Source organism: Crotalus tigris, unplaced genomic scaffold (genome assembly GCF_016545835.1).
Source record: "Crotalus tigris isolate CLP2741 ecotype Arizona unplaced genomic scaffold, ASM1654583v1 scf7180000019380.578012, whole genome shotgun sequence".
Taxonomy (NCBI): Eukaryota; Metazoa; Chordata; class Lepidosauria; order Squamata; family Viperidae; genus Crotalus; species Crotalus tigris.
The window spans coordinates 454,134-578,012 of record NW_024097508.1 but is presented as its reverse complement, the minus strand read 5'-3'; the positions used below and the strand labels follow the sequence as shown (position 1 = coordinate 578,012).

Sequence of the window (123,879 nt, the reverse complement as noted above, 5' to 3'; positions counted from 1 at the left end):
CTGTGGGTCGGTGGGGGGGAAGCTCATTCGCCCTCTCCTCACTGAAGACTTCAGCAAGTTCCCTATATTCCTCTGGTATTTCTGTTAATCTTTTTTCCTCTCCTATGGATGCTTTTTCTATTCTTGATTCTGGTAGCCTCTCTTGGGGTTTTAAGTCCCTAGGGTCCCCCTTCGGGAATTTGATTTCTGTCGTCCTCCAATTTACCCAGGGGTTCCATTTTTTCAACCATTCCATCCCTAGAATCATTGGGCATTCCATACCTGGGGTCACCACACACGTTAAGTCCTCTTCATGGTTGCCCAGGGAGAGATGTATTGGCAAAGTGGCTAGAGTAGCTGGCACCCCCCCTGCTATGGATCCATCTAGCTGGCCAAATGAGATTGGTTGTTCCAGTCTCCTGGATGGGATGCCCAGATTCCCCACTAGTGTTGGGCTAATGAGGCAGCGGGTACAGCCAGAGTCTATTAAGGCTTTCACCTTCACAGCTTCGGGCATGGGGGGGATTAATATAGTCACTGTTTTGAAGATGGGTGTGATGCCTCCACTTACCAGGGGTTCGCCCTCCGAGCTGTCACTACGAGCACGAATCAAACCCGGCCCGCGTGGTGTTAGGCTGAAGTTCTTCCCCTTGCGTGGAGCAGAGGTGGGGGGTTTCTGCAATTTCATCATTCTCAGGCCGTTTTTTGTCGGCTAGGAATATCTTTCCCCCGGCGTTATTTTTGTTGATGGGGTCTGTTTGGGTTGTGCTGACACGCCCTTGAGCGGCATTACTACAGCTCGCTCACCTGCATGACCATTTCTCTACGCACCCTGAGAACATTCCCATTGCTTCTTGGCATGGATCCGATGATTTCCGGTTGGCTTGTGTCAGCTCAGGCGGGGGGCGGTCATGTTTTATTGCGGCGGTGCCTCTTCAATATGTCGATCTCTGCGTCCTCTGCCAAGACGTACCATTCCTCAAGTCGATGTGGGTCCCCTCGGGGCAGGCAAGCATCACATAGATCATAGTTTAGTCCGTCTTTGAAATGGCCAAGGAGGATGTCTTCTGGCCAATTCAGTTTGCTGGCAATGGCCCGGAATTCTGGTGTATACTCAGCCACTGGGCGTTTGCCCTGCCTCATCGTTGTTATTCTTTCACGGGCTTTGCGATCAGCCAGGGGGTCTTCAAATCGTCTCTCAAAAGTAGACATGAAACGGTGATGAAGTCTTGAGTCTGGGGCATTGGAGTCAGCAAGTCACTACCAATCCGCAGCTGGTCCATCCAGGGCAGATTGCACCGATCGGATGCGGGCTATTTGTCGACGCGGAAATATCCTGCCATATTCCTCCATGTAGCTGAGGACTGGGCTTAGGATAAACCCCAGCTTGTTGCTCCCTTTGAATTTCACTTCCAACGAGGGACGTCTTTCTGGGAATGGATCGGCTGCCTCTGTTGTGGGGGTAGCCTTCCGTCCAGATTGCCATCTGTGGTCCGGTAGGGGGTGGGAGCTCCTGGATCAGTAGATGTCCCTGGGGTTGCAGGTTCCATGTCCCCCTCGGTGTCTCTCCCTTTGCGGCTCCAGGAACTGGGGCGGCCGTAGGGTTCAGTATTCTCCTCTCCTAGGGAGCTGAGAGTTCTCTTCATCAGGTCAATAGCTTTCTCTAGGATCCAGTCTGAGTACGGTGCCCAGCTTCCTCCCTCTTCACTTGCGTGCAGGGATTTCTCCATCTCCTGCTTCCATTCTGGTTGCTTGGTCCCCCGTCTCAGGGTCACCTTCTCTGATTCCTTTCCCCACTCACTTTTCTTTCCAACGCCCATTGACCAGCGAGGCTTGTGGTCCCGTGTCTCCACCACTTCTTCTCCTGAGGAATCTGACCTCTCGGATCCCAACATCTGGCAAGGTTCCAACTGGGTCAGCGGCTCTCTTTCCAGGGAGTTTTCCCCCTCTCTTGCTCCATTGTCTGACATGGTAAATTTTTGCAAAATCCCCCGGCAAGGGTCTCCCTTCCAGGTGGATTAATTTTGCAAGTCCTGTCTAATGTAAGGACCCACCCCACTTTGCATCTTAAGAAGACAGAACTCTTGGAATAATTCTTCCAACAGGAATCCTTTATTAAGAGAAAATGGTTGCAGGCATGCTAGACAGGACTTGGGGTTCAAGCTCTTCCATTCAAGGTTTTAAGGGGTTCCCCAGTAGTCCCACCCAATCAACCCCCCTTCCAGTGATAGTTTCAAGTATCACAATTCCACCCCCTTTCTTCTTTCTTCCGTCTGAATGGAGACTTCAGGTAACTACATGAAAGGCAAGTATCCTGCTTTGTTATGATAAGGTTCTCTAGTGCTAACGCTTTGATGTTACAATAAACACACATTCAGCATTCAGCTCTTTGAAGTGTACTGAAGGAAGTGAGGGCCATAAAGCCCCTTTGTTCTCCCCCTTCTCTCCCTCTTATGGCAGAATCCAAAGAAGGCAGAATTGGGAGTTTCTATATTTGATAATTAAAGATGAAATATGATTGGATTCTGACATCTTGTTTTAATCGTATTTAGCTGTGTCATATTGATTTTATTAGCTTCATACTTGAGTTTCTTCATTTTGGTACATAATTAGCTGTGTGAAACCTGAAAAAATATTACCCTATATTCAGAATATCTTTTCTACATATTTGATATTCACATTAATTTAGGAGCAAGAGGTGATATCTAAAGAATATTTTGGAATAAAAAGCTTTATCTAACATTTAATGGAAATTTCCATTTCAGTAAGTGCATTATTGGATAAAACATAAATTGAGAAATCATCAGTTCATGATTTCTTGTGAGATCCTTGAGGGTATGCTCTTTGTTTTAGATGGCTAGAAAATGTGGAAAAACAAGAAAAGTATGCAAAGAGGTGGATGAAACATGGGGAGGTGGGTGAAAAATGCTCCAACCACTTCATAATAAGAGCAAATTTACAGACTTGGGTCGTTGTCATATGAAATGCCAGAGACCTGAGATGGCAAGAAAGAGATTTAACGAGTGTGCCTTTAGAAGAACAGTGAGATCATCTTGAAGAATGAATTCAGAGACTGCTGTGCAAATATCAGCTTAGTCTGGATAGGCAGGAAGGAGTGAGGTAAAATCTGAAGATTGTCCTGTCTTGATTCTCTTTAGTATAAGAGCAGAGAAAGAAAGGGAAGAAATCTTAACAGGCTTTTTAGTAATCTGTTATTATGCCCTTAACAACAGAGTTCCAGTATTCAAACAGGGTCTCTTTCCTGGCCTAGTCTACCTCAAAGGACTCACAGCACTACTCAAAACTGAGTTAAACGTGTGTAGCATACTTGGCTCTGTTTCAAAATGAATTATATCTATGCACTAGAGAGGAGCCCATGGATCTGTGAATGTTAAACTCAGAGACATAAAAATGTTACTGAACATGGAAACTTCTCCACAGAATGGAGAACCCTTTGTTCCTGTTTTGTTTTGATCAAGAGTAATTAGAAGATGACCAGAGATACAACATTTTATAAAGTTCCCTCTTCAAAATTAAAAGTGATTAAGTATCAAAAGTATAATCATTTGCTTTTACAAAAATGAACATGTTTTGTATGAATTCATGGGTGTGGTATTGCAATTAATTATACATGCAAATAAACTTTTTCTCTAATACTTGTACACTGGGTTTATAGAAGAAATACATTTTGGATGCAGTTATGTCTTTACAATTGCATTCAAATAATCTTGTTTTGCTTTAGTAGTTCAAAGGAGCAGAAAATATTTTGGCTGCACCTATATGATTTTTATTCTTCCCTTCATGTGAAGAAGCAAGCAAATCAGTTATCTTCAGTTACCAATACTCTCCTATTTATTCTGAACTGGAAATCAGTAGTTAATTACTTCAGAACAAACTATACTATTTGACATTGGTTTAACAGTTTGCAGGTCTGAATTTTGTTAACCATGGTTTCTTGGTTAATTAATATAGAAATTTGTTTTTCAATGTAGCCAGGAGAAAAAGGAATTTGTGCTCAGTTGGAAAGGTGATTCCCATTGCAGCTTATTAAGATCTGAAATAATGAAATGCTAGTTGTAGTAAATGTTTTAAATCCAATGCAATAAAGTGTTAGAAGGACTTGCTTAATAACTACAGACATTGCCAAAAGAAAGCCAAGAGCTCCAGAGGGAGATCTCATAAAACATTAGTTTGCCATCTCCTGTGAATAAAAGTGACCAATAGATACTTGCAGCCAAAGGCCTGTATGAAGAATTTTATTGAAACAGCTAAAATGTAATATTTTAATGACAATGGAATGGATTGGACCTGTTGGCTAAAGCTGGCCAACCCCTATGCTTTGCAGAATATCTGATTAAGCCACTCTTAGCTAATCTTTTTCAACTCTGGGGAATTAAGAAAACTAGTTGATTTTCATTATGTTAACAGATCTGAAAGGAAATCTTTACTTTATATTTAGTCAGATATCATGTTGTTCAATAATAATGTGTACAAATATTTGGTGAATTCCCACCCTTACATGTGAAGAGTTTTAAGGTGGTTTGGGATTTTGTTTCAGCTTGCTACACGTGCAGTCATACCATCTCAGAGTATTTTTGAGCACACACAGCGAGCATTTTATTTATTTATTTTCTGCCTTTATTATTTTTATAAGTAATTCAAGGTGGTGAACATATCTAATATCTCCTTCCTCTTCTATTTTCCCCACAGCAAACAATGGGGATGTTGGGCTGGGAGAGAGTGACTGGCCTAAAGTAACCAAGCTGGCTTTCATGCCCAAGGAGAGACTAAAACTCAGTCTCCAGGTGATGTTTTAACCACTAGATCAAACTGACTCTTATTAAATTAAATATTATTTAATAATTAAAGAGAATTGTTTTGTTATCAATTGGAAATTACTTCTAAACATCTAGAATGATTTAGGACAGGTATGTCAAACTGCTGGCCCACGGGCCAGATGCGTCACGCCAAAACCATACCCACTCCATTGCCGGCAATGGAGAAAAAGTCGCGATATGTCACGCGCCGTCACATGATGTCGCAAGTTTGACATGCCTGATTTAGGAGACCTTCCATATTGCATGATCTGATTTCTAGATACACTTCTGCTTCTAAAGGACTTCCCAAACCTGGAATTCAAGGCTATGAATAGGTAGAAGGGCACATTAATTAATTGCTCTTGCACTGCAAATGCATTATTCATTCATATTGTACAAAAATATTTTTGATCAATGTATATTAAATTTATCAACCATAATGAAATGTTGAAGTGTTGTTAATATCTGTTAATAGCCACTGCCCATTTCTGTCAGTAGAGTTTCTATTATTCTCAGCCATCTTTCTTTTGGTTTTACCTACTTTTGCTCAAATTCAATCTCCAGTAAGCACTCAGACGTTGAGTACTTGAGCTCAGAAATTTGCACATTGATTTCTACTGCATTAAAATATGCAATGTTTCTCCCATCATTCTTGCTACTTCCATTTCTTCAACCAAATCTTCCATATTAATTATACTAAGTCAAGGTTCATTGATTCTTCCTTCATCCATTATCTGAAGAAATAAGTTGACAGTTACCAATTTCCAGGAAAACCATAGTTGACATAGTTTTTCTGGGTAAATAAAAATTTTATTACTCTTATTTCATGCTTCTTTGAATAATCTGGAATTTGCTTTTGGAAGGCATCTTCTCCACATCTATTAAACTAGATGCCAATAACAGTATTGCTTTTATTTACTCTACCTCTGGTTTTAACCCAGATGATCTCTACTGCATTACCAAATTAAGTCACTTGGATTCCTGAGTACATAGAGGTAATACTATTCTTTCCTCTTGCATCTGTTCCTTTTGAATTTATATTTCAACTGCTATTTTACTGTGACTGTTATAGATGCTAAATCATATTTGTTTTGTTATAAGGGTCAAATGAATATTTTCTTTATTCTGGTCATTAATGTATAGACAGTAAATTCTGTAACCTATTCTACTAGTTGTGGAATGTGGGCAAATTCCCAGAATAATACTATGTTGCATGTTTGTGAAACTAAAGTTAAGGATGTAATACATTTGAATGAATATGGCCTGGTTTTGTAGAGTAGGTGAGTGCATATATGGAAGAAAATATTTATTTAAATAAAGACTAACATGTATCTCAGAAAGAATTAATTGATGTGATGTAGTTTGCTTAGGATGCTGTAAAAGAAGAAATTCACAGGTTGTTGTGCTCCAGAAGGTAGTGTTAATACTAATAATAAAAAAATTAGGAATGGGTTTTTGCAAAAATAGTACAATATCATAAATGAATGTGATCTAGGTGGGGTTGAGGAATTGTTCTGTAAGATGACAGAAATGGATGGATAGATGAGGTTGAGATGAGGGAATCCATAAAAGTAATTCCGCCATTCAGAGAGGCAAAAATTAATGAGTAGTGATTATTTCAAGAAGAGACTGGACTGCCATCTGTCAAAAATGGTGCAGGGACTCCTGCTTGGTCAGGAGTATTAGACTAGATGACCTACAAGATCCCTTCCAACTCTGTTATTCTGTTCTATTCTATTTGGGGAATATCTGTTTAGGAAAACAGATATTCCGAGCCTCCAAAGATGAAGTGAGAAAAGCCAAGGCTCAAAATCAACTAAGGCTTGCGACCAAAGTCAAAAATAATAATAAAAAAGCTTCTTTCAACATGTAAAAACAAGAAAAAAGTGAAGGAAATGATTGGTCCATTAGTGGGTGAAAGTGGCAAGAAGGTGACACGCAACAGGGAGAAAGCAGAACTATTTAACTCATTTTTTGCATCTGTCTTTACACAAAGGGAAAAACAGAGCAACCTACCAAAAATAGTGCCATAAAAAACAGAATAGAAATGCAAGTTAAGATAGGCAAGAAAAGGGTAAGTGAGCATCTGTCCAGCCTAGAAGAGTTCAAATCGCCAGGACCAGATGGATTACACTCCAAGGTTCTCAAGGAACTGGCAGATATGATCTCAGAACCACTGAACTATATTTTTCAAAGATCCTGGAGCACAGGGGAACTACCAGAGGACTGGAAAATAGCTGATGTAGTTCCCATCTACAAAAAAGGGGAAAAAAATGGACACAGGAAATTACAGACCTGTCAGTCTGACCTCAATACCTGGGAAGATCCTGGAAAAGATAATCAAACAACAAATCAGCGAACACCTAGAGGAAAACAAAGTCATTACTAAAAGCCAACATGGGTTTGTCAAAAATAGATCATGCCAGACAAATCTTATTGCATTCTTTGACCAAGTGACAAAATTAGTGGATCAGAGGAATGCTGTGGACATAATTTACTTGGACTTCAGTAAGGCATTTGATAAAGTAGATCACAACCGACTACTTGACAAGATAGAAAAATGTGGGTTAGACAGTATCACCACCAGATGGATCCGTAGCTGGCTGACCGGCCATACTCAATGTGTGGTCCTCAATGGAACCACATCTACATGGAGGGAAGTGTGTAGTGGGGTACCCCAGGGCTCTGTTCTGGGCCCAGTGCTCTTCAACATCTTTATCAACGATTTGGACGAGGGGATAGATGGGGAACTCATCAAATTTGCAGACGACAGCAAACTGGCAGGAATAGCCAACACTCCAGAAGACAGGCTTAAGATATAGGAGGATCTGGACAGACGTGAACACTGGGCGCTATCTAACAAAATGAAATTCAATGGTGAAAAAGGCAAGGTTCTACATTTAGGCAAGAAAAACCAAATGCACAGATATAGTATAGGGGGTACCTTGCTCAATAGTAATAACTGTGAGAGGGACCTCGGAGTCCTAATGGACAATCACCTAAATATGAGCCAGCAGTGTGCTGCAGCTGCCAAACAAGGCCAACACACACTAACTTCACAATGCCTTGGTAAGGCCACACTTGGAATACTGCATCCAGTTTTGGTCACCACGATGTAAAAAAGATGTTGAGACTCTAGAAAGAGTACAGAGAAGAGAACAAAGATGATTAGGGGACTGGAGGCTAAAACATATAAGGAACGGTTGCTGGAATTGGGTATGTCTAGTTTAACGAAGAGAAGGACGAGGGGGGACATGATAGCAGTGTTCCAATATCTCAGGGGCTGCCACAAAGAAGAGGGAGTCAAGCTATTTTCCAAAGTGCCTGAAGGCAGGACAAGAAGCAACGGGTGGAAACTAATCAAGGAGAGAAGCAACCTAGAACTAAGGAGAAACTTCCTGACAGTTAGAACAATTAACTAGTGGAACAACCTGCCTCCAGAAGTGGTGAATGCTCCAACACTGAAGGTTTTTAAGAAGAGACTGGACAGCATTTGTCTGAAATGGTATAGGGTTTCCTGCCTGAGCAGGGGGTTGGACTAGATGACCTCCAAGTTCCTTCCAACTTTATTATTATTATTATCGATCATCGCACAGTCAGCCAGATGTTCAGACTGGATTTGGCATTTTGTCTACCTATCGAGTCCTTACCCAGGACCTGGGATAGGCAGATGTGGATGTTTGATGGTATTACAGATATCGTCGCAGGATGGAAGCAGTTCCTAATAAGGCCGCCTTTTGCAATTGACTAATAGCGAATTTGTCAATGCCAATTGTGTTCAAGTGGTGCTCCAGTTGTTTTGGGATTGCACCCAAGGAGCCTATGACTATTGGTACTACCCTTGCTTGCTTTTGCCACAGTCTTTCTATTTCTATTTGTAGGTCTTTGTATTTTGTTATCTTCTCCAGTTCTTTCTCTTCTATTCTGCTATCTCCAGGCACTGCCACGTCCACTATCCAGACTTTTTTGTCTTTCTTATCGACAATTGTTAAGTCTGGGGTGTTATGTTGCAGGTGCTTGTCTGTTTGAATTCTGAAGTCCCAGAGCAGTTTAATTTTATCATTTTCTATGACTTTCTCTATTTTATGATCCCACCAGTTTTTGCTTACAGGCAAATGATATTTTTTGCAGATCTTCCAATGCACCATTGTTGCTACTTTGTCATGCCGCTGCTTGTAATCAGTCTGTGCAATCTTCTTGCAACAGCTTACCAAGTGGTCCACTGTTTCTTCAGCTTCTTTGCATAGGCGGCACTTACTGTCTGTTGCTGTCTTCTCAATTTTGACTTTGTATGCATTTGTCCTTAAGGCTTGGTCTTGTGCAGCCAGAATTAGTCCCTCGGTCTCTTTCTTCAATTTTCCTGCTCTTAGCCATTGCCAGGTCTTGTTATTATCTGCTTTCCCAGCTATTTTTTTAATGTATTGGCCATGTAGTGCTTTGTCTTCCCATGCCTCTATTCTGTTCTTCATTTGGTCTTTCTTGTAGGCCAGTTTGGTCTCTCCAGTAGTTAGTAAGCCTTCCTGATATACTAATTTCAGTGCATCTTCATCATTGTTCTTCAGATATTCTTCCAAAGCCATTTTTTCTTCTTCAACCATCTGATGTACTTGTAGCATTCCACGCCCACCTATTTGCCTTGGTAGATAAAGTCTATCAATGTCACTGCGTGGATGAAGGGCATGATTCATTGTCATTATTTTTCTGGTCTGCCTATCCATTGCTTTTAGTTCTGCTTGAGTCCAGTCCACTATTCTAGCTGTGTACCTAATGACTGGGATTGCCCAGGTGTTGATTGCCTTTATGGTATTTCCTCCATTGAGTTTGGATTTTAAGATCTTCTTCACTCTCTTGATGTATTCACCTCTAATCTTTTTCTTGACTTCAGTGTGCTTGATGTTGTCAGCTTGAAGGATACCCAAGTATTTGTAGTACTCTTCCTCATCCAGACTCTTAATGTTATTTTCGTGGGGCATCTTGATTCCTTCAGTTTTCACTATTTTTCCTTGTTTGATAGTAAGTGTGGCACATTTGTCCAAGCCAAACTCCATTACAATATCTTGGCTATATATACGGACAGTGTTGAGCAGCGATTCTATTTCAGATGATGTTTTTCCATACAGCTTCAGATCATCCATGTAAAGGAGATGGGATAGTCTGGCAGATGTTTTTGATGTTTGATAGCCATGTCCTGAGTTATTCAGTATTGTTGACAGAGGAAACAGTGCAATAACAAATAGTAATGGTGATAATGAATCTCCTTGAAATATTCCTCTCTTGATATTAACCTCTCCCAGCCTCTCACCATTGATCTGCAACTGTGTCTTCCATTGTGCCATCGATCTTTGCACAAATTTTCTGATGTTTCTACTGACTCCTGTTATTTCTAGGCACTTTATTATCCAATCATGTGGCAGATAGTCAAATGCCTTTTTGTAGTCAATCCATGCCACATTCAGGTTGGTCTTCCTTCTCTTGCAGTTTTCCAAGATCATTTTGTCTATTAGGAGTTGATCTTTTGTTCCTCTGCTATTGGGGCGGTTTCCTTTCTGCTCAGGTGGAAAGAGATTGTTTTCAACTAGATGCTGTTGTACTGCATCAGCTACCACACCAGTTAGTAATTTGAAAGTTGTTGGTAAGCAGGTAATTGGCCTGTAGTTGCCTGGTGTTGCCCCTTTTGCTGGATTTTTCATTATTAGGTAGGTTTTCCCAGTTGTTAGCCACTTTTCAATTTCTCCTCCTTGTAGTATATTGTTGAACTGTTTGGCAATGAGTGGGTGTATAACAGTTAGATGTTTCAACCAAAACCCATGCAGTTCATCTTCACCTGGTGCTGACCAATTTTTGATTTTCTTTGCTCTTTTTTCTACCATTTTTGTTGTTATTACTAGTTCTTTCATTTCAACTTCTGTTTTATTTGCATCCACCTCTTTTAACCAAGCCGCATCCTTGTTGTATTTCTTTGGGTTATCCCATATCTGCTTCCAGAACTGCACTGTTTCTTCCTTGTCAGGTACTGACTGATTCCTTGCAGTTTCTCCATTGATGGATTGGTAGAAACGTTTCTGATTGGATTGAAATTGGAGGTTCTGCCTATAGTTTGCAATTCGAGCTTCATATCTACTGATTTTCCTGGCTATAGCTGTTATTTGTTGCTTTATTATTTCCAGTGCTTCCTTGATCTTCCTTGTTTCTAAGTGGTATTTCTTGATTAGGTATTCTTTGGTCTTCTTGTTCTTCAGCTTCTTTTCTTTCATCTGTTCTAGCTTGCTTGCATGTGATCTTAACTTGCTGATCTTATTTTCTAGTCTAACCTTCCATTTTTCTGGTGCACTGTTTGTTTGTTTTTCTTCTTTGTTGATTTTGCATCCCAGGTATTCTGTTATAACTGCAGCTGTGCTGTACATTAGTTGGTTTGTTTCTTGCAGTGAATTGGTGCTTATACTTGATATTGCAATATTTGCATCTTTTAATGCTTGTGCTAGCTGTTTCTTTGGAACAAGCTTCAATGCAGGTAGCCTTATTCTGTTGTTTTTGTGCTGTTCTAGATGCTCAGTTATTCTTTGTTTCAATTCTTTTATTTCTTTAGTTAGAGGGTTTTGTTCTTCCTGAGGTAGAGGTGCCTGATTTCCAAATGAGAACAGTTGTATATCTCTGCTAGATTCCTTCACTGCCAACTCCCCCTGGTTTGCCTATACATTCTGAATTACTTCTGGTAAGGCTTTGATTTCTTTGCCCTGGGTAAACCTTTGCAGTTCGTCCAATTCTGTTTCTGTGAATACTTTATTTCGTGTTATAAATCGGCGTTGATCTGCTAGTCTCTGTTCTGTTATTTCTGATTCTGGATGTTGTTCTTTCCAGAACTGGTGCATTCGTTTTAGATATCCTCTTCTTGTTGGACTTGATCTATAGTAACAGATCATTATTTCTTTGTTTTCCATCACTGTGTATCTGCGACGGGTAAACACCTTTTCTTCCAGTAGTTCTGCAGCTGCTGGCCCTGGTTGCTCAGCCAACAGTCCTGAGTCCTGTAACCCATTTTTCACCAGATATCCAGGAACTCCAATATCTAGTGCGGACCTTGTTAACCCGGGCGACGTCCGAGCCGGTATGGCATTCTGAAATTTACGTCTCACCATATTTTTTATGGGAGAGACACTCTTTGTCTGACTCCTCTGATGAGACCTGTCCAGTATGGTTGAACCTCTGGCATAGCTCTCATCTTCCTCAGAGTACACAAGCCCCACAACCTATTATTATTATTATTATTATAAAACACCTCTTTAAAATAGGTGATTTAAATGTAAACACATGTGCATACTTGATAATCTACTATGGTTAATTTGATTCTACAATGAAAAACTGGAAGAGTTAATGAAGGATATAGTGAGAGATTCTGAGTGCAGAATATTATTTTTTCAGTGTCAAGCTGAGTCTTAGCAAAAATGGGTATGAAAGAAAAGAATCAAGAATGAAAGTCAAATAATTGTAGCACGAGAAAGTCTTAGTCCTATAAAAAAAGGTGTTAGCAGCTAAAGTAAACTTCTAAAGCATGAATTAAAAGTGGTCATAAGAGAAATTGTGTGGTAATTGTTTAAAACAAAGTGAAAAGAGTTCTTTTATAAAATACTACAGAAGTATGTGGAGTTATTCTGGTAGGAAGTATGAAAAAATATGCTTGATCAAGTGATGGTGAAAGAGGCTATGAATGAGAAAAGTAATCACACACTAAATCTTCAGCTTAATGGACTGATAGGAAAAATAGTTGTTACCGTAAATGCCGGCGTATAAGACAACTTCCGCGAGCGCTGAAATCGGCGCCAAAGACGGGGGTTGTCTTATACGCCGAGTCTCCTTATACGCCGGAAATACTGGTAGTTTCCGGCGTATATGACGACGTTCTAGGAATGCGGCCCGGCTATAAAGACGGGGGTCGTCTTATACGCCGGGTCGCCTAATACGCTGGCATATACGGTAGTTGAAGTCAGGTGCTTCTCTAATTGACACAATCAATCAATGAATGTCTGTTTAAATTTGTGTGGGGCTCTACAGCACTACTAGAAACAGAAGATGCAATATCACAGGGAGTTATCTAGTAGGTTCAGGCCAGTCACATTAAATAGTTGAAGGGGTAGTAATTTTGTCCATTATGTCAGGAAATTGCTACACTATAGGTTTACTGTAGTCCATTATGTCAGGAAATTGCTACACTATAGGTTTACTGTATATGATACAGTATATGATTGATGAAAAATATGGATATAAGAAAAGTATAGGAAAATATATTTAATAATGAGCATAGCAAGAAGAGAAAGGTCAAATAATCTAATGATTCTAATCAAATGGAGCAAGCGACAGTTAAGATTAAAAGAGGTCGAGGAAATATATTTTGAAGGTATGTAAAACAGCACTCATGTGATCACCACACTTCACAGCTGGCTTCCACAAAGAGAATCAATGGGAAAGCCAGCAGTAAAATGACAAATCTCAGTCTCATGATGCCTTGCTTAAAAACTAGTGATGATAATGTTTGTGGCAGAAATAAGGTAATAAGTCCATTGTCATGTGATGTCTTACTTATGGACGTGTCACTTAACCATGGGGTTTCCAGTCCCAATACTGTTTGTTACGCAAGGCCTACCTGTAATAATATATGTAAACTGCTAGGGTTAGAACTGTGATTGAAAGGATATGAAATATGACAGTGAGCAAAATTTGAAAAGTGAAAAATGGTTGCATGTTGGGAAAGAGTATGCAGGCTAAAACTTTGCACTTCAGCAGATCATTGAGAAATATATGCGTTTGAGAAAGGAAGTTGACTGTGTTTGTTGATTTAGAACAGTATGTGACAAATTTAATAAGTTTTGATTATGAAATGTTTTTGGTGGATATAATGTTTGAAGTTCGTTTCAGAAGGGAATAAGAACAGTACATAATGGAAATAAGGCATGTGTAAGAATAAACAAAATGCACATTTAATGGTTCAACATTGACCAAGTATTCTGAGTTCAATATCAAATAAATGACACCCACAGATTAAGTAGTAATTTTTATTATGGTTACAGATCAACTAACCCGTAAATTTGTTGTTTTAAACTGTTTTATTTTTCATCATTATAATGATTTCTGTGGTTATTTTTTGGTTGTGTATATAATTTTTTAACCTGTAGGTGCCCAGAATCACAGCAGCAAGATAGGTAGCCATATACATGTCATAAATGAATAAATACATTATTCCACAGCAGTAGCCATCAGCAACTTGATTCTTCCCCTTGTATTATTGCAGAGCATTGCAGGATCCCCTCTGTTCTTTTGGGATCCAATGTCTTATCTCCTGTTCCACGATTCTTCCTTTTCTTTCTCTTAGGGTTCACTGTCTATTTCATCAGCAAGGTCTGAAAGCTGTTTCTATGTTCTCAGGAGTATGAAATGTCTTTTACACCTCTTGTGTCTGGTTGTTATTCTAGTCCACAGGCTAGCTCATTTTTAGACTCTGTTCTTTCTGGAGAGTTGTTTTCTTTTTCAATTCCTGTTGTGGTGTCTCTGTGTGTGATTTGATCAATCTTCATCCTCCCCTGAGTGCTGAAGTGTAACCATCCATGGCTCCAATCCTTTGCATTGTTTTTGTCATAAAATACTACCGTAGGTTTTTAATTGTTTGTTGGAATATGCCAACTTTTTAAAAAGCGATTGGACAAATATGCCAAAATCATGGTCAGTCATGATGATGACAGAGTCAATATGATGCTTGTTGATGACAAAATATCAGGGCCTGATCTGCAAACTAAATTCTGGATATGAGGAAATATGAGAAGCTATCAAAAGAAATGTAATTAGAGATGCACCAGAATGCAACATTGAGACTATAGTTTGCCATAGTTCCCTAATAATAAATTGATCAGCCAAACAAATCCCAGAGCTTTAAGATAGAACAGGAGCAAAAGTGTATTTTATTTTCTTGTTACTATTAACATCTTAATAACCAGTTTATACTGTAGATTGAAGATATAAGTAGTCTTATGACTTATGATTTCAGTTGGAACCAGAATTTCCATTTCTAAGCAAGGTGATTTTTAAGTGAGTTGTGCCTGGTTTTACAATCTTTTTTGCCACAATTGTTAAGCAAATCACTGCAGTTGTTAAATGAACATGTAGTCATAAAGTGATCTGACTTCCCCTATTGATTTTGCTTGTCAGAAGCAATTTGAGAAGGTTGCAAATTGCGATGACATGATCTAGGATGGTGCAACCTTCGTAAATATACGCCAGTTGCCAAGCATCCAAATTTTGATCATGTGACCATGGGGATGCTGCAACAGTTGTACATGCGAGTACTAGTTATAAGTCATTTTTTTTCAATTCCATTGTATTTTTGAATGGCCACTAAACTAAGGTGACCAACCGTCCTCCTTTTGGAAGGACAGTCCTCCTTTTTTGAGTTCTGTCCTCCCTCAAAAAGTGTCCCCCTAAATGTCCTCCTTTTCCATATACCGTCCTCCTTTTGGGAGGACAGTCCTCCTTTTGGGAGTTTATTTATTTATTTATTTATTTATGAGACTTATATACCGCTTTAAGTGCAAGCACTCTCTAAGCGGTGTACACCAGTAAGCAATGTATATATATATTTATATTGCCCCCAACAATCTGGGTCCTCCCTCGAAAATGTCCTCCTAAATGCCCTCTTTTTTTATATTTGAAGACTTATCTGCAGGGCTTTTTTTTCCTCATAGAACGCCCAGAAGGCGTTCCGGGACCTTTTTTTGATGGTTTTTTTTCAACTTTTGCCTGAGCTGTGCTATTCCCCCTATTGGCTTTCAAAAGCCAATAAGAATTGCTGCTGAGCGCGCCAAAACACCCAGGTGGCAAACTAGGCACGTGCAAGTTGCAGGAACTTTGCACCCCTCACTGCTACCCAACTACACCATCTCTTACTTAGTTCCGCAGATAGCTGGAGAAGACTGGAGCGGTAAGTTTCTCTTGATCTTCCCTGTTCGGTTCTACATGGGGATGCACAGGGTAGGCGGTGGTGCTGGGGGGTGGCTGCAGAGCCGGAGCCAGCGCGGCTGGTGCTTTGCGAGCCACGGGGCCGGCTCTGTGGGGATGCGCAGGGTGGGCAGTGGTGCTGGGGGGTGGCTGGGGGGACAGCTGCAGGGCCGGAGCTGGAGCAGCTGGTGCTTTGCCTTTGCAAGCCGTGGGGCTGGCTCTACAGGGATGTGCAGGGTAGGCGGTGGTGCTGGGGGGCAGCTGGGGGGGCCGCTGCAAGGCCGGAGCTGGTGCGGCTGGTGCTTTGCCTTTGCGAGCCATGGGGCCGGCTCTATGGGGATGCGCAGGGTGGGCGGTGGTGCTGGGGGGTGGCTCAGGGCCGGAGCTGGCTCGGCTGGTGCTTTGCGAGCCGCGGGGCTGGCTCTCCACAGCAGGGCAGCGGTACTGACGGGGTGGCTGTGGGCGGGGGCGCAGCAGCAGTTGACCTTCCATGGGCCACGCCAGCTGATGGTCTACGCAGTGCTGACCTGCGCTGCCACCACCTCACCCTGCGCATCTACGTGGCCATCCTGGAGCGCCTGGCTCACAACACCTGCCTCCGCCGCCCACCCCTGCACAGTCCAGCCGTGTAGATTTTTGGAGAAGTGAGAAATCGAGATTGAATGTTGATATTCTAGCTGCAGCACTTGCTGTAAAATTCAATATGAAGGATATTTCTTGTTCAGATATTTCCTATATATATTGTTAGAAGATGATACATTGACAAAAAATATTCATTCAATGGAAAAGTACTCATTTAAATAATTAATAGGCATGTAAGCATAATTACAATATAAAATGTTATTGTTACAAATGTTTTTTATTATGCATTGATCATATTATAGTGTATTCTGTATTATTGTTGCAATAAATACTATGTTTCTTTTATTTACGATATTTTTTTCTTCAATTTATTCGTGTCCTCCTTTTTGTTGTAAAAAAGTTGGTCACCTTAACTAAACAAATGTTTATAAGTCATGGATATTGAATGTTCAAGAAGTATAGTAGTCCTTAGACCCTTTTCTTTTCCTCCTCTGCTTAGAGCAGAGAGATTGCTTAAACAAGGTTATCTCTTTTGAACTGCTTTTCTCTGCAGTATGTCTTTAAAAAGTGCTAACTAGAAGTTAGCAAGCTCAGCTCTGTGACTTTAATTAGTTCTTTAGAACCCTCTGGCTGGCTGACACTGACAAGACCCTAACCAATTTCACACTAAAGACTGTGGAGGTGAGTGCACCAGGCAAGCAGTTGGGGCTAGCACATTCCTTTCAATGTGTATGCCTTATTGTGTGCCTGCTTACTGTCTTGTAATCCCTTTCTCTTTAATGAATGTAAATACATACATTAAGTTCTTTCTTGCTAATTATCCTAGTACCTGGGTAAGCATTACAAAGGGCTATAAGATATGTCCCTTTACTCGGCTACTTCTCAGAAACCTCTATATCAGCGTTTCTCAACGTTTGTGTGACAGCGACCCCCGTCACACAAACGTGCCGCGCATGCGTGGTGCGGCGTGCATACGTGGCGCCACCCCCATGTATGGCGCACATGTGCGGCGCCACCCCCTGAGGGGGGAAAATGGCGGATCGCATTGTTAGGCGACCCCTGTAAAATGGTCGATCGACCCCAAATGGGGTCGTGACCCATAGGTTGAGAACCGCTGCTCTATATGGAAAGAGTATTTGTTTTAGTGGATCATGCTAGTTGCAGCATGGAATTAAAAAAAAATATTTGGGAAAATGGAAAAGCCTCAGAGGGAGCAACAGTTCAGCTGGATCATCCCCAGACAAACTGGTTTTAACCAGGATAATGCTAAAGAAATTCTAAGAAACTTTTTGCACAACACTTCAGGCAACAGAGTATTTGCTTCCTATGACATTTTTCCTAGTCTCAACTCCAAAACAGCTACATTCCTGAAAAATAATCCTTTCTCTGTTAGAGTGACTTCCCTTTTTCTCAAAGAGATTAGAAAAGAATGTAATATAAATAGCATGTTGTGTCTTTTTAAGTGGATTATAACATGGAGCATAGAGAAAGTTCCAAGTTTAGTCTCATGATATCTATACTTTATAAGTGAGCCTCAGGTAGCAGGGCTGGGGAAAAAATCTTAAACTCTGGACACTGGCAAAAATGTCAGTGTTGAAATATGTAATCAGATATTCATATTTGTCATAAGTGTAGAATATCAGGATTAGCTAAATGAAATGGTATGATTTCTGTTAAGTCCTGGGAGCGATGGCGAATGAAGAATACACATGTTTCTGGAACAACTCTTTATTGTGCTTATTTCAAACTCCAACAACGAGCAAAGGCACGCAGGCCTCCTTTTATACGTCCCCATTTCCCGGACAAGATGGCAACATCACTAGGCACTTTTCGCGCCTTGTGCATGCACGCTTGGTCAGCACCACTCAGTCTGGTCCCAGGCAGCTTTTGCAATTGCCCGGGAACCTTGCAATGTCCAGAGCCTGCATTTGCAGGTTCAGGACACAACACCCCTCCCCTCTTAGCTAGAACACACACGGTACTTGTTCTTACAATCCATACAAAATATAAAATAATAATAAATTTCTTTCCATCCTACAGACACTCCATTCTGCTACAACTTATTTACCACTCTCTCATGTGTGCTTCGCGGGTTCTGTTGCTACCCACATAGGTTCCATCTCCTCACCATAGACTTGTACTATTCTTATGCTGACAAGAACCTTACATACTCATCTAGGTGTTTAGGAGGGGCCTTAACCCGTTGGGACCTTTGCAGGATGAGGGAGGGTGCCTGGCCTGACAGCTCTCTTGCTCGACTGGACAGACCAGGACTTGACCTTAAGGGCGCCTGGCCTACCGGCCCGCCTGATGGGCTCGCTAGACTAGGACTTTTATGCACAGGTTTTGCAGGTGACCCCTGATAGGGCATACCAGCAGAAATGCCAGAGTTTCCCCCAGGCTCTGTGAGAGCAGCTGCACTCTCCCAACCTTCTGAGTTGGCTGAGGATTCCAGAACTGCTCTGGATGGTTCCTGAGAACCTATGTCCTTGAGCCAGCGACTGTTTTCGGACGTGCCCTGTGAAACAGGTGTGAGTAAGGGGCCCCAGTATTCGGTGAACCCCAAGGTCATGCCTGCGGTGCCAGAGTCAGGAGAGGCCTCTCTGCATGCCCCTCTTACATAGGACCTCCTTTTGGAAGCAGTTGCAGAATTGAACCTGCTTCCTAGCTGGGTTGCCAGTTCTTGCGTGTTCTGTGAGTTCTGTGAATACCTCCGGTTTTCCTCCCTCCCTGTCTGGAGTGTTACTGTTTCTGTATGGGATATGTGGATGCCCCCAGGGTGACTCCCTGGCTGGAGTGCGTCTTGGTGTGTAGGGTAGTTCTCTGCCCCATGAATTCTTGTTTGGAGCCCTTGCGGAATCTCGGGATGGGGGATCAACAATCTCCTCAGCATTTGCAGGCTCAGGACAAAACAATTTCTATGTACTTTATTTTTGCATTCTCGTGGAAAGACAATGCTTGAGTGTCAAGTAAAATATCTGATCTCTACCACTTCTTATTCTTCCTTTTAGTATTACAAAATAATTATAAATGATTTTACTGAAAGCAGTATGAGAGCCAGTATGCTACAGTGGTTATAGCAGCAGGTTAGAAACCAAGGGACCATGAGTTCTAGTCCTACCTTAAGCACAAAGGCAGCTGTGTGACCTTGAGCCAGTCACTTACTCTCAGCCCTAGGTAGCAGACAATGGCAAAAACTTCAGAAAAATGTTACAAGGAACTAAAGGGACTTGTCCAGGCAGTTGCCAGGAGTCAACACTGACTTGAAGGCATAAAACAAAACAGCAGGAAATGCTGTATTCACACCTAAAAATTTAAATAATAGAAAAGAGAAGTGCATCGACAAAGCGTGCTTGTCATCAGATGTAATATAAGGTGATATTTTATTTTTTATGTCAACAAATTTAAGAGCATCTCTGAATTTAGAGCTTGATTTTGCATAGTACAATATGAAATGTATCCATAGACATTTACAATATGAAGTGTATTCATGAGTATTTTCTTGAGTTCCAGTTGGCTTTGTTACAACCAACCTGCTTGGGTAATCCTGTGAAGCTGATAAATCTTGAAAAAGTGATAGATGCTGTTCTGAAGATTGAAAATAACCTGCTTCATCTAAGGCTGCTTTGGGTTGTTGAGAAATGAAACTTCTCATTTATAATATGGCCACAATGTTTGTAATTCTAGGGTTTGCAGAAACTATGAAAAACCAAGAAACTAAGAAAAAAAATCAAAATATATCAGTCTCCAATGAAATTCATTTGGAATTAACAAATTATGTCTTCTGTCCTGCAGAACCCATTGTGCAATGTTGATCTCAGGATTTCTGTTTGGGGGTTTTCATGGGGTTTTCTAATACTGTGTTTTAAATGGCACTTACTTATATACCATATTAGTTGAATCGAAGTCCCAGTTTGCTAAAGGAAATGATAGTAAAATATAATTTTATGCAAGCCTTATCTCTGTATCCATTTTTGGAGTTCACTGTATTGTATATTGACCTTTCAGTGACTATTCTGAATCTTCGGATGATAACAAGTTATCTTACAGCATTAACAGATTATATTGCTGAATTTGTGGCATGTTGTGCAAAAGTCAGTAACTTGCTTCTCATGACTAGAATCTAAACTTTACAGCTCTTTCCAGAAATTCCAGTGGGCTTTGGATTATTTCTTTTCTTATAGCCTCTCATGCTGCATAATAAGCTACATTTGAAATTAGGATTCTTAGGAGGAATTTATAATTTGGTACACTACTCTGGGATTATGCTTTACTCATAATATTAATGTGATACAATTGTGTAATATAATGTCTGACACCATCCTAAGAGAGAAACAGTTTTACAAACCATAGTGGAACAGTTTACCTTTTGCACTAAACAAAAACAATGGTACTGTAACAATAAAATAAAAGCATTATATGTGGCCTCACATGTTTCCTTCAATCTTGTCTTTATCAGGCATAATTCATAGTTCATGTGCTATTGAGAGATGCCTGAATGAAAGTTATGCTAGATGTTCAAATTCATAACTACCCATTTTGTGGGGAAAGCTTAACCTTCATGATCTCTTCCTCACTCTGAACCTGGGGCATAAATAACCAGGGAATATTATACTTTCTGTTATTGTGTCAAGGTTCAGTCTTTATGGAATCGGGCACATTTGTCAAGAATCATGGACACATTTAATATATCTGTTTCAGTGGTGGAATTACATATGCTGTTGGGAACTTATAATTAAAATGGGAATCCTTTGACTTTGGCATTATTATCCTACGGGATGAACTGCTGTGACTGCAGTTAGAAAACTTCTAAATTTTAACGAGTTTAACATTTTAAATAAGCAGTCCCTCCATTTTCCTTGACGAGCAAAGAAAACAAAAACAAAAGTAAACAAACAAAAAAACCCCCACCTTTACTATGTTAGGAAGATGCTTAGTGTTCAGCTTGCTTCTTGTTGTATTCAGCAGCCTGGAAGTATACTTTGGGAATTCCTCCATGCAGAAATATAGAGGTTGTCCAATAATTGGTACTTTGAACTGTTAGCAGATTGAGAGATCTAGATCATGTACTGTACTTAGAATTTCTTAATTTTTTTCTAATAAACATTCAAATTAGCGAAGGCATAATTGCTGATGAACAGAGGAGATGAATGGCAATTATTTCATATGAGCAATTCAAAAATATTTTCTGTGTGCTTTTTCCCTTTGTCTTTCTTGTGGTTTAAAAATGCTAATGTGAGAAAATAAACATAAGCCAAAGATGTTGGATGAACATAGCAGAAACAACAAGTTGATACACAGATGTATAGATTTAAAGAGATACCACCATGCTATTTATTTATTCCAAGAACAATGGTAAAAACAAGACAAGTTCACAATTTGAACTAGTTTATATATATATATATGTGTGTGTGTGTGTGTGTGTGTGTGAATAATATCAGTAAAAACACGCGATATGGAGGTAATGATCACCCAAAAAAAGGGGGGGAAAGTTCCGCTTAGCCTAAGAACTTGTGATGAGGGGACGAACAGTGATGCATATATAGGAAAGGGAAGCAGGAAGAGGATGGACATTGGTGCTGAGGATATGTCCAGAATGCAGCCCAATCAGCTAGGACTGGTAACGAGGTCCAGGAGCCGGATGCAAGCGCTGATTAATCCTATATAAGTTTCTCACATTGACTAGCATTGAACCCTGACAATGTTGATAGTTTTTCGACGAAAGCTTGGTAATTTATTAAATTTTTCTAGTATTGTATTCTTCCTGGTGTTCATGTTTTTATATATATATATATATATATATATATATATATATATATATATATATATATATATATATATATATATATATGCTATAAAATAATCCGAACACTAGGATAATACTAAAAACAAAACTTGTTTAATTAAAGCTAAGTCTTTCGTCAGTCAACACTACCAACATCATCAGAGCATACTAAGAGGACCCTCCGTTATGGAAGCAACCATCCGGTGGTCCATAAAATCAGCTGTATAAGAACATTGTTCAAACGTATCGATTCCCACTGCAGTACAACCAGGACCAAAATTGAGGAAAGGAATAATCTGTTTCAGACTTGCAAGTATAGTGGTTACCCCACTGGATTTATCAGGAAGTACAGTAAACTGTACAGATCCCACAAAAACTTGCAAGAAACTGACAGGACAATACAAAATGTGCGTATCTCCCTCCCATACATTAATGGTGTATCAGAGGCAACAGCTAGAATATTGGCCTCCTTTAATGTAAAAGTGGCCCATAGACCAGATCAAACTCTATGATCTAAGATCATGCACCCAAAAGATCCACTCCCCAATGAAGAAAAATATGCAATAATTTATAAGATTGAGTGTAAGGACTGTTCCTGTAACTATGTTGGAGAGACCATAAAAAAATTAAAAACTAGGGTTCATGAGCATGCACTAGCGATCAGAAGAAAGGAACAGCATTTCCAGATTTGTGCCCACATGAATGATCATGGGCATGAATTTGACCTTAATAGTGCACAGCGCATATCTAGGGACACTACTAAGGGGGGCTGTCTACTTAAAGAAGCCTGGCTTTCTGATGGCGACTCCATCAGTCGCCATATAGAGCTTTGCCCAGCATACCAAACATTTAAGATATGGGAACAACAACACCTGAATCCACAACAAAGACAATTGGCACATCCCTCACAAAATCAGAGGAAAGAAAGAATAGAGGAGATAACCCATCCACAGGATAAAGAACCTATAAGAACAGAGAAGGAACAAGAAACATTCCCCCCTAGGTATCCCAGATAAGCATATTTCAACTCACCCCATAAAAAGGGGAAACAACGATAGGGGTGAACAACAAAGGGGGTTGGATGATAGCCCACAGGACACCTGCTTCACGATGCCTGCGAACATGAGGGGAGAGATAGGTTATCCTACCGATGTGAATAGGAAAGGAAAACAGAGACCTACGATGGAAAGTGATGTGGTGAGGTCCCGCACGTGTGCAAAAAGAGCAAAAGAACTGATGAGCCCAACGTGCGAGCAAGTAATGAAGAGTCTCAAGAGGAGGGGGACAACTAGAAGTGGTACAGCATACTCACAGACACCTGAGGAGGAAAACAGCATCCCTGGGTGGAGGAATGTGTGCAGGAATGCAGCCGTCAGGGACTGCGCCGATAAACGTCCGGACCCGCTTGACACACACCCTCCCTCGAACACACGCAAGCATAGCCAGTCCAGGACCACGGAATGGGGCTAGAGAGGATGACAGATGTGAGAGTGGGCGAACAGAAACGGAGAGTGGTTGGATCCAGGAGGAAGGAAACAGCACCTTCGGAGGGCATCAACACAATAAAGGACGTAGGCCCTTTAAGAAACCAGATGGAGAGAACGGGTGGACCAGTAAGCAGGTCAAGGAGCCGAGCGCAAAGCCGCCTGGCAGCATAAGAAGGACTCCCAGCAATCTTGCATCATGCTCTGATGATATCGGTAGTGTTGACCGACGAAACACTTAACTTTTAATTAAACAAGTTTTGTTTTTAGTATTATCCTGGTGTTCGGATTATTTTATAGCATGGATTTACTCAGGATTCGTATTTTTAGCATAATTAGAGACCATATATTAGAGACCTAGAAGCACGAAGCCGAAAACACCAGCCTGAACATGACGAATGGGATTTTGTCGAAACACTTCCAATTTTATGCGGGAGAAAACCCGAATAACCAAAGACCTACATACAAACACCCGCGAAAACCTCAGAAAACACACACACACACACACACACACACACACACACACACACATGTATATATATATACATACACGCTGGAAAATTTGCATATTGTCTGGGCCACCTTGTGGAAGGTAGCCCCACAACGGTCAATTCTGCAGAAGAATTCCTCAACAGAATTAAGACCCTTAAGGTGGAGGATGATGAGAGGATGGTATCGTTCGACGTTACCTCCCTCTTCACCTCCATCCCCCAGGACTTAGCTATTTCAGCCCTGGGAGAGCGCTTGAGGAATACAGAAGGGAGCCACCACCAGGACTCCCTTCAGACAGATGACCTCCTGCGATTAGTGGAAATATGTCTCACCACCTATTTCACCTTCCAGGGCACCATCTTCGAACAAGTTAAAGGGACACCTATGGGCTCCCCCATTTCTAGCACTATAGCGTAAATAGTACTCCAACAGCTAGAACACAGGGCTATGGCCTTATACCAACCCAAATTTTGGGTTCGGTACATGGATGACACGTTTGCGGTTGTTAAAAAACAACATGTAGCTACCTTTATGAGAATACTTAACTCGATCTGCTCCGACATCCAGTTTACAGTGGAGGAAGAAAAACAAGGTCACCTAGCCTTCCTGGACGTGTCAATATACCGTCAGTTGGATGGGACATTACTTACAGGGGTGTTTCGTAAACCCACCCACACGGACAGAATACTCCACTATAGGAGCAACCACCCCGTATCTCATAAAGCTAGCTGCATTAAAGCATTGTTTAAGCACGTGGACTCCCACTGCAGCACTGAGGAGTTTAAGAAGAAATAAAGGCAATACCTTTTCCAGATTTGCCAATGTAATGGGTATCCTTTGAGGTTTATCAGACAGTACGGTCTTACACCCCAGTCCCGGAACAACCAAAAGAGAGAGGAACCATCATTACAAAGAATGCGTGTTTCTTTGCCATATATTAATAACGTCTCGGAGACAACAGCCAGACTGCTGGCCCCCCATGGAATAGAAGTGGCCCACAGACCCAATCAGACATTACGGTCCAAAGTCGTTCGCCCCAAGGACCCACTCCCTGCCATGGATAGATCAGCAGTAATCTATAAATCAATTGCAAGAATTGCGATGGCAACTATGTGGGTGAAACAGCTAAGCGTTTAAGATCTCGCTTGCATGAACATCAGTTAGCTATAAGAAGGGGCGAGCAGCATTCTCAATTGTGGATGCATATGGCACAACATGGCCACCAGTTTGACTTTGTGAATGTTTGCATTATGTCTGAGGATGCCACTAAGGGAGGCCGGCTATTGAAAGAGGCGTGGTATTCCAACAAAGATGTGGTTAATCGTCACATTGACTTACATCCAGCTCAACAAGCATTGAGGAAATGGGATTTTAAACACCATGCCAATTATTATAAGCGGCCTGAACAATGCTTGCACAGCTGTAAACGTGACGGGATACCTGGCCTCCATCCTGAACAGATAGATGGAACTTTGGCCAACCCTCTACACTCCAGGGACACCCCCGTTTCGCCCGATCAACACCAATACCACTCTAATGAACGTCTGAGGAGGCTACCACTGTCAAACACACGTAATCATCCACCGATGGAAGACCTCCCCCTCCCCCAATATCATCATGATAGACCCCCACCCCCAGAACTTAACAACAACTGTGGAGAGTGTGGAAGATCCAGCATGAGGAGCCTGCAGCCTGACGCTGTGGGTAGAGGGGAGAAGAAGAACGAAAGCATGGCTCGATTGCCTAGGCATACGGTGAAAGGGAGAGACACGGAATTCTGCCTGGATTCCCTGCAGACAAGGAATACCCCCACCAACAATACAGCCCCCTCCCGGGACGAACACTTTGAAGTCCCCCCAAAGACGAGCACAGAAGAGGGGAGTGAGAACGCAGGGAATCAGAATGCAGAGATCTGGAGACCTGGTGTCCGCCTGAATACCGTTCCTATCAGCAATGGGGAAGAGCGTGCGATAGGGAGGAGGGATGAATTGAGAGACGGGGTAAGCACCCGATCACGCAGCAAACAAATGGAACGGTGGAGAACTGTCGACACGAAGATTGCCAGGACAGAGGAGGAGGGCATAGACCCCCAAATATGTAACACCCGTATGAAAGTTACTCATGACAGTGGAAGAGTGAGAAGAAAGGGTGTGGAGCAGGGATTGGGGAAAGCGTGTGTGGGGGGGAGCGTCGGTGAGCCCAGGGAAGCTTGTAACACTGATAGAGGAGAAACAGATGCCCCCAGGGTGGAGAATGAAAACAAAAAGGGGAGGAGGGTCAGTGCTATGGAAGGAAATAAGGATAAAGGGGTGGTGGAGGAGATGAATACCAGTAATGAGATAGTGGAAGGAATGATCCGGAAGAACCATAGAAGGAAGCGTAAGGAGAGTAATAAAGAAACATCTGGAACACTAATTAACCGGCCGGGACCGGTGACGCGGTCCATGAGCCGGGTGCAGATGCCGGCAAAACCCATTTAAGTCATCATTGTTTACTGGCTCCTTAGCCCTGATGATGTTTGGAGTTTCCAAACGAAAGCTTGGCAGCTTTTAGTAAAGTATATTTTTATATTTATACTCTCCTGGTGTTCGTATTTTATTTGTACCATATATATATATATATATATATATATATATATATATATATATATATATATATATATATATATATATATATATATATATTGAAATACCATCTGTCGCTGCAGACAGAACAATATAAATGTAAGCCTGGATGGGCCAAAGCCCCTGTTCTCCCCTGTCCCTCCCCCTCCCCCGTGACAGCTATTTATTTGCAGATTTTCAAAACTGAATAATAACTCTAGGGCTTACAATAGATTAGGGTCCTCTGCAGAAACATGAGACAGAAAGGACACTATGTATTTTGTTCTACTATTCAATTCTTTGGTCTTTCAGTGATTGGCGTGTTTGTTTGTTTTTGCTGCTTCTTTACATTTGAGTATCCTTGCGTTCCTTTTACTTATATAAGTATTATACTTATATTAATAGAAATCCAAATTGCTTTAATTTCACCAAATGTTTTAGTGATGAAATGTAGAGCTGTGTACATATTTCAAAAAAAATCTTCAATTATGGCAAAAGTATCAGGAAAACTTTCTTCCCAATCATTTGCACAGCCACAATAAAATAAAAAGAGATGAGGCTTAAAACTTTTTGAATGCTTTTATTCACAGCTAAGGCAATAGACAGGTCGCGTGGCATGTAGTCCTGAGTGTTTGTGCAAACCGGTCACTTTTTTCAGTGCTGTTGTATCTTCAAACAGTCACTAAATGAATGATTGTAGGTCAAGAACTACCTGTACAGAATAAACCACACTGTGACATATAGGCAGGCTATGGCCATATATAATGTTCAGTGGGTTTTTAAAAAAGTTCTTCAAATGTACATCTACACTACAATGCCTTTACATTTGATATTGTTTTCAGGATATAAGAGTCAGATTGGGTCAAGTGAAAGAAAAGTTTATTCCATTGTTTGCTTTTTTATTTGATATTCCATTGTTTGCTTTTTATCTGACCCTCTATGAGACATTTTTATGAAAGGTGGGATACAGATGGAATACGTAAATATGCAGTTCAGAGTTACTTAGATAGTGAGATGGGTGGTATATACATTTGATTAATAAATAAAAATAAATATATCAGTAGCCTCTGGTGTACGGGTTGGCTGTAATCTTCTATCTACCTCCTATATGGCTGTCCATCCTCTAATGCAGAATTCCCAAGCCAGCAAGCTGTTTAAACAACACTTCTCCAATGCATCTGTTTCTCCAGTTCTGCTTCAAAAGAGGACTCACAGGCTCTTCTATCCCCCAGCATATGCCTGCTCCCAGCAGTTTGTCAAAGACCTGTTTTGAGATTTTCAAAACCAGTTTGTGGTGGGGAAGCAAACACACAATGAGCATAATTACTATGTCTTTTCCTCAGCACAAACTTCATCATCATTATTGCTGATGGGAAAAGACTTTATATTTTTTCCAGTCTTGAACAGGATGGCTACTTATTTGCTGCTTTTATGAGTGAGTTAGTGACAGTCTAAAGTGTGGGTCTCCACACTTGGCAACTTTAAGACTTGTGGACTTCAACTCCCAGAATTCCACAGCCAACCATTGCTGGCTGGGGAATTCTGAGAGTTGAAATCTACAAGTCTTAAAATTGCCAAGTTTGGAGACCACTGATCTAAAGACGTCTGGGAGATCTAGGTTAAAAAAATACCTCATAGTGAAGGATTACTCTGCAGGTAGAGGGAGCAGAGGCTCTAGGCCTATTTTGCTCCCAGAGATTTTGGTCAAGACTGCTCCTTCTCTACATTTGCTTTCTGGGCAGAGCAAGGTTAAGGACTCTCTCCTTATCCCCTGAGATCTTGTGGAATTTTATCTGCATGCGGGAAGACCACCCGCTCCTGAGGAATTCTTAAGGGATCGCAGTGATAAGACTTGAATAATTTTTTAGTCTCTTGAATAAAATTGATTTTAAAATGTTTAGTTTTGACAAAAACTGTGAATGTTTATTTCTTTGACTGTACTACTTTTGGAAATATGCCTTAGAAATACCAATGTTTTACAGATGTGAAATTTCCAATAAATTTTGGACCTGCTTAAACATTTTCTAATGCAGGAATAAATAGGACGGATTAAGAGATATCAGTGATACAGGGTGTGTAAAAATGAGATGAGTAAATTCAAGAAAAATTAGAAATAGGCAAGTTTTTAAGTAAATTGAAGTCTGATTTATTTCCCAGTTTTTCATTGTTTTTAAAGATTGGCTTGGTTAAAACTCCAGTAAAGCTATACCTGCAGTGTATCAAGTTAGGCTAGGCAGAAGAAATTACATAACTATTTGTAAAGAGTCAGGGTGATCTCTTCTGTAGCAGCATTCCCCTCCTTGGAGAGCTGCCATTTTTTTCTTTTAGTCCCAGAAGCAGAGGAAATGTTCACACAGCAACAAGTGCTCATGGCAGGTTCCTGGTGATGTTAAGTCAGAGGAAAAGGACAATAGGGACTAAAGTTATTTTCTGTGGAGTGTAGAACTTAATCATTTCTACAAAAAAAGTAGAGTATGAGAAAGAACTACACCTAAACATCTGTGTAATTCAAAGCAAAAAGTCTTTTGTTTTATTGATTATTCTTAAGTGCATTCTAGCCAGGATTGAGAAGAAAAAATTAGTATTACAAGTTAAGGAAGATAGTGTTAAAAATATTTGAGGTATGCAATCGACGTATTGTTGGCCCTGTTAATTGTGGACTTCTTTCCAAAGGACAAATATAAGAAAGTTTCTGAAATCCCAAGCTTGTTGTTCTTAAGAAACAAAATAAGAAAATAAATGTCTTTCTTGTCTAGAAAAGTATTCATTTCCTTTATTTTTTATTTAATTTTTTTGCATGCATGCATCTTATTTTATATATAGAGAGAAAAAACTGTACCAATAAAGTGTTTCAACAATTTGGATTGATTTTGAAAGAATAGTTATTTTTATTAAGATTTCCATTGGGAGGGATAAAAACCCATGTTGCAGGAGAAATGGCTCAAGATCAGTCCTTTGAATCTCCCACTTAAAGTGATTTTTTGGTGTGTTAGAGTAGAAAGAGTCTGCTTTGCCTAAAGAGTTGTTAGTGAAAATATAACATGATTCAATATAACGCAACTTGTATGTTTCTATACAGCAAAGCTTGTTCACAAATTAGCTGGGTTGATCTGAATTTGAATTGATTCACAATCAGTTTGTAAACTGGTGCCCATTAGCATATTACTCTTAAATGGATTACTATTGAATCAAGTATTAGAGATAAAAGAAACGCACTCATGAGATTTTGACTATTCTATACCTAAACAAAATTTGAATCCAGTTCCAAATTTAAATATTTTTTTCAAACGGCTACAAAAAATGTTTATCCTGTTTTTAAACTAATAATAATATTAATATTATTATTGTTATTAATAATAATACCTTTTCTTAGATGGGATCAACATTAAAACATGGTCACAGATTTATTATTTAAATACAAAGACAAATGGAATACCTATTTGAAAAGATATGTAATAGCCACAGCCTTTTTCTCCTATTTTAAAAGAACTCTCTTCTCTTTTAAATTTTTGCTATTGGATGATAACCTAGCTGAAAGAAATATTATTGAATGAACGTTGAGCAAGGAGGGATGTCATGGGGTCATAAAAGTATAATTTGTCTTGAGATCAATATAGATTGCTCTTAACAATTAGATTAGTGTCCTAGGCCCCCTATCTCAGCTTGATTATCAGATATGTTGATGATGCTCTTAGAATTTCTATCTGTTATATACAGAATATTAGCTACCCCCATTGTAGCCACCTTGCATCTGGCAGTGCCAGTTTGGGAAAGTCTGTCTAAGGGAATAAAGAAAGGAATCACAGGGAATTAATGGATCTTTCAAATTTAACTGGAATACCAAAGTCTCTAGATGGCAACTAGGAATGGGGAAACGGTTTAAATTTATCCCCTTATAGCAGTCCAGATCTCCTTAATCAGGGATTCTTGTAATAGGACATGCTTGTAACAGTAATATCTTATGGACTGCTAGTCTTAACTTACTGTTGCCTGAAAATATGCAGTGCCTTGTAGTACTGAGTTATGGCTGGGCCCTACTCAGACAATGTCTTTTCTGATTTTTTCTTCCTAGATCAGTGACTTAACAAACCAGCCCTATTGCATTTTGTTGGGATTATTGAAGTTAATAAGTATGATAAAAAATAGGAGAGCTAGTTTGATGTGGTGATTAAGGCACCAGACTAGAAACGGGGAAACTGTGAGTTCTAGTTCCAGTTTAGGCATAAAGCCAGCTGGGTGACCTTAAACCAATCACTTTGTCTCCAGCCCTAGGAAGCAGGCAAGAGCAAACTACTTTCAAAAACTTGGCCAGGAAAACTTCAGGGACTAGGCCAGCCATGACTCTCAGGAGCCAAGACAGACTTGGAGATACAAATGATATTTGCAAATATTAAAAAATAGCAACAGCTCCTGGTCCTGTGTTTATGTCCTGCTCCCTGATTCTATAGTTATGTCCTGGCTTGTTCATATCCATAAGCCCATAATGTGCTACACTCTGCAGAGCAAGTTTGTAAGTTAACTAAATATTTCAGAATTTTAAAGAGTCAAGAAAATCCTTTATAAACCATATTTTGAAAGTGAGATTAAAATTAATGCAATAGTATACTTGTGTATTATTTTCAAAAATGAATGTAAGGGAAACAGAATTATTTTTAATATGATGTTTCCTCCTCCTCCTCCTCCTCCTCCTTTTTCTTCTTCTTTTGCAGCAAATTCCATAAAGCGGGAAATGCAAAGTGATGATGAGGATTCTAACAGAAAACGTCTAAAGAGGGAAGATGGGATCATTGGGCAGGATGAAGGGAGCAGTTTGGAAGAGCCCCTGATTGAAAACCAGGAGATTGGGGAGAACAGAAAAATGCAGGAGCTGTCAGGCGAGGGAGGAATCCGGCTTCCGAATGGTAAACTGAAATGTGACGTCTGTGGCATGGTTTGCATTGGGCCCAATGTGCTTATGGTACATAAAAGGAGTCACACTGGTAAGCAGCCAAAAGAAAAAAAAAATGTGATGACTGCCTTTGGCATCTGATGTTGATATTGCCTACGTCTGTTCTCTAGTATTTCTCAGTTCATCATTGATAATCATGTGCAGTAATGGGAAATCCTTTCTTTTCAAACTGTGCTTACTAGGAAGTAAATATTAAAAAACATACTTTTATGTTCTTATCTCTTTCACAGTAATATTTGAGAAATGATAACGTCTATATTAAGTCTCCTTCACTATGCAGGTATATACTAAATTGGCTGTCTTTAAATATGAACCTCTATTTTTATTGATTTTACAAAATCCTCCCCTTCTATCATTTCTGGAGGCCACTTGGTGATATAAAATATTTAATAACATTAGAATATCCTTCACAAGAATGTCACAGAGACCGGTAACAGATCCAGCATGGAAACAGTCTACCAGCTTCTAGTCTCTATATGCCAAGTAGTCTCCATTTTTAGAGAAATCTGAATTTATTGGGGAACTGTCAAGAATGGCATATGGTTAGGGTAGACTCACAAATCAGATTTTGGTATGTTGCAGATCCACAATGAAAAGTATATTCATGTGTGCAACCCCCCCCCCCCATCCTTAAAAATACCAAAAGCTACCGTGCCTCAAATTGATTAACAGATCCCTGTCCACTGAACTCTGGGATCAGTTTGCTTGGATTTTCTCCCCTGTTTTGTTAGATATTATAGGAAGGATCTAACCTGTAGCTGCTTAACTAAATACAACCTTCATCTGATGCTACCAGTGCATCTTCCTTGTACTTCCTGGACTAAGATAGTCACTCTGCTATCAAGAAACCAGGATTTATTTTTTCAATTTCAGTGTTTAATATGCTTATGGAGTGAGAAGACTCTATCCTTACTCTATGGAAATGTTCATAAAAAGCACACCATAAGGGAGTTGATGGGATTTTCTAAATGTAGATATGTTTGACATATACTTATAATGCATTTTGCCCGGTAATAATTCCACTCCAATAACTTGTCTATAACTCGTTCCTGAAAGTGCTGATCTCTTCAATGTTGTCTGAATAGCATTTACAAGGATTTCATTCTTTCCTTGCCATTCACAGAAATATTGCAGACCCATTTGGCAGGGGCCATGTTCACTTGGTCTCTTGTATTCTGCTTTCCTTTCATTTCCAGTGTAAGCTGCTTTCCCAGACAATGTCTTTTGCTCTCTTCCTCCAGAACTTTCCTCCAGAAATGCAGAAACAGCTTCCATCTTTCACACTTTAAATATATTTCTCCCCAATAACTTCTATTTAGCAAGCTGTTGTGTGAAGAGCGAGGAAGATTTGCTTTATACATTGATTAATTGCTTATATGGGAGAATAATCTTTCTCTCAACATTCCCTGCCTCCACATATATTTGGCTTCTCCTTCTCTCTTTCTTTTCCTTTCCTCACAAGAAAGAAGGGAACAAGACTAACTCCCTTTGTTTTGTCCCCTGGAGGCTGATTAAGGTGAGATACAAAACAACAACAAAAGGGCTGTGTTGACAAAGGAAATTGTTGCAAGGAAAGAAGAAGAAACCAGAGTAAGGTTTTTTGTTGGGGAAGGATGGAGGTTTTCGGGGGGGGGGGGGCTTGCAGATGACCAGGCTTTATCTTAGCCAAGTGAAATAAAAATTAAGCAGAGCATGAGCAGGTTGTTCTGACTACTTAAGGACAGATGGACACAACTAGAATGGACAGGTTTGCTTTTTTGTGGGCAGATAAGACTTGCAGAGAGCTAGTCACCAATGTTCCCCCTTTGTAATCATTTGATTAGTAGAGAGTGCCTCATCTTCCCCCTCCCAGCTTTGCAAAAACCTTCTTCACTTGTAAAGGAAATAAAATATTGGGGTGTTAAAACCAGTTTTAGCTGGTACTGGAGCTGATTAGAATGGCGTGCTAACCCAAATTTTGTCTATTGTGGCTGTTTTGCCCAGTCCCCTTCCAAGTGATCAGCAAGACTGCCCCATGAGTTTACTCCTGTGTAACCTGGCTACCTCCCTGGCTAAAAACAAAAGTTCCCTGTTTGCACCACACCTAATGACTGCAACAGGAGGAAGCTGAGACAAAGTGGAATGGTAAGACCCAGGAAAATCATCAATTACTGGAGGGACAATTTACTTTTTTTTTTTTTGCAACTGTGCCGTTTGGAAAAATCCGTAGTCAATTCTATTTTAAAAACTGTTTCTAAGACCTGCTGTGGGAGTGAGGGACCTATAGGAGATTTAACTTTATAGATGTAATGATTGGTCTGGTAGGGAATAGGATCCATCTGGTCACTTCAATCCACACATTTCATTAACAGTGTATCTTTATTGGTGTGCAGCCCATCTGACAGGACTTTGCTTGGAAATGAGTTGTATGTACAATGATCTGTCACCCTCTTTCAATAATTTAACAATACAGAAGGCTGCATACCTGAAGTAGGAAACTCAAATTAATTTTATTGGGACTGCTCAACAGCAGAACATTTCTACAATAATAACATACCTTCCTGAAAATGATCTCATTTCCCAGAGCAGTCACTCTCTCTATTTGTATCAAGGATGTTTTTGTTTGAATTAACAAAGTTTTGTATCAAGGAATTTCCACCGTTGTATAAAGGAAAGTCCCAAGTGATAGACCTATTTTTCAAGAAAGTAAGATTTCATCCATAATAGACCATCTTCTTAATTCAGCTATCCACTGCTCCTCCATCTTATTTAGATTCAGCTTTTATTTGTTGGATCATATGTAATTGATCATAGCCTCTAAGAAACTGTAAGCATCTGTACTTTCCTTGATTCAGATGGAGATAAAGTTGCATATCATTTTTTTTATTAAAAGTTTTACAAATTTAATACAATATAAACCCCTCCTACCCCTTCCCACCCCACTTCCCAGAGCTGATTACAGGGTAACAAATAAACAAACATAATCTAACTAACATTAACCAACTATACTATCAATCAAAACCATAACACACTTTAATTCCTTTTCAAAACAAGTATTAACAAATTATAAACAAAAATAATAATATAATTAAAACTATTAATAATTATCTAAAATCTACTCATATGCAAGATAATACAGTACTTTTCAGTTTCAAATTTCTTTTGAATGTAATCAATCCATCTTCTCCAAACCAAATATATTTTTCTTGTGAATGGTCCTTCAAATAGGGGGAGATTTTCGCCATTTCTGCTAAATTAGACACCTTAAGTATCCATTCTTCCATAATAGGTGGATAGTTTTTCTTCCAATATTGCCCCATTAGTAATCTTGCAGCTGTTATAAGATTCAACATCAAATTGATTTCTTTAACATCAAAATCTGCAATAATACCCAACAAAAATAACTACGGAGTAAACTTTATCTTTCTCTTAAAAATCTTTTGAATATTCTACCAAATCTTAATCCAAAAAGCTTTTATATCTCTACAAGTCCACGAAATGTGAAAATAGGTTGCATCTAGACTTCCACATCTCCAACATTTGGGCTGTAAATTCGGATACATGCGGGACAACTTTTGGGGATCCAAATGCCATCTATAAAACATTTTATAAAAATTTTCTCTTAAATTTTGCGCTTGAGTAAAATTTACATTTCCAACCCAAATTGTCTAAGTTGCATATCATTTTTGTGTAGTATGGATGGCACCATACTCAAAATTCCCGATTTCTTCCTCCAGTGTTTTATGTGAACTTTGAGTAGCAAGAATAAAAGATAGCATCCTATGTATAAACAATAATAAATTCTTAAGTTACTCTCTAATATTGGTCCAGCAGAGAGGAATGGAACCTCTGATTTCTTCTGGCTCCCAAATCACTGAGACATCTATCAATATTTCTTTTTTTTTTTTTTACAAAATTTTATTTATAATACAATTAAAAAACATTGAATATAACATGACATTCCAGTATATACATTCTTATCCAAATATTCCACATTTTACAATCGATTCTTCATCTCTAGATATACATCTAAGTTTTATATACAGTACTTATTCTAAAATAACATATATTTCTATCTTAACACTAGTCTTTAATCCCAACCGTCCTCCTCGAATCCCTCCAGCGGTAAAATTTATCCCAGGTTTCAAAATAAACTGATCCACATTTGTCTTTCAATACCATTGTGAGCCTGTCCATTTCTGCACATGCTAATATTTTATATAGTAACTCTTCCTCTGTGGGAATTTCTTTGCTCTTCCATTTTTGCGCAAATGCAAGCCTAGCTGCAGTCAAGATGTGTAACAGCAAATAGATTGTTCCCTTATCGTATTTCTCTGTAGTTATTCCCAACAAGAAGAGTTCAGGTTTTAACTCTAAGTCCAATATTAATATATCTTTCACCCAACTTCGTGTCCTGTTCCAATACTCACGAGCCTTTGGGCATTCCCACCACATATGGTAATATCTATCAATATTTCTTATTCATTAGTATCAAACACTTTTGAGAAGTCTAGAAAGATTAACATGGTAGTATCCCCTATCCTTCTGCTTTCAGAGGTCACTGTCTTTCATTGCTATATCCAGGCACAAAGCAAGAGTAATTGGCCTCTTTCAGAATAGTGACACCTTGCTTGTCACAGTGGATATATTTCAGTGGGTAGTAGAAAAATCATAGGATCCAGCTCTAGATCACAGCACAGCCTCTTTCAGGATATCAGCTCCTTGCATAAAGAGGTATTGTTTCTCGCCCATCTGGCTACTCTTTCCTACCCACCTTTATCAGCTGAAATGGGCACAGTTCTAGAGAATGAAATGTCCTTTCCTTGATTCTCAATATCTTTCCAATTGTATAGGACACCATTGATCTGTAGTGGCATATTATACAGTAGCTTGTTTTTAGCATTAATTGGCAGCAATCAGCATCTGAAAAATTATTCTGCGTATTGTAAATATTAGTTATGACTGATTCTGTTCACAGAAAATAAAAAGCCAAATTGCTTCCCCTGACTGTGTGGGAAAATGTAATTACTAGGAAACAACAACACAATGTTACATCCAACATTAAGAAACCTAGATCTGGCTATTATGGTTTGAAGATCTGGTTTATAAGAAGAAAACATGGTAGCAGACATTGTGCAGATATAACATTAAGCCTGTTTCCATACAACATACCAAATCACAATTTACTGAATAACCCATTATTGACTAGATTCACACAGCATATCAAACCATAAACCTAAAGTTTACAAAATGTACTGGCCAGCTATACACAATATGTCAAAATGTAAATAATTTCATTTGGTGGATATGTGAATCAACTTAACTTTTCTATGACTGGGAAGTTCCAGAATCCGAGGAAAGCTCAGTAAAAGTGATTGGGTTATCATCAGGATAGGCAGCTTTTATTTGTATACTTGCTTATTACCTCTAAGATTCTCTAATATTAGGCCTTTAAAAAAAAATAAAGTGGGGAAGGGGAGAGAAATTCCAAAAGCCCACAAAGGATTAACAAGCAAAAACAAGAGAGAGAAATTGAGAAGTGAAGAATATCCAGTCTAGAGCAAAATAGACTGCATATTTTCTTGAAAAGACTAAAAATGGCTCAGAAATAAAACACGTGCTTTGTATATAGAAGACTGTGGGATCAATCTATGGTATCTCTGTTAAAAAGGATCCCAGATGGTGAGGGAAAACTCTTCCTGAGGGTTTGCAAAGTTGGTGCCATTTATAACACATAATACTTAACTTAATACTCAGCTCTAGTGCTTCATCTCACAATAATGTGGTTTCATACATTCAAGAAAACATTTAATTGTTTGGATGTTTTCATGTGGAGAGCAGTGTTACAAAGTAATTGTCACTAATGTAACCTGGATATAAAACATAGGAATTCACTTTAAAGCAGTTTCAAATTTTAGGTTGTGATATACTGGCAGAGATAATTTGGACATTTTATACTTCAGGCACTTCAGCATTTTTCTAAAGTAACATTATGATCTTAAAAAAAGAAAGAAAGATTATATAAGCAGTGCTCTTCTCAGAGCCATTACATTTCCTCTATTGAGGAATACTTTTTTGTTCTTTTTCAGAATAAAGCAGTGGCGCATTGACTATTCAGATGTTCTCAACCGTACAGAAATTATTTCTGTTTTGATGTAATTTTGTTCTCTGTTTTTGCTGACCCCAGGCATTGCTTAGATGTTTTATCAAATGAAACTATCCCTTTATGGAAAAGTAGTTTACATGTTTAAGTCTTTTAGTTTAATTTCAAAAAGAAAATAGTGGCTATTCCTAGGTAAAAGGTAGAACTTTCAGTGGTGGGATTCAGCCAGTTCGCACTACTTCAGCAGAACCAGTAGCTAATTTTTTGTTGCCCAGGCCCAGAATGGACTTTCAGAAGTAGCATCCACACAGAGAACCGGTTGTTCACATATTTGAATCCCACCACTGAGAACTTTATTAGTAGTATGGTAACACCAAGGAAACTGATGGGCTGGCAGGGTTGTTGCAGACAGTGATCTAAACATACAGCCAATGAAGTATCTGATTTCTGAGATGGTGGAATGAATTGGACCTCTTTCATCTACAAAGGAGATACCGCATTATTTAGATTTTTTTAATCTCACCTTTATTATTATTTTTTTTATTGAAAAATTTTATACAAATTATTACAATACAATATCCCTCTTTCCCTCCCCCCACCCTAACCCTAAACCCCCCTCACTTCCCAGAGCTGATTACAGGGTTACAAATAAGCAAACAAATTCTAACTAAGCTTATCCAACTATACCAATAACCAAATCCATAAAATACTTTAACTCAAATACAAGAAAATTTTAAAGAAAAACAAAAACAATATAAACAATTCCCACTTTAAACTATAAGTTATTCAAAAACTAAATGATACTTTCTAATCCCATATTTATTCTGTACATAATTTATCCATCTTCTCCACACCTTTATTATTTTTATCAATAATTCAAGGTGATGACCATATCTAATTCTCCTTCCTCCTCTTACATTCTAACAATAACAATCTTGTCAGATGGGTTGGGATGAGAGAGAGTGACTGACCCAAAGTTATCTAGCTGACTTTCATGCCTAAGGTTGGACTGGAACTCACCGTCTCCCATTTTCTAGCCTAGTGCAATAACCATTAGGTCAAATTATTACCCTCTATATAACCTTCTTTTTCACTCATCCATAGCTAAGATTCTGTCTAATGTGCTAACTTGTTTACTTTTGCCAAAGTTTATCTTCTAACTGCTGCCTGGCAGAGCCTGTTACCTCAGAACTCTTATCCCCCTATTGAGCTCCAAGTGTAAATTACTGCTGAAGTAACACACGAGAGCTATTTTGAAATATGATTGAAGGATTTCAGAACTGACATTACACACACATATTACACACAGCTCACACATATACACATACACACAGAGATATCTACACATGCATACATATACACACACCCATACATACCTTGTAACTATATGGAGAAGAATATGTTAACTACCTTTCATTTTAGTCACTAGTTGTTTGCATTTGAATCAACCTGGAAGAAATAAAACAAGTTTATTACACATCCCTTGCCTAGTCTCCTGGAAGCTTTTCTTTTTAGACTTGTGGTGATGTAACACCCCCAGTGTAAACAGAAGTAGGCAGTAATTGTGGTTATGAAATATAATTAGCTGCTGAGCTGCTGCACTCTGGCATGATATTAATATGCATCATGAATTATTTCTTAGCCTTTTGTGAAACCTGTATACAAAATTCTACAAATAAGTTTTGATATATAGGTATTGATTGGGGCATAGCCAAGGGTATTGTGTCAATTACTTAAAACCGTCCTCAGTAACAGAATGGCCAAACTGTAATTTTGAGTCATCTTCCAGAAACATTCAATACTCTGAACAGTGAAGTTCTTCCTTAGTTAATGATATTAAATGATTGTACCTTGAAAATCTGAAATAAACTCTAATTGGGGGGAACCAAAGGATTAATCAACTTAGGAGAAAACATACAGGCTGTGTTTGGATCCTTTCTGCTTCTGTTGCAGAAAACCACAGAAAACCTCATGCCATGCAACGTATATCCTTCCTGCCTGATTCAGATCTACTGAATAGCAGTCTCCTCTCTCTCTCTCAGCAATTGGTTCCATAGACAAATTCTTGTTACCCTTAGGAAGTTTTTTGTAATATTCAATTAGAATTCACTTTGCCAGTTATTATTCTATGACCTGCATCCTGAATCAAAATATCCTTTTTCTTTCAAGTATTTGAGAGAACACACCCAATTTCTTCCTTCTGTCTTCATCAGCCTAACCTGTCCCTGATTGTACTTGATGCCCATTCATGAAATTTATCATTTTTAAAATCCTTCTTAAAAAGGTATTCAGAGCTGGTTATTCAAGTTTGAGTTTAATCAATTCAGAAAAAAAAATAGGTTGTGGATGCAACTTAAAAGTGCTTTTGTTTTCCTTTCATGGTACTAGCTCATATCCAAGACAGTACATTAGGGTTTGACAAAACTATCAGCTACTTCATTCAGTATGCTAGGGTGCCACTATTAATAGTCATATGAAAAGCTTTGCAGATAGTTGAATTACAAATGTAATTTGATTTCTAAAATCTAAGTTTACAATTTAGTTTGAATTCACAAGAACTGAAACTACAACCTATTTTAGATTAGTATTAATTAGCATTAATTATATTTAACCTGCTAACCTGTAAAATGTACAGCTTCAGATTGCTTAGAAGTTACTTCACTGTTCCCTCATCAATATACCTAAATTATTTAAGAAGAACAATAATATAAACAACAATGTTCTTTCTTTGCAGAATTAACTGACCTGTTACTTTGTCAGTCACATCACAACATTACAGAAGAATGTTTTGACAGTTATAAATTGAGGATTCCCTCTGCCATATTTTAAATGGTTCTTTACTTGCAGATAGAGAAATGTATTTGGCCGTGCTAATGTCTGCTTGAATTGTGGAAAAGAATTTATCATTGATGAAGCTTAAAATGCCTGTATACAATTCTTACATTTGCAGTTTTAATTTTGTGGCAGGAGATAATTTAATTCTTCATGATTTTCAGATGATTTTGTAGCTTTTTCTTGGATTCTGCAAGATTGTATGAACATAACATACTGTACTTAATTTGATCATTGGTCGTCCTAGCTGTTTCTGAGCTTTCCTTTTCTACAGTTGACAACTGTCCTTTCCTTAACATAGCTCTTGTCTGCTTCAAGTATTGCAATTGTCCCATTTAATTTAGATGCCTACAATAGCTGAATAATGAAGTCATGGGGCTTGATTATCAGATAATGTGGTTTGAAAAAAAGGCTACGAAAGAGCTGCTAAGGCCATTCTAGCTGCTATGAATTGCTTCCTTATTTTTCAGATGGTCGTAATATATGTCGAGGAAGAAGATTTTTCAACCTATCTAGCTATTAATGATCTTTCAATTAGTGTTTCTTAGTGTTGTTTCTCTTCTTTCATCTGCTATAGGTGAGCGTCCCTTTCACTGTAACCAGTGTGGAGCTTCTTTCACCCAAAAGGGGAATCTACTGAGGCACATCAAATTACACTCTGGAGAAAAACCATTCAAATGTCCCTTCTGTAGCTATGCCTGCCGAAGAAGGGATGCCCTCACAGGACACCTCAGGACACACTCTGGTGAGTTTCTTGCATTTTTGCTTTTAGCACTAATGCCAAACTGAACTCTGCACAACAGTATTCTTTCAATCAGTCAGTCCACGTGTCAGTCCATCTGGATCTATAAAGTCTTCGTGGATTGAGTGTGCAGGTTCTGGGGCAGCGTGATTTTGTAGCTCTGTGCTCTGAATTTGTTTCTAGGCACAAATGTCAGAGACTGAGACTTCTCAACCTATGTGCTCTAACATTGAGCTTGGTATATCTCAGAACTCCATTAAAACTGACTACTACTTGAAAAGAGGCTTATCTCTTATTTTCTAATTACAGTACCCTAGTGTTATAGATGAAATTGGATCAAAACTGAATTGGGAATTGAATATTCTTCAAAATTCAGAATATTACCTGGAAAACCATAATAGTTTTCCCTATATTCTCAGAACTAAGAATGAGGATATATCTTTGTTTTACACTTTTTATATTTGCTCTTTCATAATGTAATTACATTTTAATAACTTAATTATAAGAAATAAATCAGCATGACAATAACTTTTTCAGGCCAAGAATAATATAAAAGTTCACAAAAGATTAAGCTGTTTTTCAATTTCAATTTTCCCAAAACTCAGTATAATATAACTTTGTAAACCATGATTACTACCTGCCAATTTTTTAAAAAGCATTTGAGATGGAAACTGATCCACAATTTTGCTTTTATTTTTTTGCAAAATGTTCCATTTAGAGTTCTTGCAGATATATGATGTCATGATTCCGACTAATGAAACACTTCAAAGAACTTCCAGGCATTTTATCCTAAAAAAGTATTTTTATTTATGTGACAAAATGTCAGCACGGGCATGATGAAAAGGAATACTAAGATCTGAAATTCCCACCCACCGAACAATTATTTTTGCTAGCATTCCCCTCCCTTATTTTGCTGTCATGATTTACGTTCTCCAATTAGTTTGAAGGGAAAAGGTTCTCTTCTCCTCTTTCACGGGCTTTTCCCTCCTCCCTCATTCCTCTCTGAATTAACTCTAAAAGTGCCAGACAGTTCAGCATAATTTGTCAAAGCAAGAATATTCAATATTAGCAGCGTTGACATCTGAAAGAAAAATGTTGGGCAATTATCAGTCTATCAGTGTTTAAAGTTTTTTTTTCCTTGAAAGGAAAAAGAAGATATAGTTCTGAGAAAGATGGAAGGGTTACAAATTGATGATATTGTTACCTGGAGCATTTGTAAAATTCAGTGAATGAATTACAGTAAGGTGGTTGCGTGATAATTGCCTCTCCAAAAGTACTTCCAATACTTAGCAAAGGAGTTGGAATAAATTCTGCTTTCTCCAGTACAGGAGATGGATAATCCACCGATGGGTTTTCTCTGTCTGCCTGCTCTTGAGACCAAGTAGCCAAAACTTGACACGCCCCCTCTTCCTGTAGCATCCATTCTTAACTTGGTCTCTGCTCCGGAAGACTCGTTTTGACATTGGCTCTCAGCTATCAGGTTAGACAAAGCAACCCATTGATGAATTATCCTTAATGATTGGCTTCCCTCCTAAAAATTTTGCCCTATATAAAAAAATTTTCCACATGCCTTTTTGAGATCATTCCTGATTTCAAACTAATTTTAAAAAGGGGGTGTGTGGGGGGAAACTTCCCCACAGATCCCAGCCATCCCCAGGGCTCTGGGGGTGGGAGGGGGGAAAGAAGGCATCAGCAGAGACCACTTGCTGAGCCTTTCTCCCCAACCTCCAACAATTTTTTTCCCAATTTGGGGGAAAAAATAACAAGCTCCAGGTCCGGATTCAAACTTGAATTCGGATTGTCGGAGATTGCCCCAGCAGCCTAGGGCAACCGTGGGCGCCATTTTAGTTGCCTTTTAAGGCAACAAAGGCAATCCTCGGCCCGGATGTCCCAAAAAACAACGAAATAGGAGCGCACAGCCAGCGCTTCAATTTCAAATTCCCCGGGTGCCAGGAACTCCCTGGAGGCCACGGAGCCTGTTTTCGGAGGGAAACGGGTCATGGCCACCCTTTTAAAACAATAAAATAAATAGAGCGCAAACAAGCTCCACAGGCAACAAGCTCCACAGGCAAATCGGAGGCATTTTAAAGTTCCTGGAGGCCACGGAGCCTGTTTTCAGAGGAAAACGGGCCGCGGCCACCATTTTTAAAACCGCAAAAATCAACGGAGCTCAAACAAGCTCCACAGCTAAACCGGAGGCTTTTAAAGTGGCGGAATAGGAGCGCACAGCCAGTGCTCCATCCACGATCCCTCCAGGCAGCAGGAAATTCCAAATTCTCTTAAAACAATATACCTAATTTTGCTACAAGGCCTAAGAACAAGGATACATATACATATATTTAAAATAATAATAATAATAATAACAACAACAACAACAACTTGACGTGGTTGCGGGGCTTGTGTACTCTGAGGAAGATGAGAGCTATGCCAGAGGTTCAACCATACTGGACAGGTCTCATCAGAGGAGTCAGACAAAGAGTGTCTCTCCCATAAAAAATATGGTGAGACGTAAATTGCAGAATGCCATACCGGCTCGGACGTCGCCCGGGTTAACAAGGTCCGCACTAGATATTGGAGTTCCTGGATATCTGGTGAAAAATGGGTTACAGGACTCAGGACTGTTGGCTGAGCAACCAGGGCCAGCAGCTGCAGAACTACTGGAAGAAAAGGTGTTTACCCGTCGCAGATACACAGTGATTGAAAACAAAGAAATAATGATCTGTTACTACAGATCAAGTCCAACAAGAAGAGGATATCTAAAACGAATGCACCATTTGTGGAAAGAACAACATCCAGAATCAGAAATAACAGAACAGAGACTAGCAGATCAACGCCGATTTATAACACGAAATAAAGTATTCACAGAAACAGAATTGGACGAACTGCAAAGGTTTACCCAGGGCAAAGAAATCAAAGCCTTACCAGAAGTAATTCAGAATGTAGAGGCAAACCAGGGGGAGTTGGCATGAAGGAATCCAGCAGAGATATACAACTGTTCTCATTTGGAAACCAGGCACCTCTTCCTCAGGAAGAACAAAACCCTCTAACTAAAGAAATAAAAGAATTGAAACAAAGAATAACTGAGCATCTAGAACAGCACAAAAACAACAGAATAAGGCTGCCTGCATTGAAGCTTGTTCCAAAGAAACAGCTAGCACAAGCATTAAAAGATGCAAATACTGCAATATCAAGTATAAGCACCAATTCACTGCAAGAAACAAACCAACTAATGTACAGCACAGCTGCAGTTATAACTGAATACCTGGGATGCAAAATCAACAAAGAAGAAAAACAAACAAACAGTGCACCAGAAAAATGGAAGGTTAGACTAGAAAATAAGATCAGCAAGTTAAGATCACATGCAAGCAAGCTAGAACAGATGAAAGAAAAGAAGCTGAAGAACAAGAAGACCAAAGAATACCTAATCAAGAAATACCACTTAGAAACAAGGAAGATCAAGGAAGCACTGGAAATAATAAAGCAACAAATAACAGCTATAGCCAGGAAAATCAGTAGATATGAAGCTCGAATTGCAAACTATAGGCAGAACCTCCAATTTCAATCCAATCAGAAACGTTTCTACCAATCCATCAATGGAGAAACTGCAAGGAATCAGTCAGTACCTGACAAGGAAGAAACAGTGCAGTTCTGGAAGCAGATATGGGATAACCCAAAGAAATACAACAAGGATGCGGCTTGGTTAAAAGAGGTGGATGCAAATAAAACAGAAGTTGAAATGAAAGAACTAGTAATAACAACAAAAATGGTAGAAAAAAGAGCAAAGAAAATCAAAAATTGGTCAGCACCAGGTGAAGATGAACTGCATGGGTTTTGGTTGAAACATCTAACTGTTATACACCCACTCATTGCCAAACAGTTCAACAATATACTACAAGGAGGAGAAATTGAAAAGTGGCTAACAACTGGGAAAACCTACCTAATAATGAAAAATCCAGCAAAAGGGGCAACTACAGGCCAATTACCTGCTTACCAACAACTTTCAAATTACTAACTGGTGTAGTAGCTGATGCAGTGCAACAGCATCTAGTTGAAAACAATCTCTTTCCACCTGAGCAGAAAGGAAACCGCCCCAATAGCAGAGGAACAAAAGATCAACTCCTAATAGACAAAATGATCTTGGAAAACTGCAAGAGAAGGAAGACCAACCTGAATGTGGCATGGATTGACTACAAAAAGGCATTTGACTCTCTGCCACATGATTGGATAATAAAGTGCCTAGAAATAACAGGAGTCAGTAGAAACATCAGAAAATTTGTGCAAAGATCGATGGCACAATGGAAGACACAGTTGCAGATCAATGGTGAGAGGCTGGGAGAGGTTAATATCAAGAGAGGAATATTTCAAGGAGATTCATTATCACCATTACTATTTGTTATTGCACTGTTTCCTCTGTCAACAATACTGAATAACTCAGGACATGGCTATCAAACATCAAAAACATCTGCCAGACTATCCCACCTCCTTTATATGGATGATCTGAAGCTGTATGGAAAAACATCATCTGAAATAGAATCGCTGCTCAACACTGTCCGTATATATAGCCAAGATATTGTAATGGAGTTTGGCTTGGACAAATGTGCCACACTTACTATCAAACAAGGAAAAATAATGAAAACTGAAGGAATCAAGATGCCCCACGAAAATAACATTAAGAGTCTGGATGAGGAAGAGTACTACAAATACTTGGGTATCCTTCAAGCTGACAACATCAAGCACACTGAAGTCAAGAAAAAGATTAGAGGTGAATACATCAAGAGAGTGAAGAAGATCTTAAAGTCCAAACTCAATGGAGGAAATACCATAAAGGCAATCAACACCTGGGCAATCCCAGTCATTAGGTACACAGCTAGAATAGTGGACTGGACTCAAGCAGAACTAAAAGCAATGGATAGGCAGACCAGAAAAATAATGACAATGAATCATGCCCTTCATCCACGCAGTGACATTGATAGACTTTATCTACCAAGACAAATAGGTGGGCGTGGAATGCTACAAGTACATCAGATGGTTGAAGAAGAAAAAATGGCTTTGGAAGAATATCTGAAGAACAATGATGAAGATGCACTGAAATTAGTATATCAGGAAGGCTTACTAACTACTGGAGAGACCAAACTGGCCTACAAGAAAGACCAAATGAAGAACAGAATAGAGGCATGGGAAGACAAAGCACTACATGGCCAATACATGAAAAAAATAGCTGGGAAAGCAGATAATAATAAAACCTGGCAATGGCTAAGAGCAGGAAAATTGAAGAAAGAGACCGAGGGACTAATTCTGGCTGCACAAGACCAAGCCTTAAGGACAAATGCATACAAAGTCAAAATTGAGAAGACAGCAACAGACAGTAAGTGCCGCCTATGCAAAGAAGCTGAAGAAACAGTGGACCACTTGGTAAGCTGTTGCAAGAAGATTGCACAGACTGATTACAAGCAGCGGCATGACAAAGTAGCAACAATGGTGCATTGGAAGATCTGCAAAAAATATCATTTGCCTGTAAGCAAAAACTGGTGGGATCATAAAATAGAGAAAGTCATAGAAAATGATAAAATTAAACTGCTCTGGGACTTCAGAATTCAAACAGACAAGCACCTGCAACATAACACCCCAGACTTAACAATTGTCGATAAGAAAGACAAAAAAGTCTGGATAGTGGACGTGGCAGTGCCTGGAGATAGCAGAATAGAAGAGAAAGAACTGGAGAAGATAACAAAATACAAAGACCTACAAATAGAAATAGAAAGACTGTGGCAAAAACAAGCAAGGGTAGTACCAATAGTAATAGGCTCCTTGGGTGCAATCCCAAAACAACTGGAGCACCACTTGAACACCATTGGCATTGACAAATTCGCTATTAGTCAATTGCAAAAGGCGGCCTTATTAGGAACTGCTTCCATCCTGCGACGATATCTGTAATACCATCAAACATCCACATCTGCCTATCCCAGGTCCTGGGTAAGGACTCGATAGGTAAACAAAATGCCAAATCCAGTCTGAACATCTGGCTGACTGTGCGATGATCAATAATAATAATAATAATAATAATAATAATAATAATAATAATAATAATAATAATAGCTAGATCACAGCAGTCCAGGGGGAGGGAAATCAATACCCTCCTTTTTCTGTTTTTTGCTCTGGGTGGCCGCCATTTGGTGCCCTTTCTGCCAGTTTATTCAGGCCTACAGACCTGCTCGAGGCCACCACTGAAAATGTTGTCATTTTTTTTCTTTACTGGTGCATATTGCCTGGTCACCTAAGGCCTCCGGGCAGAGCCCAGAGAGTGGCTCCAAATGTGCCTTCGGTACCTTCCTCACCTACCGTGACCATAGACCAGAGAGAATTTTTTTTTATTGGTCAGGTGATCAGGGGAACAGTCTTGGTACTTGTTCCAATCTCGCTCCTGCCAACCACTTGCCTGCCTGAGCTTCTTCTCAGTTGTTTTCTGAGACTGCTCAACAGGATGGAGGGATCCTTGTTGCCTCAGTCCATGAGCACGACCTCTCCACCTCCCAATTACGGCTGCAACACACCTTCTGGCCAGAAGGCGGCAGGCAAGTGCAAAGCGAAGACAAAACATTCACTCAAATGGCGGCCACCGAGATGGAATTACCATTGGGTCCATCAACATCAACCCAGGGTGTGTGGTCCATTCCGGGAACAACGCCACTGCTGGGCTCACCATCTACATCGACCCAACAAACAACATCGACTGCGGGCACAACCCTTGAGTCCACCTCACCACCTGCAGTCACCATGCTCAGAGGTAATGACATAGGGGACATCTGGGCAGACGGACGGCTAGAGGCCTTATTAACCAAAGCGGTGGACTGAGCCCTAACACAGCGCTCTGCCCAACACGATCAGGGGGCCTCCACCTTGGCCATGCCACCCTTTGAACTTCCCACAGAATCCTCAGACATTCAGGAGCCCACCTCCCCAGCCCAGTCCTCCATGAGTGGCTACTCTTCACCACAAGAGGAGGAGCAACCAGAGATTACCATGTCAGAGGATGAGGAACTCCCCCCTGAGCCCCCCTCAGGGGGTTATTTAACCCCAATCTCTTCCTCACGATACTCCATAAGGCCACAGTCACTGTGGACATAGGGACAGACCAGTTCCCTCAGCCGCAGGCGACACCGGCCACCACACCCAGACCTATATTTGTTGAAAAGGTGACAATGCAACACCACATGCCTTGCCCCGCCATTTTCCTGAAAGGGAACAAGAAGCAATGGGACTCTCCTGCTTCCTTCCCATCAGTGAGTGGTACGGACAAAAAATTGTACAGCACAGCCGCAGATCTCAACGACGCCCTAGAAATTCCTAAGGTAGATGAAGCCTGGACCCCCTTGGTCTCCCAGACAGCCATGGCTGGGGACTTAGTGGAGGCTCTTAAGGCAGATGACAAAAAGTGGGAACAAGCCTTTCGCAAAACCCACCAGACAGCGGCATGGGCCATAAAAGCAGCCACCTCGGCCTCCTTTTTTGTCCGGACCACCCTCATGTGGTTACAGCAACTACAAGCCATAGTTCCTATGGAGGACATGCAGACTCACCAGGACCTGGCTAAGATGGTGGCAGCCACGGAATACACTGCAGACGCAATGCTCCAATCGGCCATTTTTTCATCCAGATCCATAGCATCCAACATAATCGCCAGGAGAATGCTATGGCTAAAACACTGGCAGGCCGACACCAAGGCTAAGTGGCACCTAGCGACTGCCCCCTACTCAGGCAGCAGCCTGTTTGGGGAGGCCCTGGCCCCTTATCTTGTAGAGAACAAGGACAAGCGAAAGATCATGGCACACTTAAACAAAAGGTCTGACAAATGCCCCACGCCCTATTGTCGTAGGCAGTCCTTTCGGCAACCGACAACCACGTCTATCAGCCAGACCCCCAAGCCATTCTCTTACAGGCAGGACAGACCGTACAACTGCCCCTACGACATACCGGGCTTCCGGCCCAAGCAACAGAACCAGTCGAAACGACCATTTCGTGGAACGGGTCGTCCGTATCAGAAGACCAAATGACTCCTACACCGACCTACCCATTGGGAGAGGACTAGCCCACTTCTTCCACCAGTGGGAACAGACCTCCACGGACAACTGGGTACTACAAACCATCCAGTCCGGGTTGTCCCTGGAGTTCCTGGTCACACCCCCAGACCGGCTCACCACCTGCTCGGTCTCCAGGGATCCCATCAAACGCAGACTCATGCAGGAGGCCATCCAACACCTGTTGGATATTCACGCCATAGAACCGGTCCCAGAGGCAGAGATTTTACTCTATCCTTTTCGTGGTCCCCAAGATCTCAGGAGGATGGAGGGTAATCCTGGACCTCAAAAATCTCAACCGCTACATAACATACAAAAAATTCAAGATGCAATCTCTTCAGTCCATCCTGGGAAGCATCAGACAAGGAGACTTCCTGGCATTGATAGACCTCACGGAAGCCTATCTTCACATTCCCATTCACCCAAATCACCGCCGGTTTCTATGCTTCTGTTACGGAGGAAAACACTTCCAATACAGGGCCCTCCCCTTCGGCCTGTCCTCAGCACCCAGGGTGTTTACCAAAATACTAGCAGTGGTAGCCGCCAAACTGAGAAAAGTTCCAATACGTGTCCAATGTTACCTAGACGACATCTTAATCCAAGCAACGTCCCCGCAGGCAGCTCAGGCGGATGTAAGGACCGTCATTCGCGTTCTCCAGCTACATGGCTTCTCAGTAAACTTCCAAAAGAGCCAGACAGTTCCCTCACCCAGGCTGCTGCACCTGGGGGCCACGATGGACACAACCAACTGCATGGTCTATCTCTCCCATGAGCAGGTGACCAACATCAGGGAGCTGGCTCGCCGGGTATACAGACAGCGCTCAGTCCCGCTAGTAACTCTCTCCCAATTATTAGGCAAGATGGTATCTTGCATAGCCATAGTGCCCTGGGCCAGGTTTCATCTGCGGGACCTACAGTGGTTTCTGCTCCCATACCAACGGCAGAACACCAGCGCATCGAATCACCTAGTCAGGGTTCCGGCACAAATCCGCAGGGCGCTACACTGGTGGTGCTCTCGGGCTGTGACCAAGGGGTCACTCTTCAAGGAACCAGACAGGGTTACCATCATGACAGACGCCAATCTGTACGGTTGGGGAGCCCATCTGCACTCTCAGTTCGCGCAGGGACATTGGTCCGCCGCGGACCTGAGGAACAACAACTGGCTAGAACTCAGGGCAATCCACCTAGCTCTACAACACTTCAGACACAGAATCAGAGGCCGCCATGTTCTAGTCCTAACAGACAACGTAGCAGCCAAGGCACACATCAACCATCAGGAAGGGACCAGGTCAAAAACCCTCATGACAGAGGTGCGACTCCTATTCAATTTCAGTCTGGAGTCACTAAGAGTGGAACACATATCGGGGGCCAACAACCAACAAGCGGACTTCCTAAGCTGTGCCACAGTGGACCCTTCAGAGTGGGCGCTACACCTGGACCTGTTCCTAGATATCTCCCACAGGTTTGGGCATCCGATCCTCGACCTGTTCACATGGTCAGTCAATGCCCAGCTCCCCAGATTTTACTCCCGCTATTTCAATCCATGGGCAGAGGGGACGGACGCCTTAAGAACTCAGTGGCCCCAAGGCCTACTTTACGCCTTCCCCCACTCCCACTCATACCAGCGGTTATCCGCAAGCTGACACACGAGCGGGCAGAAGTGATCCTAGTGGCACCATACTGTCCAAAGAGACCGTGGTTCACCGACCTGATGAACCTGTCTCTGTCGCCACCGTGGAACATTCCTCCTCGTCAAGTGTCACTACACCAGGGAACCATCCCTCACTCGGAACCCCAATGGTTACAGTTGACCATCTGGCACTTGAGCGCCGGATAATGACGCAGGAACTATTCTCTCCTGGCGCCATTACCATGATTCAAGCGGCACGCCGTCCAGCGACAAATCGCATTTATGATTCCACTTGGAAGAATTTTTGTCTTTGGTGCAGGAAGCGGCAGCTTGACATGCACAAACTCTCCATTCCTCAGATAGTAGACTACCTCTTAGAGGTACTGGACAGAGGTCTCGCCCCCACAACAATCCGCAGACAAGTGGCGGCCCTGTCCACCATCCTCACCTGCACGGACTCGGTCCCCTTAGCTCACCACCCCAGGATTCGCGCCTTTATCAAGGGCACCTATAACACCAGACCTCCCGTGGTTCACAGGTAGCCATCCTGGGAATTACGAGTACTTCACGCTCTCATATGGTCACCCTTCGAACCATTGGTGACCGTTTCCTTACGACACCTGTCACTAAAGGTGGCGTTCCTGATTGCCATTACATCGGCCAGACGAATCTCGGAACTGGCCGCATTGTCAATCAGAAATGACCTATGCATTTTCCACAACGACAGGGTGGTCCTTAGGTTAGATCCCTCCTTCATACCAAAGGTGAATTCGCTTTTTCACAGGACGCAAGAAGTAATTCTCCCAAACTTCTGTCCAAATCCAACACATGACTGGGAGCGGCAATGGCATACGTTGGACGTCCGTAGAGCGTTGCGGCATTACATAAAATGCACGGAACCCTTCCGCAAGTCAGAGGCTCTATTTGTGTCCTTCCAAACAGGCACCTTGGGGCGGAAAGTTTCCGCCGACACCATTGGAAGGTGGATCCAAAACTGTATCGTGGAAGCGTAAAGGTATTGTCGCTGCCGCCCCCAAGTCATCTCACTGCCCATTCCACTCGAAGCGCTGCAACCTCAGCGGCATGGGCTACCCAAGCGTCCATCGAGGAAATTTGCAAGGCTGCGACATGGTCTTCGCCTTCCCCGTTTGTACGCCACTACAAAATCGACCGCTTTGCTTTGGCAGACACTTCCTTTGGTAGGAGGGTCCTCCAGCAAGTGGTCTCAGAGATCAATCTACTGGCCTTATCTGACTCCCACCCCTCGGGACAGTGAGGCTTTGGTACGTCCCATTGGTGGATTATTCATCTCCTGTACTGGAGAAGGGGCGTTGGTCTTACCTGAACGCCTTTTCTCAGTACAGAGATGGAGAATCCACACCTATCCCAAGGTCAGCAGGCCATTATTAGGGAACTGAGAGCCAATACCTCGTCAACATTCAGCCAATTCGCCCTCGTTAAGAATGGATGCTACAGGAAGAGGGGGCGTGTCAAGTTTTGGCTACTTGGTCTCAAGAGCAAGCAGACAGAGAAAACCCATTGGTGGATTCTCCATCTCCGTACTGAGAAAAGGCATTCAGGTAAGACCAACACCTGTTCTCTGTCTGAGGAAAATACTATCCTGTTCTGTTGAGAATCTGCCTTTGAATTTTTAATTTACATTATCTTCAACTTCAGGATACTCTCAATTAATTTTACTCCATCTGAAGACAATTCTGTAAAAGTTGCCAAATCTAGGGAGCTGCTTTTTGTGATATTAAGCTAAAGTTGAGTTAACAATACCGAAATCAGCTCATTTAAGTGGCATAGTGAGTTGATTCATACTATTGCTCATACTATTGCTTCACTTGTTTATTTTTTGATAGATTAAACATACAAAAGTGCTTATATCAACAGATATATTTCAAGTTAATATTTTGTTTGTCGTTTCAAGTTAACACACTTCAAGTAAAGTTGGGAAGTTCTTTTTTTTTTTTAATTGAAAATTTTTTAAAATTTTACAAAAACAAAACAACCCTCCCCCAAACCTCCCCAGCCCTCCCATTCCCTCCCCCGACCTTCCCAGAGCTGAATATAGGCTTAATTGAAATTTCTTCAAAAAATCTTAAAAAAAATATAAACCATGAATAAATCTAAATACATTAATTGAACAAATTGTAAAATAATTAACAATAATATATATATATATAAAAACATAAATATCAAAAGAAAAATACTTGAAAGGAAAAAGAATAAAGAAAAAGAAAAAAGAAAAAGATAAAAGAAAGTATAATAAAAATAAAAGATAAAAATAAAAAAAATAAAGTCTATAAAATATTTTAAATTTTAAATATAAGTTATTGAAAAACTAAATAATATTTTTTTATATCCAACTTATATTGTATAAAATCTATCCATTTTTTCCATACCGCAAAATACTTCTCTTGCGATTGATCCTTCAAAAAAGCCGTTTTTGCCATTTCCGCCAAATAAGAAACTTTAAAAAACCACTCTTGCAAAGTATGCAAAGATTCCTTCTTCCAACATTGCCCTACTAACAACCTTGCGGCTGTAATTAAATTTAACATCAATGTGGTCTCTTTAGTATCACAATCAGTAACAATACCTAACAAAAACAATTGTGGGGTAAATTTTACCTTCCTTCTAAAAATTCTTTGAATATTCCACCATATCTTAATCCAAAAAGCTTTTATATTTTTACACGACCACCAGATATGATAGTAAGTAGCATCCAAACATCCGCATCTCCAACATTTAGGCTGTAGGTCAGGATACATGCGAGACACTTTTTGTGGATCAAGGTGCCATCTGTAAAACATTTTGTAAAAATTCTCCCTTAAATTTTGGGCTTGTGTAAATTTGACATTCCTCACCCAAATAATTTCCCAGGTGTCTAGTAGAACTAATTCACCAAAATTTTGTGCCCATTTAATCATACATTCTTTGACTAATTCTGCTTCTGAATCCAATTCTACTAGCACCCCATAAATTCTCTTAATGTGAGTTCATCTTTGATCTTTTATTTGTTTTAACAAGTTTTCATCTTCTCTAAGCAAACCCACATTATGATCTATCTTCCACCTATCCACTATTTGTCTATACTGAAACCATGAGTAAATAATATTTTCTTGTGTTAAATCTTCCAAAGATTTTAACTGCCAATTTTTACCATCCCATCTAAGTAATTGTACGTAAGAAACACTATCCATCTTAACTCCTCTCCTTATCCCTTCTATCGCATGCCATGGTATAGCCCATAATGGAATTTTAAAATCACTTCTATAATATTTCCTCTAAACCCGAAGTAAAGAAGTCCTTATAATATGAGATTTAAAAACCCTATCGACCTTTTTATTAAAAATTAAATAGGCATGCCATCCAAAAAGTAAATCCCAACCCTCCAAGAGGAGTATTTCTACATTTGTTAAATTAACCCAATCACTTATTAATGTTAAAACCACAGCCTCATAATACAATTTCAAATTCAGTACCTTGAGTCCACCTCTCTCGCGAATATCTTGTATAATTTTAACTTTTACTCTTGGTTTTTTCCCTGCCCAGATAAATTTATTAATACCTTTCTGCCATTCATCTAAATTAACCTCATTCTTTAAAATAGGTATCATTTGAAATAAAAAAAGAAACTTTGGCAAAACATTCATTTTAATCGCCGCAATTCTTCCCAAAAGAGATAATTGCAACTTCTCCCAATTTTTCAAATCTCTTTGTATATTGACCCACAGCCTTTCATAATTATTTTTATACAATTTTGCATTAGAAACAGATAAAATAACCCCCAAGTATTTCACCTTATTAACAACCTCAAAATCTGTCAGGTTAACCAAAATCTGCTTATCCAGATTAGTCATATTTTTGGGTGATATTTTAGTCTTATTATTATTAATTTTAAAACCCGAAACCCATCCATATTGATGTATCAATTGTAGTAACTCTATTACAGAATAAGTAGGTTGGGATAAGGTAACCACCAAGTCATCCGCAAAGGCCCTTAATTTATATTCTTTTTTATTAACTTCTATCCCTTTTATTTGCTGTGATTCTCGAATTTTAATCAGCAATATTTCCAAAGTTAAAACAAACAGCAAGTTGGGAAGTTCTAAGAGAGTTCTGACTGATGTAAAATGGAACCAGGGCAACGGGTATGAAATTTGCATATTCAAGTTATCAAAATGAAGTAAATCACTGTTGGTTGTTTAGAACAAAACAAATGGATCCAGAATAATTTAAAATGCAAGATAGTTAAAGGAAGAGACAAATAAAAGGATCAGCGCTGAGCTCCAGCTGGAGCCTGGCGCTGATCCTGGCGCTTCCGCTGAGCCCTGACAGCCCTGCAGCTCCAGCCATCTCTCGCTCAGGCTTGTGCGGTGCTGCCACTGGTTCAGCTCATTCCCCTCCCCCGCTACCACTTTTCTAGGATGGTCACGTACCACCTGCCAGGTGCCAATGTACCACAGGTGGTACCCGTACCACTGGTTGAAAAGCACTGCCCTAGGATTAACATTGGTAAGTTAAAGTTCTTAAATGTAATCAATTTTTTTTTAAGTATCAGTCCTGAATCTGTCCTAATGATGCTCTTAAAGCCACCAGGAATCATATGATTTTGGCACTATATAGTCAGCTTGGGCTGGTGTTTAAGTTCTAGTCCTGCCTTAGGCATGAAAGCCAGCTGGGCAAGTCTCAGTAACTCAGACCAACTCATCTCACAGGATTGTTGTTGTGGGGAAAATAGGGAGAAGGAAGGAGTATTAGGCCTGCTCACCATCTTGAATTATTTAGAAAAATAATAAAGGTGGATACAGAAATAATAGAGGTTTTATTGTGCACAAAAATCAAAGAGGTTTTGTCCTGTGGATTTCTTACTTTGTTTGATTTCAGACATTTGACACCCCAAATGCAGGGCCTTATTTCCCTTCTTTTTTTTGTGAAGGTGGCTAATTCAAACAGTTATTAATACAAAAAAATATACACAAAGCTTTTTATTCCAGATTGAAAATAAGAAGAGATATATTATTAATAATTAAAATTATGGTTTCCATAATGCCTATAGATGAGTAGAGGACACATGTAGATACCGGTATTTGTGGGAAAAAGTGACTTACTTAAGGGGTAGAATAAAATACAACTATACTGTGGGAAATGTATAAATTGCAAGGAAAGAAATTCTCAAGGATTTCTATGAGATGTAAACATTAACTAAATGTATCCATGAGTTTTTGACTGAAGAAAAACAAACATCACTGGAAGTTGCGAAGAAACATACACAAGTAGTTTTAGAGCACTTGTTTCATGTGGCTACATGATCGTCATATTCTCTGAAGTGATTTGAAAATGAGTATGCCAGAGCCCAAGGTTGATTTCTTTCAAGCTCTTTTAAAATACTGATTTTTTTTTAGAAGAAACTTCTCACTATTAACCCACCAAACATTTTTCTTTTGGAATTTTTGTAATGAGAAAGCAGTGTAAAAAAAAACATTAAATAAATGATATATTACTAAAGCAGCAAAACTCAGAAACATAAAGCAACTATTAAAGAAACTTAGTATCATCCAGGAGACAAAATCATGACATTTCTGATCAGCTATTTATAGATTATTGGTGTTCTTTCAAGTATCTAATGGAAATTAAAGCATTCTTTTTTTTTTATTAAAAGTTTTACAATTTTACAATAATATCCCTCTCCCACTACCTCCCAACCCTCCCAAAAACCCTCCCCCCCTCTTCCCAGAGCTGAATATAGGGTTAACAAGAACTAAAAATACAAAACATTTAAACTTAAGTAAACCTAAAACAAAAATTACATTAAAAAAAAATCCAATATATATATATAATAATAAAGTCCAATATATATATATAATAAAAAATACTTACTGTCTTAAACTTTAAACTTTAAACATAAATTATTCAAAAGCTAAATAATATCTTTTAATATCATACTTATACTGTATAAAGTTTATCCATCTTTTCCACACCAAGAGGTATTTCTCTTGCGATTAATCTTTCAAATAAGCAGAAATTTTTGCCATTTCAGATAAATAAGAAACTTTAAAAAACCATTCCTCCAAAGTAGGCAAAAATTCCTGCTTCCAATATTGTCCTATCAACAACCTTGCCGCTGTAATTAGATTTTTATCATTACAATCAACAATAATACCTAACAAAAACAATTGTGGAGTAAATTTTATCCTTCTCTTAAAAAATTTTTGAATATTCCACCATATCTTTATCCAAAAAGCTTTTATACTTTTGCATGACCACCAAATATGATAATACGTTGCGTCCAAACAACCACATCTCCAACATTTAGGTTGCAAATTTGAATACATACGAGACATCTTTTGTGGATCAAGGTGCCATCTATAAAACATTTTATAAAAATTTTCCCGTAAATTTTGAGCTTGTGTGAATTTAACATTCCTCACCCAAATTATCTCCCATGTTTCTAATAAAACCGGCTCATCAAAATTTTGAGCCCATTTAACCATACAATCTTTAACTAATTCTGTTTCTGAATCCATCTCCACTAATACATCATAAATTCTTTTTATATGAGATCGACTTTGATCTTTAATTTATTTCCACAAATTTTCATCCTCTCTAATCAAACCCACTTTATAATCTATCTTCCACCTTTCCAATAATTGTCTATACTGAAACCACGAATAAATAATATTTTCTTGTGCTAATTCATCTATATGTTTTAATTGCCAATTCTTCCCATCCCAATTAAGTAATTGTTTATAAGAAATACTGTCCATCTTCACTCCTTTCCTTATTCCTTCTATTGCATGCCCTGGGATAGCCCATAATGGAATTCTTGAATCTATTCTACAATATTTCTTCCAAACTCGAAGTAAAGAAATTCTTAAAATATGAGACTTAAAAGCCCTATCCACCTTCTTATTATAAATTAAATAGGCATGCCATCCATATAATAAATCCCACTCCTCCAAAAGGAGTATATCTACATTTGTTAAATTAATCCAATCACTAACCAGTGTTAAAACCACAGAATCATAATACAATTTGAAATTTGGTACCTTGAGTCAACCTCTCTCTCGTACGTCTTGTATAATTTTAGGAAATTAAAGCATTCTAAAATAAAGAAATACTGCTAGGAATATAGTTTGGCATTGCTATTGCTGCATACAAGGCCAGATGCAAGAAGGACAGGTTCTTCAAAGTGGAAATTTGTCAGGCTTGAGGCAGCTTTTTTTCCACAGAAAATATGAAGATATTTGAGCTACAAGACAGACTAAGATGAACTTCAGGATCTCTGAAAGTAATTAGTGGGAAGTATGCTCCCCCACAGCACATAAGAAACTCACATAACAGCCTATGGGCATGAAACCTCATAGGTACTAAGAATGCTTTTCCCAGTGTGACCTAGAAGTTCATAAATTCTGAGTTCATAATGTATGGGACATCTACAGTATAGAAAGCATTCTTTTAACTGTCTTTTAAAATCTTCTATTAAAAGGATCAAGGATAACTCATACAAATTTTCTTCACATTCTGTTTTATAGTCTTGGTGAACATGTCACGTATGAACGCATAGCTCTTATATATTCCCTACTTTAAAATATAATAAGAAACTGTAGTATTAGGGGTTTCATTTGCTATAGTTAAGACAATCACATATATTTTATTTATGTGCACATAGTAAATAAGTTGTAATAGTGCTAAGTCAATTTTTAACATAAAATTGCTCTTAATTTTCCTATAGCTGCGTCCTACATTCTTTCCCTCACTCTGGGAAAATCGGTGAGTGCCTAGAGAAGATTTTGATGTGGTTACATTGGTAACAGGCTCTCCTTTTCACAGTCCCAGCCTCTGGCTTGCTTCAGTGTGAGCTGAACAAGTGTGAGCTCTTCCTGTCATTCTGATGGTCAGGACCACTTCAAGAGTTCTTCATTTACTTTTTGCATTTGGTTTTGGCCTTCCTGTTTTGAATTTTCAGCAGAACCAATGACTTGCAAACTAACGGACAGCACAAATATCTAGGGATACCTCCAAGAATCATTTCCAGTGACAGGAGTGAACAAGAGATTCAAACTCCAGTTATGCAACAATACACTCCTGTTGGCCACAAATTTCCCTAGAAGGAAAATTGTTGTGGATAGGCTGCAGTTGGCCCAGGTTGTCCTATTAATTGAACATGGTTCATCTGCCAAAATTCCAGCCACCAAGTGTTCCAGCTGCAAAGAGGGACTCAGAATAACAGAATAACAGAGTTGGAAGGGACCTTGGAGGTCTTCTAGTCCAACCTCCTGCTCAAGCAGGAAGCCCTATACCATTTCAGACAAAAGGATTAAGCAAATGTGGTAGACATCCAAGGGAGGGTGTACCCACAGCCCAACACTCCACCGATCTCCAGAGGACGTACAAGGTGCTTTGGCAAAGTTCACTGTGGCTACAATCCACCTGAATCTCCTTCCCTCACTGAGGCCAATGCATCCCCTCCCTGGAATCTGGTCAGTGATTTACAATGGGTGTTAAAAATTACTGCAAAAAGCTGAAGGGTTTATTTTTAAGATGAATGTGGACAATTGATCCAAATGATCTGCAGGGCTACAAAAAGGCTTTTAAATATGATTCTTAATTTTTAAAAGAAATGGGAAATGAATAAATAAATGCAAAAATTCAGTTTGAAACTAAAATGATATTTTCAGCAAATGGGAATAAATACATCCTGTATAACCATCCTGTCTTTAGCTCTGTACCTCTCTTCAAGTGGGATCAATTATTTTTTTCAAGTTTGAAGCACTGAATCTCCTTTTAAAGCATTTCAGGATTAGTGTAGAAGGAAGGTTTGAACTTAGACTATGATCTAGTGCAGTGGTTCTCAACTTTTTAAATGCCGCAACCCCCAACCGGTCGTAAGTCAAGGACTACTCAACTGGTCGTAAGTCGAGGACTACTCAACTGGTGCAGCACCATTTGCAGAATGGGACTTTTGGCGGGCTCAGCAGGGCAGAGACAGCCTGGACATTTCCCATTGGCTTTTGAAAGCCAATAGAATTAGACTCTATTCAAGAGAGTCTATTCTATTGGCTTTCAAAAGCCAATAGAATAAAAGGGAGTAGCACAGCTAAGGAAAAGGGGAAAAAAATGGCGGACTGTGTTGTTTGGCAACCCCCGTGAAATGGTTGTTCGATCCCAAATGGGGTCCTGGCCCACAGGTTGAGAACCACTAATCTAGTGGGAGCATCTCTTGCAGGACTCCTCCCAGTTGAAATCACTCCGAAACCTCTGCAAGGAATCTTTCCAGAGGATCATGCCCAACATCACTGAGTAATATAAACAGGAATTCACAGCCAGAAAGTTGCAAACTTCAACTGGCCAATAGAACTTCAATTTGGGATAATTATCTGAACCTTTGAAAAACTCCAATTCTGCCTCTTGTATAAATACATAAAACAAGAACTTGGAACCTCGCTAGTGCTGAAAAACAAGAAATAGGCATTTCTCTGATCAGACAGTCTTTACATTATATTTCCTTAAGAAGGAGCTCAGCAAAGGAGGACTTCTTCCAAATTTGCCAGATTTGACTGGATTGCACCTCCTACAGGAATGCTAAAGGGGAAAAGCCGAGGGAGTCTATTGACCGGTATAAACAGAAAACAAAAGAAAACATTTGCAGCTTCAGTTGTAAAGAACAAAGTTTGGACAAAGGAACAAATAAGTTCCTCTAAGACTCATCTGGAACAACTGACATTAGAAAGAAAGAAAGAAAAATTCTTAGAAAAAAAAAGAAAAATCTGATTCAGTAAGTTAAAAGGAAATTTGGAAGACTGAAATGCAAAGGGTCCCCCCCCTTTTTTTTTTTTTTGTAAATTATGGTGCGAATCTCCCTCTCTAATTCAGTATAGCAATCAACTGCTTGTGCCCAGACTCTGAAGAAGCTCTGGGGGAAACTGCAGAGGAGAAGATCCCTCTGAAAGCTGCTTCAATTTCCCAGCATCCAAAGGACTTCCCAGTTTTCAAGGCTTTCCAGGAAAGAAGTAAGAAAGGCCATTTACTTTGGTGTGCTTGATTTCCATGTTGAGGGTGGGAGAAGGCAGCAATTGCAGAGAAGCCATCAGAGCTGCCGAGTCCACCTTCACTCCAGCAGGCATCTCAAGTCATCACATCTCCTGCCTCTGCTTATTTCAGCACAATAGATGACGATGATGGGTGGGAGAGAGAGAGAGAGACAGATAGACAGACTTTATCTACTTTATTCCCTGTTCCCCACAATGAGTGCTGAAGAGGTGGCTGCTTTCTTCTGCCTTTCCTCTCCTCTCAATTAGCTGGTTACAACTATATATCTGGACTTTGAGCAGATCATCTCAACTTTTCTGGCTAAAATAGCAAAAGCCATGGGGGGGGGGGCTCCTGAGCACAACAGAGGAATTCAGATTATCAGAAAATCTAGTTTCCTTTCAAGAGTCCCACTATCATTAAGCCTTCCCACCATGATCCCCAAACTTTGGCCTGCATCAAACTATTCTGCAAGACTCAGAATAACCCTGCTTCCCAGGGGACTGTCACTCATTCCATGAGAAATACAACCATCTTGGTAGTTCTCAACACTAATGCCATCCTAGGGGACAACAGTTGCCATGTGTCTTCCATATATTCTTAATATAAAACACTATCAAATTAACTCTTATGCCTCATCTGAAGCATCTTTCAGCATGAAGATGCTACAGAACATATTTGTAGAAAGGGATGGAGATAAAATTTCACTGCCAGGCGATAGCTCTGGTATCTTCCAGTTGGCATCCTGATTTGCTGTAGAAAAAGAATTATTATTATGAAGATTATTTTTCTACCATAGATTCAGCTCATTCAACCAATCCAAGAATAATCAAGAAAAAATTCTGAGATTATTCTCTGGGGCTCTTTCAGTATTGTTATCTTGTATGGAGTTTTATGTATCCCATCTGTATTGCTTCTTTCTCAAGTTCTAGTTCCCTGAGCAATCTTTCTGGTTTAGCCTTTCAAGACAAAGCAAGGAATTATCTTCTCCTGCAGATATCAGAATGCCAGAAACTGTACTTCTGAAACAAGTGGGGGGAAGTTTGCTGTACTTCTGAAACAAGTGGGGGGAAGGAGATTCCTACCTCAGAATGTACTCCTCTGCTGTAGGAAATGAGTCTTTGTGGTAAGTCTAGTATGACATTATGCAATAGTTCCCAGATCTACTGTTACAGACAGCTTCATTTTTAATTTTCACTTCTCTAAGTCAAATTCAGAGATCTCCAAATGATTTGTCTGAACTATTTCTACTTTCCACTATTGTGGATCAGAACTGAAAAATTTTCTCATCTGAAAACTGCTCTGTGTCCATTTATATACTGGGAAGAAGATAATTACATTTATAATGTCTGTAACTGCCTCCAACTTTTAGATACACATGTTATTGTTTAATAATGCTACCAATATAGATGCTGCATTGATATAAAAGTTTAAAGTGACAGTATTGTAGAAATAGTTCCCCAATAAAAGGAGGAAGGCCAACATATATTTTAAGGAGCTATGGGTGCTTGTTGAATAGTGTTGTGCAATTCTCCAATAGGATTAAAGGTTAAAGGTATACCCATATTGTTTTCTGTGAACTTTCTTACACTTCCTTGTATGTCAGACAAAGGCTATTTCTACATTAATTATTTAATAACAGTTGAGTGAGTCATACTTTGGTGAAGAAAACTGGTTTATAAAGTTGACATTAAATAAATAACTACTTTTGGAAGAGATTATTATCTGTTTCCCAATACAGACTTCTGCCGGTACATATGAGTGTACTTCTGGTTTCCCTTTCAGGGGATTATTACTTGATATGATGGGAGGGATCAGTAGCTTAGTTGAAAATAAGATAGGGCTTTGCAATTATGATGTCAAACCTCCTGAGAGGAGAAACTCCACAATCAAAACCAGAAGAAGACAATATAACATACATACTTATATTGTTGCCACAAAAATTGTAACTTTGGACAAATCTGGGTGGCACATGATGAGGCATCCAGGTTGGAAGGCACTTATCCAATTACTGAAGAACAACAGCAACATTTGACAGATAGAATTGGACACTCCCAGACCAAAACTACAAGGAAGCCAGTGCCAATAATGAAAGAGGAGTTGCCCCTTTCACCAGACTACATAACGCTGGAACATGGAATGGGAGAATCATAAACCAAGGCAAACGTGAAATTGTGAGTTGAAAAAAAGAATAGAAAGCAAAAGAGTTGCCTGCCAGATTGATTTGGCCTTGTGTGAGGTGGAGTCCCTCTGCCAAGCAGCTATTTCACAAGCCAATGCTATGCCACATCAAACGAAGGATAGCATCGAGATCACAATAGGTGATAGTACTGCTCTATACTGCACTAGTGAGGCCACACTTGGAATACTGTATCCATTTCTGGTCACCATGATTCAAACAAAATGCTGAGACCCAATAAAGGGTGCAAAGAAGAAGGACAAAGATCATAAGGAGTCTGGAGGCTAAACTGTAAGATTAACTGTTAAGGGAACTAGATATGTCTGACTTAATGAACACAAGGATCAGGGGTGACAAGATAGCTGTCACAGAGAAGAGGGGATTGGCTTATTCTCCCAAAACTTTTGAGGAAAAGAAGCAATGCATGGAACTAAGGAAAGATTTCCTGACAACAATGAAAAAGAATCGCTGTCATGGTTCCAATAGATGAGACCAATTAAAGCAGAACTCTGAGGCTTGAGTTTTCCTCTAAGAACATGTTTATTGGATATAAAATATCAGCATGGTCAAAAGTGTTGAAGTTACAGGGGGAGCCACATCTTGAAGGCTTCTTGGCTGAGCTCCCGGGCTTGCAGGGTGCCATTCTCTATCGGGACTACGTTGCTGCATAGGACTTGATGCTGAGGCTGGTTGAGGTAGTGGTGAAGTAGCACGAGCCATCGCGATGGGGCTTGGCCTTCGCTTAGGAAGGGTGTGTGTAAAAGACCTTCTGTGTTCTCTTCCCCTGGAGATCAGCTGGTGAGCAACAGGTTCCACTTCCCCAACCTCAAGCCGGTCGAACTTCTCTCTCAGTTTCTCAACAGAGTGGCTGTGGATGGCCACCAGCTACTTCCATTCCCCCGAGTCATCCCATCCAGCAGGTCATTTCACTTTTCTCAGCTGTGTGATAAAATCAGAGGGAACTCTGTCTCAGCAGCTTTAGGGGTGCTTCATCTCTGGGAGGTGATCTCAGGTCGATCAAGCTCTCCCAGGGTTCAGGCTGCCTCCAGCTGCCCCAGTCCCTCCAAAGGGACTGGATCTTTGACCAAGCGGCCAAGGCCCTACTTTCCATCTGAGCAGTAGCCTATGCTCTGGCAGCCAACACCGCGCTAAGGCCTGAGGACACCTCTCCTCTCTTCTCCATCTCAGATTCTTCCCTGAGTCTTTGTTGTCGTCCTACAGGTGTTAGGTAGGCGACTGGGACTCAGGACCCCAATTATTTTTCAGGAATCTTGGTTTAATTGGTCTCATCTATCGGAACCATGACAATCATCTTGTGCCAAGATGGGTGCCAAACAAATTTAATACATTTAAAAAAAAAATCAGTGGAACAGTTTTCCTCCTGGAGTTATGGGTACTACATTGTTGGAGGTTTTCAAAAAAAAAAAATGGACATCCATTTGTCTGGGATTGTATAAGGTCTCCTGCCTTGGGTAGGGGTTGGACTAGAAGACTTCCAGGATCCCTTCCAGCTCTATGATTCATGTTTCTATATGAAAGCAATTAACTTTTTGCCAACATCTTCAAGCATATGAATGGAGGCTTACACCTAAATATTTCTATTTCTGAATTGGTGTCAAAAATATAGGTTGAAGTTAAAAAATTGAAAGGTGCAATTGTAAAGCAAGTTTTGACCTGTAGGATATACAGTTAGGATATAGCATCTGTGAAAGGAACAGGTTTATTATACTTAATGTGGAAGTGATTGTGAGGAGCAATGGAAAAAGGCAAGAGACATTGTAATAACTGAAGGGGGATTGTTTTTTGAAAAAATAAGATCCAGGTGGCCTTCTGAATAAGTTACCGTAATAGCCAAGAAAGGTGTAAGATGAACACCTTGGGCAGGAAGGATATATGACCACTGAATACATCAGAAGCAAAAAAGGGCAAGGAAATAGATCTCAATTAAGAATAACCACAAACAGAGGAAAGCAAACAAGAAAATTGAGAGTTTTTTTAAAACAAAATAAATAAGGAGTTTTTGTAAAGAACTTAGTCTGGAGAAATTGATTGGTTCAAATTGGACTCAATGGATGAAAAATAGATATATGTATATTCCTATATATCTGTTTAAAATACAAAATATTTAAAGTTTTGAGTTTCAACACAATATACCTTTGAAATTACTTTCTGTAAACCTTAGTAGTGAGTAATAGGGCTGGGGAAGCATTTGGAAAAAGTGTTACCACAAGTGAAGCATTTTTCCTCAAAGTGTTAAACCAATTATGTCCTGAAGAAGGCCTTGGGGAAGAAGTATCCTCTACTGTGGAGATGCATGGCTCTCAGTAAAAAATGCTTTTTCTGCATGGAGAGGGGGAGAGAGAGGGAGGGAGGGGGGCTGGGGGCAATCATTGAAAGAGCCTCACAGACTTTCCAGAGACCACAGCTGCTTTAACACTTCAAAGCACTTAGCTCGTGCTAATGTGTTTGTGAAGCACCTCTTTCAAATGCTTTGCAGACCTAATGATTAGTGATGTAACTTTAGTTCAACCACAAGTCTAATGATACTGTAGCTATATTGTTAGGAGGGAAGAAACTTTCCTCATCCTTCAAGTGCTTCATCAATGGTAAATTATTAGATTAGTGAGTAAACAATTTAAAAAACTAATTCATTATAAATTATTTGTATCATACAGAAGTTTTCAGTTACTTCAAAGGGACTGATATGGACTTAAGCAGCAAGCAGCTCTTTTATCTAGTATAATGTCCCCACTTTTAGAAAGAGCTACCTGATAATCTACGTAAAACTTGATTAGTAGTTCTTGACCGTTCTCTGGTCCTGTTAGTGCTGAAAGGCACACTTGGAACTCAACAATATGTTCAGGTCACTCTATATTAGATCTTTTTACCTGTTCTATAGGATCACTTTATATATTGTTTTTTAAAATGTAGACAATTTCATTTCAATATGTATGTGAACTTTTATTTCTGTGGCTTTTTATAGCTGGTCTTTCCTCTGCATTTAATTTAAACAACATGTGTTATAAGGCTTCTAGAAGTGCATATGACTTAAAACACAAATGACATCAGAATAACATTTTTTAAAAAAAAAAAAAAAAGCAACCCCATGATTTCAAGCTGGAGCATCAGGTTCCATTAGAAAGTAAAATTAAAAAGTATTTAGCAAAAGGTGTCGGTCTGTAAAAACATTAGGGCTGTGCAAATCTTTATAAGGTGCCATGCATTTAATGCAAGTTGAACAGGAGGAAGCTGAGAAAACTCCTTTTGGCAATTATTATAGAAGAAAATTTGAGAAGAGCTTTATTCTGCAGCAGTTGACAAAGTGCTTCAAGGTAAAGCAGCTGCTGAGATCACTGCTGTCCAGTGTGCAGCCCTCATAGCATATACCAAATCTGCATCAGCAGGCTGCCTTTGGCAAATGCTGCAGGGACTCACATCATTTGCCAAATTGCCTCCAAGCTTTACAGCTTCAGCAAAATCTGAGACTACCTGCAATGCATACCAAACCTGCCCAGCTTGTGGCCCTCACAATATATCCAGGCTGGATGACTTTAGCAAACCTTGCAGGTATCTTTATAGCTGACCAGCCTGGAAACCCCGTGCAGGGGAGAAAGTCGAAGAAAGTCTTCTCCTCACCCAAAGGGCATGTTGTGGAGACAAGCTGCATTGTCTCACTTTGACATTGCCTTCATATCACATAGCTTCCATTGAAGTAAATATAACTTGTTTTATACAGGCCTAAAAAGGTGCTACCTGTTGGGAACAAAATATCAATGCTATATCCAATAAGCCAACTTCAGGAGAACATGTCATAATGTTCTGGGAACCGTAACAGAAATGGCCTTTTGCCAAATTCCTCATTTCCCCTGGTTGAAGGAACACTGAATTGAGTTTCTCTGTGGGAATTTGCATGACAGAAGTTAGTTTGTACGTATTCTGTACTGTATGCAGTTGCTTGTGAAGAAGAAAACCATCAAAGTTCATCTTAATTACATTGAAGATCTTCTGCAAAGTTAACTGATAGGCATTGCTAAATATATCTGCTATGATATGGTTGTAATTTTTTTTTTAAAAAAATAGATGTTACCAGTATGGAATAAATACTTACTTCATAAGTATCTGCTTATATTGATGATGTTGTAATCCATTAGATTTATTTTTTCCTAAATAATACAGTCTCAGTGATCAAGATTTTTTTTAGTTGATTGGATGGATGCAGTGAGAAAAGTACAGATTAACTAGATTTCAGTCTTATTTTTCAAAATGCTGACATACATTAAAAAAAGAAAGAAAAGAGATCTTCAAATGTCAATCGATTTCTTTTGACAAATTCTAGGGGTATCACAAATACTCATAACAACACTTCATACAGCTTTATTTTATTTGTTAGTTTATTGTTTGGCATGCCTGTCCTGTCTCTATGCCTACATTAAATTGTATGTTGAATGTTTGTATATAAGTAAGCTATTTACCTATATATCTGTATTGCATAATTGGTCGGATCTTGCAACGGGCAATACATGAAATACATTCTTCTGCTTGAAGACTTGTAGGAAGGTGACTCTTAAATTCTCCATTCTATTTCTCAGTTCAATAGAAAAACAAAGCACCTTTGAAGGCTTATTTCAATCCTTGTCCAGGTGCTTCCATTGCTTTTTATACAGCAGTTAAAAGTTATGGGCCCATGTTCTATGATAGCAATAGCTTTCTTCGTCTAGGTTATTAATGGTCTTACTTCACAACTTCATTTGTCACCTATAATGTAGTCTTATTGCATATAGCTAGAAAGATGAAGGTAGTTTAATACTTTCAAGGAAAATACAAGTTCAAACAAATATCTTGGCAGGGATGATTCAAACAAATTAAGATTTATATTCAAATTGTGGCCCTTGAGCCCTTGGCAAATTGCCCATCTATTCCTTGATGTTAAGCAAAGAACTTACTTTAACACAAGGAAAATGATGATGTAATCAAAATCACCTGTATACATAAACAGGTCTATTCATTTTTTTCTCTTCAGTAAATAAAGATGTATAGAAGTATGGCTATATGGATTTTGAAAACCTTGTTCTACAGCAGCTCCAGGTTTTGGGAGGCTTATCTTGTCTTGACATGCAATGTTGTTCCATCATTCCTCTGATCCATCTCAGCTGATCTCAGTGAAGAAATAAATATCAAATAAAAGATCAGGCATCAACAAGGAGAATGAAGAGAAAAGTCTCTATCCTGGAGTGGAAGGAACTGATTTTGAAATTATAAGTGACACCCTTCCCAATATTTGAAGAGTACTTTCTGTCATAGTCTCTCAGTTGTCTTTTCTAAAGGGTAAAGATTCCCAGCTCTTTCCAACTCTCTTCTTTGACTTAATCCCTTTATCATTCTCACTGTCCTTCTTTGAATCACTTCTAGTTTGTCAGAAACCTTCTTAAAGTAAGTTATTGAGAACTGAATACAGTATTTGAGATAGATTCTAGCCAAAGAAGAATAAGTAGAATTTTATGTTTCCATGCTCTATGGTTTTAAAATTATATTTCTGTTGATATAGCCTAAAATTGCATTTGCCTTTTTTTTGCAGTCACATCTACTGCTGACTCATTCAATTTATGATCAACTACTATTACAAGATATTTTTCACAAGTATTTGGGTTTTAGTTTCCTAGGTAAAGAATATTTAATTTGACTGTTAAGTTTCTTACTGTTCATTTTTTCAAACCTATTAAGATTGTCTTGAATTTTCATTTAACAATTGTTTGAAGTTATGACAGCCTGAGAAAAGGTGTCTTAGAACCCATCTTCAAATTTACAACCATTGCACAGATGTTCACCTGCTGTCACATGATTGCAATTTGGATATTTGGCAACCCGTTTGCATTTATGATGGTTGTGCAACTTGCGATCATGTGATTGCAATTTGCAGCTTTTCCAACTAGCTTCCAAAAAGCAAAGGGGAAGCAAATTCGCTTAACCACCATTTATTTAATGATTGTGTGATTCACTTAATCTACAGTAAAATGGTCATAAAATCAGGTCTAGTCACATGATGATTCCCTTTATGACTTTACCAACTTAACGATCAAAATTCCAGCCCCAATTGTGCATAAGTTGAGGACTGTCTATACTTATCATTTGATGTCGCCTCAATTCCTACCATATATTAAAAGAAATTACCTAATGGGGGAGAAATACAATTTCTTTGGCAAGGTTTGTTAACAAATCCATTTTGATATCTGATGGTTACTGCATTTTTTTCTGAGTTCCCAGTAGATAGATCTCTTTCTAATGTACTTCTTGGATACTAGTTACCCCAGTACAAGAAAGACATTGGGATCCTAGAAAGAGTGAAGAGAAGAGCAACAGAAGTGTTAAGAGGTTTGGAGGTTAAACCATACAATGAATGGTTGAGGGAATTAGATATGTCTAATCTAACAAAGAGAAGGATTAGGGGTGACATAATAGCAGTCTTCCAATACTTGAAGGTCTAACACAGAGAAGAGGGGGTCGACCTATTTTTCAAAGCATCCGAGGTCTGGACAAGAAGTAACAGGTGGACCATTATTAAAGAAAGATCCAACCTAGGACGGAGGAGAAATTTCCTGACAGTGAGAACAGTTGATCATTGGAATGGTTTACCTCCCAAAGTTATATCTACTCCATCACTGGAGGTTTTCAAGAACAGACTGGACAGCTATTTGCCTCCTGCTTGAGCAGGGGATTGGACTAGAAGATTTCTAACCCTATTATTCTGTGTCCTATGAATGATTTCATAGATCTCCCATGATGTAACTAGCTGGGGAATACAGTGAACTTATCAAGTAGCCATTTTATTACAATAGAAAATTATAAGATTTACGAATGTTTGCTTTTAAAGTTCTTAACTTAAATTTTCTTTGATTCTTTAACTTGTTTTATCACACTTGCATACTCTTTTCATTTGTATACTTTTAATGTCTGAATTCCCTCAGTTCTTTGATTTTACAGTCAATTCTATTAGAAAGCAACAAATAAATGCATTTCAATTTTTTAAACTATTTGAAGAAAACTCTCGAAAAGAATATGAAACAGGAATTGCTCTATTTCACATTGATAAATGAAGAAAAAACAATAAGTTGTTTAGATTGGGTCCAGTCTTTGTTAAATGTAGAGTAAGCAACCAAGGGTTTCAAAAACTTTGATTTGGATTCCTGCACTCAGCAAAAGGTGGCACTCAATAGCGTAAATGGCCCTTTTATGATTCTGTTACATTCTGATTTCCAAAGTGAAAAAGTCATATCAAAAGATGCATGAAGTTCCATCTATGGTACTTCTTTTGTCACTTATCTCTTTAGTACCACTCATGAATTTGCATGGACTTTCTGAAATTTTTTATTTTTTAGAATTTACCTGTTGAATTCCAGATTCGCATCTTGTTTTTAAAAAAATTAGCTTTATGGACCTAATGGCTATGCACTTTTCTGCTTCAAATATAATATATTTCTTCTCCCCTGAAAATTAGCAAAAAGCATGCAAACATTATTTTAGGTTGTCTTGCCCTAATATGCAACCTTGGGTGGCTTAGGTAGAGAAATTGCTGATTTTCCAGATGAGGAAAATGCAAAAATGGTTTCAAAGAAGAGGATTTTTAAATTCCTCACCTACTCAAGTGTGGCAGAGTACTCTTTCTTTGACAGGGATTGCAGGAATGTGCTTGGCCAGCTGAACATCAGGAAGCTGTTGGCTGGCTTGGACTAGGATAATTCTGGGTGGAGTTTTGAAAGGGTGGGCAATGGTGGATTTTATCCTCCAAAGCATTAGCTATGTTCCAATCTGTTTTAAAAGTCATGCCTTTCTCTTTGTTGTTTGTACTTAGAATACAAAGAGCTGAATATCCCTAGATAGTAGGTACTTAGGGTAAGCTGATAGTCAGCCCAACCGACTATCCTAGATAGATCACACTAGCCAAATAATACTGCTTTGCTATACATTTAATTATAAAGCTTCTGTCCATCTACCAGCAAGCACATCAACAGTTTATATCTGAAGCCATAAGAATACTAGGATAACACCATTGCCTTGCATTTAATGACATTCTGTTTCTACTTTGTTTGGCAAAGGCATTAGAAATGTGTTTTTTGATTGGACCATTCATTTACATTTAGAAAATATTACCCACCCAGGAGATCTTTCTGGCCTACAGCAGCATTCCCCAACATTTCTGAGTGGCAGCAGGTGTGTGAGTGGGGCTGCAAGCACTGGCGCCCACTCATGTGGCCAGTTGCCAATAGGCCATGGCCCGGTAGTGGGCCATGACCCAGAGGTTCGGGACCCCTGGCCTACCATATGTTGAAATCTCAAACTCTTCTCTATTTTGATACAAAAAAAAAGTTTAAACTGCATGATTTGACAGCACTGGGTCTACCTGCATGAATGCAATCCATTTTAGAAATAATTTGAAGACAGTATTTCAGGATCTTTATGAATCTGTTTCATAGAGGTATTGCAGTGAAATAGAGAAAAGGTAAATGGATAAATTACATTACATACATTACAAAAGTGAATAGGTTTGTATATTTGTTTTTAGTTATAATATCAAGTGACCACTGGTAATGGTGTCAGCAACACTGATTTAACATAATAAAGTACTTTTTTTCCCCACAGTAGGTAAACCTCATAAATGTAACTACTGTGGACGAAGCTACAAACAGCGCAGTTCTTTGGAGGAACACAAGGAACGCTGTCATAACTACCTTCAAAATGTCACCATAGAGTCCACGGGGCAAGTGATAAGTCATGGTGAGCAGAAATGTTGCAAATGTTTCTTTTGATCTTATTTGCAATATACAAGAAAGCAACAAATATGTACAGAGGTAGGCTCATGTTACTTAACATGATCTGAATTTTAATTAAAACCCACTTCTAAAAATGTTGCAATATAAAGTTGTAGTTCCAGTTATGGCAACAATTTATTTATTTATTAAATTTATATAATTGTATAAACCCTCAACTTTTACAGAAGAAATATCCTAACATCCTCAGAATTGTTTGGTGGAGAAAGCAAATGGTGGTTTTTAATTTTGAGCCACACGCAAACAAACTGGCCACCTGTTCTGTTGTTAACCTGGAGCAGGCTGATGTCTCCCGTACTTTCTCTCTACCCCTACACCTGTTCCACTAACAACAACAAAAAGAGAATACAAAGAATTTGGCCACAGGTGATTGATCTCCAAGATGGGAAAGTTTCTACTGGTTAGAAGAATTACTTTGTTAATTCCTTAAATTGAATGACTGTAAAATGGCATTAATGAATATTAGCATATGATTTTGTTTTAATTAATGGGTCATCTTGTGAACATAATATAGTAATTTATGTATCATCAATTGTTAAACTTGACAACAGATATTTGTTGCAATGCTATGTTTTTTCCCTTTAATTTACACAAATACAGTTTTTTCATGTTCTTGGTAACATATTGCTTTATGGTGGAGACACTGTGCTTTTCAGATGGAGCATTATAAAGTGAATTATCAGATTGATGATGTTGGCAGTTGTTGCAAAAAATTGAAAAATATTCTGCAGTGAAGCATCTGGATAAAGATGACCTTACCTGAGATGTAGGTCAAGTTTTAAAAGCAAATTAAAAGAAACACAAATATCATTAAATGTGTATTTTCACTGCCTAGTATAATGTAATCTAGTAAGCCTTCTGTAGACATTCTCTATCTGTATGTAATCCATTAAAAGAGGGATAGCCTTTCCAGAAGGCTGAATGACATAGAGCATGGGTGTCAAACTTGATCGCATCACGTGATGTATCATGATATATTGCGACATTTTTTGCCTTTGCGGAGCCGAGATGGGCATGACCTGCGCATGACACATTTGGCCCGCAGGCCGCCCATTTTACACCCCTGACATAGAGACATCACTGGAAGTAAAATTTGGGGGCTTTTTCTTTCAGAGTTACAAGGGTTAGGATGCAAAGGAGGTTTTTAGAGGGCATATTGCTGCCGTTCTTATCCTTAATTCTGAAAAACAACAATATCGAAACAGAAAATCCATAGAAAAAAAGCAGCCATTTTCTTTGGAAGTGCAGTTTTAGGGGCTGCAAATGGAGACCAAATGCAGCTATTAACTGCACATTCTACCCAGTCAACCTGAAGAATGGGTATCTTACCCTGCAGATTTTTTTCATCTATATATCCAGGACACTACTGTAATGCCCAGAGTGATCTATGGTTTGTATAAAAGGAAGCAATCAGTTCACCAATGCCACTTTCAAGTCTCAAGTGTCACTTGTTGCTTGTCACATTATTGAAACAGGTATTTCCTTTCTTTGGAGCTGTAGGTTTTTCCAGGGAGAGACCTTCTTCCCTTGATTCATACAAGCTTTAAAAAGATGAAAGAGCCTTCACTGTATGGGAGAAAACTAGTAGGGATCATTCATGGCCTTTATTTGAACATAATGTTGAATCATTACAGAGCTTTTTTTTTTACATATAGTTTGGCAAACTTTATTAATGTCTTTGTAAATTATAAAGAAAAAGAGGAAGGCACCACTTTGCCAATTTGGACATCCTGACAAAACTGTACAGTTAACAAAAAGCAAGAAAGGAAGAGGAAATCTGCATGCAAGAGGGAAGGAGAACTACCATTGCTTTGCCAGATTATGGCCTCATTTTTTACCTGAGCCATTGCAGTAAATGTTTTAGAATATCAATCCACTCTCTCTGCCTTTTGATGTTCTTCAGTCATGCAGTAGACTTGGAAGCAGGTGACTAGTCTGTTGCATTATTAGAAAATATCTCTCTCTCTCTCTCTCTCTCTCACACACACACACACACACACACACTTAACAATTTTTTTTGGCATGATCATCTAAAAGAATAGGCACCATCTGTGACCAGGATCATGTAGTCAGGAATATGAGTGAATCAGGTCGGGGCTGGTCAATGACCGATGTACAATGAGTGACTGAGTCAGGTCAGCTGGGCTTCTAATGCTACTTTGATTTTGATGAATGAGCAGGAGAGATATTTTTTGCCTAGCAGTCAACTCTTTCTGCTTCCTATATCATTTTTTCTGGGTTTCAGAGTCCTGGCAGTATGGTTTCTAGGCTTCTAAAATATGTGCCTGCATGTACAGTTAATTTATAAAACAAGAAATTAAATATATTTGGAAGTCATATTTTTGAAAGTTCTTCTCTTTTGTTTTCAATATATGAGAAATAGTTCCATTTTGATGATGGTTTTGGCAAACCTAGATGCATTAGATGTATAATGCCTGACAATATACTCAGTCATGGCTTCTCTTTTGCCAAGATTTCAAGTTAAACCCTTTTCATGGTGGCTTTTAGTTATTCAGAGAACTTCCCCAAAAATGTTTGTGTCTGAATGTGTTTTCCAGTTTTTTATAGACTATTTATTGTGTCAATTACAAGTAACAAGTTTCTTCATTTGTTTATTTAATGTTATTTAAGGTTTCTCTGTGTTATTTTTAAATGATGGAGGGAAGGCTTGGTGCATGAAAAGAACAAGGCTTATTTGAGTAAATATTTAAACAATACAAAACAATATAATTCTCAGTAACAGTGTCCCATCACTCAAACTTCTGTTACAGTTATACTTGCCTGGGTTACTCTTCTGGCTGACCCAATTTTGATCTGGACTATGGTATTGGAGCAGTATTCAGTACTCTCCATTCCAAGAAATTATTAACTGAAATCATTTAAATATTGAGATAAGAGTAAGGGAAGTGAGTGAAGAAGTGTGACAAATATTTCAACATTCTTTCTGGCCAAACATAGTTGTGGCATGTCTTTGTAACAGATAAAAAGCCTAGAAGCAGAGAACCTGTAGATCCCATATTATGAAAAAACTATTTAAATACTTACATACTAGGGTGATAATGTTATTTTCTCTGTGTCTTACTGTTTAAATTTATTATTCTCAGAGAACAACAAATAGCACTATGAATTGTGGGAAGTTAGCTACAAAGAGTAGATGCTAAATTACAAATCTAAAAAGGAGATCCCATGGATACTTTCTTCATTAAGCATAAACTCTGCTGAATATAGTGCACCTGTTTTCAAGCTGGTATTTTGAAGACAAAAATGTATATAAACATCAAACAGTTGTTGATATCTCAATAGTTTTGACTTAAAGTTCATGATTACAAGGAAAAATACTTATAATTCAATATCTTAACACCCATTTTCAGTCCTTTTGAAAATAAACCTGAACTCTTGTTTGTACTTCCATTTACTGGCAGTTGGATTTCCATAGTAAATGAAAATTTATTATGTGTGTCTCAGCAAATAGTAGCAAAGAAATAATTGACATTCTTCTTTCTTGGTAGCCTATTTATAAAATAGATATAAATTAATTATTAATTGTGTCATTTCTGTGAACTGGAGGTTTTATTAGAATGCTTTACTATTAAAGAGGATACCACCACCATCACCATCAACTACAGACACATATTGTAGGTTTATCTTAAATCAGCATATTTCAGTCACACCTACTGGAGGACATTCATAAACACTTAATTTAAAAAAATGAGAGCTCAAAGAGATATGCCTTCAGAAAAAAGAAAAACCATAGAAACAGAACAAAATGTTACAGGGCTCACCATCAGGTTGGGAGCAAAATGAATCCTTGGGGCCTGGTATTCAGGGGTTCTACTAATGACACTGTTTAATAGAAAGGAGATAAAATGCATTCTCTCTGTCAAATTTTATGGGAGAAGAAAAATTATTGAAGCTAGGCAATCACTCAAATAATCAGGCTACATGGCGTAAAAATTGTAGGTTGTATGACGTTGTTGTTAGTTGCGAAGTCGTGTCCGACCCATTGCGACCCCATGGACAACATTCCTCCAGGCCTTCCTGTCCTCTACCATCTTCTGGAGTCCATTTAAATTCACACCTACTGCTTCAGTGATTCCATCCAGTCACTTCATTCTCTGTCATTCCCTTCTTCTATTGCCCTCAATCTTTCCCAGCGTTAGGCTCTTCTCCAGTGAGTCCTTCCTTTTCATTAGGTGGCCAAAATACTTGAGTTTTAACTTCAGGATCTGGCCTTCTAAAGAGCAGTCAAGGTTGATCTCTAGGACTGACTGGTTTGATCACCTTGCAGTCCAGGGGACTTGCAGGAGTCTTCTCCAGCACCATAGTTCAAAGGCCTCAATTCTTTTACGCTCAGCCTTTCTTATGGTCCAACTTTCACAGCCATACATTGCCAAAGCCAATGAAGAACACCAGACACAAGGTGCAGGTTTTGTTTCTTTTTATTGAAGCACTTCAAGGAAAGGGGTCCTGGCCAAAATACCAAGGAACCCCGAACCATAGAATTAAGAAAGGTTTATACATTTTCAGTAAAGCAGAAGGCAGGATATATAAGAAACATCATCTAATTAAACATTTTAGTAAAGATCTAACAATTATTCTATTGGTCTCTAGCCCTCCCTATTCCCAAGCCTTGGCTAATGAATGCTTCCAGAGTTATCTAATACACATTCTATTTGCTCCAGGCCATCTCTATTCCTAGCTTCTAGCTGAGCTATGCAAGATGCCTAACTCTTTGTTACTTTTATCAGTTTCCTAACCACCCAGAATTGTTACAAGCTTTACACGTGCATATTCCCTATGAATAAGCACTTTTTGTTCTTGCCAGACAGATTCCACAATTACAGGCTTCCCAGTCTCCTTGCTTGTTTTACCAGTCAGCCCATCATTAGGCTTACCATTATTCTTCCTTACTGACCATGCTGCCACATTTGAGAGCAGCAGCTGTTTCCAGGTATTTGAAAACCAAGGGCAGTCCCACGCAGAGCACATTGCAATAATCCATTTCATATAATGGAATGCCCCATCATATGAAAATATCTGCAGAAAGTGAGCTGGCATGGGCAGCAGCATCTCAAGGGCAGCTCATCTGTGTAATTCATTTTCATGCTTCCTCAGAGAAAACAAGAGGTAGCAACCATGGGTATGATAATGGTTTGGAAGTTTAATAGTTGAAGCTGATTAAACCAGAAGAAGGAGCGTACACTTATGCTTACAGTGCTCAAAATGAGGCTTTTAGTATAAAGTCAACACTGCCTGTATACATTGGAGGGACCAATTACATTAACTGGTGTCTTCTGCCATATTTTCCCATCTGTCTTCTATCTGTTTTAGTATTTCAGAAACTACATTAAAAAGGAAATAGTAAGAATGCAGCACCTTCTCTTTGCAAATGTGGATAGAAAATGTATGATTGAAGCTTAGGAAGGGGAGTTATTCCTATGGAAGTCAGATTGTATTTTAGAGACATCCCTCTTTTCTTACTGTTATTTCTGCTTTTAAAACCCTTCTCTTTCTTTTAAGGCAAGTCCAGTAAGGAATCGTGCATTGTGCAATCTAGACTTTTCTAGCCTGAAATTGGTTGTAAAGCTGAGTTACCTGGTAAGGTACAGCAGTAAAAGTGATTAGATTTAAATTGATGGGACTGTAGCTTAATCTTTAATTTTATGTAGTTAGAACATTGCTTTTCTTCAAATCCTATACTCATGTGGAAGTATTTCTGATGGATTTTTAAGAGCAGAATAATTCTAATCATAAAAATGAAATCAGCATGTTTTCTATTCTTATTAAATTGTTAAGGTTTTTGAAATAAACTAGACTGGGTTGTCAGATTAGATCAAGCTAAAACACAGATTTGTGATTGGGCATTCTCAAGTGAAATCAATGGAATACAGACTGATCCACAGCCATATTAATTGGATTAGCTGCACTCTTCTTGTCATGTCCAGTTGGCATTCTTTAAAAAAGAATGCCCAAAATGTTTGGAATTCTTGTAGTTCAAACATTGAAAACATATACAATACACAATAAGTTGTTTGTTGAAATACCTGTTTCAAAATATCAGATGATGGGGTGTGGGGTAAAGGAGGGCAACAAAATTGACCATATTAACTGGATCAAATATCATTAAAATGCAGAAAAAGAAAAAGCACTCCTCAAGGTGAAATTCTAATAAAATAATATTTTTTAGCTCTAGACCCTCTGTTTCTTGTAACATCCTCTATTCCTGTCTTTTGTGGAAAGAGTAATGGGAAGACATAAGAAGAGTAGCAAGGTAAAACAAAAACAAAAAACAACAGTATAATTTGAGGGAATTGAAGACTGACCAAAGACTTGCTAGGATTTCTCTATTGTCTATATATCTATGAACCATGGTGGGAAAGAAAAAATGGGGATTTAGGATTAATTTCTTACTTAGTCAATTCCATATAGAATTAAATATATATTTTTTTCTTAGAGTGCATAAAATTAAGTGTAAATTAAAGTGATTTCCCATACTGTAATGTATTCCTTTATGTACAAATATATACTTCTGCTGCTATCTGCTTAGCACAAGGGTTTGTGATGCTAGCACATTCAGTTTCCAAACTAGTCCATCCCAAAGCTTACAATTAGCAATTCTAACTCCTTAAATCCAATATGACTAAACTGATTTAGGAAAGCCAGTTTGGTAAAGTGGTAAAGGCATCAAGCTAGTAACTGGGAGACTGAGTTCTCCCAGTAGGGAGAAGCCAGCTGGGTGACCTCGGGCCAGTCGTTCACTTTCATCCCTAGGGAGCAGACAAGAGCAAAGGGACTTCTTGCCAAGGGACTAGTTCAGGCAATCACCACGAGTCAAAAACTGTTTTGAAGCCCCCCCCCCCCCCAAGAATTGATTTAAATTGAAAGGCTGTCAAACTGTTGAGTTGATCCAAGAAGTACAATAATTGTCAGTTTAAGTATAAAATAGTTATTATTCATGAATAGATTTGTACAAAATTTAAAAAGCAACTGTGTTGTTGTTTGTTCAGTCAGAACAGAGATAACAGTAGGGAGAGATAAGTTAATCAATTTTTCTTTATCACTATTTTTCTACTCAGAATTGGGCAATCCTAACTGCTTTCTGCCTTTGTTAGAATAGAATGGCATATTCCACTTTTCTTACATAAATATAATTAAGCCTGGCTCAATCAAGTCATACAGAAAGCATACTGTTTCCTTTTTCTTTCTTTCTTTCCCATTTGGAACATTATATCATTAACATTTTTTTTTCTTTTTGGATTGAACAGTGGCTAAGTCAGGCAAACAGAAAAGGCAAAGTTAAAATTGCATCTAACATTTAAATCTTTCCATTTGAAGCCTTCCTTAGTTGCTTTTCTTTTAAAAATAAAAACACTAAAATAAACTAGAATATTATTCATCCATTTTAATTATTTGTTTATCTTTTAAGTAAAACTTGGATATTTACTCCACTCTTTTTATAATGTTTTACACTTAATAATAATGGAATAGGCAGGATTGTAAGTTGATATTTATAAAAATATGATGAGACAATTTCATAATTACCTTGAAAGTGTTTTATGTCTTCAAGACCAAATAAATTATATCCTATATAGTGTTGAATTATATCCTATAGTATTGATCTAGCCAAACCCTTAATTTTTGGAGGCTTTTTTTTTTTTTTGAGAAATCCCAGTGAACAGATAAAACCCCAAATGACTGGAAGAGAGGTTGCCCTTATATAAAAAAATATATATTGGGGGGGGAGAGTTCCATCAAATTACTTATCATTTACTCTTACAGTGTTACCAGGAAGATTCTAAATTATAAATCAATTACTCAATAAATAAGTAATCAAATAATCTATCAGTTCATCTGTAAGCCCCATAAATATCATGCAGTCTTTATTTGTCAAAAAGAAGTCTTGCTTAACTATTATTATTTCATTTTTGATAAAATAAATTTCTTAATTAATTGTCTAATTGTTGTAGTAATAATGCATTTTGATTTCAGCAAAACATTTCATAAAAACTTCCATGACTCTGTGATCTATAATATGGGCTGGATTAACCCTCCCCTGGCCTGAAACATGTACTCTAAGAGTGGTTATCAAACTGAAGTGTTATTTCAAGGAAGTACTGCAGCATTTTTATTAATCACTTGGATGACCGAGTGAAAGAATCAAGTCTGCACATGACCCAAATTTTGGCTAGGACAATTAATACTCTGGAAGAAAAAAAAATCAGAATGATATTGATAAGTTAGAAAAAAATAGTTTCTGCCCACACTGTATGATTATCAGCATGGGTACTTTTTAAGTCCCATCAATCAAACAGCTTCACTAGTTGGAGCCAAGGAGAGGCTTCTTTGTTATGGTTCCTATCTTCTGGAATAGAAATTTATATAACTTCCCCCTTGATTATCTTTAAATAACATTGCTTTTAATGTTTTGGGCTTATGATTGTTTATTTATTTATTGCCCCAAATCAATAATAAAATAACGTACAGCAAATATGGTAAATAAAAAAAAGAAAATTATAGAAAATTACATGGAATAACATTTGGCTATTAATAGAAATTTTACTACCTTCTTAGAAATTTATGAGAATAGTCCATATGATGCAAGTTCAGCCTCTGTATCTGAACATGGGCAAGTATGGCTTTCCTATGGAGAATTCAATGAGTTTTTTCAGATATAGAGCCGAGGTGGCGCAGCAGTTAGAGTGCAGTACTACAGGCCACTTTAGCTGACTGTGTTCAGCAGGTCAGCGGTTCAAATCTCACCAGCTCAAGGTTGACTCAGCCTTCCATCCTTCCGAGGTAGGTAAAATGAGGACCCAGATTGTTGGGGGCAATGTAAATATATATATACATTGCTTACTGGTGTACACCGCTTAGAGAGTGCTTGCACTTAAAGCGGTATATAAGTCTCATAAATAAATAATGTTTAATTATTTTTATTTTTTTGTACAGTATTGCTTAATTATTAAGTGGAATTAGATTTTGATTGTTAAGAGAGGGATGAGGGCATTTATTAAATGAACAGGGAGTTTATATACAAGTTGTTTTTGTTTTTACTGACCTTTTGCCAGTTAATAAGGAGAGTGAAGATTTAGAGATAAGTTTATAGAAATGATGCTAGGTGTGGAATGGAGCTGTACTTGGTTGTATTTTAAGAGACAGTGATAAAATGTTGAGTATGCCTTGCTGGGGATGAAGGAGGAAGTTTCTGTTTGCCTTCATTCATGAAGTTTCTATTTCCCATTTTGAATAATAGAAATAAGGCAATGGACAAGAGATGGAGGATAGTGTTCTGATTTGGCCAAAACCTCAATGATGTCATTAATATAAAAGTGAACATTGGGGCAAATATACATCCTAATTTAACACAAGAAGTGATAGGTTCCATTAAGTTGACTTGGATGGTAGTGATATGTAGTGATATAGTTTAAGGAGACACTGCTCAATCAGAGGGGCAGCTAATTTCCTCCAGAGTCTTTTCCAAGCTATTGAATCACAGACTACATTTCAACTTATAAAAGCAACATAGAAGACACATTTAAACAAGTTACAATGTTTCTGAGTGAGATGACATAACACAGTGATGGCGAACCTTTTAGAAACTGAGTGCCCAAACTACAACCCAAAACCCACTTATGCATTGTCGAGTGCCGGATGGGTGTGGCCCATTGGCTGCAGTGGTAATGGCAGACTGGGTGGGACTAAAAAGTTCAATCAATCAATTCCAACTTTGCAAGATCTTTTTTTTCCCCGCGAGAAGTTAAAATTGACTGATTGAACCTTTTTTTTTTTTTACACATGGCAATGGAAGCCTAAAGTGAAAAGGTTTTATAAAACCCAGCTGAAGACCTAGGACTGGGGCGATGGCGTGCATGCCCACAGAGGGCTCTGAGTGCCGCCTCTGGCACCCATGCCATAGGTTCGCCACCACTGATATAACATAACACATCAGTCCATAGTCCAGTGATCAGATCCAGATTAACCTACACTATTCAGGAAACAGTTGTGGAATCAAATGCAGGACCCAAAGCAAATAATCAAGGCTTACTTCAGTGTTTATTAATCATCACGTGCTGGTGGGACTTCCTCCAAAGAATATTGGGAGAGACTCCACCCATCAAAGGGAGGCACTCATATTTATATATTCATAAGTGTGACAGTGACAATGCATAAGCAATAGATGATGTAAGCATAGATACTCATAGATAAAAAGATCTCAAATTAGTATAGATAATGGAGCTGAGGTTATTTCCTGTGCCTGTTTTCCTTTGGAAATCAAAACGGGGGATAAGACAATAATGCAATAAAACAGGGAAGAAAACTTCTCCCATAAATGAAGAAGATGGGGCAGGGTGGGAATGCAAGACACCAAAAAGAAAAAGCATTTCTCATTGCAAATTATGTGATTGTTTTAATGAGATAATAAACATTTTAATGACATAATAAAACCTATATATCACCTTGATTTAATCGATTCCACTCTGAGAATTGACTTTCCCCACACATTTCAGGATAGGCTGTGGGGCAGATCCCACAAGCATTCCTCTTGAGCATCTCATTATGGTCCTAGAGGACGGCCACAACTCACTTGCTTTCCTCAGTGTAGTGGACAGTCTGTCCTGCTGCTGTTGCCCTGGTAAGTTTTAAGCATCAGTTTAATTAGTTTCCAAACCTCTTAGGTGTTACCTGAAAGAGCAAAGTATTTGTAAAAATAGTGTTTGTAGAGAACAAATGTTGCACACAGGCATTCCACAGAAAGTATAGGAATGGTGTGACGAGCAGAATCTGCCGGTGTCGAGTCCCCACATCCACTCCTTCTGGATCTGTCCTGAGAACGGGGATACAAATATTTTCTGTTTTTTAACCCTGGGAAGAAAAGATGAAATACTTGCAGTCTTTCTTTTTTCTCTTTCAGTAGTCTCCCTTCCCTTCATGCCTTGACTTAGATTGCATCATGTAAGCCTTCATTTATTAATCTTCAAGAATAGGGTTGCTTAGGACTCACAGTTTTGTTTTGTTTTTGGTTGGGGAGAACAATATTGTGTATGTTTTGGCATCACTTTGGATTATTAGAAAAGCAGAGTCAGTTTAGAAATAAAATATAGAAATCAGCATATTCCCTAACATAGAAGGCTCTTTGGTAATAAAGTTAGTAGTATTTTGAAATGTTGCCATTATAATGTGTTTCATATCAGGCTACTTAACTTTTTATTGATTTGTGAGAGTTAATATGTTGGAGAATAATGTATGTTTTTACCTAAAGGTCTTGCAGATTCTTGGCTTATGCAATTACTTAGAGTAACATACCCTTGTATCTGTGATCACCATCTGGTAGTAACATTCCTAAATCTTCCTATTCCCTGCCTTTTTTGCTAGGAGAATTGGTGCCATTGTTTTCCCCGCTCTGACATTTTTTCCTTCAGATGTGAGTTCAGGCCCAGAGGGTCCCCAACCAAAGGAGGAGATCATTACTGAATGATTCTTAATTCTCCCTCGTGCTTTTAACGGCACATGTTAATAAATTATAGTTTGCAAAGTTTACCATGTTGATCATTCTGTTTATCAATTAAACATTTCTTGGAAGTGTAGTTAGATCTTTCTGATTTGGCTTTTTGGTTTTATGTAGTCTCTACTATGGAAGATTGTAAGGAGCAAGAAGCTGGGATGGACAACAATGTTACTCTGGTGCCTTTTGAAAGACCTGCTGTTATAGAGAAGCTGACAAGCAACATGGGAAAGCGTAAAAGCTCCACCCCACAGAAGTTTGTGGGTAAGCTTCAGATGAGCACTTTTGTTGCGTGTAGCAAAAAGGGTAGCCTATGATTAAATCCTAAACTTTTGAATGCTCTCATTGGCAATTTCAGTATGGGCGTAAATCAGTTGGGGGAGGGGGAGATGAGGTAAACCAAGAAGGTCTAGAAACTTAAAATCGTCATAGCACCAATACTGTGGAATATAATTTGTAGCCCCCATGAACTGATGAATATCAATCATTCACTTTTTAAATAAAAAGGCATGATTTTAGATCATAGGAGTATGTGAAAGCTTGAAAATCTGGTGGTAAAAAAGTATGACAGATTGTTCTGAGTAGAGCATTTGTTCACATTATATTAGAAGGGATTTCTTTAAATTAGCATTAATATTTAACACTCTTACTCTACCCTCTGCTATGTTATACAATGCTATTTAAAACAGTCATACTGTTGAAAGAATATTTTTCTTTAGTCTGCCTAAACCACAATAGAAGTATTCTAACCTAAGTATTATTGGGCTTGCCTTGTAAATATTGGTTTCTCTTATTACAAAATCAGGATGTGGGAAGTGAGTACATGGACAAGACATGAGGTACAGCACATAATTTTGTATGCCCTATGAGGGATTTGAAGCAGTCAGGAACAAAAAGGAAATCCAGCTGAATGAATTGGACCCATATTGGAAAATAAATGAAAAACTGGCAGGGTAGCTGAATGTTTAAATTCTCAGGGGCCAAAAAAAAAAAAAAAAAAAAAAGGAAATAAAACAAGCCAAAATTCTCTGAAGCTCAGATGAAGAGTCCTGGGTGAGGCTGCTCAGCTGTGAAGGACCCCGCAGGCTTAGGGCTTGGAGTTTCTCCACTTGGGCCCTGGGCTTACTGTAGCAATCCCTCATCCCACCTGAGACCCTGGATATAGGTAAGGTAACTAATGAGTTTTGGATGGTCGTAAGCAATCCCAGAATTCACTTGAAGGTTTTGTATCGGCCCTAGTGATCAAAAGAGCTACTGAGTGACCAATAAAATAAATAAAAACATGGCAGCTCCAATTGGCTGCTTTTCACAAAAAGGGTTACCTTGCAGAAAGAGTTACATTTCATAAGAAATGTAAACATATTCAGCCTGGTCCTCTTAAATCGTATTGGACTCTGATTTTAACACTGAATGACATGTAATAAATCAATATATTGGCAGTAATCCCCATCATTAATGAATATTTATTCTACATTGTTTACCAAAGCTTTACTTCGATTGAAGAATAAATTAGCCTGTTATGATGGTTTAGAATTGTATTTTCTGGATTCAGGTTGTTTTGGTAGAAGCTTCAGCTATTCCCACCTGTGCCAGCAGAATAAGATCAGAAACACACAAAAAAAAAATAAGGATAAAATCCATCATATTATTTCTTAGAAAAATGGGGAAATAATGTATATTATAAAAATAAATAACAACAGAACAAAGTTGCTTCATTTGCAATAGTTAAAATAGTTAAAGTATTTGCACAATGCAATAATTATGAAAATATGTGTTTCCTTTTCAGAAATTATGCACGAATATATTTATCTTAGCGATGTATGCCTAATCACATATTACATTTTATAACATCTGTAAAGAAATCTAATTCTATTCTGTGTGGATAGGATGATAATTTGAGCAAAGATCAATAGTTCTACCTTTTCAGAAAAAAGAATTGTACTCTAGTATAGAGAAAGCTGAAACACGATGTACACTATGTCTTTCAGATCTAGAGTTTGATTTTTACTCTCAGATAAAACTAAGACAGTATTGTAATCTTACAGCTGAAATTTAAAGAAAGGGAGTAAAAATGTCATGCTTCAGAGAAAAAATAAAAATAAAACCTTAGATTCAAAATATAATCCTCTAGAATCTGAGAAAATAAAATAATTCTTCACTCAGTGTCATAATAACTATTGTAAGTGAATAAATACTGTATACATTTCTTCAGATCACGTATTAAAATTAACTATAGCTTTATCCATATTTATATTTTATAGTTAAATATTTAGAGGCAGATGAAGAATTAGCTATGTAAACGTATTTCTTACCAAAATGTCAGTGAGATATTGGGAATCTATCAGGTTTTAATTATAAATTAGTTTCAAATGATCTGTCTCCAGTCTCAGATAGGCAAGAGATACTGTGTGAGGGAGGTTCTGACCTGGTGTTGATAGAGAGAAACAGAGTTAGACTAACCCTATGAAGGCTGTGGATTTGTGTCCAGTGATGGTCTATATTTGACTTTTGGTGAGGTAGTGCTTCCCCAGGCAAAGCTGACCCACATCTTGGGAGTCCTGAACTCCTGGATCCTGTTTGAACAGCAAGTAGAGGTTCTGGCCATCAGCAGTAGTTGTGGACTTTCTTGAATTTACTTAAAATTGCTCAAGGCCTTGGCATTTCACAGCTGAATTACTGTAGTATAGTCTACATGGGGCTGCCTTGAAGACCATTCAAAAGCTTCATTAATGCACTGTGCAGTTTTTCAGGGAGTTATGGGTGAGTGTCCTGAGCTTCACTTCTTTAATTGCATTACTACAGGAATTGCAGTGGCTGCCAATTAGCCTCTGGATACAATTCAAGCTCTTTGTGGCTTAAACCCTTAGGTATTGCCATGATCGTTTTCTCCATGTTGAATCAGTGTCTCCAATAAGATCTGAAAGAGTGGGCTTGCTAAGGATTCAGGGATCTCAGATTCAACCCTTCTTAGTGAGAAATCTTCTTCTTTGGAACATCTTGTCCCCAGATATCCAGACCACAGCATCCTTATTATACTTCCATAGAGCTGTAGAAACATGGCTCTTTAGAAAGGTATTTTGAGGTATGTAAGATCAAGCTATCCTAACTAAAAGCTGTAAACTTCTGAAAATCTTTACAAATGGAGGGGCATATAATTTGCAGTCATAAATAAATAAGACCACAGAAAAATCAATAGGGCAATACTGTACATATCTTCTAAAATATTTTTTTCTTTTTGTACATACAAAACAAAGTATATGGCAGGTAAGATATGTAAGGCATATCATACATATATAACCACACAGCATATATTGATTTTTTTTAAAAGTAATTAAATCTTGACCATTCAAAATAATATTAATCAGTCTTTCCATTACATCAGTGGGGTGTCAGTTCATAATCATGAAATGAGCAGTCATCTATAATCTTAAGATTATAAATCATTCAATCGTTGAATAATTATCTTCTTTGCAGTTGCCAATTTATGAAACCACCATAATTCTTTGTAGAATTGTACACCATTGGAAAAAGTAAGCAGGCAAATCCATTCCAATTGCTCTTTAATCAAGTTTATATGAAAATATGCAAAATAATGTCCTTGTGTACTTTGTTATGTGATTGACTGCAAATGTTATTGAATAAATATATAAAAAGTTTAATGTCCTTTTTTCCCAACATTAAAGAATTACAGAGTATGATTATGAAATCATATGAAAACAGAACTATGCACTATTAAAGAGTAAAACCATAAAACAAAATAATCAAGCTGCATTGGTTAGAGGAAGGATTCTAGGTGCAATTCAAGGTGTTCATTGTCATCTATAAAACTATATGTGGTTTAAGGGCTTGATTTTATAGGGCTGCATGTTTCTAACTATTTCTCCTCATTCTATAATATTTGCATTTTTCACATGCTCCGAGATCCTTTAAAAAAAAAAAATATTGTCATCTTATGCGACCTGGGAGCTGTGCCTTCTCTCTGAATCTGAACGGGTGACTCTTGCCCTCTGGAATAGCCATCCACCAATGGGCCCAACCCTTTAGAGAAGATTTTAGAATGTGGATTTCCTTGCAGGCCTTGTATATTATGTGCAATGTTATGATGTTTTAAATCTTTTGAATTTCCACAATGCAGGTTTTTTTTCTTTTCATTGTTTTTACTTTATTTTTTATTACTTGTAGAATTAGGCAACCTTACAAACTGAATCAATCAATCAATAACAATGAGCTTCAGATCTCCAGCTGATGTCCTATAGCAGGGGTGTCAAACTGCCGGCCTGCAGGCCGGACACATCATCCGGAAGCTGCGCTCACCCCATTGCCGGCAATGGCAAAACTGTCCTGATAGGTTACACGACATCACATGATGTCGCAAGTTTGACATGTCTGTCCTATAGTAACTTCTTATATCTTATTAGCTTTTTAAATCATTTTTTTTTGTTATGAAAAGCATTCCTTTTTGATTTGTTAAAAGCAGTCCCTAACTTCTCACATAGAAGCTAAACAACAGGAAGAAGAGAATCTGGAACAAAAATTTCCTAATACCACTTCTGGTAGCAATCCTTTAAATAGAAACTGAATTACTGAAATACTGCACTTCCAGTTCCTTAATCACAAGGCTGGTCCAGGGACTGGATTTTCAGTAATATTCCTCCCATTTTTCACTTAGAAAAGAATATTAGGGTAATCAAGGCTGTTATCAGTGATGCACTGATCAATGAAATTTGTCTAGATAATAAGCTTCATCAATTGTAGCTAGCCAATTAATTACATTGTCCCCAAAAAGAGAATTTGCAAGTGGATTCTCATTGTTCAAGACTTAGTGTCCATGCAGAACCTCTTAAAGAGAGGTTACACCACTATATGTTTCATACTGGAAGACATATCCCCACCTTATAAGGCATTAATTCCTTTCCAGTCCCACCAGTTTGAATCTTCCTGCTAGGTACTGCCGGTCATGATAAACAAAGATTCATAGAACAAGTAATCATCCTAACCGTTACAAGTAATTTAACTAATTCACAGATTTCACCAAGAGTCTTGAGAGCTGGCTGGTATACAAAGACATGTAAATAAATAAGTAATTACAGTACGTAACAATTACAAATTCTGACAGCTATAATCTCTATAGATCCTGCAATAACTATGGCATCTAAATTGACATGGATGATGAACATTTTAATTCTCCAACTATAGCATGGTGTTTTATTAACCAATGGGTAAGCACTTAAAAATGGGCCTGAACAAGCTTTATACCTTTTTCACAACACTACTACCAGCACAGGAAGGTAACCTGTAACCAGAAGAATACAATTTACTTTGTCTCCATTTTAGCTGAATACAGTCTTATTCATTGTTCAAAATACATGAAAAACTACAGAGTATTCTAAGTGGAATTTAGAATCAGAGATGGGTGCTCTGAAGTGATACTTTTAATCAATAGCCCCTCTCATGTCACCATTCAATTATGTGACTGTGGTCTTAAGAGAATTGTCAGCTAAATCGCCTGGAAAATCACTCAGGGCCAACAAGAATCCTTGGATTTTATAAATCTCTGGAAGCAGATGATCGTAATAGGTGCCAGTCATTGCCAGCTCATATCTTACTAGTGTAAGGACCCACCTCACTTTGCATCTTAAGAAGACAGAACTCTTGGAATAATTCTTCCAACAGGAATCCTTTATTAAGAAGAAGTGGTTGCAGCCGTGCTAGACAGGATTTGGGGTCCAAGCTCTCCCATTCAAGGTTTTAAGGGGTTCCCCAGCAGTCCCACCCAATCACCCCCCCTTCCAGTGATAGTTTCAGGCATCACAATTCCACCCCTTTGTTCCTTTCTTCCGTCTGGATGGAGACTTCAGATAAACTACATGAAAGGTAAATAGCCCCCTTTGTTATGGTAAGGTTCTTTGGTGCTATTTACATTCAAACTCTTTGAGGTTGCAATAAACACATTCAATTCCTTAGAAGTATACTGAAGGAAGTGAGGCCCATAAAGCCCCTTTGTTCTCCCCCTTCTCTCCCTCTTATGGCAGAATCCAGAGAAGGCAGAATTGGGGTTTTCTATATTTGATGATTAAGGATGAAATATAATTGGATTCTGACAACTAGAGAGTATCCATCAGTGACAAATAAGTGGTCTTCTCTCCATCAATCCACAATAACCCCAAACCAAATTGAGAAAATGAACTGTACTATATATAATATGTTAGCTCTATAGTTGGTATAGATGGTCCCACAGTTATCAGAATATTTATAATATCCTGAGTTGGACTTGAAGGAGTTAGTTAGCATAGGTTACTGAAATCCCTTACCTTCAATCCCCTATCATCTTCGATCCTAGACTGATTCTGCCAAAACAAATGAAGATACAAGTAGAGAATAAGCAATAAATCTCTATATTCTGTATACAACTTGTAGTGATTAGCAGAAAAATATATGTGTATTTATGCATGTGGTATATGTTTTTGATTGTTTTAAATGTTTATTTTTATGACTGAAGTCTTACAACCTCTTCCTCCTCCTTCTCAGACCTATGCTATTGTTACATTGAGTATTTGTTTAGGATAGTACAAAATCAGACTTTGCTTCTCCTTCAGTCATGCGTACTTCATCCAAGATCATATCAGGGTTGAATGTTATTCTAGTATTATGAGAGTGAAGGTCAGCATGCCCTCCAAAAGTCACCTATAGGAGAAAAGGAAAAGTTCCATCTTGTTCCTCTGTTGATGCAATCCTTTTACTATCTCGTTCTTTCCCCTCTTCTAACCTCCTTCTTTAAGGCTTCTTAAAGCCTAAACTTCAAACTTTCTTCCTTGATTTCTTGATTTGCTCAGATAGTCAGGACATTTGGGCATATACAGACAAATTCAAATGATCCAGAATGACTGAGCTCAGTTCTGAAATGGTAATATAACGATGTTACCTTGAATGAACAATCTGCACTGAAGATGGGAAGAAGTCTGATTTGTGAGGCACATATTTTTCACTTCTGATCAGTGGTGGGAATCAGCCAGTTCGCACCACTGGTAGCTAATTTTTTGTTGCCCAGGCCCAGAATGGACTTCTGGAAGTGGCATCCACACAGAGAACCAGTTGTTCATATATTTGAACCCCACGACTGCTCCTGGTGTATAATATTTTTGAAAAAACTGATTCTAATAAATTGTGTCATCTGTGAATACATAATGTCAATGTTGTTTTATATGGTTTATTCTCAAATGATCAACATTTGCACCAACATTTTAGAAACTATAATAGGATGTCTCATTTTTCTTCATTTTAGTTGCTTCAATGCTTGAGGGCTCCATATCTTACATAGATTTTCACCTAACGTATTTTAAAAGAAAAATACATTATTGTTATCTCTTTCCATATGTAAACTTTGTGTTCCTGTATTATTTGAAAATAGCAGTCCAATTATGTCACTGTTTAGAAATATTATAAATCAGCATGTATATATGTTTGACGTTTGGAAAATAGTATGTATTTTATTCTAATATGTAAATCTGAAGTGAGAACACATCATCAAAACAAAATGAATTGAATTGACACAAATTATTGAAATTTTCCAGTTTATGGAGATCCTATGGATTGTAAAATATAAAAGTTAAATAAATCACAGAATTTTAAAATGAAAATCTAAAGACAATGGTTTGATTATATTTGTATTCCATTATTGCTAATTTAGCAAATACTTCAGATTCTGCCAAGAGTCCCTTGCACAATTACTGGTTGGTAAATCCCATGGAATATAGTTTCTTTTTGAGTAAACATTTTTGGGATTTTTTTTAAAAAAGCGAAATTTTATGTATCATTTTCTACCAATGGATTTGTATTGTTGATCTATCATTTCTTATCTCAATAGTGGTATTTTTTTTTCTTCTTACTGTTGTTCTCATGTAGGTGAAAAGCTCGTGAGATATGGTTATCCAGATATTCATTTTGATCCAAGCTTACCTTATGAGAGAGATGCTGAGCTGATGCAAACTCACATGATGGACCAAGCAATCAACAATGCAATCTCTTACCTTGGGGCAGAGGGACTTCACCCATTTGTGCAGCACACTCCAAGCACAATTGCTGATGTGGCACCTGTCATAAGTTCAGCTTATACTCAGGTGTACAACCCTAACAGGATAGAAAGACCAGTAAGCAGAGGAACCACTGACAGCAATGAAAATAATGTGGATGGCCCTCTCTCCCTCATCAGACCAAAGAGTCATCCCCAAGAAAGAGAGGCATCACCTAGCAATAGCTGCCTCGATTCCTCTGACTCGGAGAGCAGCCACGAAGACCACCAGTCCTTTCAAGGAAACCTTGCCTTAAATCCCAAACGAAAGCAAAGCCCAGCTTACATGAAGGATGACTCCAAGGCTTTGGAGGTCAGTAAAGCATCAAAGGGCTCTTTAAAGGATATCTACAAGGTCTTCAATGGAGAAGGAGAGCAGATAAGGGCATTTAAGTGTGAACACTGTCGAATTCTTTTCCTAGACCATGTCATGTACACCATTCATATGGGGTGTCATGGCTATCGGGATCCCCTAGAATGCAACATTTGTGGATACCGGAGTCAGGACCGATATGAGTTCTCTTCCCACATTGTCCGAGGAGAACATACATTCCACTAAGCCTTCTTTTCCAAAGGAGACACTGAAGTAGAAAAACAAATACTGCACATGAAGAAATACTGCACTTGCAAGCCCACTTTTCCTCAAATGTTGACACAGCTCTTTTCATTGGTTCTCTTCCTTGCAGCTATTTTTAATTATTGTTATTTTTGTTGTTGCTGTTTTGAGGATCCAGTCTCGCCTTACTACCAGTGGTGAGGTGAGAAGGAAGGAAAGGAGGGACCAGATAATAATTTGGCTTATTGTTTTTATTACGAAAATGGATGTTGCCCTTTCATAGTGGAAAGTGAAAGGGAGTTCATTTCTGTCACAATTTTCATATAGCTTTTCACATGCTTAACTCAGCAAGGTGCTCTGACATCTTAGCAAGTTGCCATTTGGGGGGAAAATAATAATTTCAAAAGAATAAAGCCCTTTTAAATCTGTAGCTAAAGTTTTGTTCAGGATGGGGGATGAAATTCTTATTTTGCAAACATTCTAGCAAAAGGGGTGTGCTTAGGGGCAGGGAGAGGTTTCACTTAAAACTAACAATTATTCTGTAGGTTTAGGAGCACCGATAAATATCAAGGTTTGCTCGGAAGTTATTTCCTGAGGTGAGGTTCTTTCGTATAAGGTATTGGTTGTATGGAATGTAAATGAATTGTTTATATCTAAATACTAAATCACATAACTGAGATTTGATTTTTCATGGGAAGTGACATCCTCCAGGAAATCTGAAAACATAAAATGTTATTTTACTAATCCCAATATGCACTTTTAAAAAAGAATGAAAACTAATTGCTAGGATGCTTTTATGTCATTCATTTACCAGCTTCCTATAGGTCTACCTATTTTTTAAAGTTGTTTAGGTGTTAACTATTGGAGTCTGGGTATATTTACTAAAAATAAGCTTCACTTAGTTCAGAAGGAGTTTATTTCCTAGTAAACATTCTTAGTTTAAAAATACAGATATAAATATTTATCTAGCAGGTTTTGCTGCTTTAGAATCTCAGATATGCTCATTACAAATGCATTTGAACTATGAAATACTTATACTTTTCATTTTATTTTTTTGTAGTATGAAGCATTAGGAAACTGAATAAACTAAGATTTCAGTTAGGAGATCTGTATCCTGAAACAGCTGGTTAGAGCTGCCCTAATGACTGAAGCAGCTTACAAATTGATAACTAATTTAACTATATAAGGATATGCAGACACTGTTAGAGGTACTTTAGTATTGCCACCTTTTTGATACACACATAAGGAAAGAAATATATATATATTATGCAAAAGTATCTCTCCCCAACACATATTTAAAACTGCAGCATACAGAACCATATGCACACAGACACAGATTACACACACAGACACACACACGTTTAGTCCTTTCTTTAGTCCTGTAATTCCCAGGCATCTCTCATCACATTTGCCACTGTGGGTCAGACCCATACAGAAACCACCAGTTCTCAATCTCAGCCTTACTTCCTCAAGAAAAACTAATCTGTAAGGCAATCTTTAATCTACTAATAATTGTCATTCTCTCCCTCCCTCCCTCCCTCTCACACACAGAGAGAGAGAAAGAGAGAGAGAGAGAGAGAGAGAGAGAGAGAGAGAGAGAGAGAGAGAGAGAGAGATCATAGTCATAAATAATGATTTCTTACTAAATAAAAGAACACTCTTTCCAAATGAAGCTGAATAGAACCAAGAGCCTTAGATTATGCACGGGCTGATTATTTGCCTGAAGAATAATTTCAGGTTTTAGTTACTCCCTTGATCATATTAGCAAATGAAGACTGAATTACTAGGTTAGAAATATTAAGGCTGTTTAAACATCTCTTGATTATATAGCTCTGAATATATGATCTGGATTTATAATATTTAATTTTATCAATCTTTTCCCCCTCAACTATTTTAGTTAGTTGGGTTAGTTGGTTGTTTTTTTTTAATAAAATCGGTGACTACCTCACATTTTTCTACATCCTTAGATATTTGCACATCTGGCTGTAAAATTACAAAGAGGATAGATTAAAAACCATACCTTTTCTGACTAGAAGATTATGGGGAAAGGATCCTGTGACCCTGCAGATTTTGCTGAACTACAGCACAGCAAAGGGAAGGGGTTGCTGGGAGTTGCAGTTAAAAATATCTTCAGCACCATAGGTTACTGCCTCAGGTTGCCTCTCAAAACAAACCATTTGCAGTCTTTGGTTTTACATATTTTATTTAGCATATTCAAGAATAAAGAGAGTTAGTTAATTGGTTTCTAAAATAAAGTTGAAAAACTAAAAGGTATGTTATTCTCTTTTGGTACAAAATGGGAATGGCGGGCAACCATCCTATGCAGTCTAGTACATGATAAAAATTAAAGTGATTTTGCTTTAACATTTCCTTCAGAAAGCAGTTTAGCTTGTACATTCTTTGTCCAAAACAGGGTCCCTGAAGCTAGACTGTTGCTTCTTGCAGTCTTATACAGAAGCAATAAAGATTTAAGTAACAAATTTGTCTAAAACAAATACAAGCCAAAGATTATAAACTACACAGCTAGTATTAATATCAGAGAAGAATTTCATGGCAGGAAGTGCCAGAGCAAATAGTTCTGTTCACAGTTGCTTGCCAGAAATTTTGGGTTATATTTTCTTCTTCAACAGAAGTGTTTCCCCTTCCCTCTGCCATTTCTCATGAATCCCAAAAACTTTCTCTGGAAGTTTGGGGACCTTCTGGATGTTGAATGGTGCCCATTGACATTTTATGATTTGCATGATCCCTTGTACAAGGTGAAACAAAGCTAAATTGGGAACTCTATGTTATCCAGAGGCTCAGTTGGTCATTCTGATTAATGACTTGAACCTATTTTCTGTGGAGATTAAAGTGGTTACTATTTGAAGATGTAAAGATATGAATGAATACATTTCAAATATTCTGTTGTTTTTCTGAGCACTTGAACTAGTCCAGATTGAACTTGAGCATCTTGAATTAGTCCAAATTCAAGAAGCAGATTATAGGTGTCCCTTGCTTCTCTTATCTCATTTCTGAACATCTCTTGCACCCAATTGCTGACCTACTTTTTATATGTTTAGAAAGGTCACTTGTCTTTAAAATAATTTAAAAAGAATTTTAGGAACAAAAAGATTCATGAACCCGCACAGGAGTATATTTCACTCTGATCCTATACAATAGTTTTTAAAATTATTTTCATTGTGCCTCTATGTTCCTGCATCAGTCATAATGGAGGAGGAATTTTAAGAAAAAACTGATATCTCTAAAATAGCAAAAACTAAAATATTTTATGCCTGGCAGGAGTCAACAAAAAGCCATTCAAAAGTTATTACCATGACAAATAAATTCTCACAAGCCACAGTGATCTATTACATGTTAAAATTATATATACCTAGAGAGTTAGTAAAAGAATGCAATCTCTTGCAGCCTCATTACAAAAAAGAAGATATTCAGTAAAATAATGCTTTCTTTTATTATTTCCTATGGAAATATATAAAATTTAGCCTGTGTACAGAATATTAATGGAGTTATATACGTTACATTTTCTGTTTCAGGTTCAGGAATTTCTTATTCATTTTGCATTCATCACAAAAAAGAAAAGATATAATCTCTCCCCAAAAGTATTTTATGCTATATTGTCTACAGTAAGGGCTGTAATGATATTTAATATTTCTTATAAAGTGTAGTATGTTTATTAGAAGAGTGTTAAGTATTACTTTAAGAACTGTGATCAAAATGGACAAAGTGAGATATATTTGAATTCATCAGTCTTATAAAAAGTTTGAAATATATTTTTGAATGATTAACATTTAAAATTTTGCTGCATATGAAATCTAATATTGGATTTTAAAGGGAAAACAATAATTTGCTAAAAAAATAATTGGAATTTGCAAATGAAAGATAATCAATATTGAGATACCTGGAAAGGAACCCTTAGTTTGATTTATCACGAACAATTGTTATGGAGTTTCTTTTCAGCTCAAAAACTTCTGATGGTTTTCAGAAATTGGAATTTCACAACTTACAATTTGATGAATTATGCAGAGGAACATATTTCAAAGTATTTGTCAAGATTATCGTTATAAAATATTCCTGTTAGGTTTTTTTTGATAGGACACACCTTTGTTCCAACAGTAAAAACAACAACAACAAAAAACATTTCAAAATAAGGAAAATAATTTTGATTGTGTTTGATTAAAATTTAATGTGGCTGTTTTCAATTAAAGAAGAGCCAGGGCTCCACTTGAAAACCTTGCTGTCCCGACTTTCACAGGAGACCATTTGAGAATTAAAAAGAGTCTGAAAACAGCCCAGAAGAGGGAACAGGAAGCTGCTCCCAAATTCTGACCCAGAAAACTACAGGATATGCCTACGAAATCACCGGAGATTGATTTTGACATGTCGTTTCCTTATGAACAAGGAACTCAAATGCCACATGAATGAAAGCTTCTAATTAGCGCAAATCTGAGTGTAGATTTCTTAAAGGATTTACACAGATGCTGGGAGAGTCAAATATGTTTTGCTATAATAACTTTAGGTGAGTTATCTTAGGAGTAGGAATTAACAATAGTTCCCAAAGCAGGGACTTGTGTGCTTCAGAGACATCTGCATGGAGCTCAGTCTGGTCTCACACAATTTATGGTGTGCCCAGACCTACCCTAAGGAGCCTCCAGGAGCCCTTTTGGAATTGAAATGCATCCAATATACTATAGCTCAGAGTAGAAACCACCCTATTTTTTTGAGGGAATTTGTCTATGGTTACTGATCTTCAATTGATAAAGATGGCTTTTACCAAATTCTGCAGTTCCTTCTGTGGAACGATTTCAAAGCCACCTCTTAAAAAGTTGCTGTTTGATCCAAAATACTCTAAGAAGAGATTGTTGCTTAGATTGAGATACTACTCTTGAGGACTATTACAAAAAAATATAAACAGACACAGATCCATATGAGTAGTCTGCAAGGGTGCTGATTGTTTGCTTCGTGTGGTGATATATTAATATATAAAAAGTTTTGATTTATATCCACCAATTCATAATTGATAGTATCAAACAAAATTGTAGAAGTGGAATTTTGGTGCCAAAAACTCTACTGTATTTTTCAAGAGAAATCAATACCTGCACCCTTAGTTTCTCAAGACATTCTGGAAGGGTTTGGGCCTGAAGCCCCTGCAGAGGGCTTTGGAGGGTTTGCTTTCCTATCCCTTCCCCAGGCTTCCAGAATAATTTCCAGTTCCGTATTAAGATCTGGAACTCCAGAAGGGAATTGCTTGAGGCTGTAAGACACGGATTTGTGTGGGCTTCTGTCCAAAATGCTTGGCTGCAGAGCCCTGAAAACTATCCTTTCAAACTGAAGTTTTTAGTTTGGATTCTTGTCCACCAAATTTAGATATTTGGGGTTAAAAAAAATTAGGGACATGTCCCACTCAAATTTACAATTGTTTAATTTCTGTTAATTTTACTAGAAGATACTAAAATACATATTTTAATTTTTCCATGAGATTCAAACACTGGATCCTGTTCCTTGATTTTCAGATTTGTTTCAGCTTTATACTGTATGACATAAATAGATACTCATGTCTAAGAGAGGATGGATTTAGTTATGTTGTAGTAATTAAAACTTTGAAACTATGATCAGAGATTTGTCCTGTTATCAAGCATTCCCAAATCTTGATCATATTTATTTTTTTGTGTTACTTGTAGGAATTTTATTCTGCTTTGTTTTGGTCTTTTCCTGCCCACTTTTTCTTATTTTCAGTTTTATGCTATCATAGCTCTTATTGCCTGCAACCTGATTTTGTTTTTAAATTTAATTTGTTATCTGTTCATTGGTTGTACAGTGTGTTTACATATTTTTGTACTTGAGTGTAGTTTTATATTAAAAAAAAGAAAAATGATGTGGTAAATATAGCTAAATAATCTTTCTAACACTTTTAAATTTAGGATCATTAGAGATGACAGAGCTGTGGAACTGTAATACTAAACAGTTGCCTTTCTTTATGTTGATGTTATTTTCTGGTTGTACTTTCTTTTTCTTAAGATGTATGACTATTTGACAGATTGGAAACTTTTAATGCATAATTGTTTAGAAAAATTTAAACTGTAAAAACGTGTCATTTTTTCCAATGGAAGTCTATGCTTTAAAAGTTTTGGGATTATTCTATTCCTAGGCAAAATTTCTGTACCCAAAATGTTGTATTTTTGCATCTTAATACTAGAACATGCTTGTAACATGTTTGGAGCCACTATCCAGATTGTTTAGTTTAAGAGAGAAAAGACCGATTGTTCCATTTATGTGCAATAATCTCTCTGAAAGTTTTATAGTGCATTGAACATTGTTTGAATAATGACATTACATTTTGAAGCAAATTGCTGCCCAGACAAAGGTCAGTGTTTTAATACATTGTTTTTTAAAAGTTGAATCTTCAGGGAACCCCATCCACTTTGTTACTTCTACTGCTGGCCCATTGCAGAGAATCCTGGGCATGCCCTTATGGTACTCATGTAAATTCTTGTGGGGTACAGCTCTATTCATCACAGATTCACTTGAGCTAGGAGCATGACCAAGAATATCCCCAAATGCAGCAGCCCACTGCAGGGGAAGGAAAGCTGCCTTTCAGAAACACTGGGGTTCCATTCTCTCAAACACCCTGTTTTAGCTGTTGCTTTTGCTCTAGAGAGACATAGGATAACAGCTCAGAGAGATGGAACAAATATTTCAAAGCTGCCCTTGCCCTGGATTACCTGTTTGATTGTGCTAATAGACAAGTAGCAAAGGCTGCCCCAAAACTTAAATGTAGAAGTTCAGTGGTGGGGATGTAACTGATAGATATAGGTGACCCCTTTCTTCTTAGTGCTATTATCCATAACGTGCCTTTGATCGGTGCGGTCTTAGTGGGTTGCTTGCTAAAGCTAAGCATTTTTGTTTCCTCCTTTGTTGAGGTTTCATTCTTTTTTTCATTGGGTAAAGCACTTAACACAAATGGGCTGATCCTCATTGGAAATGTCCTTTGCATTGAAAAATCTTGGGTCAGATTCCAAATTCTCAGTCTAGGCATTTATGTCTGGGGGAATTTTGTCTGCAGGGAAGCATACAAGGCAGACAATTCTTTCACCAGGAAAGCTTATTTTTAATTCTTCTTGCCTTATCTATTATGGTAGGGATTTTTTATATGTCATGCTTTATTTATATATCTAGAATATTTTAATACCTATTACTCAAATAGGTGAAGACTGCTATGCTGTAAATATGTATTTAGGTACAGAATAAAAATCCTTGTGAATATTTGGCGGGGGAAGCTGTTACTGAACACAGAAGCCACTTTTGGGTGGTTGCTGGTTGGGGGTTGGGGTATGTGTATGTGCAAGATAGGGGAAAATAACCTTTGATTTTAAGCACTTGCCAAAAGAAAACAAGAGTTTAATAAATATTTTTATTTAAAGAAGTGAAGCACTTCATCAGGATTTGCATTGAGTTACACTGTTTCTGGAGGAAGGTCCACAAGTATTGCCTAGCTCATCAGCTAAGCCTGCATTTGTGGTCACCAACAGTTCTTCCAGCTCATTCCCTTCAGTTTTCTGGCATACCCAGTGGGATTTAAGAAAGATTCACAAGCAATTTACCAAGTAAATAGCGAGCAAACCCCATAGAATACTTACTTATGAGTAGGCATGCTTGAGATTTTTTTCTCTATATAGAGAGGCTGTGAGAAACAGAATCCTTGGAATCAATTGGAGCAGACCCCTACTGCTTCTTCCTTCTCCAGAATCTAGTGCAAATGAGAGGTCTGGAAAAGGAATCCATGGACTCCTGGTGTTTTGCTCCCCAGAAGCACTTGTTTTTGGTAAAGTGGGGAAAGGATTTGTGGGTACTTTGTTAGGGGATGAATGCTGCTATGCTGTATGAGAACAATCTCTCTGATATTTAGGTCATGGTGTAGAACTGGATTCCTTAGAATTTTAAGGGATACATATCAGCTTGCCATCAGTTCTTATGCTTTCCAAATTTCTGTCTTGTATAGAGCAGAAAGCATGATGAAGTGGATACATGACATAATGCGTCCATTATACTCCATCAAGGATGGCAGTTTTTGATCTCCCAGTAGCTTCCTCACTTTTGCCATTTGCTGATCATTTCAAACTCTGTAATTGCTTGTTTCCTCCAACTTAAATTTTGTGTTTGGGTATAAATCACGCTTTACAAAATATTCATATTATTTGTATTTATTCTCATCCAAAATATTCTTTGCTTTATTTACTGTAAAGGTGTTTGAAGTGACTCGGTGGGCAGGGTGGGGAATATATGAACAAGCCAATTTGGGATGTTTACAAATAATAAAAAATGGTACTCCATAGATTTCCACTCTGGCTGTATTATGATTGAATTTGATTTAATGGACAGAATTTAGTAACAACTATAATAAAATACGTCCCTTCCTATCTACGGTCACTCATGCTCATTTTCAGTTAATGATAATATGATTTAGAACCCAAATATTAGAGAACAGGTCAAAAAATACATTAGAGTTTACTCCTACCATATTTGAAAGACTTTGGGATCAGATGATCTATATTAGAATCCCTTAGAATAGTCTCTGTGGTAAACTCTGGAACATTCAATATTGTCTGCCTTATTGAATAGATGGGGCAAGTACTCCCCTGTTGTCACATTGTTGGGAGAAACATTTTCTGCTCACTCTTGCTGGGAAAGGAATGTCTGCTATTGATTTAGCCCAAAAAAGGATTTCTTATTCAAAGTAGAAAATGGAAAAACTAGATGATCTTACTCCCAAGAATGGAAATGATACATTTATAGATGAAAGGTATAGGTCTGGTTTATGCTCTTATACACAACTGCAGAAGTCTATAATCTGAAATTAATTCTAGGAGCATTTGAAATGGTGTTTTAGACCTAAAGCCGAATGGGAAAATTCAAAAGCAATTCCTGGTTTGCTATCAAAGTCTTAAATCGCTAATTAATTTTCCACAATTGTTGGAACTGGACATTTCCCCCTTTCTTACATACATACAAATGAGTATCATATGTATGTGTGCAAGGTATATGGACATGAGTGATAAAAATGCATGAGAGAGTGTTTGAGTATATATATATATCTTATATATATATATGACAGAGTTACAGAAACTTTGTAATACTTTGTGAAAATAATTATATTATGGATGTTTGTACTGTGCACAGCTACTGGAGTTAAATGTAGGGAATCTCAGGAACAAGCATAAAATTTGTCCAAGACTTATTTCTCAAATGTGTATGTGCAGTTTTTAATTCTGTATACTATTTAATATTTTACCAATAAAAATAAACTTCTCACATGAAAGAGTTCATTTTATGAAGTTTCTCATGTCAAAAATAGATCTCATACCTCTTTGGTGAATGGTTTGGAAGATGAATTACTGTTTAATAAATATGGTACACCTATAGTTAAATATATATAAGATATCCCAAAGGTGCTTTTTCTGCCTTTGGGACAACCTTGACTGGATGATTGAGAATCTCCATAGACATATATATTGGATACCAGAAAGGTGTGTCAGCTATGTCAGTTGCAGGGTGACATAGAGAAAGGAGGCAAATCAGTTGCTCTGCTCTCTAGGGATTTACAGACAGAGAAAGAGAGAGATTGTTGTATGACATGCACATTATATAGAAATGCTCAAACTTTGGGGAATAAACAGGGTGAACTTGAATTATTAATACATTAGGTTATATATGATATAGTTGCAATTACTGAAATGTGGTGGAATGAAACCCTTGACTGGAACATACTGATAGAAGGATACAAACTGTTCTAAAAAACCCAAATCAGACCCCCCCAAAAGGGGAGGTGGAGTTGCACTATATGTAAAAGACCACTATATTGCTACAGAATTGCACAAAACCAAGGACAAAAATCACCTAGAATGAATATAGGCAATATATATGTGAATGATATTGCCATAGGTGTATACTATAGGCCACCCAACCAAGCAGAAAAAAATAGATGCACTTTTTGCTAATCAATTAACAAATATATATAGGAAAAACAATACAATAATAATGGGGGACTTCAATTACCCTGACATCAACTGGAAAACTAAGCTTTGCTTACAGGGCCTTACCAGATGTTGCCCAAATCTGATTCTCTCATTCACTTTTCCATTCCATTCTCACACAGCCTCTTTCTTCTCCCTAACAAAAAGTCCTGCACCCTGGCCAAACTCCCATGCTTTCCAGAGTCTGTTGATTGAATAGATCTTTTGGGGTTAGGAAAAGCCAGAGGAAGCAAGATCCAACTGTGATTGGGAAAAGAGTCTTCTCACTCTCACACACAGACACACACACATTTCCCTTACTTCCCTGGGCTTTAAAAGTTAAAATTTAGAGGTACTTACCTTCTTTCCAAAGCAGCCCTGGAGCTCAAACTCAAAACACCCTTTACTACCCCTGCTCCAAATGGGCAGGGTCTGGGAAACCCATCCACAGACACAAAGGGTCTGCTTGCCAGCAAGATGGGGCTTACCAGTCCCGGTCCATTGGTGAGCTGGCTTGAAGTCCCATCCTGGGTGCCAAATTGTTGAAAGAAAAATCTTCATCAGGGTCCAGTCCAAGCTGGGAATAAACAAAATGGAGACTGCTTTAGAAAGAAGGTTGTAGTCTATTGAAGAGCAGAGCCAGACAGAAATGTGGCTCTGGAAAAGCTGACTACATGTGGTGGTGGGTTTTTATACCTTCTTGGGCTTTTGTGTATGAAGTTGTTTCCTGTTCCTGTGGCATGAACCTCAGCTTTTGAGCATGTCCTTTCAGTATTCTGATGGTGGTGGGTTAATCCTATTAGATCCTAAAGGTCATGTTTTTAGAGTTTGGGTGAGGGATGTAGATTTTAGGGGTCTTTGTCTTTCTAAATTCATCAGCTCCAAGCTTCCTGGCCCCAACCTTTCTGAATGCAACCTTTCTGCATTTCTACAGACCTGGTCTCTGCCTAGTTTCTGCTTGGGGCTATTAAGAAAAACTGGGCCTGCTTTTCTGCCTTTAAGATCCTTTGGAGGAATATAATATTCTGTCCTTTTTAAGATCGCCGCAAAATATTTCCATCTCTGGGAGGGCTGACTTCCTACAAGAGCATTGCTTATAACTCACTATTTGGTGCAGAAGTCCAAATTAAAGGTTCCTTAATTAATGTCTATTCAGCTTCTTCTTGAGTGCCTTCAGCAAAAGAGAGCCCACCTTTCTTCCCATAGGAAGATCTCCTTATGTCAGCTGGAATCTGCCTTCCCAAAATCTAAGATCTTTTTTGTATCTCTTCCTTTCTGAAATGATGGTTGTACTTGTAGAAAATCATTTTTCCATTCCTATCCTCATGGAAGTCATCTGTTCATTTGTACCAGCTCTTTATAGGACTTAATTGTTCTAAGATTTGGAGATAATGTGCCTTTAATTGCAACTCCTTCACTCTCGTTGTCAGAAACAAATGGAAGTCATCATATGGCACTCAAGCCTTCTGTTGAAAGAGAAAAGGAAGATCTATCATTGTGCAGACCTGAGGCCTCAGGTATAGTCCGAAGCTGTTTAGATCTCAGCCCTATTTAAGAACAGAACAGCAACCCCAAATCTGTCTTATACCTCAGGTTATTGTCTCAGCAAACATGTGTTTAAGGTAATGTCTGTGAGTGCAAAGAAGGCATTTATACAATAGAGGTGACAAGGGACTGTTCAAACTTTCTGAGTTTGCAGATTTGGCAATACTGAGAGTCCAGGTGACTACTAGCTGTAATCAGAGCATATAGTGCTGAATCTTAGGATCACAATATTGTTTGAACTCAAGAGTGCTATGAAGCTCTACTGATATTGAAAAATGGCATACAGTATATTGAAGTATCTTGGCTTCAAAACATACTGTCATGTGAAAAAATATACCCCACTAGATTTTTCAATATATGGAAATGACAATGATCATAAACATTCAGTACATTGATGAAGGAATGGCTGAAAAAAGAAAAGGAGAATGCTGGAATGGCCAACCAAGTTAAGATCTACTGTAAATCCCCTCTTGATGCAAAAGGGTGATTTGAAAAGGGTTGTGCATGCAAGAAACTCCTCAAATATCACACAACTGGGGGAAGAATCCTGCCTGGATTGTGTTTTTTTCTTAGAAGGAAATGATATAGTTATTAATTTTTTGTCCAATCAATTATTGCAAAGTCAGTTTTTTGTAGTTTCTTTGTTCAATTACATTACATTTATGGCGGAGGAGATTGCAATATCATTGCAAACAAATGCAAAGTTCTTTGAAAAAAAAAGCAAAGGCATGACTAGAGGGAGGAAAAGGTTTATCTCAAATAATTTTATTATATTTTACAAAGCATGCATTAGAAAACAACATCAACTAACAGAAGAAACTATAAAGAGTAAAAATATAATAGAGATAGAAGTGAGGTAAAGTACATAGCAAAAGAAAGGAAAACACAACCTACTTTCGACTCTTAATTTAAGACTGTAATAAAATGTCCATTTTACCCCCCAAAGAAATCTTTTTTCCCTTTTTAAATTTTAACAATCTTCAGATCCATATGTCAAAATTAGATTTTCTCTATCTCCTGCAAAAGGTCCACAAAAGGATTCTAATTATAGATGAATTCTTCAGTGAAATTTTCTCTCATGAGGACTGTTAACCTGCTCATCATTGCCAGTTCTGTCATCTTTATTAATCATTCCTCTGTTGTGGGTATTGTAGTATCTTTACAAAGCTGAGCATATAAAGGTCATGCAGCTATTATCATTATATAACAATAAAAAGCCATGTGATTTTTCCTCTATTTTATTGTTATTATTGTTAAACTCTAACAAAAAATGTTCAGTCTAAATTGTACATTAATTTTCAATTTTTTATAATTACATTACTATTTTCCCTCCACTCTTGCTTAGCCCTTTTACAAATCCACCAAAGGTGATAAAAGATTCTTATTTGAGTTTTACATTTCCAGCAACTATTTGGGGATCCTTTATACAGTTTAGTCAATTTATCTGGGATAAAGACCATCTATACATCATTTTATAGAAAATCTCTCTGAAGTTAAAACATAATGTAAATTCCAGTCCTTTTATCTACATATTTTCCCATTGATCAATTGGTATGTTGTATTAAAAAGTATTTGTCCAACTTATCATACAATATTTAACTAGTTTGTCTTCTCTTTCCAATTTTAACAAAGATTATACATTTTATGGTTGTGTTAATTTGTATACAGTTCTATTTCAAATATATTTTATCATGTTCAAAATCATACTTTTTCTTATTAGCTTTAAATCTCTCTGTCAATTGCAAATACAAAAACCATTGACAATTGAAACCTTCTAATGCCAGGTGTTCTCTGGATTTTAATTTACTATCATCTGTGGAGTAATCTGATAAATCTGCATACTTTAACCATTTTTGTCCAACCCTCATTTCCTTTTTGTAATATGCTTCATGAGGGGAAAGCCTTAAAGGTATTCTGGGGCATAATTTCATTTTATATTTATTCCAAATTCTCAAAATAGCTCTCCTAATAAAATGGTTTCTAAAATCAAGATTAACTTTAACTTTATCATACCCTAGGTATGCAGAACATCCACATGTCAAGTCCTAGCCTTCTAGAGCTAGTAAATTTGTATCCCCATTCTTTTCACCAAACAAGGCAAGAGGCTGCAAAATACCGCTTCAGACCAAACTTTCCCTCTCTTTAGCATTGCACAAGATCTTAAGTTTAACTCCTATTTTTTTTTTTCACTTGCAAAAATAAATCTGGATCTCTCTTTCTGCCATTATCTGAAGGGTAAATCCAAAGTCAAAATTGGCATGGTTTGAAATAGAAATAACTTTCTTAGTAATACATTCATTTTTATTACAGATATTTTCCCCATCAAAGACAATTATAGATGAACCCTTGAACCATCTTGAAATGTATTTTTTTTATTTCATTCCATGTTTTGACATAGTTATTTGGTAAAACATACAGTCCATATTCTTCAGGGTAACTCCTAAATATGTTATCCTTTTCTTAACCCTGAAGCCTGTTTTATTTATCAATTCTAATTGGTCCTTTTGCCCTATGTTTTTTTTAATTAATTTTTGCCTTTTGTTTGTTAATCTTAAATCCAGCTACAGGACCAAAATCTTTTAGTTTTTTCATTAGTAATTCTACTCCTGTCAATGGCTCCTCCGGTATCAATATGCTCTTAATTTATATACCTCCTTTTTAATGTTTAATCTCCTTATACCTTCCTGATTTCTTATATCCTTATCCAGAACTTCTAGTGTGAATATGAATAAAAGTAGATATAATAGGCATCCTTGTGTTGTTTCCTCCTGAATAATACAAGATTTTGCAAGGTCGCTATTAAGAATAATGTATAAAAGTTTCATCTACAGAGGCAACATTATTCTTTCATCAAAGTCATGTGATTGATTTTGCTGAAGGACCCCAGGCTGCCCTGAAACCTTCCCATGGGTGCTTCCCCCATCATTTGCCTTCTGCACAGGCCTTGGGTGAGGAGGAAAGCATTGTCCCATCGTGTTCTCCAGCATTCTTAAACGCTGACAGGCTACATGTGAAGAAGCCCCTTCTGTTTTTCCAAATGCTGGAGAAGGCAGAAGGAGTGGGGGGCTTGCCAACAGGAAAAGCATGAAGGTCACATAGCTTCGTGAAGCAACTTCAACACAAACTTCCACAACCTGAAGCCTGAAGGAATAAGTTGCCAATCTGATTGGGCTGGACGAATGTATTAGATTAAGGAAAGAAAACATAGCAGCCCCAAATTGCCCACATTTGCATTAGGGGAGTAGCACCAGATTGCAAGGAAGTTGGCGTTAATGTCCATTGCTTTACAACCATCAAAGTACTTGATTGTTGGTCCAAATAGCTGTGTATTAGAATGTACAGGTAGAAATATGTTAGAAAAAGCCTACAGCACCAGCAGAATGCTGTTGATGGGTATACCTCAAAATCAGATTGCATTGTTGCCACCATCAATAGCCTTGGTGCTCAGTAGTAGGACAAATCAACTGCTCTTCCAAAGAGGTGTTGAATGTTGCCCAACTAGCAACTGAATGTTGATCATAGGGGAAAGATGTCTCCTCACCATCACATGGATACTGACAGCACTACTCTTCCCCAGCATTTTTACTCTTTTCAGATATCATGGACTTACCTGTATTAAAATGCTTTTCCTCAAATTACTAAGAGACTGTGGACAGCTCCTTTAAAAAGTGCCCTATTCCATGGTGGAGGCCTCTGTAATGTATTGATGAGAATTACTTGGAAATGTTGAAAAATGGTCATAAGACTCTGTCTGTTAAGGGCCAGACTTTCTGTCTACATGCTCATTAACTTGTGTTAAAGCAGGAACTAATACTTGAATCCTATTGGCCGCCACCTAGTGGCTGAGTGTATAAATAGGGATGGAGCGGCAGTTAGCTAGGCTTCTATTTAAACCTTTAATAAAGAGTTGCTGTTTCCCTTGCTGTCTCGTCGATGTCTCACCAATCACCAAACATAACAGTGGTGACGAAGGTGGGATGTGCTGCCAAACTCAAAGAGCTGAGTCACTAAGGGGGTAAGCCAAGCCATGACACCTTGGTTGAACCACGTCCCCTCCATTCCTGCCAGTATGAAAACGCTGGAGGAAGAGCACTCCCAAGGAACCATCCCTGGGATATTAAAAGAAGCCTTGGCAGCACAAGGCCAAAAACGCCGAAAACAGCTCACCATGGCCAAACTCGGGAAGCTCTCAGAATTCGACATCACACATCCAGAGAGGTGGAGCTCGTACATCGTGAGAGTTAAGAATTATTTGAGAGTCAACCAAGTTCGTGAGGATGGTTTGAAGGCTGCAACGCTGCAGTGCATCTGTGGGCAGGCGACGTTCGAAATCACTGAAAACTTAATAGCTCCAGTGCCGCTTGAGTCCATTGCTTATTCCGAACTGAAAAAAAATGCTCAAAGAACACTTTGAGCCAAAGCTTTCGGTCATCGCCTGAAGGCACACATTCGAGTGAAGAGACCAACAAACAGGCAAGTTGGTGGCTGAGTTCATAGCCACCCTTCATCAAGCAGCCCAACCCTGCGAATTCAAAGACCTCAAGGAGAGACTGCGAGACTGCTTAGTGTGCGGGTTGAGAAGCAGGGATCTCCAACAGAAATTGTTCGCTAAAGAGACTATTTCATTCCAGGATGCCCACCGGGGGAGCTGTCAAGGCCTTATGGCTCTCCAGGAGCACTCCCTGCATAGAGCCCATCCACCAGGAGGGCGCTGAGAGGGTCGAAGACTCTGAATTGGATCAAGAGGTCAATTGGTTACAGCAGCCACCAGAAAGAAGGTCACAACACCCAGTTGACAAAGCAGTTCCCTTCTCTTGATGTGCAGAGTGTAGAGGTCAACACAAACACACAGAATGCTGGCTCCACACAGCAACGTGCTGGGCGGGTGGCAAACAAGGCCACATCATCGCTGTCTGTCAGGGTCATTGGAGAGAAAGCCCACCAGAAGAGTTTCCCCGCAAAGGTACCGGGGCCCCCGGAGAACACAGGGTGGGCTATTGCACCACTAGGAGGAGTGTACCTAGAACAGGTGCCCATTGCCCTCTTAAGGAAAAACTGCAGCTCAAAGTCAAGCTGCAGGGAGTTCCATGCAACATGGAACTACATATGGGGTCAGCATTATCCATAATTTCCCAAGGGACCTTCAAACACATTTGTAGTCGCAGCAGCAAAAGAGTTAAGCTCAAGCCATCAAACCTCGTGTTAACGGATTTCCAAAACTCCCGAGTAACAGTCAAGGGGGAAGCTACACTCAGAGTGCAATTCAAGGGATTTGAGGGCCCCCTGGAAGTCGTAGTAGTTGAGGGCAACCACACAAGCCTCATTGGGCTTGATTGATTTGATGCATTGGGAATCAATGTAAATGGAATAAATAGCATACAAGCAGTGGATTTAGCGGCAGTTTGCAGGGAGTTTGCTGACGTTTTTAGCACTCACTTAGGGAAATATAAGGGTCCTCCCCTAGCACTTTGGCTTGATCCTGCCATAACTCTAATAAGGATCAAGCTGCGCCGAGTGCCTTTCACCCTCAAGCAGAAGATCGATGCAGAGCTGGATAAGCTGGTGCAGCAAGGCATCCTGCAGCCGGTTGATAGCAGTCAGTGGGAAACCCCCATAGTTACGCCACTTAAGGCCAATGAAGAGGTGCGCATATGCACAGTTTACAAGTGCACTATTAATAGAGCACTCCAACAACATGCATATCCTGTGCTTGTAGTCAGCCACATTTTGGTGTCACTACAGGGAGGTCGCATATTCGCCAAATTAGATTTGGCTCAAGCCTACCAGCAATTGCCAGTGGATGATGTCACGGCGGAAGCTCAGACCATAGTAACCCACAGGGGAGCTTTCAAGATTAAGTGCCTACAATTCGGGATCAGTGTCACCCCAGGGCTTTTCCAGGGAGTGATGGAGCATGCATGATCAAGGGTATTCCTGGCGTGTGCCCATATTTCGATGATGTCCTCATAACTGGGGAATCAGTTGAGAAATTGGCAGAATGGCTGAAGGCCATTCTTCAGCGTTTCCACAAAGCAGGGCTGAAGCTGAAACATGAAAAATGCAAAATTGGGGTAGCTTCAACTGAATTCCTCGGTTTCTGCATAGATGCCAAAGACATTCATCCTGCTGAATCCAAGCTCAAAGCAATTCAGCAGGCCCCAAGTCCTAAATCTAAAGGGGAGCTTCAATCTTTTTTAGGACTGCTCAATTTCTATCATGCCTTTCTACCTCACAAGGATGCAGTGGCAGCGCCATTACACCAGCTCTTGGACAAACATGCACAGTGGAAGTGGACCAGGGTCCATGAGAAGACTTTTCAGCAGTCAAATCACTGCTGTCTTTAAGCTCAGTTTTGATGCATTTTAATGAAAAGCTGCCTGTCTGCATTGCTTGTGATGCATCACCATATGTGGTTGGGGCTGTGCTGAGTCAGTTAATGGCTGACAGAAGGCAAATTCCAATAGCCTATTACTCAAGGACCTTGTCCTCTGCACAGTGTGACAACGCCCAAATAGATAAAGAGGCCTTGGCCATAGTGGCAGAGATCAAGATGTTTCATGACTATTTGTATGGTAGGCCCTTCACAGTCTTCACAAACCACAAGCCACTCCTGGGTTTGTTCACAACGAACAAACGAACACCCCAAATCCTATCTCCTAGGATGTTGAGGTGGTCAATATTCCTATCAGCATATAATTACAGTCTGATTCATAAACCGGGAAGGGAAATGGGCCATGCAGACGACCTTAGCAGACTGCCCCTGCTGCATTTAGAGACTGACCCCACTCCAGCCACTCGCATCCTGGCTATCCAGGACCTGCCTGAGTCTCCCCTTAATGCAGAGGACGTGGCTGCGGAGACAGCTTCAGACACGACACTGAGCCATGTATTGAACTGGGTGTTCACAGGATGGCCGGAAACTAGTCCTGGGCCTAACTTTCAGAGTTTCAGTAGGAGGAAGGATGGGTTGTCAGCTCACAGGAGGTGCATTTTGTGGGGTAGTCGGGTGGTAGTCCTGAACTCACTGAGTCTTAGAGTCTCTGCACGAGGGACATCCGGGAATAGTCTGGATGAAGGCACTCATGTAAAGCTACCTTTGGTGCCCTGGGCTGGATTAAGATACTGAGGCTCAGGTTCACAGCTGCCACATTTGCCAGCAATCTAGACTAGAGATGCCCCATGCCCCAGTCCATCGATGGGAAACCACACAAGCCCCATGGTCCAGGATCCACATCGATTTCGCAGGGCCCTTTCAGGGGCAACTCTTCCTCATTGTGGTGGACAGTCACTCCAAGTGGTTAGAGGTCACACCTGTCCCTAGCATGACCATCCAAGAACTGCACAGGATTTTTGCCACACATGGATTACCCGACGTGATAGTTTCTGACAATCGGGCTCAGTTTACCACTTCTGAATTCCAGTTCTTTTTGAGGGCTAATATGATTAGGCACGCCACATCTGCTCTCTTTCACCCGGCCTCAAACGGCCAAACAGAGCACATGGCCAGGACAATCAAAGAGTCTTTAAAAAGGATTGTAACCAGCAACCGGCAGCATAGGCTAGCCAATTTCTTACTTTGCCAATGCACTACCTACTGCACTTCCACGGGCAGAAGCCCAGTAGAGTTAAGATGGGGCTGGTATTTGATCACAAAGCTGGATCGTCTACATCCAGATAGAGTTGCCTCACTAGCATCACAGCCAAAGGCACCACGGCACTTGCAAGTTAGCAACCCAGTTTGGGTGCGGAACTACGGGCAAGGGGCACTGTGGATGGTAGCTGTGGTTTGTAAGGTGACTGGGCCACATTCTTATGAAGTGGTCCTGGAAGATGGTCGCGTGCTTCGCAGGCACATCAACCAACTTTGGCGGAGGTTAGCAAACCAGCCAACAGTTCATGACTCTAATGACAATCTAGCTCATGATTCTTGTGGCAGTCAAACTCAGGAGCAGCATGATTGCAGTAGTGCATTAGAATCTGCCAGCAACAGTGGAACTCTCCAACTGAGGGACGGGGCTCTAGCATCTGGTGAATCAGTCCCAAACACTAATACTTCAACCAATGGGCAATGCCAGCAGACGGCTCCATTTTCTGGGCCATTGGAGTTTGCCCCACCTTTGGACACTGGCTCGGGTCTATCAGGATAGACCAGCCACAGAGACTCGAGTCTACCCATAACAGATAGGTCCCACAGCCCCAGTCTACTAAGCCTGGCAGGCGAGCTGACAGATCGGAGGCTTCCAGCAGTTCTGAGGCATTCGAAATGGGCAAGAAGGCCACCAATGTATTTAAGGGAATATGTTCAATAATTGTCCTTATGAACTATCTAGGGGGAAGAGGTGTAATGTATTGATGAGAATTACTTGGAAATGTTGAAAAATGGTCATAAGACTCTGTCTGTTAAGGGCCAGACTTTCTGTCTACATGCTCATTAACTTGTGTTAAAGCAGGAACTAATACTTGAATCCTATTGGTCGCCGCCTAGTGGCTTAGTATATAAATAGGGGTGGAGCGGCAGTTAGCCAGGCTTTTGTTTAAACCTTTAATAAAGAGTTGTTGTTTCACTTGCTACCTCGTCGATGCCTCACTGATCACCAAACATAACAGCCCCCACTAGGGGCGTGTCTCTCCTGAGAGGTTTTTTGACATTTCCAGTATAATTTTTCAGCACAATCTGAAAATGCTTACATTCGCTCTGGACTTTTAAAACATGGTTTTAAAATCTGGACTCTCCATCACAGATAGGTAATTTATTGTAGTGTGGACTGTGAAATTAGTTTTAGTACTTTTCTCTGGTAGTGGCACTTTATGATTTTGGTTTGATATTATACATTTAATACTAGCATTCAATTTTATCTATATTTTCAACAGCATATGTAAATATAGCCAATCATTTAAAAAAAAAGCTTGTTATCTCCAGTGAATTAGATGTCAAATGAAATCAGTTCATCACCTTTAAATTATGATGGTGCTGTAGTTTCAAAACACAACTATTGATTCAGTTACAAACTAGATTAGTGACAGCCATTTTCTGACATTACACAGGATAGCTAAGCTGCATGCAAGAGAATTAAGTGATTAGGAATCTCCTACATTGTTCACTTTAAATAACAATTACCCATCTGGGAGGCTTATGATTGCTTTTAAAATTAAAGAAACAGCATTTCAAAACTGGGTTAAAATATTTAATGTTTAACATATTTAAGGATGTGACATAATTTTTACAAGCAACAAGTGCTTCCCTATATTTTTTCATTTATAAGTTTGTTTTGTATAATTCCCTGTAATGGTATGTGGACAAGACCTTGGAAGATGTGGGGAAGAGATGCTGGTTAGGGAACAGTCAGTTAAATTGTGGGAGCCTACAGCTTCATAGCAAGCAGAGAAAGAAAATTGGAAAAGATTCTTTCTAACTCATCAGGCTATACAAAGAGACAACAGGAAATTTTAGACTAGCAAGATTCTATTAATATAGACTTATAATAAAATAGAACTAGCTCATCTGATCTTGTTCCCTGTCTTATCTACCTGGAAAGATTAATATCTCCATGTAAATTTACAAATTAGTTTTTGAAATCTGTATGAAAATTCATGTGTACTTTTATGCCCATAAAGCATCTATTTCCATAATATACATGTTTTCCATAAATGGTGTAATCTAATGTACATATTATTTTCCTATATACACAAATTTAAATTACTGATTTGCAAATAGTGGTATAATGAGTTTGATAAGTTTAGAAAATAGAGGATACAGTAGTCATATTCCAGTTTCTATGTTGGTTAGGAAGATAGTAGTTAAATCAGTTTGTATTAAAAGTTGATCCAAAATGCAAATCATGTCTGTCTCTTCTATGTAGCTTATACTTTCCATGTCAAAGTAATTTCAGGTAGAGCTAGAAAAGAGTCCTGTTTGACACCTGGAACACTCATTACCAGTGCTTTTTTTCTTTAAAAAAAAAAGGTGCCTGTTGTGCCCTGGGCCTGATGAGGAAACTCAGCAGGCCCAGAATTGTTGCAAATGGGCCCGGGCATTCTAAAAGCTGCCCGGGACCAGACAGAGTGGCGCCAGCCTTGTGCGCATGCGCAAGGCGCGAAGAAAGAAGAACTCTTATCGGTTCACTCTGTCCGGGGTTCGAGCCTTATAAAAGGCCTGCGTGCCTTTTGCTTCTTGCTTGGAGTTGGAGTAGGAGAATAAAGCATTGATTATTGCAACCATGTCTCTTCATCATTCGCAAGTGAACGGAGAACATAACAGTGCTGGAACTCACACACGTCATACAACCCGCCTTGCCTACCCTATAAGGTTCCATCCAGAAAAGGTGCCGGAACTCCGTTCTGGGCGTTCTATGAGAAAAAAAGCCCTGCTCATTACTATACTAGATAATCAATAATCTGATTCATGCTGTTTCCCGTGTTTCTGTTGTGTCATTTCTCTGACTTAAAGATACATACACAAATTTCTTCAGAACTCCTGTCTTTGAGCCGATAATTGAAAGAACTTAATCAAACCAATCTGATAAACCCGAATCATAGATGTGCTTTACATCTAGTTTGGATCCCCAATTAAACTGGGATGAACCACCTTGGTGGAATAAATTTATTTAGAAGTATAAGAATATATGTTTTCTATTTCATTTCATTTTATTTTTATTTATCTTTCTCCCACAAAAGCTATTGATATTCATTTGTCATTAGTTTAGAAAGGTATTCCTTGCCCTCAGGATATATGATTGGCCCACTCAGAAACTTATGCTAATTGTAGTTACTGTGTTGTTTTTAGCCTTGGGAAATGGATCTGCAATTTTCTCCCACAACACACTTCATAGCAAGACACTAATAATCTCCATGGTCCCAGGGCATAAGAACATTGCCTAGTTATATAAAGCACAAGATATCTATCATCTATTTATTGCTTTCCATTTGTTTATGATTCATATTTTGCATGTATAAATGCCTGTTTAATTCTTGGCAGAAGAATCTGGCTCATTAAAGAGAAGAACTAATAGCACTGCCTGCAGCAAAGCTGTGCTTAGCCAAATGCAGGGCAGGTTAATACAACCGCTCAGCAAAAGACACCCAGAACCTGCATGTGGCAGCTCTGTACCCTTTCTTTTCAACCATTAGAAATAAAGTCATTAGAATTGTATTCATTGCGACTTGGTGATATCTACACAGCTTTGCCACAAAACAATTTGTCCTGCACTGAGATCTTTTGCAGTCCCCTCAAGTACCATTTGCTCTTCCCTAGATATCCTCACTGGCCTCCAACTTCCTTTTTTTTTTTTTACAACCTCAACTTTTTTCAGTGCAATAGAATACAAAAAAGTTACAACTTCAACCTTTTGCTTTACATTTCCTAAATATTTCAAGTCATTTCTATAAAAAACATTTTCTACTCTTCAAAATTTCCATTTTTTTAGTTTCAAGCACAAATTTCTGAAGCGGTTTCCAAGTAGAAACAAAACTAAATAAAGTCTTCTCTTTCTGGCCCCCAACTTCCAAAGAAATGCCACCCGCATCAACATGGTAACATTATGCCTTTCTCCAATCCAGTCACAGTTGCCTGGGGAATTGGCTGCAATTTTGGGGAACAGAGAGCCCACTTTACTCTGTATGTCTTCCACTTTCTCCATTTTACAAGATATAAAAAGCAGAGGGTCATGGTACTTTTAACAAGCTTGGACTTTGAGATTTTGGTAGCTGGAGAGTTTGAGCCCACATTTGCAAGGCATCCTGATGGGATAATCAAGAGATGACTTTTGTCCAGTGCACCACCCAAATTTCCCACCAATGGCAGGCCATGAACATTGAAGAAATGTAATGTTTGTTCATTAGTATTGGATTACATTACACACATACACACACAATGTTCATGTCCTGCCACTTTGGAAAAGTCCTGCTATTAGTGTTGCACTTTCATAATGTTACTTTTATTCAACCAGATCAAACAATTCCATGCACATTTTGGAGTTTCTTCTATCTATTGTTAATGTTACACAGCTTGAATTTCAGTGAATTATAGGATTCTGTTTAAGGAGTATTGAGTGTTCTTCAGTGACACAATGAGACAAACATCTCTGAAAGTAAAGGAGTTGTCAACTATTCATTGCCTACCTTTGCAATGTGTTGTTACAGGAGCACTTGAAACATAGGAGAAAAGGCCATGAGGCAAAACAAAAGTAGGCTAGATAGCCCTCAGAAGTCTGGACATCTGTCCAATCAGCAGCTATGCACTTTTTCAGTCCTGGCTGGTCTCCCTAAGCCACTCACCCTCCTCACTTTTCCCCTTACTGATTTTGAATGCTCAAGTTAAGTGCTATTTATGCTAAGAGTCTTGGAGTAAACAGCCTGACCAGGTATCACTAAGTTTATTATTTATTATATGGTTGGTTATGCAGTCAGTCAAAAGTTTAGATTGGCATTTTTGTCCACCTATCAAGTCCAAGGTATTGTCACAGGAAGTAAGATGTTCCAAGTACAGCTGCCTTCTGCAATTGACTAATGGTGATTATATATTAGATTTTTTAATCTTGCTTTTATTATTTTATAAGTGATTCAAGGTGACAAACATACTTAATACTCCTTGCTCCTCCTATTTTCTCCACAACAATCCTGTGAGGTAAGTGGGCTGAGAGAGAGTGATTGGCTCAAAGGCATCCAATCAGCTTTCATACCTAGACACCAGGAGATTTTTAGGCCAGCACTTTCAGCACTAAACTAAACTAATCTCAAACCTTGTTCTGTTGTAGAGGAAAAGTATCTCCCATAAGCTGTATATATACTTTTATTTAAAAAAATAAGATGAAATCTAACAGAAACTAATATTGAGTAAAAAGAAAAAAAAAGAAATGAAAAAGAACTAAATGTGCAAAAGCAAAGAAAGAAAATAGAGGCACAGAATCAAAATCACTAGCACAGCTATCAGTACTGCCCCACTCAAGCCTTTAAATAAGAAAAATCCTTGACTCCATTTAGTGAAAAAGGTATAGTTTACTAAAACCAAGTGGAAAACAGTAGAGCAAAGCCAGAACTGAAATTTGCACACCAAATTACCCAAGTGTAACTCTTCTCCCCGAAGCACCTCCCACCACTGGTGTCCCATTGTCCAATCATATTCAAATGCAATGTTTTGGGAATAGTCTCTTCAATGGTGGATTGGCTGGTATGCCATTCCCAGCCATCTGACCTTGAAGTTATTTCTAGAAGGCACAGTGATCAATGTATCTTCCCCCCTCCCAACTAGCTTCCTTTCCCTAGAGTTTATGGCAGACTGGCATCAAGTGATAGAAAGGTACAGGCCTGATATGGCAGTTCTGACAAATATTTTATAAAACCACAGTAAGACCACACCTGGAATACTGCATCCAGTTTTGGTCACCACAAAAAAAGATGTTGAGACTTTGGAAAAAGTGCAGAGAAAAGCAACTAGGATGATTAAAGGCTTGGAGACTAAACCACACGAAGAACTGTTGCAGGATTTGGGTTTGGCTAATCTAGAGAAAAGGATAGGGAGGACATGATAGCAGTATTCCAGTATTTGAGAGGCTGCCACAAAGAAAAGGGGGTCAAATTATTTTCCAAAGCATCAGAGGACAGGATAAGAAACAATGGATGGAAACTAATCAAGGAGAGAAACAACCTGGAATTAAGGAGAAACTTCCTAACAGTGTGGGCAACTTCAGATGTTGTGGGCGCTTTGCCTTCCGATGTTGTGGTTGCTTCATCAATGGAAGTTTTTAAGAAGAGACTGGACAGTCACTTGTCTGAAATGGTACAGGGTCTCCTGCTTGAGCAGAAGGTTGGACTAGAAGACCTCCAAGGTCCCTTCCAGCTCTATTCTGACCTTGTGGTGAACAAAGATACAAAGAGCTAGCTTCCAATGTTTTTATAGCAGTCCTAAGCACAATTATAAATTTACATTTTGTTCTATGGTTACATCTGTTTTTTTATATAATTTATTCCTTCTAATTATAAAAACCATAAATCATAAGTTCATTTTTTTCTGTTTCATGCAAAAAGTCCATAAGGGGTTTCCATTTAGTAATAAAAGTAGATACTGACTTTTCTCTCATCAAAGAGACAATTTGGTCATTTCAGCAAGTTTCATCTTGCTTCAACCACCAATCAGCTCCAGAAATTATTCTGACAAGAGGGATTCTAGAGAAAAGCCATTTCTTACAGGAAACTCTAAGGAACTGCAAGGTATTATGAACCACAAAACTTCCCATTCCAGAAGGAATATTTTTGGCCCTGCCTCATGTCCTCTTCATCCCCACCCCAGGCATTGCTCAATCCTCTGATTGATGGGAGTTCCCATAACAGTTCTTATTGGGCTATTAAGGGATCCTATTCAATGATTTCAAGAAAAAATAAATATTCAGGAAGAACAAAAAAGACAAAGCTGGATCAGGAAGAGGAGGAAAAACTGAAGTTGTGTGTACACATAATTTAGTTTTTTAGTGACCACACTAAACAGACAATGTGGTCATTAAGCAAAAGTGAAACTGCAATTGTACTTACAACCTTACTTCAGCCCTCCTTTGTTGCCAGGGTTGTAAATACAAGGACTGGTTGCAAAGTTACTCTTTCATCACTAATGTAACTGTGAACATTCATTATATGAGGCGGGCGCTAAACCAGTACACCTGTATAATCCCAAGTTTCTTCACAATCTTTGCTATGTTAACCATCCATTTCAGGGTTGTATTTCTTTCATCCCTTGAAGCTAAGAATCTACTTTATACTGGTTAGACTTGTTGGTCCGTGGAGTTTTGTATTTTCTTTTCCAAGTCTTTCAGACTTTGAAAAACAGGAGCTTCTCAGCCCTGGGCAATACAGTTCCCAGAGACCTAAGCAGCATTCTAGGTCTACTTACTTCTGCATTACAATAGCTGGGGACACGAGGTTCTCATAAACATAGGCCATTTTAAAGCTTTATATTGTTTTTATTTTAAGCCTCCTGTAATTTTTTAGAAGAATTCTGTTCTTGACAAAATCAAAAACATAATAAAAATAAGCCTATTAAAAATCATTCCAAAAATAATATATGGTATGAAATTACATACGGTATTCACTGAGAGGTAATTATGATCAATTGCATTTAAATTGAATTATATATAATATAATGTTTATACTAAAAATAGTGATGATTCATGAAAGCATATTCTTTCAATCTTTTCTAAATAATTAAAATGCAGCAGAAATAGCATTCAAAGTGCTATAATTGCTGTTGGAAGTTTGTGACTAAATATCTCTTGACTAAATATAATAAAATTAATCTTTGGTTTCTAATAGGCAATGTAATAAACTGCATGTGTTTGTATACACACAGACACAGACACACAGTATACACACAAACATGTATACATACAAATATAAGATGCCAAAAATATGGGCAGATCATTTGAAGATTATGCAAGACTCCTTGTACCATATACTGCTCCTATCTGTTCATATCTGCAAGGAAGGAATGTGAACCATTTGTATTTTGTTCTTACCTTCCAAGCTTATGCCATTAATTTAAAAGAGGAGGGAAACCTGTCTGTTCACTTTTTATAACCCCAGAGGAAAGAATGAAACATTTGACAATTTATCGTTTTGGCATTCAGCACAGTAAACGTGTAAAAGAAATATGGTCCAGACAGGTGTGGCACCTTCTTACTTAACAGTGCAAGGTTGGAAAGTTCAAGACTTCAGTGGGAAGGGCAAAACACATGGAAATTGCCTGACAGCAGATCTGTAAGTGGGAATGTCTGCTGATTTATATCTCAGTGTAAGGAGGGTCAACTTATACTGGAGAAAAATAAGACAACGTTGAATGAACTACATCTGTATTCCTCCTCTTGGCAAACTACAGCAGACTACAGCTAAATAAGGATTCCACCCATGTGGTCTATCTGAATCATTCTTAGTAACTTTGAACCAGCCTTTTATGCAGTACATCATGAAAACCCCCCAGCCACCCCTAATACTTGATGGTACATAACCCACCCTGCCAGTTTCCTAAGTCCTTTGACTTAGAATGTCAAGTGAGCTTGGATGGCACCTAGAAGCAATATGTTTCCTCCAGCTTCCTTTAAGCACCTGCCAATTACATATTAAAGGAAGTAAACAGACCTGCTGCTTTTCTGAATGCCAGAGGTTTTGGAGGAGAGAAACATTTATTTTAATCAGCACTTATCTTCCCTCCCCCACAGAATCATTGCACAGTCCAGCACAAGATCAAAAGGTCCGAAACCTCTTCATCTAGTTCTCTGCATTCAACAGCACCAAAAATATGAAGATTTGATACTTTTAGTTTAGGTATGCAGGTAGTCCTCGATTTACAGCCACAATACTGAGCCGAATCTTGATTGTTGAGTGAAGCAGTAATTAAGCCACAACTCAACATCTGCAATCCCAGCACTCCTGGTTGTGATAATTAAGCACTCTCATGGGTTTTAAACAGATGGAGCTCAGGTAAGGATTGCAGGGTATCCCAAAGGAGTTGGATGCACTCTGTTAGGCTCTGCTCAGGAGCTGAAAATCATCCCTGAGGATTTAGGCCCCAAACGAAGGAACATCTGCACCTAGTCTGCATTCAGCCTCCCAGGGCCTCCCCCCACACCACACCACCGGAGGCACCCTGCACTCCTTACTTTACTTGCTGCCTTTCTGCTTTCTGCTTGAGATTTTGCTTCCTCTCATCTCTGGGGCTAGCTGAAAAACCTCCTCCTTCTATGCAGAAAAAGGAGCTCCTTTGGCGGGATGCAGGAATGGAGTTGAAGTCAAGATTTCAGTTCTGTTTCTATACCCTTCCAAAAGGAGTTCAGCTTCCCTTGGCAGGCAGCTCTTTCAGCCAACAAACCCAACCCCCTCTGTCAAAAAGGAATCCTCCTGGCAGGTGGCAGCAGCTTGCAATCTTCCCTGAAGGCTTCCCCATTGACTTTCTGGAGAAGCAGGCAGAGAAGATTGTAAATGGCAATCACATGATTGTGGGATGCTTGGCAAAATGATTGTAAGTGTGAACAGATTGCCAAGATCATGATGAGATGACCACAGGAGAGGTGGTGCAACATTTTGCAATGGTTGGAAGTAATTCCAGTCATAAATTGAGGATTACCTGTAATACAATTAACTGAGAATAACAGAGTAAAATACAAGTGTATAACTTACTGCTTCTCTTTTTAAGAATAAATGTGGAAAGCTCACCTTAATCATATTATATAAACCAGGTTTTTTAAAATGTGCATTTTGTGTGCATTTTTCAGCTTCAATATAATAACATTTTCCTCCATTTCTTCCTTTTAAAGTAAGTGAATCACATATGCATCCCTGAATTCCAAGATATATAATGTTTTCAATAATCCCAACAGACATCAGTAACAGGAAGTCCTTTAATTACAACCAAAATTGAGCCAAAAATTTGTTGAGTAATTTGCCCCATTCTATGACCTTTCTTGCCACATTTGTTAAGTGAATCAATGCAGTGTTAAGTTAGTAACACGATTGTTAAGTGAATCTGGCTTCCTCATTGATTTTGCTTGTCAGAAGGTTGCAAAGAGTTATCATGTGACCCCGGGGACACGTCAAACATCATAAATATGAACCAGTTGTCAAGCATCTGAATGTAAATCACGTGACCATAGGGATGCTGTAATGGTCATTAGTGGGGAAAATGGTCATAAGTCACTTTTTTCAATACCATTGTAACTTCAAACAGTCACTAAACAAACTGTTGTAAGTTGAGGACTACCTGTATTCCCTCTGTCCATTTATTGGCACTATACCTCTGGCTGGTTTATAAATGTGATTATATTATTTTATTTTTAGACCTTGATAACAAAATGCTAGCTAAATCAAAGTTAAGCTATAGTGAGTTTATTTCTTTATTGACAATATATTTATAAATCTCATTTTACAAAAATGCTAAAGTGATTTAAGAGATGAAAGAATGGTTTGTTTTTGTCCAAACTACAGAACACTTTCCTTTTTAAAACTATACCCCTACAGAGAGAAAACAAGCACAGCAAAACCACTTCCAAAGGGATTTCAATTTATTTTTGTCTTTCAACTTTGTTAAGAATTCCAAATGACTGCTCCCTACTTCAAACTGAAATTCTAGTTATTTCCATCTCCTTTAGATTCCACCAAGTGATTCACAATGCTTCTATTTAAAACAAGGCCAGAATGTATAAACCCACCTCCACTGAAACACCACAGATGAAAATTCCATCAAGCAGCACAGTTCTGATAGTTTATTCATTTGACTCCTCACTGGGTCACCAATATGCTCTGATAAGTGAACTCAGATTTCATTAGGCTTTTCTTGATGAAGAGAGTTGGTATTTTTTTTTAAAAAAAATTGACTGAATGTATATATGGTTTTGGTAGTACAAATACCAATTGAAATAGTATAGTTTCAAATTGATAATTAATCCAGGTCAAAAAATAGCAATAGTCCAACTTGTCCTACTTATTCTAGCCAAAATTCTAGATTCTCTGAACACAAGGATTGGTGCATTTATATAAAAGTCAAAGCAATGCATTAGGAAACACAAGCTGATTAACACAAACATGCTATCATTAGACAGTATGTATGCATGTGCTGTACATGCTGGGGTTTAATAAATGCTGCTCCAATTCTGCAGTGTCTGGGGGTATATTGGGATATACTGTATAAATTCTTGTTGACCTTGTGGTCTGATTCTGAAAAAGTTGCAAGAAAAAGCCTATGAGTCTCAAAGAAATGATAGTTACAGGAAATGATAGTTACAGTTTTGTTCAATGGTCTTAATTAGGAGTGGGAAGAAATTCATTTGATTTATATGCAGATTACTCTGCAGAGTTTTCAGGCTAACATACAAACGCTGTTATTTAACATAAGCATTCCCCAAATTTGCGGTACAATTTTATTTATTTATTAAAAAAAAAATGCAATAACTAACATATTGAATATATTTTCTTTGACATTAATTATTGTTCATATGTTTATGTAAAAATCACATTATGTACAAACTGCCCCCTGAAACAAGGCTGCCCCAGGATCCAGATGGCCCTCCAGTCTGCAATTGTTTAGTAGGGCTTTTGGTGAGGGGGAGAGGGAGGCCCCTTCCTTTATCAAACTTGCCATCTTCTATCTTTATCTTTTTTTAATTTAATTTATCTCTTTTTAATTTTTATTGTAATTTCTTTGTTGTGAGCCACCAAGACTCATTGAGAGTGAATAGCATTCAAATTTAATAAATTATTATTAACTATTATTAGTGATGAAATGTGCATGACGACGTCAACATGCAGATGCTATGATTTAAGTGCTGGTGACAGGATGCAAATTTATAATGATGTCACTGTGTGGCCCATTTTCTTGGTTTGCTGTGGACCCCACTGGGCATAGTATGTTGCACTGGAAAAACTGAATTAAGACTTGTTTCACATTTCACAACACTGTCTTACTATTTAGTGCATTAGAGGGGTTGAAAGAAAGATGTCCTGAAGAGGCAAGAGGGACTTACATAGTGCAGTATCTTCCCTCTTTTACCCAGAGTTCTTTTGTGCTATTTTTTCTTGGATACTTTGTCCTGTAATCCTATCCCTCCCAAACTTATCTGAAGTTTTCCAACATTTGTGTAGCTGCTCTCCTGGATAATCATGAAGCCGTATGTCTTTTATATCCCTGTTATTGTTTCCCCGTCAAATGCGGGAGACAGATCCAGTGCACATAAATACCAAGCCTCAGCTTTAGTTTTGCCTGTTTGGAGATGAGGTCGACAGAGAAAATGACTTCAAATAGCTAGGATGAATTTTGACAGCTAAAATATAGGTAGTCCTTGTTTAGCAACTACATTTGGAATTGGCAATTTTGTCATTAAGTGAAGCAGTCACTAAGTGAAAACACACTTGTGCTTACAATATTATTTCAGCTTTCCTCTGCTTCCTCTGTGAAGCACTGGTCACAAAGTTGCTTTTTCATCACCATCATAACTATGAATGGTTGCTATACGAGGCAGTTACTAAGTAAGGACTATCTATAGTTATAATTATATAGTTAAATTAAAATATATCTGTTATAATGACCTTTGATTCTAGTTATTTTAACAAATGCTTAAATTATCTTGCATTTTGTTATTCGCAAGATGGGTAGCA

At 38.5% G+C, this 123,879-nt stretch overlaps 1 protein-coding gene across 3 annotated transcripts; it reads left to right on the top strand.

Annotated features, from left to right (window-relative positions):
• The first annotated feature begins 3,904 nt into the window (after positions 1-3,904).
• On the top strand, positions 3,905-101,513 carry IKZF2 (IKAROS family zinc finger 2). Of its 3 annotated transcripts, none has more exons than XM_039362215.1 (6): positions 3,905-4,784; positions 31,432-31,623; positions 41,162-41,329; positions 71,886-72,020; positions 83,697-83,840; positions 91,479-101,513. In XM_039362215.1, the coding sequence occupies exons 2-6, from the start codon at positions 31,452-31,454 to the stop codon at positions 92,201-92,203; spliced, it is 1,344 nt and encodes a 447-aa protein (XP_039218149.1). In that variant the 5' UTR covers positions 3,905-4,784; positions 31,432-31,451; the 3' UTR covers positions 92,204-101,513. The 3 variants fall into 3 exon arrangements, with proteins under 3 accessions (XP_039218149.1, XP_039218148.1, XP_039218150.1); XM_039362214.1 differs by having other exon boundaries at positions 3,908-4,784; positions 31,432-31,701; XM_039362216.1 differs by lacking the exon at positions 83,697-83,840 and having other exon boundaries at positions 3,909-4,784; positions 31,432-31,701.
• The last annotated feature ends 22,366 nt before the right edge of the window (positions 101,514-123,879 follow it).

Coding starts and splice junctions, on each gene's coding strand:
- IKZF2 (XM_039362214.1), top strand. CDS start 31,452: ATGCAAAGTGATGATGAGGATTCTAACAGAAAACGTCTAAAGAGGGAA. Junction 31,702..41,161: donor ACATAAAAGGAGTCACACTG/GTAAGCAGCCAA, acceptor CATCTGCTATAG/GTGAGCGTCCCTTTCACTGT. Junction 83,841..91,478: donor CACCCCACAGAAGTTTGTGG/GTAAGCTTCAGA, acceptor GTTCTCATGTAG/GTGAAAAGCTCGTGAGATAT.